The sequence below is a fragment of the Lytechinus pictus genome, chromosome 1 (genome assembly GCF_037042905.1).
Source record: "Lytechinus pictus isolate F3 Inbred chromosome 1, Lp3.0, whole genome shotgun sequence".
Classification (NCBI taxonomy): domain Eukaryota; kingdom Metazoa; phylum Echinodermata; class Echinoidea; order Temnopleuroida; family Toxopneustidae; genus Lytechinus; species Lytechinus pictus.
This window is the reverse complement of record NC_087245.1, coordinates 16,971,510-17,115,688: the sequence shown is the minus strand read 5'-3', so window position 1 is coordinate 17,115,688 and position 144,179 is coordinate 16,971,510. Positions and strand designations below refer to the sequence as shown.

The 144,179-nt window shown below is 36.3% G+C and overlaps 5 protein-coding genes and 11 non-coding genes across 18 annotated transcripts; 14 read left to right on the top strand and 2 right to left on the bottom strand.

Moving 5' to 3' along the window:
* Positions 1 to 5,852: 5,852 nt before the first annotated feature.
* On the bottom strand, positions 5,853 to 27,130 carry LOC129264020 (myosin light chain kinase, smooth muscle-like). Its single transcript, XM_064098714.1, has 7 exons — positions 27,082 to 27,130; positions 26,477 to 26,546; positions 16,707 to 16,910; positions 15,192 to 15,429; positions 14,053 to 14,156; positions 13,502 to 13,654; positions 5,853 to 7,286 (listed from the first exon to the last, which is right to left on the bottom strand). Exons 1-7 carry the CDS (start codon positions 27,128 to 27,130, stop codon positions 7,130 to 7,132), a joined length of 975 nt encoding a protein of 324 aa, XP_063954784.1. The 3' UTR covers positions 5,853 to 7,129.
* A 33,062-nt stretch (positions 27,131 to 60,192) lies between these two features.
* LOC129264684 (uncharacterized) lies at positions 60,193 to 68,365 on the bottom strand. Its single transcript, XM_054902637.2, has 9 exons — positions 68,002 to 68,365; positions 67,105 to 67,396; positions 66,547 to 66,690; positions 66,158 to 66,229; positions 63,906 to 64,032; positions 63,103 to 63,236; positions 61,937 to 62,169; positions 61,287 to 61,433; positions 60,193 to 60,726 (listed from the first exon to the last, which is right to left on the bottom strand). The coding sequence occupies exons 1-9, from the start codon at positions 68,194 to 68,196 to the stop codon at positions 60,556 to 60,558; spliced, it is 1,515 nt and encodes a 504-aa protein (XP_054758612.1). The 5' UTR covers positions 68,197 to 68,365; the 3' UTR covers positions 60,193 to 60,555.
* Positions 68,366 to 71,029: 2,664 nt separating this feature from the next.
* On the top strand, positions 71,030 to 100,740 carry LOC129258466 (transmembrane protein 237-like). Of its 2 annotated transcripts, XM_064097386.1 has the most exons (18): positions 71,030 to 71,100; positions 82,242 to 82,293; positions 82,463 to 82,510; positions 83,186 to 83,365; positions 84,888 to 84,968; positions 85,700 to 85,807; positions 86,369 to 86,459; positions 87,128 to 87,171; positions 87,818 to 87,946; positions 89,283 to 89,395; positions 90,378 to 90,601; positions 91,493 to 91,569; positions 92,518 to 92,605; positions 93,883 to 94,037; positions 94,454 to 94,536; positions 96,015 to 96,061; positions 96,501 to 96,612; positions 99,141 to 100,740. In XM_064097386.1, the coding sequence occupies exons 1-15, from the start codon at positions 71,083 to 71,085 to the stop codon at positions 94,531 to 94,533; spliced, it is 1,488 nt and encodes a 495-aa protein (XP_063953456.1). In that variant the 5' UTR covers positions 71,030 to 71,082; the 3' UTR covers positions 94,534 to 94,536; positions 96,015 to 96,061; positions 96,501 to 96,612; positions 99,141 to 100,740. The 2 variants fall into 2 exon arrangements, with proteins under 2 accessions (XP_063953456.1, XP_054752710.1); XM_054896735.2 differs by lacking the exon at positions 99,141 to 100,740 and having other exon boundaries at positions 96,501 to 98,922.
* On the top strand, positions 83,683 to 83,782 carry LOC129267958 (small nucleolar RNA SNORD14). Its single transcript, XR_008585213.1, has one exon. It is a non-coding gene; the product is annotated as a small nucleolar RNA SNORD14 (small nucleolar RNA).
* Positions 86,000 to 86,099, top strand: LOC129267934 (small nucleolar RNA SNORD14). Its single transcript, XR_008585209.2, has one exon. It is a non-coding gene; the product is annotated as a small nucleolar RNA SNORD14 (small nucleolar RNA).
* Positions 86,862 to 86,961, top strand: LOC129267948 (small nucleolar RNA SNORD14). Its single transcript, XR_008585211.2, has one exon. It is a non-coding gene; the product is annotated as a small nucleolar RNA SNORD14 (small nucleolar RNA).
* LOC129267887 (small nucleolar RNA SNORD14) lies at positions 87,337 to 87,436 on the top strand. Its single transcript, XR_008585202.1, has one exon. It is a non-coding gene; the product is annotated as a small nucleolar RNA SNORD14 (small nucleolar RNA).
* LOC129267951 (small nucleolar RNA SNORD14) lies at positions 88,996 to 89,095 on the top strand. Its single transcript, XR_008585212.1, has one exon. It is a non-coding gene; the product is annotated as a small nucleolar RNA SNORD14 (small nucleolar RNA).
* LOC129267930 (small nucleolar RNA SNORD14) lies at positions 89,647 to 89,746 on the top strand. Its single transcript, XR_008585208.2, has one exon. It is a non-coding gene; the product is annotated as a small nucleolar RNA SNORD14 (small nucleolar RNA).
* Positions 91,003 to 91,102, top strand: LOC129268073 (small nucleolar RNA SNORD14). The gene has a single exon (XR_008585232.1). It is a non-coding gene; the product is annotated as a small nucleolar RNA SNORD14 (small nucleolar RNA).
* On the top strand, positions 92,259 to 92,358 carry LOC129267965 (small nucleolar RNA SNORD14). Its single transcript, XR_008585214.2, has one exon. It is a non-coding gene; the product is annotated as a small nucleolar RNA SNORD14 (small nucleolar RNA).
* On the top strand, positions 93,002 to 93,101 carry LOC129268065 (small nucleolar RNA SNORD14). Its single transcript, XR_008585229.1, has one exon. It is a non-coding gene; the product is annotated as a small nucleolar RNA SNORD14 (small nucleolar RNA).
* Positions 94,615 to 94,714, top strand: LOC129267882 (small nucleolar RNA SNORD14). The gene has a single exon (XR_008585201.1). It is a non-coding gene; the product is annotated as a small nucleolar RNA SNORD14 (small nucleolar RNA).
* On the top strand, positions 96,157 to 96,256 carry LOC129267914 (small nucleolar RNA SNORD14). The gene has a single exon (XR_008585206.1). It is a non-coding gene; the product is annotated as a small nucleolar RNA SNORD14 (small nucleolar RNA).
* On the top strand, positions 100,302 to 129,089 carry LOC129258455 (extracellular serine proteinase-like). 2 transcript variants are annotated; one of them, XM_064097379.1, is made up of 13 exons: positions 100,302 to 100,327; positions 100,820 to 101,046; positions 101,756 to 101,868; positions 104,581 to 104,697; positions 107,249 to 107,488; positions 108,921 to 109,068; positions 110,506 to 110,702; positions 117,649 to 117,820; positions 119,000 to 119,185; positions 123,137 to 123,321; positions 125,800 to 125,968; positions 126,586 to 126,767; positions 127,539 to 129,089. In XM_064097379.1, the coding sequence occupies exons 3-13, from the start codon at positions 101,758 to 101,760 to the stop codon at positions 127,695 to 127,697; spliced, it is 1,866 nt and encodes a 621-aa protein (XP_063953449.1). In that variant the 5' UTR covers positions 100,302 to 100,327; positions 100,820 to 101,046; positions 101,756 to 101,757; the 3' UTR covers positions 127,698 to 129,089. The 2 variants fall into 2 exon arrangements, with proteins under 2 accessions (XP_063953449.1, XP_054752702.2); XM_054896727.2 differs by lacking the exon at positions 100,302 to 100,327 and having other exon boundaries at positions 100,602 to 101,046.
* A 3,773-nt stretch (positions 129,090 to 132,862) lies between these two features.
* Positions 132,863 to 143,881, top strand: LOC129264585 (extracellular serine proteinase-like). The gene is made up of 11 exons (XM_064098617.1): positions 132,863 to 133,016; positions 134,108 to 134,220; positions 135,851 to 135,967; positions 136,130 to 136,369; positions 136,716 to 136,863; positions 138,084 to 138,280; positions 138,894 to 139,065; positions 139,751 to 139,918; positions 140,563 to 140,747; positions 141,885 to 142,014; positions 143,775 to 143,881. Exons 2-11 carry the CDS (start codon positions 134,110 to 134,112, stop codon positions 143,879 to 143,881), a joined length of 1,575 nt encoding a protein of 524 aa, XP_063954687.1. The 5' UTR covers positions 132,863 to 133,016; positions 134,108 to 134,109.
* The last annotated feature ends 298 nt before the right edge of the window (positions 143,882 to 144,179 follow it).

The following is a 144,179-nucleotide window of genomic DNA, read 5'->3' as shown; positions in this document are numbered from 1 at the left end:
TATCTGCACGGGTGGGTGAAGGATAAGCGACCCCCCCCAAAAAAAAAAAAAAAAAAAAAAGTTTTTTCTTGCTTGTAATATATATCTTTCTAGCTTTATTTTATCTTTTCAGAGGGTTTTAGCAATATAAAAATATATTTCGGGTAACAGGATAAATGAAATGAAAATCGATCTTAGAGGTCTAGTAATACACTATGTACATGATATAGTTACCTGGAAAACTCCACGGGAGAGGGGGCAGAAAACCCCCTTCCACAGTATGAACACCTCTCCTCTCTCTCTTTTTATTACACTATACATTTGGCAGGGGCGGCAAAGGGCATTCTGCCGTCTTCACCCCCCCCCTCCTTCCGAAGATACGGAAATAATATTAGTGGAGGAGGGGGGTCGTCGAAATAGATGTCATGACTTTACTCATCCGAAATTGCACGGAATACAGACCTAACCAATTATACCCCTTCGTTTCAGATGTACATGTATAGGAAGTAAAGAAAGAAAAATAAAAAAGCCCCCTTTCTTAAAATGCCCCCATCAGTCTACAAATAACCCGACGTGTGCGGTCCTACAAAAGAATACTCGACAGCTAACTGGCCTCGTGGGATAATGTGCATTGTAATGCACAAAAAGCAACAGTTTAAGATTTTACAATTATTGTGTAGGCGAGTTTACGGGTTCTTCACAAAGTATTATATGCCTACACATGCGTCCGTTTATCTGTTTCTCATCGTAATTGTTGTGTTTATGATACAGAATTATAACAAAAATAACATTTAGAGCAAGACCTTGCAAGCTTCTTTAAATATTTCAAGGTATCTTTTTTAATGAAATCGTTTTTCACGTGAAAACTTATATTTTTAAAATGACTATTCGTGGGAGTTATCACTGTTTCATAAGAGGATGGATCGAATCACAGAATTATGGTTTTGTATATACATTAATTTACTTTCTATAATTCAACCAAGTTTATGCGCTCCCATCGGTAATTTTATTCAGACCCATGTCCAGACTCGTTAAGAGATCGGACTGTTCTCTGTATTCAGTAAAACTCCTATAACGAAATGTCAATGAAGTTACTGAGCAACAGACATGACAGATGAAAATAGCAACACTGGAGAATTTATCGTACATACGCAATATCTTTGAATGATCTAGGCCTACAGCTAAACTGTAATGTATTTTCAGCGACATCACACCTGCATGTTAAGATTGGTGTATTTAACCAGATAATTGTTTGACTTGGACGAAATCATGGCCCCGCCCACCCTAATCAGTTACACCTCCACATAGCAACTAATCGATAAATCACTTTATAAGGAGTTGATGCATACTGCTAATTTTAGTCTGTATAAAGAGAAAGAGAGAGAGAGGGGGGGGGGAGTCTAAAAACTTGGAGCTCAAAAAGCATGAAAAGTGACAACATTTCGGGGTGATGGATTTTTCAGCATGTGCTGTAGTTCACACAGACTAAAACGACTAAAAGGTGCTGTTTTTAGCATCCCAGTTGCTGAAAATGTATTTAGCACTCTACACGTGATATAGAGAGGAGGAGATAAAGAGATGGGAAGAAGCCCGGGGAAGAAGCCCGGGGAAGAAGGGAAGGAAAGGGTCAAAGGAGAAAGAGAGAGTATTGTAAAAAGTACTAGACAAGAGGCGGGTGCATGTATATAATAATTTCAAAAAGATTCGTAATGTCTTTTCGTCTAATCCATTTACTATAGCAACATAAACATATCATTTTGGTGACCGTGGCTTATCATGCATCTTGATATAGCGATCCATCATCACGTTGTCAAAATGTTACAAGCTTGTTTGTGAAAGAGGACCAAGCCGATATGAAGCAAAGGTATTTAAATAATTCAAAACTTTTAATAATCATTTGGATGTTATAGTTATCCATTTAATTTTGATTAAATTTCGTGGCAAATGTCAATACAAACTGGTTTCGACAACATAGCCTTTCCGCAGTTGAGATTTTTAAGTATAGTTTGGTTTAATTTCTCTCTCCCTCTCGCCTATAAATTTTTCGTTTGCTACTTCCTATATTGTGGCAACGAAGGACTTTGTGAGGGTATTGGATGTGCCGTTGACTAATCCTCCAAGTATATCAATCAGTCTTCATGGGTCGAATGTCAAGAGTTGACCTTATACGAGCTTCATTGACCTCTATCTGGTTTTAGGTCACGGTCATTGACCTTCAGTTATCCATCATCCATACCCGATAGACTGGAGGAAGATAGCTAGGTCCCATACGACACCCTTCTTATTACCAAACATGTTCATAAAGTTTGTAAAAATATTTTTAATACAAAAGCTTAACTTTGAGATAAGAGCAGCGGTGCATTATCATGATTATGATGAACAACCCTGACAACGATTGGGACCATTTACATCTTGTTTAACACTTCCCCTCCTGGTCGTCACATATAGACTGTACATTAAAAAATGACCACAAACCTTGTACGAGTCAAAGAAAACATATGGATAATATTCTGAACAATGGGAACGTGACTTATTTCGAAAATTGAATAATAAATCACTGATTTTGCTGATAAAATGTCAAGTTTAGATGTTGGCAAAATAAATTTCATAGGCCGCAAACCGGCAATATCGGACAAAACCATCTGTCGGCTGTAAATCCAAAAGCATTACCATTGGACGTGGATATCCACAGCAGAATTATATCAGCGAATATTAAATTAGTTCTGAAATATATTTCTTTGTTTCTGTTTGCAATCTTAATATATACTTGCCGTGTAAGAAATGTTGCACAACATGTGTGTTGGTTGATAATTTTATCATTTGCTAATCTGCAAAAAGGGAGCATACTAGAATAACCCCTCCAACTGATAATCGAATTTGTAATTTCTGTTTTTAACTGTAAAACCCTTGGTATCCTGTGGTTAGGAAATAATATATTATGTAGAGATATTCAGATCATAACCATGTCAAATGGAAGGATATCAAACCTTCTGTCCTCCGGTTTTCATCGTTGCTACCCGCATCAAATTTTAAAGTTTATTTCCACACAAATCAACACATTTACAAATTGTTAGATACACATAGTATAAAATCGAAAGTAATACAATTTCAAACACTGAGTAGAATGAACATAAACGAGTGAATAAATTATGTGATGTTTTGAGTGAAAAAAAAAACAAGACAAGCATAATATATTGTAAAATTGTGGTGGCATCAAATCATTAACTCCTTTAGCATAATGACCAAGAGAAGGCAGGAGTCGGTGAAATGCATTTTAAACCGAATTACTGTCTTGGTTTCGTTCAATTATATCACGTATATTGGTCTGCATAAGACTATTAAAAAGATCACATCAAGTTATCGAGATCTGTCATTCTACTCACAGGTATGGATGAATTTATAGGCAAGAGCGTATATTTCATGGTGCAATAGTATGTTTATATTTATGCAAGCGATGGCTGTTTTGTATTCTAAAATTGAAATAAAAGTATCTGGTGCACATGTATGGAGGATTATTTGAAGAATTCATATTTTAAAAAGGAAATATGTTTTGAGAATTTCCAGCCTCCCCCTCAAAGGCCCATAAGTAATTTCAAATTACTGATACTCCTAAAATGAAAATTTACAATAACAAAAAGTACATTTTGAGACCCTGAATGGCGAAAAGTAAACATATTATGTAACTGTTTCATCTTTGTCATTTTAGAACTTCTCTCAATGTTTATTGCTTTGTACAGTTGTAATAAAAGAATTGGTCTTTCAAAACCTCCCTCGAGAAGTGATGAAATTGATGTAGTTGTTATTTCCTTCTAGATATGGAAACAATAACCGGTTGAGACAATTAGAGTAAATGAGGGGCGGTAATTGCGCTAACCATGTTAACAAAAACTTTCACTCAGGTGAAGTGATACATGAATTGACAACCTCGTGAGATCTTAATTTACAAATAGAAAATATACCATGGTCTTAGTCTTTCTTCGAAACACAACAAGTCAAAAGAATTAACATTATTTGCAGTGACTGCAATGAATATCATAGGATGTTTGATATGGTGGTTCAGTGGTATAGAGCACCCGCATCGTGAAAGATATTTTGGGGGTTCAAACCCGACCAAGTCATACAAAATACTAATTAGCTAATGTCAAGGTTTTGCATTGCTTTTTACAACATGACTCCTGGGGAGCATTTAATGAAAGGACTTTATCCGACAAGTCCTGTTTTATCCAACAGTTACCATAGTAACAGCGCTTCTCAGTATGTAGCCAGCATTGAAGGATATTGCTATCAGAATAAAAGAATTATTACAATCGATCGCAAAGGTAAAATACAAAATTGCAATTGATCGATCGATTTTATCACATGAAAAACAACAATATATTGTGTTCAAAATTCGTACGACAGTCAATCGCATTGTCCGGTGATTATCACCGAATCAATTCCCAGTCTCCAGTCTGCACCCCCCATATCAACAAAGGTCTGACATGCCATTTGTACTTGACAGTCCTAGGACGTCTCAAGAGGGCGGAGATATGGAAATTTAATTTGATATTTTGTCTGTCTCGTGTTGAGTGCAAGCTGACATTCAGGGTGGAGTATCATTAGGAGCGCTAGGAGAACTGTCATTATCACTCACAACTATGGCTTTGTATTGTGGTTAGTGGGCAACAACATCCTTAAACAGTCTCTCATCGGCACAATCAACCTAATGGGGGTTGAACCAATCTGTTCAGATATATATTTAAAGGAAGATCTTGTGTCCCACGAAAGCAAACCTTTGGGCAATAGATCCTAAAATTTAACATTACATTTCTAACGGAGTATCAAAACAACACTATATCCAACTCCCTTCTGATGAAAATGCACAAAACACCACATGCACAATTTCCTACACTCATTTTGCCACATCTTTTGTGGCAAGTGCATCCAAATAAAACGTAAAACATGGATGTAAAGTAGCTTTCATTTATTCTTGCTGTCAAAAAGATAAGTTCATTTTATAGTTTTGTTCGAGTGAAGGCTAACCTGGGAGATTTCCTATTGACATCACACCATGTGAACAGTCGAATAATTTATCTATGGGACCGGTAGAGGGCGAAAATAAGTAAAAACCGAATGGGCATTCGCGGATTATTTCTTTAGTAGCTGTCAAATAATGATTGGTACCACCAAAAAAAAAACTTGTAAAGGGTAGAAGAAAATCACTTTGATGCCAGCAAGGGAACCGGGTCATGTAAAAAAAAACCTTCATTAATTTTTCGTTAAAGTTATTCTCTATTCGATATGATTTGCCAACGGCACAAAAGCAATATTCAAAACATGAGCTGGATTCTATATAATTTGGAAATTCGCAAATGAAAACCATCGATAATGATGAGTCTTTAGTTGTTTTCCTCACGATTCGATTCGTCATATTTCAGATCAGCATAAAGAAGAAGGGATGATACGAAGACGATGACAAAATATATTTCAAGAACAAAACAGTGCCCCTTTCTCCATACTGCCAGGTTTGGTGCGTGGCATGCCTGCTGTTTCAACCATGTTGCGTGTTACCATGGCCTAGTGGTATCTACTGACCTTGCTAATTAACAGTTGTCAGCCAGGAAGAAAAACAGGGCCAATTAATCAATGGCGCATTAAGAGATCAACGGAGGAGAGCTAAATTCATTAGGTCTATAGGTCACTCAAAATATGACTAGAGGGTCAAGTTTATACAGCTTTTGCAACAGAATGAACATGCTTTTTCATTTTTATCAGTTCCATTAAGGTATGGATCATGAACATACAGAGGCAGGTGGAACCTAGTTGTTCTAAAGTGAAAACCTTTTTTGAGAACCCCTTTTTTTGCAGGTCATGATTTTTTTTATATAATTTTTACGAAGTCGATTAAGGACTGTTCGAACAAGACTGACTTCCTCTTCCCCCTCCCGAAACCTTTATTTTGTGTAACATGTGTTTTGTCTATGATATAATGCAGAAGATTTGATTATGAAATTATCTTATCATCTATCATGCTTACTAAAACATTATTTTTATGTATAATTATTTTTATTCAAACAAAATCACGAGTGCTTTTGGTAATTGAGTGCAGGCGAATACAATAAGAAACATATCGTGCATGTGAAATCTAAACATCAATTCCTGCTCAATTGAAACATGAATGGCTACTCAGAACAGTGCTCCAATACATTATCATGACAGAAAGATATATTAAGAAGCAATCAACGTATTGACAATCCTTCACAAATGTCTATAAGCAATCAATTATCTACCACGATCTGTCCCTATCATATTAATGGGGACAAACTGCACCTGTATAGCGGCTAGACAAACTCGGTGTGAGTCATTATTATGCCTGAAATAGAAGTAAAATTGTGTTTGTTCGAACGGTTGTACAAGCTATTTATTGAAATAGAATTTCAAATACAATTGGAGAGTAATAGGCGATTTGACGTGATTCAATAAAAACCCGACTCTTTCAACAGTAACAAAAAACCACCCTAAAAGAGGAAACGAGTGAAAAGTTTAATGCATTTTTGGTAAAAACATTTTTTCCACACGATAAGTAGGTTTAAAATAAACGTCAGGTTCGCAAATATCATAGATGTTTATTTTCAGTCGGAATAAAAAGCAAAACATGTACGAAAACAACTTTGCTGAATTAATCGTTTCTTCTTGCCATGCATGTATGTTGGCTAAATAAACAACAGTAAAAATAGCGTTTACTTCTACTCTCGCATTACACATGTTACAAGGAGCCATGAAATGATAACTAAGGCAATCATCATTTCTAAAAGAAACTTTAGATTAATATTGGTGATTTTAAGATGTTAATTGTGACAGAGGAGGGGAAGCGTCATGATTTAGAGGTTCTAAATCCTGCCTTTCAATCAGAGGATAGCAGGTTCGAATCCTAATAATTTCCTATTTTAGCAATAATTTTTTCCACATCATGCTGCACTCAACCCAGGGGAGTTGAATGGTAAACCGGTAGGATATAATCCTTGAATTCTTTCGCGCCTGTATGACACTCAGTTACGGCCATGGTAATTATAGAATCCAAAAAGAAGAGGAGTGGACATATTATTGTTATTTTCATTATGAGGAGTAAGTGAACAAACTGATATGATGTGTATCATGTCACTAAGTTTAGTCACAAAATGAGATGGATGAGACCTACCTGCCAGCGTCTTCTTGCTAAAAATTTCTTGAGTCTTGCAGTGGATAGTTTGGTCTCGCAGGCTTTGGTCCGTGTACTGATTTCACTTAACCAGGCGTGTCTGAAGCATTCATCAACACTCATACGATCTCTGTAAGAACAAGGAACACATTAAATCATTTATCATAATTACTACGTCCCTCGGATAGAGCGTAAACCGTACGGTTGTTCATCAAACTTCCTTCTACAAGCATTCGTGTGACAGGTAAAGCAAACTAATCAAAACCAAACATAACCAATCCAATAAACATGCAGGGATCAATTATAATACAGAAGGGTAACAACTCCAAATTTTAACAACCTCTAAAAACTGTCTACAATGGTATAGATACTACATTATGACGTTGAGCTTGCACACGGAATGATGGATGCCGGGTGAGATGACGTCGTGATTTCGACACCACAATAGAAATTCAAACTATATTGATTTCTGAAACGCATCCAAAGAAATCGACACTAAAGAGACCTTACAACAACAGCTCAACCTTAGATGAAGAACAGCGTCTTCAAGCATTCGATGCGGAGTCACATTTGAGTAGGAACCAATATATAGAAAAACGGAATATACTTCACCCAATGGAGAAGCTTGAATATAAACTCACATACTAGGGCAGGTAAAATATTCCTTTCTTGTTCTAAATTCTCCAAGTTTGAACCTTTGAGTGACAATACGAGAGCTTAGCAAAACAATACTGGTAATCCAACGACTCGTCGATGATATCCAAGGCGTGGCAATGTGCTCCCAACAAGGCGATCAAGGAGCTCAAAGACATTCTATCTCAAATACCACATAGAACGGGATTGGGATCAGGAGGAAGGGGGGTAAATCATGGGGAAAGGTGAGTTTGTGAGGGGGGATCTGGGAATCATAAGGGAGGAGGGAAAAGGTCGCGAGGCGGATGAGTCAGACTCAACGTGTCTTCCTGGTGACTCCCTGTTTGCTTCTCCCATTTCCAAACGCTGCAGTCAGACCAACGAAATCGACCCCAACCCGACCGATGGTTAGCCATTCGAAGTAACGTAATAGCTTTGATCGATCAGGAGTTGGGTGTGACTGACTCATTACCCTTACCAAAGACTCCTCTAAAACTGTATCGACCAGGCTCTTCAACAGTGCAGAGGGGTGCAGATGTCTGGGTCCCTATTCCCAAACCCTCATCTCAAAACTACCCAAGCTTCATGTATTGGCTCGGACGGTTTGCTTCTGTAATGATTCTTCATCATAATGACTAATCTGTTAAAGTTCGAGTAGACAGTCTTAAGAGTAAGTCACTTCTGGATACAGGGGTGATGATGGAGGTATAAGGTTCAGATGGATGGGCATCCTCTTTCATAAATTGATGTCATTAGATTCAGAAAGCTGTTCTCAGATTTTTTTTCTTCAACTCTTCGATCATATCTGATATCTTTTATTCACTCTTTATTCTGGATTACTCGAAAAAGACTTGGCAAAATATTGTTGTCGGATTTCTTGTTGTTGTTTTTGGGGGAGAAAAATATACTTTTTCATACAAATCATAAAAACGCTTAATGTTACATCATCTTGATGATAGGCCTGTATGGGGGGAAGATATATGTCTAATCTTCAATAGTGTAACCATATCGCAGGGGTGTGACATCCCAACTATATTACCAACAAGCACTTTAAACACAAAGATGATTCCCAAAACGAAACCATATTATCTGTACAGACACTGAAGTATCGCTCGGTCTTAAATTATTGTGCAGTAGTACCCTGAAAATACAACAACAAAACAGAGTAATTTCCATTACCTCGATGTAATTGCTATTAAACTTATCGTTATCAAAGCAACAAATTATACTTAATTTCATTACTGCAAGAGATTGACATTGAAAAAGGAAGCAAAACTAAATTCACAATCAATACCTTTCTTCCGTCAAGAATCCCCTCTGTATTGCGGTGTTCTCTACGCGGAACAAAACAGTTTTGTGTTGAACGTGTAAGAACAAAGTGATCAAGAATACACTCCCTTACAAAAATGTTTGATGACTTTCAAATTCGTTTAGTTATCATATGTCAACATTAATAGGTAGATCATTTACAATGTATATTTATTCAATGAAGAGTCATGCACCTGTGTGGATCCCCATTATTGATATTCAATACGAACATTGTACTTTTCGTTGAGATTAAACATTTTCTTTGACCCGACATTATAGCATGACACATGGTTATATATCATGTTTGTTTGACTTCATACCAAAAGTATTTTTGGATGGATTTGCTGTCGTCTGGTTTAATACAACAATAACCATCTTAATATATGAGGCTGTGTTTGTTCATGAAGTACTCTGCAAAATAGTCCCAAACTGAACAGTCATGATGTTTGTTTGAAAATGATATTTCAACAAGTTCAAAGACATGTTGAACATGTGCAAAGAACATAATAGAAAAGTTGAGCAAAGAAAACTGAAGTAAAAAGCAGTGATAAGTGGAGTCGAAAAAGGATGGATAAATAAAGTAGTGCTTATCCGTCGATTTGTAAGGCATTCCTATTGACTCAATACATAATCAGATCAAAAAAGGATTTATATAGCAACCAAATGGAATAGCGTTGGTATGCACAATAACAGCGCAAATAAATTATTATTAGGCTATGAAAAAATGCAATACAACAAAACACCGTTGTCTTTATCGGTACATTTTTAGATCTGACCCGTAGAAAATAAAAGAAAATGGAGATTATCATTTTATAGATCTGAATGTTGAATTTGATTTATTATATTACTAGTATTACATGTCCAGCAAACACAACAAGTCAAATTCATAAGGGCAATAACCCCCTCACCCCCCCCCCCCCCCCCCCCCGCATAACACACACGCAGGAAGATGCACAATATAATGTAGGCACACATCTGTCTTCGTCAAGAGAGGATTTAGGATAATTAGGTGTCATATCTAGTTCGATTTTTGAATCCTCAACACGACATCGCTTACCCCGTGACACCTTTATCCCGGCACCCTATGTTCCTATTTACCTTGAGTTCTCATTACACCTTTTCCTATCTCATCAGTGATATGATTATCCGTCCTAACTATACCCTCTCCGCCGTCCACTGTAAACCACCATAAAGTGTTAATTCGATATAAAAATGGCAACACCTTTCTAGCAGACTACAATATCCGCCATCCCCCTGTATTGGCCCCCTTTGTCCCACTTTCCCCGGGTCCTTGCTCATCCATCAAGTGTATATTCGGAACAGACTTTCATAATTTCCTGAAGCTTCCACCAAAAAACATCATCAGATGATTTTTTTTTAGTTTAGTGAACGGTGGTATATATCATGAACAGAGAAAGATAACTATTATTTTGTACTCCAAATAATACAAGTTTTATTTCCATACAACGTTTAGGTCATCATGGTGGTTCGTGTGAATAAAGGAACCTTCGTTGGAATTGGATTTAGATTTAGGCAAGGGGTTTTACTCTAATTCAAGACATACTGTACATGTATAGGAATTTTTTTTTTTCCTTTTTTTTTTTTCCACTCGTGGGCTGGATGACCCTCTTCAGCCACAGGCTGTTCTTCTGAGGGGTAGATATCATTACATCAAACGTTAAAGGAGAATGAAACATTTGGAACAAGAAAGCTTGTGTGAATACAGAAAAATCAAAGAAACAGATCAACGATAGTTTGAGAAAAATCAGACAAATAATTAGAAAGTTATGAGCATTTGAATATTGCGATCACTAATGCTATATGGAGATCCTCACATTGGCAATGCGATTATGCGACAAAGATGTGTGATGTCACTTGTGAACAACTCTCCCCATTACTTTAGTATATATTTCACTTAAACTGCCTCTTTTATCACATCTATCAGTAGATCATGTGTTCTTTCAATAGGAGGGCATGTAATACAGATTTTTAAAGAATACATCATGGATAAAGAGTTTGTATCACCGTAAGAAAAAGCAAAAAGACTCATTTTTGGGGTATTTTATAGTCCATCAAAGGAAGGTTGTTCACATGTGACATCACACATCCTTGTCGCATTGCCAATCGGAGGATCTCCATAGCATTAGTGATTGCAATATTCAAATGCTCATAACTTTCTCATTATTTGTCCGATTTTGCTGAAACTTTCTTTGTTTTTATTCTTTGATTTTTCTGTTTCGACATATGCCTACTTGTTCCAAAGGTTTCATTCCCCTTTAAGTTGGTAGTGATTTTCGTGACTTTTCTAACTCCCAAACACGATTTGCAATATTGAATCTATGCTCACTGGAAGAAATTAGGCCACGCGAATTAGAGGAGTTTTCATAGACAAGATGGAAAACAATGATAACAAAACGCCTTTACGACTAGTTTCTCATCAGAGATGAAGAGGAAAACAAATCAAGGGGGAACTTCCTGTACCCTAGCTGAGAGGCTTGACTCATCACCACATCCTACAGTAGCATCACCATGGCAACAACGGAATCTTACATCCTTTTTTTCACTTGGACACCTTACAGCAACTACAAAAGAATGAATTAAAAATGGTGGATACAATATTACTGCAAGCATGGCAAGGGGGTCGTTAAGCGCGATCCTGTTTGTTTTGTTCCAAAATCTGAATTATTGAATAACCAACAACATCATGAATTGATTAAGAATTGAAATAAAATTCGAACACATATAAATAGAGAAGAAGAAAAATAGAAAGAGGAAAGGGGGAAAGAGGGAGGTAGAGAGAGAGAGAGAGAAGAGAGAGGGGGGAGAGAGAGGAAGAAAGATAGAAGAAATATGGAGAGAGATGGGAATAAATAAACAGAGCAAAAATGAAACAGATTAATGAAGAGAAAGATAAATAGAAAGAATTAAGATAGAGATAGAGGTATATGAAGAGAAATAAGAAAATTAAAGAGAAATGTGGAGAAAAAATAAAGAGAGACAAAGTCATAGAAAATGTGGGTGGCAAGCAAGAGTGAGAAATGGATTAATAAAAGTTTCCAAAAGTTTAGCTGTCAACATGGGCTATCCCAGGGTCGTCTTAGCATCCCAGTGGAAGACGAGAGGCTGTCTACATCTAATTGATACCGGTAACATTCTCTCTGTGAGTCAGCTTCCTCTAAAACTCTTTAACCATCTCCAAATGTTATAGACCCTCTCCACTTTCTGCATGTGGGTTAGACCGCAAAATATATTCCATGTGGTCGCTGACAAGAAGGGTATATTTAGCGACTGTCTTCATTCTCTAAAGTGGTTCGTTCTGATATTTTGGGGTATAGCTAATAATATCTAACCTACAAAATAATACCCCCAATGCCTAAATAACAGTGTAAGACAGGAAACCTGGCTTTGAGATGATTACAGGTGGATTTTTTTTAATGACTTAAAAAATTAACTTCCATTTTTTTTTCAACCTTTCGGTATCAATAACACCATGACTTTTATGATAATAACAATATGTAACATTTACATAGCACTTAATACAATGTTTCGAAGCGCTACATAATACTAATACCAGGCTTAAACATAGCTACCCAGATCAAGTGCTCGGGCACTCAAGGATTATTTTTCCTACCGGGTAACCCTTTACTACACCAGGGTGCAGAGTAGCAAATTTAGATAAACCTTTCTCTCTTTCTTCTGTTGTTGATATTAATGATAATAAATATTTGCACAATTCTTTTATTTTTTCCCTCATTCACGACATTTAATATTTGTTGCATCAACTATCTAATCAAATTTTATTCCACCCCCAAAAAATGTTTTATAATCATATATCCTATGTTAAACAATGTTTCTCTTTTTTTAATTTAATTCCACCTCTGATCTACTGGGTTACACTTGCTGGGTCTTAAGATCAGGGAGTGCTTCACGAAGCATCTGTTATAAGCCACTGAAATCCTTGTACCTGATTGGCCGATTGCAGATTTGTCGTTGAAATAATATCGCTGATAAGATTGACATCCCGGCCGGGAAGACAACAATGTAACGCTACCCAAATGTAGAATGAGATCCACACAAAAAAAGGCTATCCATGGTAACGAATCGCAGATAGGTGGCGCCCTTCTCCTGAGGTTTCTATACAGGGACACTAGAGGTGTCTAAGCGATATGAAGTATCTCCACAAGAATTAATTATTTGATAGCATGTAGGCCTATATTAACCATCTGTCCCCATAATTAATCTCAATGTTAACATCGAATTTGAATGTAGCCTCGTTTTCGACCAAAATTATCCAAAAGAGCCTGCTGCAGTCAAAATAGGGTTGACCTGTAAGATAATTATTATGAAGCATTTAAACGACGAGTAGACACAATTGTACATAAAATTAATCTTTGATATTGTTACCTTTGATCTTTGACCAGTAAGCTTGAGATAAACTCTTTTGCCCCGTTGGAGATACCATCAAATGCCTCGTCTTCAAAGTCCCACTCGCCCACTGTGACGTTGTTCAAAGTCTCTGTATCCGAGTCTCCAAGGAAAGGTGACAATCCGCTCAGTCTAATGAGGGGAGGGGTACAGAAAGATTGCATAAGGAATGAAGAAAAGGGAATAGTGGTAGAGAGAGAGAGGGGGGAGGATGAAGAAAAAGGAATAGGGGTAGAGAGAGAGAGGAGAGGAGGAGAAAGGGGAAGAGAGATGGAGGGAGACAGAAGAGAAAACGTCGAGTGAAGAGAAAAAATAATAAGGTGGAAGAATGACTGACCATTGTGAGAATTGATTTTCATCAAAAAGTACAAAAGTAGAAAAAAAGTAATCACTTTGAAAATGCAAGAAATATGAATACACACACACACATATCATACAAGCAAAACATCGAAACAAATCATGATAACTCTATAAAAAAAAAAGATCATTAAAAATAAATGTCGATTGTGTTCAGTGGTTTATATACTTACAGAACATAACAGATGACCCCAACACTCCACATGTCTGTAAGTGGGGTTATAGCGTCAAAGCTGATTACTTCAGGGGCAACAAACTCTGGCGTTCCACACAAAACCTGTAGATAAGGTAAAACAATTGAGAAGGAAAAAACACATTGAAAACACAGTTCCTGGATCTCTAGTTGTATCCAAACGCATACAAAGTTTTTGCTCTTGCGGGGCCTGCCTCCAGAAATTCGTAACAACAGTTCAACTGAAAAACGTATCTCGTGAATGCAGCTTTTCATGTTCTCTCTTTCCTTCGTTCTCTTAAAAAGATCACTTTATCATTCAAATATAAAATATGGATATGGCGAATTACAATTGTATATACTGTAATTATCATCATTTGTAAAACAGACTTTCTAAAAATACTGTTGATCAAAATAAACGTGATTTTATTATTTAGTTTAAGAGTTGTATAATATTCAGGAATTTCATAAAGTGTTGTCTATTTCAGCTTATGTTTTCGTTAAAGGGATGGTCCGACTGAAAATATTTATATCTAAATAAATAGAGTAAAATTCACAGAGCAAATGTTAAAATTTTGATCAAAATCGGATGACCAATAACAAAGTTATTGAATTTTAAAGTTTATCAATATTTTGTGAAAACAGTTATATGCACATCGTCATGAACATACATTAGGTGGGCTGATGATGTCACATCCCCACTTTCCTTTTTCTTATGTTATTACATGAAATTGGAAATGTTTCAATATTTCATACATGTGTAAATGATGTGTCTCAATTATGATGAAATAAGTTACGGCAATAAATAACTAATGCACTTAATGTCAATCCAATTGTTTTTGGTCATGGTAGAAGAATTTAGAATAAACCTGATTTCATATAATAAAATACAAAAGAACAAGTGAGGATGACATCATCAGCCCAGGTAATGAATATTCATAAAGACATGCCTATAGAACTGTTTCACCGGAATAATGCAAATATTTAAAATTCAATGACTTTGTTATTTGTTATCCGATTTTGATCAAATTTTCAGTATTTTGCATTGTGAATTTTACTTTATTTATTGATATGTAAATATCTCCAGCCTGGACCATCCCTTTAAGGTCTTTATGATCTTATTGTCGTTATGATAACTACCTTGAGCTCATTGTTAGGTTCGTACTTCCTAGCCAATCCGAAGTCGATAATCTTGAGTTGAAAGCCCGTTCGGTTCACACACATGATATTCTCCGGTTTTAGATCAAGATGCATGATGTTATTGTGATGCATGTGCTGTACGCCTGCGCAGATCTGTCTCATGTAGCTGATGACCTCGCTCTCTGTGAGGTCAAACTTATCGTCCACTATCCGCTCGAATAATTCTCCTCCAGTAATACTGCTCATTGAATAAAAAGAAATATCATAAATCAGAACTTTAATAGAAAAATAATCATTTCATTTCATATCCATACCCCATGTACGTAAACACTGGTACCTTTCGGGTTGAAGAGGGGAAGGGAGGGGAAGGGAGGGGTGGCGGGCTATGATATCTGACACTTGACCATCAGCTCCATGAACCAAAATACAACTTAACACAAGTAAAATAAACAGTGCATATTAATTATTACTTCAGTTATTTGTGCATCGTTATTAACTGATGTGATAACAATAACAAAAACAATCACAAACAAAGGAAACCCCCCAAATGAAAAAATGGAGAGAAAAGTTTAGAGTAGGTTCCCTTGTCTGCAATTCAATTACACGACCAATTAAATAGTTTATGGTGTATAAAAATTAGTCGGCATTCTTTTTCATTCGATCTAATGATTTCTTGGGTTCAAAGAGGTAGTGACCATTTTACACTTTTTTTTTAACAATAAGCTAAATGGGTTAGAGTCAGAGTGCACCTATTTCCGATCTTTATTCCTTGCATTCACATGTCGCCGTAGCTGGCGTGATTCCAGTTGGGTGAACTGCTCGGATCAATCAAAACGCCGGATGGCCTACAAGGGGGCCTACATCTCTAAAAATCACACCTTTTTTCCTTTTTAACATCTATACATTTTTAGTTGCATGTTATAAAAAGTTATCAAGTGGCATAAAAACAAGTCATCTTTCATGATTATCCAATCACCCGGAAGAAACCATGCACGTCAACTTATATTCGACCCCCTTCAATTAATCCTGAAATGCCCGACAATCCTAGACATAATTTTATGTATTCTTTGGTATCTGTTACCATTGATCAATTTTTGATAACATGCAACTAAAAATATCTAGTTGTTGAAAAGGGAAGGAAGAGGGTTCATATCCTTTTCTCCGGGAACAATTGCTCTGATAGAAAATAATTATGTACGTTTAGCCAAACATAAAATCTACACTCCAAAATTAAATAAACCCTAATCATTTCTTTTACATTATTCTGAACAAAAAACTCTATTACAATCCTAAATATTAAGACAGGAGCAAATGTCGTGTAACCGATGACTTAACGAGATAGATCCTGTAATTTCCACTTATTGGTAATCATGAACTTGAAGAAAACTTACGATCGTTTGATTTTCTGTACTTCGATAAGAATCTGATCGTGTTCCAAATAAGGATCAAATTGATTGCAAGAGAATTAGTTTGGATTTATTAACATCATCTGTCAATGGACAAAGCTTTTCTCACCATTCAAGAATCATGACAGTTTGTCTGGATGATTGGTAGGCATCGATGAGGGCCATCAGAGAAGGATGTTCGAGTTCGGCCATGAGGTCGATCTCCCGTTGGACGGCCTCTCTGTCTTTCGCCCTGATCGTCTTCACGTACTTGGCCGCCCATGTCTTACCGGTAGACTTCTCCTCACATCGGTAGACGATGCCAAATTTCCCCCTTCGAGAAAAGTAAAATGAAAGTGGTTTAGAATTTAACCACTGGTATACAGATTGAGGGGCGGGGGGTTGGGGGCACTAGACCCCATAAGTTCCACTACCAAGAAAACAAAATAATTAGAAGAAATTATAAACCAAAAAAGGAAAGGAAAAGGGTGAAATATGATATCGTGTTCTGATTATCGTTTCGAAATCCATCAAAGCATCATTATAAACATTTTAAAAAGGTCAACATTTTTGCTCGCTCGCGATTTTTAGAAATTTGTCCTCATACGTCATGTTCTGCCCCTCAACATTTTTGGCTCAACACGCTACTGACTTTACCAACCATGGTTGGCGAGAACGGATGAGGGACATGCCCACCCCCCCCCCCGAATTCTAAATTTTATATAGCAGCCAATGGTAGAAGGTCGTTTCGCCGCCCCCCCCCCCCTTGTCCAGCTGTGATGACGATGACAAGAAATTACCACGCCTTGCACCAACTGATTCTTAATCCTCTTTATCCTCTAATCATTACCACTATGTCAGATTAATCATTACACACATCAACGCCTTATTACAATTCCGATCATTGTCTGTTTTGTAGAAGAAAAAAATCTTCTATTTTGATCACCAATCGAAACCAGTAAATATATATATATATATAAGTATATAGAAATAGTCTGCTTCGGCATAAGGAATAAAATAATCACAAAAGGTTTAGTAAATGCCGTATAAATAAAATCGTAGATTTTAAAGGAGCATAGCTCTCAAAAATGAAAGGTAAGGTCACACTCTTCGTCAGTGCCCATGATGTGACAAAAAAGAGAATTCAAAATCCGTTTCTGAAACAGTCGTGAAAAACACGTCTAGATGGATTGATGGAGTAAAGTCACACTTTAATCATACGTCAATTTTTTTTATCAGGATATTAATTATATTAAATCTTCAAATCTACCTGACAAAATAATATAGATATACCAGCTTCCTGAGATCCAAAGACTTCCCTCTCCCGGGAAGATGTTAAGTCGATAGTATACCTGTCTGAGGTAATATTTATTCGTTGCGAACATGGAAGCATACAGTAGCTTGTCAGTTCACAGTCAGATAGTAATTAATCAACACTGTCTGGCAACCATGATGAAGAATAGAGGGAACTTCTAGCAGGCAGCGACTCTCAAAAGTAGACCATAAATTGAAGGAAAGAAAATAGCGATTGGCATATAGTACATGTACTAGCTGTGATTTATTTCTCATCATGTGCGCAATCTTCGTATGTTTACGTCACGTGCAGACGTTATTATGTGGTTTCAGAATAGGTCAGGTGGTATTTAAAGGCCCCCTACCATCCTCTTCTCCCCCGGGTTCTCCCTCCTACCCCATCCCCACCACCTCCCTCATAAACTCATACACCTGCACATAATTTACTTTTGATATTATCATTAAACAGTTCTAATCACGATATATATCTTTGCCATTCACTTTTTCAAGAATACCTTCACATAGAACTGGGCATATCGGTCCCCAAAATACATGATTTATATTTGAATATATTGTATTTCAAAAAGTTAGAAACCATTCACATGGAATAAAATCAACTGGAAATGACACGTACCCGCCCCCCCCCCCCCCTGTGGTGTATCTATGCATTTTTTTTTAATTTAATTTTTGTTATTTTTAAGGGGATGTTCACCCTGAAAAAAGTTTGTTGTAGAAATAGCATAAAAAATAATATAAAATATTGGTGAAGGTTAAAGAAAATCCGTTAAAGATTAAGAAAGTTTGTAAACAAATTTTCGGCATTACTCATATGTGTTTAAGATCGCATGCTCGATCTGTAATGATCGTTATGATCATTAAAGATCGAGCATGAAACACATAGGAGTAATACCGAACATTTGTTTACAAATTATAATTTCCTCCTATTAGAGCCTCTTTATTTACTATTAAGAAAGTTATTAATTATAATTTTCAGTTTTGGATTTGTGACGTCATAAACGAGCAGGTGCCCAATAAGTTATGTAATATAAAATCCAAGAATGTCATTTTTATTGTTCCTGATGACTTATATTTGTTACCTTTTCATGATCCGGTGTGATATGATTTGTCTATTGATATACAAAAGGTACAGTAAAAATCATTTCATTGATTTGTTTACCATTCGCTATGTCGGAATGCTGCTCGCATAAGACGTCACAAATCAAATAATTCTAATTCTAATAACTTTTGAATTCTTTGATGGATTTTTCTTAAGCCTTCGGCAATATTTTTAATTATTTTTTCGGCTATTTTTACAAAAAACTGTCTATCAGGGTGAACTTCCCCTTTTAATTGTATATTGCACCCGGAGAAAAAATTGAAGCAGTGCCACCCCTTCCATGCCAACTGCGTCATTATTGTGTATGGGAGCGAAGCGATCGATCTCCAGGAAATTGTGGTATTTTGAACCAGCATTTTTTTTACGTCATCCTGTTTTATCTTCATTTCACTCCTGTTGGTACAAATATCAGTCATCATTTTCTGTTTGTCTTCGTCATTTTCAACTGCTACAGGTCTGACGGAGAGAGTCATCCCTATAAACTATCATTAATTTTTCATTTGTTTTTATAGTCTCCCTCTATTGATAAATCACTGTCAACCCTTCTGAAGGGAATGTAATCACAACAATTATTGTATAATTCTCACCCCGCTTTCCCTATCAATAAACATGCTATGGATACACGTCAAGATAATTACTTTTTAATGAGAATGTAGTCATTGTTTAGGTTCTAGCTGAAAACGTTTGGGGCCGGTGATGAGTATATTTCAATTAGAGTCGTTAGGATTGTCTGTACAGATAGTGTCTTCGAGTGAAGCAATCAAAATTACAACTTGACGTTCATAGTGTAACAAGTGTCTTTCCTTTCCATCTCCACTCGATTTCTCAGCCCCCCCCCCTACCCTCGCCGTCTTTCCTTACTCTTTTATATTTGTAACTTTTAATCCACAATTTACACATCAATGACGCCATGTTGGTCCCTTTGATGATCGCTCCTAGTGGAATCATCGGATGATTATGTATCACATGATCACAATATTTGCATTTCCAGTCTCGTCTTCATTGTTCACTGAACCATGCATTGCTCCCCAACCTCGTCCCCCCCCCCCCCTGCTGCATCCCACCCCAAAGCTTCCTCGGTGGCGGTACAGGGTGTCATCGCCTCCTTACTTCTAAAAGTATGGTGTCGCAATACTGTTCATCATGCTTCAAAAGACACTCAGATTCATATGGCCCTATTGCCCATGTTGACCCATAGTCGGCACTGGTATTGGAAGTCAGGCAAAGGGGAACCTTTATTTGTTGATTAGAAAGTTTTCGCAATCACCACGCGGCCGTTTTCTACAAGGCACCAATTCCTTTGAAAGTGCAAGTCAAATCACAATGGAGAGCTGAGAGGCTTTTGTCGAAAGTTGGTGGACCGGGTGGGTGTTTCATAAAGCTGTTCATAAGATACGAATGACTTTACGCACGACTGGTGATCCTTTCTTATGCTGTGTCATATCTCTATGTAATTGAATTATGACCTAAGAACATGTTCCAGTCGTGCGTAAAGTCGTTCGTAACTTTACGAACAGCTTTATGAAACACACACCTGGACAGCAGTGTCGTCTCGTGACTCTGGACAACGACATATTTGCAATTGTTCGTCCGGTCCGAATCTCCAGATGATCTGGTGTCCCGGTCCACCAACCACTGCCTCTCAGATCTCCATTGTGATTTGACTTGCATTTTCAAGGAATTGGTGCGTTGTAGAGAGCAGTCGCGTCGTGAATGCGAAAACTCTCTGTTTGCTTGGATACCTTGTGTCGCTGATGACCCTGGGTGGAAGGCCTATAGACCTTACTGTATTTTCTTCCAGGATGTCTAGAGAACATCCATGTTCTAACTTTTAGCTCATTTTATAACATCTTTCCACCATCTTCGCCTTGACCCCCCCCCCCCCCCCCCCCCCGCACACAGACTTTCACTTGAGATCAGGGGAGCGTTTCATCAACATTTTCGTCCGACAAGTTTTTAGGATTGACAACTTTCCTTGATTACGATTGGCTGAGAGGCACTGTTACAATAGTACGGGTCGGATAAAACAGTACTTGTCGGATGAAATGTCTGACAGGCCCTTTCATGAAATGCTCCCCAGATATTTTGAAACATTCCACTCCTGCAAATGGCAAATTGTGCAGAGGAAGAAAACTGAGAAAAGACAAAATAAGGGACAAAACGTGGGAAAAGTAAAGACTAGAATACAAATATCATAAAGGGATAATAGTTTGATCATTTTTTTCAGAAGACCAATATGGTATCAGAAAAAAGTAAGGATGTTGAAAATACCAAACTATGTACAAACGAAATACGGGCATGTGGTATCATAATAAGGAAATGATACCAAAAAGTTTAGGGGAAATCACTAAACCCTCTTAAACATGCCAAATGATGTTATTGTGAGACAAGGAAGGATTGGTAAACCACAAACGTATACAAGCAAGAGGGACAAATTGTGTAAAATGCCGGGTAAAATGGCAAAGAATTTGACACCACCCCCCCCCAAAAAAAAAAAACCTCAATTAGATTATTTGAGTAGCCTATATACATTTCCAATGAATGTACAGATTCATTTTGCAGAAAAAGCTGTAATCAAACACAACTCCACAAATAAAATCGCAATGTGATTAACAAACCAATTAAGAGCGTTTATTTTGTTTAACTTGCGTTTGAACACCCCCACAAGCCCCAGTTCATACGAACTCGGAAATGTACTTATTAGGCTGTAGAAACATTGGAGTTTGGAGTACTTTCACAGTTTCACAACTTAATGAAGTAATTTCACTTCATCATCACACAATCATAGATCGGAAATTGGATTTGAAATAGTCTTTTATTATTATTCATAGAGTGGGGATCATTACAATAAAATATAAATTCAGGTGCTATTATCATTCCTTCGCATGTACAGATAAATCCTATTTCAAAGCACTGCGACTTATGACGGCCATAACCGGGGGGGGGTGTGGTTCAAAGAATAAAAACAATTGTGTTGCTATGGCAGTAAATAAAGTAATAGCATTTCAAGGCATACCTGAAAAAAAAGAAAAAGCGCCCAAACAAATTGGTCTTTATAGACTCATTTGAAAATACAACAATTTAATTTTCTGGTTAAAAATATGTTTTAAACAATGTAAAAGAAAGAAAAATGAGTGCTGCGTTCTCATACATAACTTTATTTCATTCACTAAAATGTATACAATCTTTCTTTTCGAAGATCCGAGAAGAAAATAATTCGTTTCACCAGTAGTAGTGAAACCATATAAGTATCGTCAGGTCATTGCACCATTTTCTACAGTATAATAAGTAAATGACCGGGGGGGGGGGGTACACAAAGAGATCATTTGAAGCCAAATAAACGTGGAAAAGGATTTTGATCCACACATTTTGGTTTTCCTATGCAGTGTTCCGGGATGTAGGTTTAGGACATAAAAGCCCTACGCAAAGCCAGCACTTGGTTTTATAAAATGTACATGTTTTCTAATTACCGTTACATCATTTAAAGGACAAGTCCACCCCCACAAAAAGTTGATTTGAATAAAAAGAAAAAATCCAACAAGCAAAACACTGAAAATGTCATCAAAATCAGTTGTAAAATAAGAAAGTTATGACATTTTAAAGTTTCGCTTGATTTCACAAAGCAGTTATATGCACATCCTGGCTGGTATGCAAATGATGAGACTATGACGTCATCCACTCACTATTTCTTTTGTATTTTATTATATGAAATATGAAATATTCTAATTTTCTCCTCATTTTTTGCAAAGTCATGAAAATTATTGTCAATACTAATTCAGCCTAAGTTCCAATGTAGTAGAAATAACTGATCAAGGTGGCGCATTTTTCTTGTAAGATTTGCTGCAGCTATTCGCGAACGAGAGGCAATGAAATGAATACACAATATTATTGTTTGATGATCTACAACTTAGTGGTATCTTATCGAAACTTACAAAGTTGTGGATATATTCCGCTTTTATGATTGCTTAATTTTTTGTTCAAAGGGGGGGGGGTGGATGGGGGCATGAAAATCCGGAAAGGAAAAGAACAGTCTCTCAACATCGCATTGGCGATGGATCGCTAATGCATTTTAAGCACCTTACAGCAAGAACTACAATAGATAATTAGGGATTGGATTTGCTACAAAACTGTTTTTATCCAATATTTGAAGATGGGTGTGTGTTTAGCGCTGACAGCCAGGAGCAGTTTTGTTCACGTGCAGCTCACCCAACAATCAGTACTGGTTTCTCATTTATGGTAGCAAATTTGGAGTTTAGATAGCTGAGAACTAATAGGGGCTCCAAGCTTAGTTAAGGTGATAATTGTTCGCACACAAAAAAAACGAAAAAAAAACATAAGATTACTTTCTCGATTCTCTATAGGAGGGTGGAAATGAATCGATTGCCCTTTCCCTTTCATCAAATTTTAGACCTTATTTTGAGCCTAATTTTAAAATCGTCATCTTATATAAGTATATGCTTCGATGATAAATCTTCAAAAATCACCGGGTAACTTTGCACATAAATACTAAATGTAAGATGGTAGATACATAACGATTAGATTGATATGTTTGGGCAATCAATCCATCCATAGGCCTCCCACACATTATAGGGAATGCCGTCTATCAGTAATAATTGGTGATCACTAATTAAAGTGGGTGAAGTGATTATCATCTACTCAAATATCACTGTAATATTCAAATACAATTGCAGCAGTTTCAAAAAGTGAAATCATCAATATGTAGCAATTGATTGGTGGCCGCATTTAACTCTTAGGGGTTTTCGCCCATTACCCCTTCGGCACCACGTCAGACCTCAAACACCCTTCCATTCACGATAGACCTTCTCGTAATTGACATATTGGAGATCGATATATTCTTTAATGCCAATCTTAAAAAGAGGTATTCCTAAGAGACGGGATTAAACCAGTCTTACAATGGAGAATGGTACTAATGAATGCAGGGTCGAACAACTTTTGTTGGAGTCGAAGTGGTCCGAGCGAAAACACACGCTTGATCAAGTGGAACTATGATAATCCTTCCTTATTACAAATCTTAAAGGAACTGGGAGGAAATGACAAAGGGAACCGTTTGGTTCTAAATTGCTTGTCATCATTCGAAATCATGAAATTACAAAATCGTTTGGGCAAGGAGGTTTCAAATGAGATGGAGTAACAGCAAATAAAATCCGTTTGAACAAGGTTACAAACCGCCTGCAGAAAGTATGTCAGGCCTGCACTTTGCTGAACATATCTTGCAATAGTGGAGACAAATGACTTCCGCATGGCTCCGCAGCTATAGGTCATATATAAAGGGAAATATGCTATCGTGATGATAATAACTTTTTCGCTGCATCTTGGTCTGGTTATATGTGTAGTAAATAATTCGGAGGCATGCAAAAATAAACTCTGCAATATGTCCTGAAATATGACTCAAATTTACTCGACTGGGCATGTACGGACACTCATCTGGCATATATACAATAATTAATAACAATATTCCACCGACCACATTTGAAATTTTCGTTCGCCGCAAACGATCGGAAAAGTGTTAAAAGATTTGGTTTCAGTAAAGGTCAAATTCTTACTTTTTTCACTAATTAAAGGTTAATTGATATAATCTGGGCAAATATCTCGGCGTAATAGTGCTTGGTTATTGATGTCTTGTAATCCGTTCAAATGTCAGTTTGTTTATTAATATGAAAGATGGAAAATTGATACAAATGGATATTCGTAAAGTTTCACTCCTCTGATTTTTTCACTGAAACTGACTGCCGTTCTTTCTTTTGTGCTTCTTAAGAAATGAACAGCTGCTTGAATACATTTGTTTCCTGTTGGAACTCCAGTCATAAAATCTTCTTGGTTTGGGTTTGGGGGCGTTCATTCAGCATAAATAATATTGACGCCATCTACGTTCACATATCGTTTGGTGATTTGATTTCATTCATGAAAACGTAAATTTTACAAGAGGACCCTACAAGTTGGGCACCGAGGAACACCCTTCCACTTTGAATTAAAGCATCATCGAGACAACCAGGCTAGATAACCTATCATAATAATTGCATTGAACAATACTTAAGTAGGCCTATATGGTTAAATCAGAATCTTTCTCTTTTTTTTTACGATAACATCAATGCAGTTTGTGTTATACAGCTCACAGAGTAAAACATACTACCAATTTAATGTTCCATTACGTTATTTAGGTATATAAAACCAGAAATAAGTTGGATAATTTAACGGTAGCGAAGAACATTACCAATGATTTATAAACGTGGCGCAATTAGTTAAATATGAAAGCAATACACAACATGAATACGAATTATGTGTAAAGTAACTCAAGATGATGGCAATCCACTAAAAACAATGAATCAACATACATTTATATATCGTTAACTTTAACTTTGATTTGACTTTTATTGGCTTAGGATCAATTCTAACATTTGGAAAATGCTCTATCAATCATTCAAAGGAAATTAATTTTTTAACGCTATATTATTTGGCATATTCGCTCAAATGATGCGTATGGTTTGTGATTGGGAAAAGAGAGCTATGAAATTGAAGGGGTGAAACAATAACAACAAAGCATTCATAACATATGGAGTATAAAATATCATAAAACTAAAACAACATTGTTTAGTTGCTTGCGTGATCAAATAGGCATGGTGAACAATCAATGTCACTTCGAAAACTGGCTCAAATTTCGTACATTATTGTCCGAGAAAGCCTTTTGTGCCATCGGGACATTAAATCAATGCGATATTGCTACCCTTAACCGATCTATTGTAATGTGTTTTTTCTTGTGCATTGTGTAGCTTGAATGGATGAATGGAAGCATATTATCTGAATAACTATAATAGATCACTCTTGGGAGACATGAACCAGATTTATCCTGCCGGGGGGGGGGGGTAGAAACAGGGACAAAGATTGGATATTTGGAAAGTGATCAAAAAGGTGATAAAGGCTGTTATGATTGTGATTGTGGCTCTTCTTTATACCATGTCCAAACGGTTCGAGTCCCATGTCAGTGCAATCGTACAATGGCATGCATTAATTTAAATTAGCCGCTCTCGATCTATGTGAATAAACCAGGCAATAGGAGGGAAACTATAAAAGTTTTTTTTTTTACAAATCACTTGATATTATTTGCGCAAGGGACCATTTTGGAAATAGATTCGTTCAAACGCAAGTCCCAAATAGAAATGCACGTTTCTGATGGGTTTGGTTGCAAATCGTTTTGCAACAAGGGCGGTTTGGTTGGTAGTGCAATGTAATAATTCATGGGAAGAGCACGGATGATTGAAAAGGGAGTGTGAATGTGGATAGAGCAAAGAAAGAGGGCAAGAGAACGAGAGAGAGAGAGAGAGAGAGAGAGGGGGGGGAGAAGGGAGAAAGTTGAAAAGTGAGGGGAAAGCCAGAAAGGACCACTGGGACATACATTATAAGAGAAGAGAGGAAGCAAAGTAAATAATGATTTTGATGATAAGAAAGCTAAAGATTGATAAAGGTGTACTTACTTGCCAAGTTCTTCCTTGACTATGTAGTTATCTTCTGCTTTCTCATTCTTCTTCACTTCAAAGGACATCCCTGTTACAAAATGAGAAACAATATGATTATATGTAGATTATATACAAAAGAACAAGTTGACAATATTGTTACAATAAGCGACAACCGAATTGCAGTGTATTTCATTTAAATAGTGTATAATGGTGCTACAATCATGAAACATTTTTTTTAAAATAGAAATCTTTTCAAAGTTTACATGAGAAACTTACAGTAAGATTGTAACTTAAATAATAGTTCCATGGTCCAATCAATCGTATGAGAAGTGAATGCGAGGGACCGGAGCGGACGAGAGTATACCAGTCTCTCTTCCACTTCGTTCTTTTCCATACGCACTGATGGTGTGCGAATGAGATGGGAGCTCAGAACTGCGTAACCCCTCCCTCAACCCCAAACCCCACCCCACAAAATTACATCGTGAAGAAAGTGGATGATTTTAAACAACATCTTTGAATATTCATTATTCACATACCAGATCTATGATATGACTTACAATTTATCACTTAATTAGATTTCCCCGCAAAAAAAACAGAAAAATGCGCGGTATCCCACAGCTTACCCCCTTCCCCCTCATCACTGTCCATCTGATTATTGGCAGTATACCTCATAGTATTACCAATGTAATTATTGTCTGGATCAAGTGCGGATCCAGTGGAGGGAGGGGGGTGCTCCCCATATCGTGTTTTTTTTTCTAGGCTTGTCAGTCATGAAAAAAAATGTACGGAAAAATGACGCCCGTATTTAAAAAAAAAAATTTTTTTTTTTTTGCCTGTCAATATTTGGAAAGTGACCCCATCCACAAATCTGGCCAATCCTGGTTCCACATTAATGTTGGTCTAAATCCTCTAAAATGTGTCATAAAATACCAAATAATAGGGAACCGAATATCAGAGTATATACATTAAACTGACAAAATACTATGTGGAGAGTTAAAGTTGAATTAAGAAGGGGGTGAGTTTCCATAAATATAGGTTCTACACACAATATATAGTATATATAAGTTGTTCAAACAGATAGCAAGTCACAAAAATCCTCTGCCTTCTCGATATTTTGCTTTGAAAGTCTATGAAATTAGCCACCTGTCAGAGCCCGAGAGACGAGTGTACAGAAAAGCCACTCGGAGTGTGACGTCACCGGGGGGAATTTAGTATAAGAGGTGCCTGAATGTCATACAGAAATGCTATGCAGAGAGAGAAAGATATTTTACAATTTTTTTTCAAAGCAACTCAAATCAAACAAATAGGACTGATATGTACAAATCTTTACTTTCCCTGTATAAAAAACAGTATGAATAACCATCATGAACTCTTCAATCATGATGTAAGATAGCAAACAGTGAGTTATTGAATGATATTTTCACTATTTCTCATTTATTTTATCACGATGTTCAATCAAGTGAATAGCTGGAAAGTAATTCCGGCGGCTAGCTCAGCTCTCGCTCAGCGCGCGCTGAACGCATAATACTAGTACACACAACACCTAGGCATTGAGTGTACTGTTATGGTCTGGTATGTCGACTTAGTTCATGGCCGTGCAGCGATCCCCTGGCGTTTTTTCTTCTTTTCTTGTGTCTTTGACTCCACTTTTATATCCTCTGGATCATTTCCACTCATAGCTCATTCCACAGAACAATCTTGAACCAAACGTATTATTCTTTCTCGGCCTTCTGAGTTGTTTTCTATATTTAATTACGCTAGGGGTCACCGTCACACATACAAACGCAATTCGCAAGTGAGTTGAAGACAGAGAGATATTATAGTAATTAGTATACATATCTATGGTTGAAGACAACAAGAAAGGTATGCGGTACGGTAGCTCGACAGCTAGCTGCGCCGGAGCGGGCGGCCGGTCGGCACAAAGCAATTCCGCAACCAACTGTGTTTTTTTGCAAGGGCCGCGTCACACGCGGATAAATATGTCATAATAACACGTCTGCTACGTTATCGACTGGTGAGAAGATCTCGATCAAATTTCATATTATTCACCTTGAAATTATTCCTTTAGGGTCTATGGTATCATTCTGAGGGAATTTACATATTTGGAATAATAGTACGGCCACAAATATTTTAATCATTTCCTCTTTGCAAGTTCTATGGCTCGCAGATACAACTTCAACTGCAGTTATTCCATATGAAGGCGTACGTACATAGTGACTACACCGGGACCGAATACCCCCCGGTGACGTCACACTCAAAGAACACCCGTCTCGGTAGGTATTGCAAGAGCGAACTCGGGGAAAATGGGTAGGGATAAATCGTTCAAATTCACTATTTTGAAAAAAGAAAATGGGGGGTCGAATCACCTCTTAGTGTTTAGGGGGTTGTAAGGTTGCTATTAATGTAAATATCTCAATATTTGGAATCGTCTTCTTAATTCAACTTTAAGTATTCGTTCGCTGGCGACACTAAACATATCGAACAATCGATAGAATGAAAGAAGTGTACTCAAGTGTCACTCTAAATGGTCCCTTTCTCAACTCGTCAATGGAAAGTATGTAAAGAAGAACTGGAACCTTTATTCTTAGGTAACACATGTCATTGAGAATGCTGTCTCTTATATTTGCTATAGACTCCATGGATCGTTTCAACACATCCCCTGCATTTTTGTCTGTTTATTGACACACGAATATACCACTCAACGTGAAATTATATACAGTTCATCCTTCAATTTTATCTTTGAAATTCCCCCTTGAAGGACTGTACATTGTTGAAAATAATGATCAACAATAGAAAAAACAACTCAACAGATTCACGTCAAGTTGAAATAACTATGGAGTTTAAAGAAGATGCACCAGCCAAATCCGTCAGATATCAAGAAAGAAATAAAAATCTCATGATTTCATTTGGGGTGAATTTTCTCGTTACAAAATCCCATCACATTGGCAATATTGGCACAGGTGAAAGTCTGCAACTTGGGTATGAAAAATAAAATCGGATCGTCAGAGTACGACCCGGTAACAGACTTATGTAGGGGAGGGGATGTGATGGGGGCAAGCAAGGGAGCATCTCCCATATCTCCTGAAAATTAAAAACCCCGCTTGCTTTATAGCATTCTATTAAATTCATGTCAAATTCATTACAATTATATATAAAAAAATCCTTGCAACAAGCTCGATCGATTCGGTCCCTGCACATTCTCTTGAGTATTTCTTCCTGTGGAGAACAGCCGCAAAGCTGAATTCAATATCTGAATCAGTGTCATAAAATGTTAGTGATTCCACTGTGTATTTCGAATTCCCTACACAAGATCAACATTCTCGAACCAATTTGGGATGGTTTCCTCAACAACTTATTCTCCTAATGAATATTTATCAAAAACACAACTGAACAATAACTCTCGGCTTAGTTGTAAACCTTTCAACTTTGACATTGATTTAAGGTCTACATATCAATCTGGATGTCCCTTGACATCGTCAATGTAATGTGCCAAAAAAAACTTCCTTGTAATCATAATGATTGTCATAATATAAACATACAAGATTCAAGTGAAAATAAACATATTTCGGCCTAAGTATCTATATCCCTTCCAGATAAGGGAAACGTGTGGACTATGTAACGGCCTGAGTCTGAAATCTATTATTAGATATTATATTTGAGACTGACTGAAATTAATGATGAAATAAAATCTTATATCAACACAGCAAGATGAATTCTGAGCGCTGTGAGAAAATATTCCTTGTCTGTAATCCCAATACTTCTCTTGAGTTTGTCAAACCATCAAAGCAAAGTAAGTTAACCCTAGCCACACCAGTGAAACCGACCCTACAGACCGATCAAATATATTACGGTATTTCCTATGGCATACCATCGGTTTATGTAACATTGCATTGCGTCTCAAATATATATGACAATTTTCAGGGACATATCCGTAAAGAACATTTTCTGCAAGCCCTGTATATATTGATATCATTTCGATATTTTTACTGATTTTACTCCATTTTGACCGAATTCACAATTTTTTTACAAGAAGCAGGGGATTCTCTACCGTCATTTTAGCGGAACCTTTGATGATTGTATGACTTGTTTTCTACAAATATTTTGACAGCGTGGAATCCGCAAATATTTTCAGGATTGCACCCTTTTGTCAATTTGAATTAAAAAAAAGATAAATGATGTGTGCTTGCATTTTGAGTTATGGTATTTTCTATCTATTATACAAAGAAATGACAATAAAAGACCAAACGTAAATGTAAGGAGTGCATGCATTCAGAGATGAAATAAATTATCATATGACCCGAATGAGTGAATAAACTACATTTGCAAGTCATGTTTCACATCAAATTCTTTTCAAAATTGATGACCAGGTGCGAAACGGGATCTCCTTATCACTGTTTATGGTTATCCAAGAGGGCTAATTGGATGGAGAAGGCTAAACTCTCCTTAGACCTTGCATATCCAGACGAAAGAAATTGAATTGAGGAATAAGATACTTATGGCTATTCAAAAATAAGATCATTGGGACTGACTATGCAAATCTTAAATTGACAACTTAATAAGTAGTACATGAAAAAATGGTAAGGACACCTCTGAAATTTGTCATGCCGTTGATTATTTCTCCTCGGCATCCATTCCTTCGGGACGGCATTCAAAATATAACAACACCGGATAGCAAAATGCGATTGTCTTTATCAGTGGTAATTGCCTAATTGGTGATTATTTGTTCCCTGCTTGATCAAAAAAACATGGATACATGCATGGCATGTAAGGATGCAACCAAGGAACTGAAGGCTCAAGGTCCTCTCATGGTTATGAGGATAAATGCATTACCAAATGACATCTTTTTCAGCTCACCACTTGGGAAGGCAACATGGGTCGCCGGAATCCGAAACCCACTCCTATACCGACCGAGCTGTCAGAGATATATCATTCTGATTTCTGAGAAAGGTTTTGATAAGTTTGAGGTCAGATGATTGTAAAAATTTTCATGCAATAAAAATTGTAACATCAGAGTAAAATTCTGATGAAGAGTCTCCCCCTCCTACCCGCATACACATTAAAACACTCACGATGATATCGAATAATGGTGATGTATGGACGACGGGTGAAATACTGTTTCAGATCCCGTGAACTGATTCCAATAACGGTTCATCGCTTCTTATTGGCTACAAGTTCACGTTCCAGTCGGGGTCAAAAGGTGAGAATTGCCTCGAATGAATCGAAGGGAGAAATGGTTCTATTTCACCCCCCAAACCACCATCAGCATCGTGCTATAAACTACATGGACAGTTCTAGAAAGGACGGGGGGGGGGGGGGAACTGCCCCTATGAAATTTTCAAGTGATGAAAAAAAGTATAATAGAGCAAAGGAGGGAGGGGTACGAAAAACAGAAGAAAACATTATGGACATGACGGAGGAGAAATTGATTGAAGACAGCCCTGATTGATGGTATAACTTCACAAAACACAAATTTCTTTTATTTCAAATAAATCTATCCACAGGTGATTGTGCCCTCTATCAAAGTACCAGGACACTGGCCCATACTGTGTATCGAGTTCAAAAAAATCAGTCAATAGTACAAAATATTTGATTTTCAAGAGAATGGCAAAACGGAGAAAAAATTATTTATTCTTTATGTATTTATCAATGTATTTATTTATTCATTTATTTATTTTTTTTTTTTTTTTATTCATTCATTCATTTATCTATTTATCTATTTATTTATTCATTCATTCATTCATTTACTTTTTATATTTTTGGGGGTCTTTTAGAATAAAACATCTCGCAGATAGGTGTGTTCATACTAACACATGATATTAGAAACATACGCTCTCAAAGAAGTGACAGGTGTGAACTCGTCCCCATTATACGGTATGTTAATGGTGCATTATTGTAAACAGTGGAGGTGATTAGCTGGCATACCTTACTGACCCGATCCAATTGATCATCTATCTTCATCAAATGACCCAGAAAGATATAACGAGTGCAGCAAGTTCAAAATGGTCTTTGTATTTACCATGGAATACAAAATGACAAAGCCCATGTGTTTATGGTACAAAGGGTCATTTTGTTGAATATTATACCCAGGAGGGAGATCCTATGTTCAGGAAAGGGATATGATGACGGGGGGGGGTAGGACTGAGGTAAATGAATGAAATAGAATAAAACAGATAATTGGAGAAAGAAATGCAGAAGAAGAGGAAAATATTGCACATAACTTAGATAAAAATGAAATAAAAGAATAACATGACAGAGAGAGAAAGAAAGAGATGGGAGAAAGAGAGACAGAGGGGTGAGAAATGAGAAAGATAGTGAGTGGGGGAGGGGAGAGAGAGAGAGGGGGGTAGAATGAGAAATATGAAGAGGGATACACACTTTGCTTCTTCAATGAGGAGATCTAATCAGGACAAAATTAAATGAAATATATATAATTAACATGCCATATCACGTTTTTACGGTCATAATTTTGTGGGAGATGTCATTCAGAAACAGATGTAGAAAAGTAGAAAGGGCATATAGCTCATCCAAGCAATTTATCTCTTTCTCGATTTATGTTGTCTAATGTAGAACAACTCCCAAAAGACAGGCCAAGGTAAACGACCCATGTATTTAAGCATCGAACGTTATTATAAACCTCTAACCTCGACGAATTCTTTCAAATATCATCATGAATCCAGCCAAAATGAATAAAAAAAACCGAATGAAGTTGATATATTGTAAAAGAAAAACATCTCATTGTTTGGCCAGGAGACGTTTAAAATACACATATTGCCTTCATAAAAGTAAATCGCAATGGCCAAGCAAACTTTGATTCAATAATTCAGGGTTAGTTCGAATCCCGAATTATTTCATAACTTTTAGATGTACGATTTTAAAGGGTTCTTTCCCATGAAAACGAACAAACAGATCTGCCATCAACATGTTTTGTCACAAAGGTGGGAAAATGCTCCCGTCAAAATACACCTTCTTTTAGTGAATAATGATCGATCAAGATATATTTGGCAATTAAGCTAATGATGCAATCAATACGCAATTTACCGGTTGGAATATCTGTTTGGATATAGCGCCAGGGCATTCATCGATTTTAATTTACAATACCTTAATTTACCACTTCATTGCCTATAAAAGAATTCAGATTCAAATTGACTCTATTGAGTTACCCTCCCCCCGTTCTTTTTTTTTACTCCAGATCCACATAACAACACAATATTTTTTTTATTGTTTTCAGTTTTTTCTTCGTTGTCGTTGTTATTAATCTTGTTGTGGTGGCGGTGGAAGTGGTGTTGATGGTTGCAGTCGCTGTAATGATTCTGTCTTGCTTTTTTCCGAATTGAATTCCCTTTTCCAAAAACATAACCCTAAAACCATTACGTTACTGGTTCTAACAAGTACCTTAAAACATCGGAGAGAAAAAAAGAGAGGAGGAAAAAAAAAGAAGAAAAGGGGAAAGGGAGGGGATCGAAATGCTGTCTTTTCTTATAATTTCATAAAGTGTAAATTCAAACTCACGCTTCGCGCGGAAGAGAATTATTGAACTTTCCCGGTGTTCCTCGTATCTTTTCTTTACACAGGGACTTTGTTGACGCAGATATTTCTCCTTAGCAAGTATAAAGTTTCAGCATGGACCCATGGACCTTATTAGGTCCATGGTTTCAGGTATAAACTGGAGTTAGGCAAGTGCTTCAAGTCGCCCTTCTCTTTTAATAAATTAATATAAATTTACTTCAATGTTTCCACACTATATTGGGAGCAGGTGAATTTCCATTCCCTTTATCACTATGATAATGACAAGGTTTATTTTCAAGTTTTTTACTGGTACAGATGCAGGCTTACATTCAAGCCACTGTCTTTCTCTTATATTATAAAATGTCAAAGCTTACACGCTTTGTGCGGGAGGACTAATAACATTCACTCCGGTTTCTTGATCACAAAGTCAACCGAATTTAATTCAATTGAGGCACGACAAAGCTTTCGCGCTTCGCGCAGGAGACTACCCCCAACTCACTCCATCTACCGCTTACACAGTCGATTCGCGTACTCAATACCAGCCACCCCCCCCCCCCAAAAAAAAAAAAAAAAAAAAATCCCGGATACATGAGTGGATATGTTACATGCACCATTATTTGTGATAGAAAGGGATTATGAGCTGGGGCATTGATGAAGATTGGAGAGAAGTCGTGCGAGGTTGAATTTGCCAAGTATCAGTACACCCTAGACAGTACGTACCCCCTCTCTCCCTGTCTAAACCCTTTAAATAAAATTTACTCTTATTTGTCACGGTCTTTTGTCTTTGTCCATTTTCTTCGTGTAAAAAAATATATATATCGTATTCTCTTTACACATTTTGGTCATGTATATTTTCTCCCTTCTTTATTCCCCGAACTCCTTTGAGTATTATTTTTATTCCCAATTCCTTTTTTAAACGTCTATATTTTACTGCTTACGTGAATGTCACATATATATGAACATGAATATCATTTTCATGCAGATATTCTAAAATACACCAATTTCGGTATATCTCCATGAACCAGTTTCAATTCCCACACATTCTAATTCTGGTGAGCATAGTGAGATGACCTTCAATATTAATTCAAGTATTCCCAAAGTCAGCTTTCATTACACAATGACGTCATGAATATCCAATCAAGTCACACGCTGTGAATACATATTATGTGCATGCGAATATGATAAAAAGAAGCAACATTGTATACTCGAATACGCATCTTTGATTTGTACGCCATGCATGCTGCTCTCTCTCTCAGAATGTCTCGCATTTTAAGGTCTATTAATTTTGAACGTCAGAAGCCTGGTGTTTAAAGTGTGACGATAAATATTGATAAGCGTACCTGAACCAACAAACCAAGGGTTTCTGCTATTTTTCGCACATTGAAGCAAATAAAAATGTAACAATGTTACACTTTGACGTTGCACACGCTTCTCTGGCCACATTGTATCGATTTGGACAAACATTTAAGAAGACAGATCGATTCTTAGACAGGAAGATGTTTTCTGAGAGCAAGATACCGTGAAATCGAGGAAAACTATACAGAACAAGGCTGAAAATAATGGCGTGTTTAGTAAACCGGCATTATGACACTCGAATTAATAACGTGCAAAGAAAAAAGAAAAGAACGCCTTTGATTCATGGTTTAACTAAACAACTTTCATTTTAGATTGGAAAAGAACTCATCACCCAATATAAGAAAACCATCTCCAAACTTGTTGCAAGTAATGGGTTTTGCCTCGCCTGCATAGCAGAGCGAAACTATGTAGGCGAAGCTTTTCCGGCGGCGTCAACATTTAAAATCTTAACCCAAGTTTTTAATTTTGATCAAAATCAAACTCACCTGCATATGACTAGATTGTAACACTATTATCGAACTGTATGAATATGATTGCACAATATTATGTGGAAAAAATTTGCATGACGGAAAATGACAGGAAAGCACCACTTTACTACCAGATGATACCAATCTTTTTTAAGTGGAAAAAATCTAATAGATTTAAATAACATACTACAAATTGAATTGGTTCATATTAGTTATTGGTTTTTTGCAAATAGATTGTTGGTAAACTATGATAAGACTTGTTACATGATCTTCAAAGCTAAAAAACAGAACAATGATGACGACTTTGTCAACATTTCTCTTAACGGTATCACTATTAAGAGAGTAACCAATACAAAATTTTTAGGAGTGACCATTGACTCCAACCTTTGCACATTGATAACTTATGTACCAAAATATCTCAAGCCATTGGCATTTTGAATAGACTAAAAAAAATCCTTCCATTAAATGTATGTGTTACTTTGTACCACACAATGATTTCACCGTATATAACTTATTGTATTACTGTATGGGGTAATTGTGCGAAATACCTTATCAATAGAATTTCCATTTTACAAAAAAGAGCAATTAGAGTAATCACAGATATAGTCATTATCTTGCTCATACTGATCCCTTTTTAATAAACTTAAAATTTTAAAAGTTCATGACTTGTACAATTTGCAAACGGCTTGTTTTGTGTTTTCAGCAATGAAGAAGCTCCTACCTCAAGTATTTAATGATTATTTTGTGTATAGATATTTTTAATAGGTATAATTGTCGTTACTCTTATGATCTGAATATCCCCTCATGGGGTTATCAATTTTCTAGAAGTACTATATGTTATAGTGGACCTGTTTTATGGAATTCTTTGCCCCAAGATATGAAGCAATGCCCAACCTTAAGTAATTTTAAGGGTCTTTCCTTTCTATTGCTATTAAATCCAATAACTGGTTTCTTTTTTGCAGTATACAAGGGATCAGCCTAGACAGGCCAATGGCTTATTGCTGATCCCCCACATCCACTGCTACTTATTCACTCCTATCTGTCCACTTTTTTACAATTGATTTATCGTGTTTTTTTTTCTTTGTTTCTATTGTGTATATTTTTATGAATATGTTTTTATATTGTATTTGTCATTTGAATGTTTTTATGAGAGATGTGAAATAAATGAAATCGAAATTGAAATTGAAAAAATTGAAATGTTTACAAGAAATTTAGTACATATTAAGGAATACTAAAAAACATGGCTCGATCACCACATGGTTAAATGTTCTGGGGCCCGTTTCTAAAAGAGTTGCAACTTTTAACTACCACGGTAACCTTAAGTTTGATTGGCTGCTGAGCTCTGCTGCCACATTAGTTGCCATAATGGCAAAGTTACAACAGTTGCAACCCTTTATGAAATGGGCCCCTGGTCCTGGCCTTGATGTTGTATTCCCGAATGGGTAGTAAGATACCTGAAGTGAACATTCAAGGCAAAAAAGGTAATATGGTGCAAAAAGTCACCAGCGCACCAGCTTGACTTCAGAGATATGACCCCCTTGAGATACCTAATCGCTAACGTCAGCTATTCAATTGTAAATCATAATTTAACCATTTTAATGCACAGCGATACAGTAAGGTTTACCAGGGTTATTCCCGATCAAGCGTTGAAAACGCAAGTCGATTTTTATTTCCAATCAAATAATTTCAATTGTTATTTTAGTGGATAAAACAATATCATGTTCACAGAAAGAGGTACATTTATCATTATAATTATCAATGATTTCATTAGTTATACGCTTTGACTTGAATTAATTCTGAAAAATGGAGGACAATTTAATTTACATGAGAAATAAACTACTGACTCGATACTAATCAATTCCAAATGGCGAGAAATGACTTTGATAATCATGACAATGCAACTTTCAATAATGTCGAGATTTTATGTTTGCATGAACACAGAAGAGACTGATGCTTTTAAAAGAAACCCGATTCGTGTGATTACAGCTCTTCAACATGTCCAACCAGATAGACTCGATGTCATCTCAACAATTGGAGGAGGAAAGGATATCGAAAAAAAAAAAGTTTTGGAAAGATCCTTGTCATGAGATTAGCATCGAGTACCTAGACACTTGTTAGGATTCGGTCTATCATTGCATTGTGAAGAGGATTTCATGATTAGTGATCATAGTGATAAGAATACATGAAGGAACTTTTATGATGAGATCTTGTAATTCACTGGCCCTTTCATATTTCCACGGTCCTGCAGCGTCCCATGAACCGAAACTACTAGGTCCATGATGATCTTTATGACGATCTATCCTACACACATCTTATTGGGTTTCTATAAGTAGGATAATACCATTTGTAATTTTAAGAGTCTTCTGGAGCATGATAAGTGCTGGCTTTTGGTCGGTTTGTCCATGGACCTATAAGAAATGGACGATTAACGCGAGCATTCTTTTGATGCAATCATAGGCCCCTGTTACATCTGAAAGTTTCCTACCCGAGACCCGACCGAGTCCACTTGCAACCTTGACTGGATTATTGGTGGATTAGCTTCGCGAACGGACCGAGTCCGAAATGTGGTCTGTTTACATCACAGCGTTCATTCCCTCCCCTATCGGTACGGTTTCGAGCGGTATCCGATTGCTGACACCAAAGGGCGCTCTCGATCTAGGCTCTGAATAATTTGCGCGCGCTAATTGAAGTTGTTTACATTTCGTTATTCTGGAAGCATGCTGATGATCCCAGCAGTCGTTGAAGATATGATCGACTTGAAAAGAATACGTTTAAAATGTTTCCTTCTTTTCACTCAATCAAAGACTTTATCTATCACAATTCACATGTCGTATGCCGCAAAACACTGGAAGAACGACGGGGCTGGGGAGGGGATAGCGCGCGCTATGACGTAATTTGACAGCTGGCGAACGGACCGAGATAGGTTCGAAAGCTTGTGTTGCGTTTACATCTACGAATCGGTGGACCGGGGCCAGCGGCGTAACAGGGGTCGGTGGCCAGGGGGGGCAAGAGCCAAAAATTTCCCGGTCATATCATTGAACAGGCAATGGCGTCATAAGGCAAAAATTTTGAGGGGGCGATATGGCGTATCGGGAAAATGTATATATATATAAGCGAGCGAGCGAAGCGAGCGAGCAAAACTTTTTTGACATCTTTATTGCAAAAAATCCAATTTTGTGATAGATTTTGACATAATGTTAAAAAGATGATATCATATATTCACCCTCCTCTCTTTCCTTTTTTCTCTCTTTTTTGTACGCCACGGTGAACAGGATTTTTGTTATGAACTTATGATTGTGAGCATCAGGGCGAAGCTCTATATGCTTGAGGGGGCCGAGTATGCCGCTTTTGGCAAGAAGTAGCTTGATATAGGTCCCGAGAGAGCGAAGCGAGCGAGATAAAAAATCACCTTTTCATGAGAATCTAACATGAAGATAGATTTTAACGTGATATTCAGAAAAATATAATACACTTTCCTTTCTTTCCTCATTTTGTTTGTTTGGTTGTAGAACTTTTGGGGGCCATGGTCCAAACTCATCCATATAACAGTGCTTTATGGGTAGGGTCCAGGGCAGAGCCCCGGAACCTCTTGATATCAAAGCCATTTTAAACCTTACAGATGGCCACTTATTTTAATCAAATTGCGTGTATATTTATATAGCTTTAACACAACACATAAATTCAATGCAGTTGTGTATCGTAATCATCCAAATATTGTGAGGGGCACACCATAGCAAATGTGGGAAAATTTGTAAAAAGTCGCCAGCGAGCGAAGCGAGCCAGAAAAAAATGGCCTGTTAAAATGAAATTCTAATTATGTGATAGATTTTTACATCATTATAGCAAATATCATGTCATATATTTTTTTTCATTCATCTCATTTCGCTGCCTCCTTTATTTTCTTTTATTTCCCCTTGGCTGTGGAACCACCCCCCGGTACGCCAGTGCTTCAACGTAAAGCTTAATGCAGGAAAGGTCCATATAGGGGCCCGTTATAGAACCCATTGGAGGTTACAGATGAAGAGCCCCCACTGCACGGGGTCTTGACTCTTGGACAGAGCCTTTGGAGATTTAGCAAGTTTATGATAGACTTTCATACGACATTATGCTATATACCATCCATTTTTCTTCCCGCTCGTTATCTCAATCCTCGGCAGCCCGGTAGTGTACGTTATCTTGTCCCTATTCTTTATTTTCCAATTTAGATTTTGGCTAATTCCATTCTGCCTTTATTTCCCGCTTTTGTTTGCCTTTTTTGTCATCTTTAATTTATTTCCCTGTCTTACTAATCATGCAAATGTATTTGTATATCGGGGCGAATTGTTCTTTGTCACTTGTTCTTTTTCCTTCCTTTTCCCGTTATCTTTCCGTTTTCCCTTTTTTATGTTTTTTCTTAGTTTTCTTTTCCCTTTTCCTTTCCCTTTCCCCTTTTTTCTTTCCTTTCCCTTTCCCTTTCTTCCCCCCTTTTTTTTCTTTTTCCCGTTTTTTTTTATTTTCCCGGTGAGCTCCGCCAGGGGGGGCAGCTTGCCCCCCCTGCCCCCCCGCCTGTTACGCCACTGACCGGGGCCGGCCCGATACCTACCCGAGACTACCTCTGGATGTGGTCTCGGGTAGGTTCGCTAAAAGGTGGCCCGAGGTAGGTTTGGGATGTTTACATCTGATTTCTTTCCGACCCGAGGTAGGCCCCGGGCCGGCCCGAGGTAGGGAATCTCTCAGATGTAACAGGGGTCATAGTCGCCGTCTCCTGATTATGTGCATATTAATGATAACATACAGGTGCTTTGACAATAGCGACTACCAAGGCGAATCTGATCTTCACAAAGGAATGTTTTGCTCTTTTTGCCGTTTGTTGGCTGATGTCTTGTAGCAGATTATACCTTTCAATTAAGATGTTTCAGATTTGGAACAGCAAATTGAGAAGCAGACGATTTTTGTGATATCAAATTTATTATTATCGATTTGCACGCTTCTGCACACTCATAATGACTTTTCTAACAACGAGAGGGGGACGACCCCTACAAGAAACCCACCATGTTTCTCTGGAATATTATGAGGAAATCTTTAAAATGTGATTACAAATTACAATCAATCAATTTCATTTCAGCCTCTATCTTGAAATATTCATACATTTTTCCAAATAAAAACCATGGAACTAAGATAACCATTTGTAAACCAGAACTGCACATTAATTTCCAAGAATTCAGGTGATTTATTACCTTCTGCGCATACAATTTGTCTAATGTTAAATGTCTAATCACTGAAAGCTTCTGTAATTCATGGTTTAATTGACGGCGACCATGATGGTATCACAGGATATAAATATGAAGAGAATGTTATTCACATGACAATGACAGTCAGATGTTAGTGAATTCATTAACTAACCGATGAATGTCCAGCTTTCATAGGTCCATGGTTTGTCCATGGAGGTAGGAATGGTTTGTCTCTTCATCGTTCGAACCATGGCGGATTCAGGTGGTTTGAAACCTCGGGAACGTTATATCAGTAATCATAACAATGGGTGACGATCGAAGGGGGGGGTGCGTTTTATCCCCCATCGCTGTTTTCAACAGCAGCGTATTCGACAGGCCCCCCACCCTCCCCGCGGGGGGAAAAAAACCCTCAGGAAATCACCGTGCATGGCATCCATGCTAAAAACATCTTGACTTAGGCTTATAGTAATACATATAGCCTATACGTCCTGCTTTCTAAATAAACCTCAATCATGACCTCATCGGAAGAGATTAACACTTATAACGATGTCATTGGTATGGAGATCAATAAGAACCCCTCCCCTTCTTATTCATTTGATATTTTGCAAGTCATTAATCAATAACAGGTGGATTATACATCGCTCTAAACATTTTTTTTTCACACCAAGTGAATGAGATGACACGAAGGAAAGTCATGACACTATTGTTGTGTACCTGTTGTGAGAAAATCTTAGTATGGTACTTGAAAATGGTAAAGAATAAAATGTGTTGTAATTTAAAAATAATGTTCCCAAACTTTCAAAGCAAAATATGGTCGCAAACAGTTGAAATAAAAATATGTAAACCAATTCAACCCAGCCTATGTACACGTGAATATTAAAATCAACAATCACGCCCTATAGCCCGTGAATCAGTCATATATATATCAGTTATCATATTGGAGTTGACATACACACATATAAATAAATACATAAATAAATGAATAAATAAATAAATAAATATAAATCAATAAATATGTATGAATATATACATATATACATAGGCCTATATATATGCTCACGAAATAAAAAAATTAGTCTTTAATCTCTATAGGGTCGACTGGGAAATTAGATGTTTTACTTCACCTTATATTTTTAAAAGTAGCATGCGAAAACACGTGAATACACTTTTTATACCTCTTTATAATTAACCAAAAGCTATTATGACGAAACTGAAACCCGATTGATGTTTTAATGTCATATAAGTAATCATTAAAGATACGCGACTCTACGTGAGAATAATAATCTAAACAAAACTTTAAAGGTACCTTATTTTGCTTATTTTGTATTTTCCCCAAGGTAAGATCCTTTGTAGGTCGCAGCTGGTCTATTACTACACCGTGTTACGGGTCATTACCCATTACAACATGCCATTATCCTGTACGATAACATTTAGTTTTGCTCGAGGTGTAAAGCGTATACTATTATGCTGTGTCTCAGTCACATTTGCTCTACGGCGGCCGTACGGCGAGTCGAAAACAGCCGTTTTATTCATTTTTATTCAAACCACCTATTATCATAGGTACAGGAATGTTAAAACGGCTGTTTTCGACTCGCCGTTCTAAAGTAGTATAATAGTTATGCTATAGTAGCAGCAGTAAAGGTAATAACAATAATATATTATAACGTCATATTTCAATTTACCCAGTTTTTCAGTTTTGAAAAATAAAGTGGGCGCTCAAGCACTCGAGGAATTTCTACCTAACCCATTCACCTCACCTGGATTGATTGCAGCACAATGGGTAAATTTCTTGTTGAAGGAAAACATGCCGTGGCTTGGAATTTAACCCATGTCCCTCTGATTGAAAGACGAGAGTCGTAACCACTAGACCACGATGCACACAGTAGTAGTAGTAGTAGCAAAAAACGAAAATTCCTGCAGCAGAGTCTCGGAGAACACCTGTAATATTACTGCACTGTGTAATCTTATATGCATTTGTGTACAATTACAGAAAATTGGTATTTGGTGTATGCAACCTTACAAATTTATTGTAATAAAACAGTTTTCTCTTTTTTTTAATAGACCTGTTTTGTAAAATTGTAGAAAAAAATGTAGAAAATCTTTCCTGTTAAAACAATTTACAGAATGATTTTTTTATTTCTTTCTGTAAAATCTGTTTATTTTTTCCTGTAAAATCTTTTGTTTTTCTAACACTGTAGTAGAAGTAGTAGTAGTAGTAGAAAACCTACGAAAAAATAATAACACTTCCTCTTCAGAATGAATGATTCGTTGAGGGATACTACGTCAGAACCTCTAATCCCTATTTCTAAAGATTGTGTTCAGCACTATACACAACAATCCCCATTCAATACATTTTTTTATCAAAGGATATTGCACATGAACATTCCTGAAGATTATTAGCTATAATAATATCATAATTGAAAGCGCCTATCCAAAATAATGATGAAAGACACCCAGCGGCAGTGGCGTACAGATGGGGGTGTTCGGAGCGCTTGACTACCCCTCAAAAAAAATCACGACCAAGGGGGGGGGGGAGAAAGAGAGAGGGAGGAAAAATATATTATTTTCATAATATTATGTCAAAATCTATCACAAAATTTGAAATTTCTACTAAAAATCTCGAAATTTTGCTGCATATTTTGACTTGATTTTGCCCAATACGCCATATCCAGCCCCCCCCCCCCCTCAAAAGCAGGAGCAGTAACAGCAGAGCAGAAGCAAATGCAAAAACCGAAGCAGAAGCGGGTTCAGAGGCAGAACCAGAAGCAACAACAGAAGTAGCAGAAGAAGAAGCAGAAGGCAGAAGAAGCAAAAGCAGGATAAAAAAACACAGCACCGAGTAAGATTGGAAGCAGAAGCAGAATAAGAAGTACGAGCAAAAGCAGAATGAGAGAAGCATAAGCACAAACGAAAACAGAAGCATAAGCAAAATGCCTAAGTAGTGGTTATACGCTTGTGATGGTGGTAGTGGTGGTGGTGGTAGTGAAGTTATGATAATGGCAGCTGGGTAGTAGGGGTAGTAGTAGTAGTAGTAGTAGTAGTAGTAGTAGTAGTAGTAGTAGTAGTAGTAGTAGTAGTAGTAGTAGTAGTAGTAGGAGAAGGAGTAGTAGTAGTAGCAGCAGCAGCAGCAGCAGCAGTAGTAGTAGTAGTAGTAGTAGTAGCAGCAGTAGCAACAGCAGCAGCAGCAGTAGCAACAATATTAGTAGTAATATACTACTTATGAAATATTTATAATATTAATAATAGTATTCATGATAATGAAACTTATATAACATAACCATAAATAAAACATTAAAATATACGCCATCTATATCTTTCACAATCCTACACAGAATTTCCGAGACACTTGTTTGGTGTTTAAAAATAGACAAGCACAACTGATAAGTAACAGTTTGGACAGTATCTTTAACTCGTTATGTTACCCAAAAACTCTTTGGATTGGCATGTTTTCTATTAATATCGGACCAACGGTGTCTTGGCTTAGCTTAGGGCAATGGTCTCCCGCCAGTAAGGAGTTCATTGGTAGTTCTCTCATAGGGACAATGGATTCATCTTACTTGCACTCCTCACCTCATCCATTCCTCATCTCGTCCATCTCCTCTGGGTAATAATAAGGGCTATATCCAGAAATGTTTATGCTTCGAATAAGAGGAATCATATCTAATACTATACTTAACTATTATACTTGAGTGATCATAATATTTAGTAATATGAACATTAACACGATAAATGCAATCAGAAAGAGAGAGAGAAAGAAAAAAAAACGCATTCCGATACGCAGAGCTTCTTTTCCAAATGACGAAGATAAATTATTGTTCTAAGAATAAAAAAAAAAACTTTCCAAAAACATGTCAAATTTCATCAGTGTTTACAGTTATCTAAATACCATTTTTTCCCCGAAGAGGTGTAACTAGACGCGTTTGATGATCTTGATGATTCCAAGTAATTTTTTATTTTTTGAAAGAAAATCTGTTTTAAAGCAAAAACAAACTACAGTGACAATTAATTACATGATACAAAAGCGTGCGAATAACTTTTTTTCGGTCTCTTGAGAAAATAGCTTTGCAAAGAATGGATGAATCAAAAGGTTTGGAAGAAAGTAAAAACACCTTGTACACAATCAACCATTGATTAGGGTTTACAGGATAGGGGGTATATTCTGTTCGAACATTCTGGAACCAGAAGGGCAACATGCCATCACGCACCTTAATACGACTGCCCCAAGAGCAATTGCCCCCCCCCCCAAAGAAAAAACAAAAAAAGCAACAAAATGTAAACCCAACAGCGCAAAGTATTACCCGTCAATAATACCTCCCATCTCAAATGTCCTCAACTAATATTAAGTCTTCGACTATAAACATCACTTCATAAAATGTGTCAGCACTGTGGAAGTCACAAAAAACAATAAATAACAGAAACACGAACACTTTCCTATGACCTGAAGTTAAATTGGCAATCTCCATGGTTACGCAATATTCCCTGCATTCCACGGTTCCACCATGTCCAGAAAATTTATTTTTGTGTTTTCTAAGGGGTGATTATTGTAAACATTTTCCAGTAAACAAAAACGTGAAGAACAGAGAAAGAATGCCTTTTCGTTTCATGATGAACGAGACTGGGAACGATCATATACTGCAGTGAAAAGCAGAAAAGTTCAAATGCATTACTGGCCTTAACCAGTGCTAATTAGAAAATGGTAGCCCGGAAAATCGGTGAAAATGCAAAAAGGTGGTGAGATAAGTGGGTTAAGTGCCTCACATGTTATCCCAAATGAATGGTGTAAATAACATGGAAAAGTCTGGAGTAGATAATACTAAGATCCCTTCGCATGCATGTAAATACTTAACAGAGGAAGAAATACAGAAAGAAAGGGGAAGAGATTTTTTTTTTAAAGAAAGAAAGGGAGGTAGGAAGGAAAGAAGGAAGGAAGGGAGGAAGGAAGGAAGGAAGAAAGAAAGTAAGAAAGAAAGAGAGAGAAAGAAAGAAAGAGAGAGAAAGAAAGAAAGAAAGAAAGAGAGAGAAAGAAAGAAAGAAAGAAAAAAAAAAGAAAGGAAGAAAAAAGGAAGGAAGAAAGAAAGAAAGAAAGTAAGAAAATAGAAACAAAAAGGGATTAAAAGTGAGCATGTATGTAATAACAAAAAAATATGTATCATATATTCGCTTCTTTGTGATATTTTTTTTTTAAGAATAGTTTTTAGGATGAATAAAACTAATCATTCTTACATCATATAATATTTTAATTCTAAAAACGAAGCGATATAATTCAAAGTATTCACTATTTTATTTTACATCCTTCTAATGTTATCTTATTTATCTAATTTTATTATTCAAATTTATTTATTTATTTATTTATTTATTTATGTATGTATGTATGTGTCTAGCTTTTTATTCATTTATTTCCATTTAATCATTCTTTATTTACTTATTCTCTACATTTATATATTGTTTTCTTTCTTCATATCTTATTTTATCTATATTTCATTCTATTTCATTTATTTCATTTTATTTATTTATTTTCATTTTATTTTATTACTATTTTTATTCTGGGGGGGGGGGGGCTCATCTTAAAGACAGATAGTTCTACTGCACATGATATAGAGGTTCAGAAGCAAACAGTTAACGTTCCAGATGATCACAACTACCAACTCACAACCCTCCTCACTAATGCACCCTTGCAAATTGATTACTTTTCACACTTTTTTTTCTAAAGAAGGTCATGTCTTAAGCTCCAGGTGATTAAAAAATCAAGATCTCTCAAGTTACTACCGGTTCTTGATTGATTCCTTTCGAATCCATTTAAGTGTAATAATTATCTCTTTAGAAGATTTATAGGTATACTGATCTTTATCGATTCCAGGCACGTAACTTTGCAATCGAGCAGATCATTGTCCGATCATATACCTTTTTTAAAATAACTTTCGATTAAGGAATGAGACAGGGTGTTCATTTATATATATGTATATATTTAGCGTGTAAAGGAAATGCCCATCCTATATAACAAATTACATGTTAATTCAATTAGCGGACTGTCCTGGTAATTTTAAAACCTAATCTCCAAAGAAACTTGTTCAGCTAGCTCCGACACGCAATTGAGGGTAAGCTATTTATGTGGCCTGTTGTATATGAAGGAAATCCACATCAGTACAGTCATTATTACCAGGTGATTTGTTTAATTGAACTGAAAATGTGTAAGAGATCGGTACAATAAACCTTCAAAACCTTTTTTATGTATTCTACTTCATCAAAGTCAGTGATCTTGGGATATTTGACTCTTGGCAATATTCTCTACGTTTAGAACATGCTTTAAATTATGAAGAAATAAAACGGTTTCGCCTTTTCCAGGGCACCCACTGCAGTAAAGTAAAAAACTAAAAATGATTGTAAAGTCGTCATAAAAACCCTGTCTCAGATTCACGAGCCATAATCATGATTAAAACCTCACAGATATGAGATTATCCGATGATATCCGTGTTTTCACCTGTACAAATGTTCGTGTCGGAAGATGCAAAGCAATTTAGAATTGTCAGGCTTGTAAAAACAAGAGAGTCCCTGGACAAACCAAGGGAGATGTGAGATCATTTCCCATTTTTCATTTCTTGAGCTGAGCGAGGTGTTTTGTCGATACCATCATGATGATGATGATATTACTCTGCCCGGTCAACAACATAAAGCTGAGTGGTGAGAACATCATCTTTCATCCATGTATCTCCCGAGGTCTAACACCACTTCATCCTCTCCATCACACCTCTTCCCGAAGATCAACATTCAACTTGTAAAGGGGAGGGGGTGGTCGAATATAAGCCTACGGGCGGGGAGCCTGCCCTGCTTGTCTACATGCATAAGTCAATACGGGGGGCAGTCACAAAAAATACTTTAAAAAAATCAATTACCATCTCATCCTCTCTCTCCTTTTAAAGACACCCTTGCGACTGAAACTGGGATAATCACCACTTCGTTCGATAATTAAGAAACATCGAATTTGAATGACTTGTTCATGCATAAAATACTAGACTGGAGTTCGAACCCAGAATCTTATTGTTTTGATTTCTGTAATTATGTTTCATTTGATCAATAAAAATTGATAGAAAAAAAAAATATGTCACTTAGTGTATGAATGATACCAAAGCACCACAATAGACATTCTCCTGACCTACCCAGTCTATTAACATATCGAACGGAATATGTACCCCAACCATGCCAACGAGAGAGGGGCTGATCAGGGAATACCATCGTGGTAATTCAGATGGGAGTGCTTTGCCACTCGATTAAGAGTGAAAGTGCATTCACTAGTACGATCATGGATAGGTCCATGGTACGATCGAGTGGTTGATTCTCTCCCTGGCATAGCTACATAGCTAAAATAGATTTCAGATGCCAACATTGACAGGTGTATGTGAAAGTATATTCAAGGATGGGACGGGTGTGTTAACCGCTTCTATGATAGATTTCGACATAAATGACCCCTGAAATAGGATAATGAAGATTCATGAGAGATTCTCAAGGATTTTGCGGACATTCCCTTAAAAGTCAGTGACATTTACGAAACTGTTATAGCTCATAGGCCTATACTGCAACTTTTGTAAATAATTTGCACGTGAAAATTAGCACTTGCAAAGTTAGGAGGTAATTTCTTGTGACACCTCATCTATTTATCTAGTAATTTGAATTAAGAATAAACTGGCGTATATGACTGGGTAGCACTAGCGTACCTACGGGGGGGGGGGCAGGGGGGCACTCTGCCCCCCCTGACGAGCCACAACCCATACAAAATACATATCCCTGCCCCCCCTGACGAGCTTGAAAGACCTTTTATGCCCCCCTGACGAGCTTGAAGACCTTTATTGCCCCCCCCCCTGAGGAGCTTGAAGACTTTTTTTTTTTTTTTTTTTTTTTTTCTCTGATACAATAACCTTTATTTTTTATTGAAGACCCTTTTTTTTTTTTTTTTTTTTTTTTTTTTTTTTTGCTTGTCAAATTTTTTGGCGGCCGATTCCCCCCCCCCCCCTCTGTGGAAAATCCTAGGTACGCCACTGCTGGGTAGTGATTGGCTAAAAAGTTGAGGCCATGTGATCGGCGATTGTTACACTATCGATGTGAATCGTGTATTGGCGATACATACCTATCGATAAGAAATGACGTAAAATGTTATTCATTATTCCTTGATTGGACCATACCCCCACCTCCACCCCCCCCCCCCCCCCCGGTGGCCTCATTCTCATCACCCACCCCATAAATCTCGCAGCACCAACTTACACCACTGGGAGGAGTCACCACCAGAGCACCACATGTGAACGCAAAATGTTAATGACATAATCACATTAACCTGGAGTTTAGCTCCCATGACGAGGGGGTATCAACGCGACTAGGATCCCGTGACGAGGACATCGATGTATGCCTGTCATATCCAATGGGTGAACTTGTCACACGATAATGTACCTCTCCAGAACATCCAAACACTAAACATTCTCTCCCTCCGACATGCTTACCAAATCAAGCCACCCTTTTGATACAAAAACTATAGTGAATAAAAACGAGTGTCAGATAAATATGTCATCATGCATTTTTCATGTTTAATGAGAGAAGTATCAAAATCACTTTTGAGGCAGGTTTGTGAAATAAGAATTTTGTGAAAAAGAATGCTTTTGAGGAAGGGGACGAGGTCAACTTTAGAGTTCTCCCTCCTTAAACAGACTGACTATTGACGCAACTCAGCTTGGCATAATTGCAAAAAAGAATAATTTTCATACATGATAAAGACACCAAGTATAAATTTCTCAGACTCATTGTTTGTCTTTTTGGGACAAACTTATTCATTGTGAATATTTTGTTTTCATTCCTTTGTTTCAATTTCAACTTCTTTTGTACATTGAATTTCCCAGTGACCATCGTAAATCGCATTCTAATGAGAAAAAAAAATTGATATAAACTCAAACAAAACTTTTTGTCAAGCCAATCACAGCAACTGATTGTATTGCAGAATATTTCTCTACACGAAACCCTGTTTGAATTTGGAAAAAAATGAAATGTAAATCCAGACTTCTAGCTTTCGCTAACCAGTTGAACATAATTTACTAAATCCATGAAATTTGGATAGTGCTTTAACATGTTTAAGTAAAACTGATCTCAATTCGTCTGATGAGACATGATTCTGTTATTATATGTTAATATGTTACTATATATTCTGCACAAATGAATGGTATTCTACTATTCTTTGATGATTAATGATATCAAATTCGAACACTGAACAGAAATATACCACATCCATGTGAAATTTTAGCTCACTTCCTCACCCTCATGACCCTTGTTACACAAGACGTAGCTTGGGAAGACTCTTCGGGAAGTTGTTGAGACGACCAAGCTGGGTTTGAATTAAAATGGTGCTATTATTATATAGCAGAAAACTCTTAATGATTAATACCCTTTTTATTTGGGCAGCAATTACTTCAAAATTCACAATAGTTTGTTCGTCTCTTCGTTTTTAACAAAGGTCTTTTGTCACAGAAGAAAATGGAAAACTGCTGGCGTGAGGCGCCTGAGAGGAGGAAAGCTTATCCGTCGATCTCTTCACATGATCTGATTATAATTCGTTTCTCTTATTGTAAATAAAAGATCGTAAAAGATCGTAAGGCTATTTAAGTAATTTTTAATCACAGAAAACCCGTGACAACACAGATGTTTGTGAGCTATACGGTGACGTCAAAAGTTTCGTAAACAATTGCCACACTTAAAATTAATCTTAGCATTCTAGTTGAAAGTGAATCAGAGTTGTTTAGAGAAGTCGTCATCATCACCATCTCCACGTGGACACTTAACTCCACTATGAGAGAGTTTTAGGTTTGTCTTATCTAAAAGAACATCGAATCTAATTTTGACAATTTTCGTTAATCTTGTTTCAACTTTGTACAATTTGTTGCATAGAGACGGTTTAATCACGGTTACACAACCCCTTTGTGTGTAAGTAAATTTTTCAAATTTCTGGGTATGTGGACCATTCGAAGGTTGTGCGATCACTTCATATTCTCATCAAAATTGATCACTATCGCAGTATACAACATTGATTGAACATGAAGAGCTAGTCCAACCAAAGGTCCAAAATTTCTTTATGTCAAATATTACGTAACGTAAGAACAGGTGTATCCTGTACGTCAAAATGGGGTAGCATCGGGAACCCTTAAAGGGCGGTGGCGCAAACTCCTGTTGCCCAGCAGAAGTGGGTTTGCGGCGCCTCTGTACTAAACCTCACCTAATTGCTGCACACTTTTACACTGATCACCCGAATATTCTCACTCTACAACCCTTCCGTTCGAGTCAGACATAACTGACGCAGACAAAACCAACAAAGGGGAACAATGGGCAGGAGTAAATAAAAACTTATTACGAATGGCCATTGTCCCGATAAACATGACCAATGCTTCATTTGGTTCATCGTGTCTGTTTGCGATTGGAGGTGCATGTGTCTTGGTAAACCACAAAGTCTATGTTAAGAACGTTGTGAACTGGTGTTTGAAGTTCATATCCTATCCTATTTTTATATTTCCTGTATTGTTATTTACTTGGACAGAAGTGTCAACCGTATGCAATAAATCATCGATTTCTCTACAGATTACAGGAGCATCGTATCGATACTCTTGAGCACAATATAGGTGTGGCATTGAGAATGAAGGTTTTGGCCTTAGAATGCAGCTTCAGAGAGTCCATTCAAGTACCTTTTGTCATTTCTTTTGTGCAGACGAAGAATAATACCTCAAAGCCTCTATGCATCACCTTCACAATGGAGTACAAATACAAGACTATTGTTGGTTGGTATTCGATTCCCCTTTTGGTAAAATGGCAATCGGTTCTGTTAAATCATGAATAAGGAAATGAGTTTGGGGCCTCCGATTAATAATATATTGTATTGGGGAGCGTTACAACACCATTTACTTTGAAATGCTTAACGGCAGAGTATTTTCTTCCCCGATTTCATACTCCAAATCAAATGACAAGGTGCATGCGCTTTTTAAGCACAAGAACTGTAATTCTCGTTTTTTTTTCAATGAATTAAATAAGTTTAGTGATAGCTGCCTTCAACTCATAGTTTATTACACATACATTCCTAAGTAAGATTTTTATTTTCAACAATGGAAACATCTCCGCTCAACCCTAAAGCTGCTGGAATAACTCTATCCCAACACGATATCCCACACCATGTCATCTCTACCCCATCTCAATCTCCACAAACATGAATGGTGGACTATCTTGCTGGTTATTGAAACAGTTTATATTCCCATATTCGTAAGTGACAACTAATTATAACATCCACCACTACATAAAAACCTGAGATAAAGCTTGGTACGAGTATTTTTTTTTTAAGAGTTTAGTCAACATCGTTCATTGGACATTATTCAGAATTAACAACAGTTCCCACGAGTTCTACATGGTCAGGGCCCTTGTAAAACAAAATATAGTTCAATTTTAACACCAATACGATACATGAGAATGAAGCTAGAATGGAATGCTGCAGCTACATGTAAAGCAACACTAATCATCAAGCTCTATATAGATTTTGGATACCATGCAAATATTCAAACATTTTAACACAGAGGAGCACACATGGTAATATCAATATTCCCAAGAAGTATTTAAAAATTCATATTTATTTAGATATGATTTTTCTAAAGTTCTTTATCCGGAGGTGTGTTAATATTTTGTTGATATTGACATTGCTGGAATGCCATCATTTCAACAAAAAGATGAGCAAAGTCCAGTAACACGGGTATAAAATAAAGGTCAGTCTTCAACAATCGTAGCTTTACTTTGACAAATCTTGGAGGTCTATCCATTGATCTATTGTCAGATATATCAATGGTCTATCATTGCTCTTCGAATTGACGTCCTTTGAAATCGAATTTGAGGGCGTAGCCAGTCCTTACCTGTAGTTACGAAAGGAACTCTATTCATACCTCTAGATTTATTTTGTAAGTAGGTCGGTCAGTGTTGTTGTTGTTGTTGCCCTTGCTTATCATGTATTCATTGATGAGTGGTGACCTAAACTCATTTCCCCGAGCAGGAAGAATAGTTCGTGATTTTTAATCTTCCTTGTGGTAGGTGTTCCTATTGAACTTCAATATTCTTTAAGCTATATAACAAAAGAGGTTTAATCCGACCATAGGAAAGTTATCAAAGACGTCGAGGACTAAACACTCTAGACTCTGGTCAAAATGGCTCAGCTGGCTTCACATGGCAAGGGCAAAAAAAAACAAGTTCAATTTTTGCATTTTTACTTGAATGAATATATATTTCCTACATACATGAAGCTGTAAATCTGGTCGGGTAGATTGTATCGCAAATCCTTTTGTTTCAAGGAAAAATCTCTGACTTTGCAAGGCTCTAAAACGGGACTTGCGAGACTTGTCACATGAACCACTCGTTCATGTCGTTAATAATATAACAAGTACTGGTGCCCAGGGTCTTTGCTCACAGACTACTGGCCGAGTATTTGATATTTTGATTGATATAAACGTAGATCAATACATTTAGACAAAACATCTCCTTTGTCGCATATGTGAAGACACATGTTTCATTCTGTAATATCTTGTCTTTCGATGATTAATCAAAGATCCCATATCCGTGATGCAGGGTATCCGTGTCAAAAGCAAGAAGAATGTATAGTTTTCACTTAAAAATAATATCGTAGGACAGCTACCTCGCTGTGCGTATCATTTACATCATTGCTTGAATTGGGAAAAACAGGCTTAACCATTGCAGCCACTTTGGTTTACCTACAAACCCCTGAGACATAAATGTGGTAACGTTTCATGTTTAGGTCCATGGTTTGACTTAAAATAACTTTTATTTGTCATTCAAGTGTCTTATGCTACATGTCCTAGGGGGGTTTAGGTACTGTATGTCAGCTCTCCTGTCGAATACGACCAATCCATGCTGCCACTGTCATCACTAACCGTATATATTTGGGCTTGGGGCACTTGCGCCCCCCCCCCCCCAAAAAAAAAAAATAGTAAACATAATAATTATAATAATTAATGAATAAAAAAAATTATCAATAATAATAATGACAATAATGATAACAATAATGACAATAATATAACAATAATTATAATAATAATACGAAAATACGAATATCAATCTCTATCATAAATTTTGGTTTTAATAAGGTATATTTAAAAGAAATATTGCCCCTTCGCCATGTTCTGCTCTTTTTTTGAGGGGGGATGCTCAAAATACCTTTGTCTATCAAATCTCCATGTTATGACGTTATGATAAAGTCGTCTCTGCATCTATCCCTATAGGACTGCAATTTGGATCCGGGATATGGATATGTAACATAAACCTGAAATATATTTCTATGATTTAAAAATGAAAACAAACATCTCCTCCTACAAGTATTAACGGGAAAAGTCAATTTAAACGCAATTTACTTCGTACCCATTTATCACAGTATTAAAGTCAGACATAATCATTTGGTAATGCATAGGCCTATATCTAGCAAAAATAGAGAGTCAATTTCTGTTAATTTTTGCAATGCATATGGTCATTCATCATGGCCATAGTCCATTGGTATTGACTGAAGTGGAAAGATGGCCTTGTATGGACGGTCATCAACGTGATCTACATTCCAGAATTTATCCATCGGTAGAATTACCTTTACCTCTTCTTTTCATGTCTTTGTCTTGTCATGTCTGTTACTATGGTTTGAAACGAATATGCCCTATCCCGTTAAACCATGGGCCTCGTGGTTCTAACCTGTTTATAATTTTTATTTGTTTGTTAATAAATTTACTAATAATATTCTATCAGTCTCTATCATTGTACCACTTGTAGGATACCGGACTATAATTTGTAATGTCTTTACTACAATGCTCCATTATCTTGTTTATTAGGCCATTTTAGCAATTACTTCGCAGACGCTTTCTATAGCACATATAGCCTTTTATCAAAAGCCCTTCATAACAAAACAGCCTTTCTCGAAAATCTCAGAATAAAAACAGCAGTGTTGTCCTGGACTCCGAACAGACGACGTAATATGTTGTCTGGTCCAAATCTTAAGACGATGTGCTGGCATGGTCCACCAACTTTTGACGATGACCTCTGATCTGTCCATTGTGATTTGACGGGCATTTTAAATAGATTCTGAAGGTTGAAGAAAGCGTCTGCGAAGTTGATGCTAAAATACGCTATTGTCTCGAAGGTGTTTGGCTTGGGTAAAGCAAGTATTTTAAATAACCAGGATAAACACACAAAAAAGCAAAAAAATATATTCAAAATCATTATTAAACATTCCACTATCAACTTTTGTATAACGCTTGTGTCTTATATAGAAGGTGAACTATTGACTCATGATACACATTTTAATAGTCGGACGTACATCCGGTTCAGCGCTATTATCACAATATAAATTATTTTCACTGTCAACATATTTCCTGCATGTACTAACTGTCCTAGTAAACACACCATAAATTTAATACAGTTTTATTGAACACCAGGTAAAAATCTATATTTTCAAAGGCAATATCTAACTACACGTTTGTGATACCTTTCACTATAATCATTATAATCCTTATAAACTGCAAAGACGCCGGTGTTAATTTAACACCACTCTGGTGTCCACATCGGAGAGGTGTTGAAACAACCGGTCTACCGTTAGGCTAACAGCAATTTGGCATTCAAGCAAGTATTACAGGGGCCGCGGAACAGGGGGGGGGGGGGCTTCAGGACCCCACCTTTTTTCCAAAACCGTGTACATAAACGTAAAAATGACAATATGATTGTGATTTTAGCATGGTCAGCCCCCCCCCCCCCCCCCACTTTGTAAACCGTTCCGCGGCCCCTGAGTAAGCAACACCGATTAGTGTTAAACCAATATCGGTGTTGGTTCAATACTTCTCTGGTGTGGGCCGATATAGATACCGGCTGGTGTTAATATAGTGCTGACGGTTACTCGTCTATCAAACCGTTTCATAATGCACTCTGAACAAGATGTGAATGAAGCAAGTTCGATGAGCAAACAAAATTGATTTAATTCATCGATTGGCTCCTCCAAAATCTGACGTAAAATAAATAAAAAGTATGATGTGATCTATTCAGACGTGAGTTCTGAAGTATTATCCCAAATCAAAGCTTTGTTACCTTGTCACTCTATTTGATTGTGACCTATAATGACATGGTTGAAGTGATTACACAAACAATAATTCGCTTCTCACGAGATTATCATTGAAAGAAAAAGATTAATAGGTAGATATCAGCTCACGAGAAGCAATTCAGTATTACACACCTAATTTATGATGATATCCATCAGAGGTATGGGGAGGAGGAAGGGGGGGGGGTGCCGATTGTAAAGAAAACCCAAATAAATTTGTTTCGAGTATAGTATACTTATGTGCTTCAGTAGTCAGTTTATTACTTTATTCAGTAAATTATAATGAAAAAGGAGAGAGAAAACTTGAATTTATTTCGTTATTCAAATATGGTTGAAGGTGACATAATTTATGAAGGATATACATGTATAAGACCGAGACTGGGCTCAAGAAATTATGGAACGCCGCTATAAGCATGGTAAGTGGATTCAGTTTGCACCAGGGGGATACCATATTTTAAATTCAATTAGACTTTTCACTTCCATTGTCATACGGGAGGAGTGATATATGATAAAAATCTAATATTTATGATATTAATCAATATTATTCCTCCTGCTGCTGTTGCTCAAACTGTCACCCCTCCTCCTCCTCCTACTATTACTACTACTACTACTACTACTACTAGGCCTTCTACTACTATACTACTACTACTACTACTACTACTACTACTACTACTACTACTACTACTACTAATGCTGCTACTACTACTACTACTACTACTACTACTACTACTACTACTACTACTACTACTACTGGAATGTCTCGGATGAACTCAGCAAAGACAATATCAATATCATACTATTCTCGTTATATATATTATTTAATGAATTGTGGTCTTCTGAAGCAATATTTATCAGGTGGTATTTGAGACGAGGCTCGAAGGGGGAATTCTGTTTATAAATAGTACATCAAACATGTAGAGATGTCAAGCAGTGCGACAGAGCGTGGTTGATGCTGATGAATCGACAACGAGCGAGAGATCGATGGGGATCTCCCCTGACCGGGGGATAGATAAACATACATTGGCGGGTAACCCAGTCCCATTTAACAAATAATCTGCGTCCATCGCCCATGCTTGATATAAATGTTATAGCAGATAGGTCTAAATGTTATGACACTGTAGAAATGTTACTGCATGCTAAATTGTAACATGGCTAGTATCCGTTTCCAGAGTTTGATAAAACTCCGCAGAGTTTATCATGGTGTGTGTGTGGGGGTGAGGGTGTGTGTGTTGGGTGTACCTGCCCCATTCCTCCTAAACTACATGTATATAATAAAGATTCATGGCAATCAAATTTCAACATCTTATTTGGGGGTTTAAATGTCGAATTATTATAGGCCTATACGCAATAAAAAAGTTAAACGGTTTCATAGCAAATCACCGGCAGATGATAAATACAACCATCATGACCATTTGGTTTTAAGTACTGGTGAGGTATTTGCTGGAAGTAATTAGAATAATTTCCTGACCAGGGGCCCGTAACACAAAGCTTAGTAATGATCGTAGAACTTTTGTTACGATTGATTCCATTGACTACAATGTACAATCAATCTTGGAAATCAAGCGTACGATCAATTGCTAACCTTTGTGTTACGGGACCCAGGTAGGCATACAGGGCCTTGTTCCATAACGTAAGTTAGTAATATTAAATCTCTGATTAATTCATTTCGCAATGTTGTGTAACAGGATGAAAGTATGTTAGGCCACATCGTGAGTGACATTGTAGGGAGGAACCTCGGGAAATTAAACAGAGTCATTAGAGCCAATAGGCTTAAGTCTCGATCGACTTTTGAGCGGTCTGAATAGAGGCGGGATGGGCAAACCGCCCTTTAAAATAATTTACTGACCAAAACGTTGTGGCGCCTATGCACTGATCAACTTGCCCTGGTTTGGCCATTTATCGCTTCCTTTTTTTCTTTTTTTTTACTACCGACCGCATGAAAATCAGTAAAGTAGATCGTCCCGTTCGAGTGAATGCACAGTTTAAGTGATGTAAAGATTTGTTTACCGATGCACAAATAAGACAAACTTTTAGGGGCATAACATAGCGCATGGGGCGACATTTAAACAAAATGAATAAACGATTTACCAACGAGCAACAAAAAAAGAGCGAAAATTTGTTACTTTTTTCAGAAGAAATCTAATTTTAAGACTGAGTTTTTGCTTTAAGGGTCTGAATGTACAGCCTATTAATGCCTTGTGTACTGAAGGCCCTGTGAAACAGCAAGTTTTGGATGTGCTAGTCTTTGTATGGAGACCCACTTGTTGATCAAAGTTTCAATCAGGGTCTGTGCATGCGGACTACGATCTGTACGCCAGTGGATGGAGCTACAGTACATGTAAACAAACATTGATAAAGTTAGTCTTAGTCTGGGTAAAATGATTGCGAATCCTGTCAAATTTGCAGATTTTAAAGATTAATTGATAGCAGCCTTGCATTATACAGTCATTATACAGACAGTAACATTCCTACTTGTCACACAGCAGGTATACAAGGTGAATTCTACAGGTAGGTCTATTCACTGAAGAAGATTTAATGAAAAAAAATGTATGTAGCTAAACATTGATAACTTGGTCTGCTATTGTAAAATAGTTGGTATAAACCTGGCTCACTGGCTGTACCTCTTCAATCCGATTTATGTGGGTAAAAGCCAGAAAGCTCTTGTCGAGGCCCTGGTATCCCGAGCAATGCGCCAGGCTCGCTGCTCGCCATGCATAATACGCTTTGCGAATTAGCTATCCCTCGCTTCGCTCGGGAAGCAGCCACCAGGGCCTCGACAAGAGCCTCAAGAGGCTACAAAGAAGTAGGCCTAGGTGCTAGCTTTTTAAGGGAAAGTGGTAGACTGGCAAGAATCAAATAAAGTCTTGTAAAATACTGGCAACATTAGACATGTTAGATCATGGATATGTAACGGGCTCAAATAACTCTCTCCCAGTTTCCATGGCAAGTAGAAAGAGAGAGAGAATGTTATTTTGGTTATGGGGAGTGGGGTGGGGGTTATAGGGATTCGAGTCCAGCTAGGGCTCGAATGTAAATTGAAGACCAAAACTCAATGGATCAAGAACGCATGCATAGGAAATGACCAAAATACATAGCATTCCTTAAGACCAACTTTCAAAGACTCAACTTGGTATAGCTTTACTCACCCCGTTGTCTCCCAGTCATGACTGCTGCAGAGTCCTCAGGTGTCCTCTCTCAAAAAACTCTACCAACTCAATCAGACTTTAATAGTCGTAGCACCATCAACAGTAGCAGACGATATCACAGATACCATATCTCGACAAGAGTTTGCACCTTTTTATATAGCAAACTATATATCTCCTGTTTCCATCAAGATCTATTATTTATAGCCCGTCTTGGTGTGTACAGTAATCCAAGGTAAAATCCATTATCTGATACACGTGTGAAGCAGTCCGCCCCTTCCGAACACAGGTGTGTACTATGTATTCATTCATGGGAGAAGTGCCATCGAGTACGAGGAGTCCCACTTCTTATTTTGGCATTCTTTCACAATTGAGTGGTTCCACTGATCTGTATACTACAGATTAGTATACTGTACTCAGTGGATAAAAGGGATGGTCAATAGAAATTTGGAAGCTAATTCTGTAGAGGGCGCTGTGCAAGTAACTGATTTTGGAAAGCTGACTATTATATTGCCAATGCATTTTATTCCGTTCGTGATTCACGTCTGATATTCGAAAAGTTTGTTAATGGTATTTCGCCTAAAACAGTGAGTTGGAAGTAGAAAATTTGCCAGGGGAAGACGGATTGTGTGTTTTTTTTTAACAAAGTTTTCCGATCTCAATCCTTGGTACAATGTAGCAACTGATAATAGGTTTACCCCGAGGTTTATACTTATGTACCTGGTACCTGATTTCGTAAACAAATTGTGGCCTACAGTCAAAACAATTCCTGCATAGAAATTACGAAAGGACACGAAGTGACCGTCTATTTAAAGATGTTTTGTATGCTTATACTGTATATTGATGGTTACATTAAGCAGTAATGTATTTGGAGTCTCTAGACAAAGCAAAAACCAAAACAAACGAAATAACTCTCGAAACCTGACAGAATTCATTATGTTTATTGTCTTTTATCAGTCGTCTCCATCTAAATTCAGATTGAAAACGTATATCAATCAGTGAATAAGGAAACACCCTTATCAAAATAGATGCATTAACATCGAGAGAAAACAAAGAAAAGCATGGAATATCAGTATGGTTAACCTGCTTTAAATCTGCACCTATTGCGCTTCATTTCCATGTTGCAACCATGTATAGAATACTATGATAATTAAAAACTCTGTCACCTCGGTGACTTCAATTTAATTTCCGCTCATTTCCCTTTGTTATTATGCAATTATTCCTTCTATCAATTAGGCCATTGCATATATCCTAATAGATGTACTGATGCAATTTTGGTTTAAACAGCTACGAGTTTGCCTATGTCACTGTAAGCGTGAAACACTCGTTTGAAATTAATCAATTGAGTCTCATTCATTTTATCACATCTGAGAGTCTTCCAATAAAGGTTGTTGGCGCGTCGTCTGCTGATGGCCAGATCGTGATCGTATTCCTTGGTTGCTGCTTGGATCTAGGAGCAAGGAAAGAAATGGAATGTGTTCATAATCGTCTATATTGTATTCATGTTGAATCCAACATCAAACATAAGCCTCAGTACATATTTGCTCAAAGACGAAACTGGAACATAAATGTTTTGTTAAGTGCGACCTGCTGACAAGGAATTTATGTCATGTATGTCCACAATTCTACAGCCCCCCCCCCCCCGAAGAATTGATAATCCTTACCATGTTTGCAAGAATTTAATAAATTTTAAACACCCTCTGATGAGTCATCATCATCTTCGTCAGCAGCAGCACCATCACCATCCCCGACATTGCAACTGTGCCGGGAGATTTATACAAAGCGGCTCGACACGCTGAGGAAACTCATATTCAGCATGTTCAGTATTTTCGTATATGCATGCTTACTTTATACGATTTTTTTTCTGTTTTACTAAAAAATTATAATGCTATTGTATTATTGACAACGATACTATTCATGCTATGAGTATTTTTTTTGTTATATGCTTATTTTTACATGAAAATTGCATAAAAATCTCGAATCTCGAAGTAGAATCTTTGATTTTCATACCTTTTGCCTGATACCTGAGAGATCATCCATGGTCTGAATGATCTTCATCTTGGGAAGACGATCAGCAATCCTCTTCACATTGGGCTGGATCCAGCCTAGACGAGGAACCCATTCCCTCCTCTTCTTCTTGGTATCCTGTCCAACAACCTGTACATGAAGTTATGGGAGCGGTGATGTGAGATGACGGACGTGAAAAGTTAACAGGGACGAGTCGGGGGAGAGAACTGACAAGATATAAGACTCTTGTTTCGATGGAGAAACAAAGTTGGATCAAGATTGAAATTTCCACAAAATTCAAGTTCAAAGAGAACTAAATACATTCAGTTTGATGATAAACTAATTTCTAGATGAAATAAGCATACTTTTTCTTCCATTTGACATCCATTGTTTACAAATTGGTTCAGAATGGGAAGAAAATTGCAATATTACAATATCAAAATCTGTAAGTTTCGATGAAGTGTTCTAATCGTTACTTTACACTTTTTTTTTAAATATCTGGGGAAGGGGTCCACACAAAAAAAACCGGGGGGAACTTGTCCTTCAACCCCACAACTGCCACCCTTTTAGATAAACCTGCTCTACAAATATGACATAGATCGAGGGGGACACTAACAAATCTTAAAACTTTTTTTTATTATTATTCTTCTTACTTGACTAACAAGTTCCTCCTCTTTTTTGTTCTCCTCCACCTTGGTTGTGTTGTCATCTTCCGACTTAAAGTGAACCCGAATTCGAATCTTTCCAGTGAGTCGAGGACGTTCATCAGGGACATCCACTGTTTCATCCTTTATACGTTTCTTCTTCTTCTTCTTCTTCCTTACGTTTCGCTGTGGAGCGAGCATGATTCTGAGAGGTTCTGCGTAGGGGGACTTATAGTCGTACTCTGGGTGATTCAGCATCGTAGAAAGGGGTAAAAAGATTGATTTTATAGGGGGTATAGATAATAGGGATTAATTATATAATGCTTCAAGTATTGATATCGTTTAATTAATAAAATGTGCCATGCCTTTTTGTATCTTCCAGCTTTGATGACATTAATAAAAAGCAGTAACTTTCATTTGTGTTCATTTTTCTTAAGTTGTTGGTTAATCTTTAATTGAATTTGAAACCGAAGTTAACCAAATAAATTTAGGACTTTTCAAATATTTGTGCCCATCTTATTAGACGAACACTTATCTTTACTATTGAAAAAATACCAGATTGTAAACAAACCCGGTAGATTTATTTTGTATTCTACTCAGATAATTACCCTTTTTTCAAGAATATCGTCACTTTCCCCCGATATTAAAGTATCTATTTCTATCAACCTGAGTTGATTTTTTAGCATCAATTTTCTAGACAATGCAAAACTTGTAAAGTTAAACCAGACCTTCGATGTACAAAGAGGAATCTCAAATACACCGATGTTATAGGTTTATGGTGTTATTGCCTTCAACACCCCCGGCCCTAAAAGTCAATGATGGGGTGTTTAAGTTTCAACACGGCTGTTTTCATTGTAAACGTCCTGTTTTTTTTTTTTTTTTTTATGTAGTGCACAATATGAATATATACGCGGTGATGAAGTGTTCAGCATCGATTTAAAAAAGGGAAAGTGTCGACTCTGAATGAAATGTTAAGTCTGTAGTCATGGATGAATAAAACAGCTGCATAGTATTTTTTGGAAAAGTGTATTGATATATTGGCGGAACCACGCCAGTCGGCAGAAACAATTGTTAGGAATAGGCCCTCAAAGTTCTTAATTCAGTTGATGTTTTTTTTTAATGATCCTACCTTTTATCATGACAATGGGAAAACAAAATTTAACAGTGGCACTTGCCTTCATTGCTTTCCTGCAGGCGATCAAGATGTTGAGCTAGTTGTTTTTCAGTCAGGCCAATGAGTCTTGCTCCAGCAGCGTAATGCATGACAACATGAGGGGCTTGGGCGCGTTTGTATTTGGTATTGAAATATCTGATAAAAAAAAGAGGGAAACAAAACTTCCAAGTAGACTTGTAACCGCTGAACAAGTTAATTTCTTTAACTGTTGTTAGTTGTTGTCAAGATGTTGAAAATGAGGGGATCCGCCTCGACATACAGTGGTGCTCAAAATGTTAGTGAACCCCACCAAAAATGAACATATTTGAAGTGCTTAAGTTCTGTCATGTTTTAGATATAATTGTGAAGTAGGGTGATAACATAATTACATTCAATAACGTTTGTTTCTCAGGACTCGCCGAACGTAGTTTTGGCGTCTACATTCAAAACTCGGCATGAACTTCAGCAGTGGCGGACCGTGATCCGAGGAGACAAAGCATTGGAGGGGCACAACATTGTTCACAAAGAATACAGTGCCCCTCCAATCATTTGTCTCCTTCGGGTCACGGTCCGCTACTGAACTTAAGGAATGCATTTGAGTTGGGATGCTAACTTTTCAGCACAATTTTATATTTTAGCCTTTGCTGATATCCTATTCACCATATTCACTGCATTGCGCAATCCCCCACCCCTCCCCCACCCATTTCCGGCATTGTTTTCTCGTGTATCGATTGGAATGTTTATATAAATGTTCTATATTATCTTTTTTGTGGATGTGAAAAAGTGCATTTTACATTTGAATTACAGGACGTAAAGTGTTTATACCTTTCGAGTACATCCATTTGTTTGAGAGCGGAGGTCTTCATGAACTTGGTAAGGGCGTCAAATAAAACAGTCTCGCGACCCCCTGCTACGTCATCTTCCCCAAGAGCGTGCTCGTCATGGCTATCCGCTGGATAAAGGAAGAAAATTCGTCAGAATTTTTTCAAAAATACATTTGAAGATATTGTATCTAGTGACGGATCCAGGGGGTGAGGCAGAAGAGACTGTTATGACATGTATGAGGAAATATGTCACTTCATGCTTCATGAAGTCGGAGATTTTTCTCATGAAAGGCATAATTATTCCTTATTTTAAATTCATTTATATATTTTTTGTATGTTCTTCGTTGTTTTTAAATAGTGGAATTAGCGCACTTTGTATGGCCCGTCAATACCCTGGATCCACCCTTCTTGTAGTATACACGATAAACCATAGTATTGGTATACACAATAACCAGTAAAACAATGCATGTAAATAGACCAATATTTTCAAAACATTACTACATGTATAGAGAATTCGGAAATTGCATCAGCTTGGGCGAACGCTATCCGAGTGAAATTTCTTCATAATCTCTATTGTGACTTGATTCCTGCACTGTAAAAAAAATAGTTGAAATTACTCAATAAAATTGTTTCAACAGATTGCCTTAATTTTTTTAAGTATTATGAGTTTGGCAGTTTTAAGTAAACTTTACTTATTTTCTTTGCATCCATTTCACTCTAGAAAATTAAGTAACAATAACTTAATTCAATTTAGTAAAACAATCACTAAAATGTTTGAAAAATCAAATGGGGGAGTGGACTTTCGTTATTCGAATTCAGACTTTCGTTATTCGAAAGTCCGCTCCCCCATCGTCCCACTTTTACTTAAGTGGCATCATTTTCATCTTATCCAAATATAAGACTTTGTCCATTTTCACTTACCTGTTACATATATAGATACTTACATTGATATTTATACGCGATCGTTTCATTCTTACAGATAAAACAGTGAGAACAATATAATCATTTTCCGAAAACCTAAAAGACATCTAAAATTTTCTGCTAAATGACTATTTAATGTTGCTCTTTCTTTGATTCAAGAAAAGAATTAAAAAGTTAGCACACCCTTATCCGAAAAAATTCAAACACAAACAGATATGACAGTTATTAAAAAAAAAAACCCAAACAATTACTTGCTCTAACATGTCTAATGAATATTCATGCATTATTTGAATAGGGCGTTAATTGAAAAATATAAGTACATTCAACAAGAATTTATAAGTAATAATCATCTCAGCCTAATTGAGTTAGATTTACTCAATCAAAGCAAGCCAGCAATACGTGAATTTTCTTAAATGTATATTGAACCCAAATAAATCAAGTAAATTAAAAGACAAGTTAAAACTACTTAAACAATGAAAAATAATTACAAATTATAAATTCTACTTATATTCATTAAATATTAACTACTGATTCATAATTATTTTTTTACAGTGTGTCAATTTTGATTTGATAACGCAACATTGTTTTGAAAATTGACTAGGAAATCAAATAGACATGACCTTCAACTGACATTATTTTGAATCAAATTTGACGCAGATAGAATTATGAGAAATTGTGATTCTTTTACCTAAGCTGAAATCCAAGACAAATGTTTTTTTTGATAAATATGGTAAATATGATGAATATGGAAAAGCATATTTTGATAAAAATTACATGTTAAAGGCATCATTAAAAGATGCAACATCCTTGCGAATAATAAATAACCTTTATCTCATTACCCCGCGTGTGAGAAGCAGGGGCCGCAGAAACGGGGGGGGGGGGGCTGCGGGGGCTCAGCCCCCGCACTTTCTTTTTCCAAAACCGTGTACAAAAAACGTAAAAATAACCATCTAGTTATGATTTTTTGCATAGTCAGCCCCCCTCCCACTTTCAAACCGTTCCGCAGCCAATGAGAAGTAGGAATAGTACAGGCGCGCATGTATGCCCCCTCCCCTCGCCCCGGCCACTACCCTGTGATCAGAAGTCCCCCCTCTCATCTTTTGTGCTCTCCCTCGTATATGAAGCGATAATAAATTTGGTCTCTTTTTTTGAGCAATGAATTTTTCCTGTGAAAATTTTCGCGGCAACTACATGACAGTAAGAACTCAATTTTCGGGCTAACTATGCGAAACCAAATCGATCAACTTTCTTTGCCACCCTCCCCCATTTTAAAATCATGGGTCTATCATAATAAACAATGCTATCACTGTGGTATTATTTCGTTATACTTACCAACAGTTTCAAGGAATTTTTCAGTATTTGTCATCAGCGTCAGAAACTCTTCAAAGTCAATTTCCCCACTTCCTGCAAATAAACAATCAACATAATTTATAAGCATTAATTGGCAATTAACCTTGATAATTGACTAAAACTGTTGGTTTTAGATGGTAATTTGTTTCCAGCTCATAGGCCTAATATTGTGATTTTTTATTTTTTATTTCAAGCATAATTAAATGAATGTTTATCGTGACAATAATCTTCATTTTTCATTATGTTCATGTTTTTGCAAAAAGATAAATAAATAGATAAATGCAATTGGATTGGCTATGAATATTCACAGAATGGCATAAGTCTTTATTGTCTGGCACTGACGTTCTTTCTAAAATGTAAATAAATCTTACCGTCTTTGTCGATCCCTTCCAGAACATCTCGGATATCTTGTGCGGGTAGATGGATATCCACAGAGCTCAAAGCTAGCTGAAGCTCATCTGCATCAATGGTTCCTCCACCATTGCTGTCGAAGAGATCGAACACCTCTTGGAAAGCTGAAGAAAAAAATGAATTAAATCCCATCAAGACGATTGTGAAAAATCATCATTGGTTAATTTTCACTAAAAACCTCCAAACATCTCAATTTAAACATTACCTATAATCTAATCAAATATAATCCCATCTAATCCAATCCAATTATAATATTCTCAACAGACACAGCAGCTCAATGACCATCCCCTCCTGGCTGTGACGATTTCATAGTTGAAATTAGGCAAAAATTGTTAAAATAATTATATTTTATGAAAGAATAAATCCATGAAAGCGATAGAACTTTCATTATAAGTTTTGATTATATTATTACACATTTTTAAAGATTCCAATGTGAGAATGTCATTCCAATTAATATGATTACATTATAAAAGATTTGCCAAATCTCTTTGAAGATATGCTCCCTTTTCAAACAATACCTTCAACCTGCTCTTTGGTGAGTGCAGGTTCGGGTTCAGCTGATTTCTTCTTGCGTCGCTGATGAGGAGAGTATGACATGTCATCCATTCGACTACCGCGCCGGTTATATGCACCATCTCCAGGGTGGCTGCTCCCTCGCCTGCCGGAAGCTGGACCCCTTCCGTAGTCAACAGTACTCTGGCGTCGACCTCCCGAGCCAGTCTCCGGTAGCACGCTACCTCTTCGGAGGTACCCGTCGCCCATGGTGCTGCCTCGCCTTCCACCAGTTGCTACGCTTCCACGACGACTTTGCTGAGGAAAAAGAATATCATGATATAAATCTATTTTCCTATTAATTCATGATATCTATCTGGTTAAAATTAAGATCCAGGATTGACCAGAGAGGCGGGGGGGGGGGGGGGGGGCAGGTCCATAACTTTTTCTTCATTTTCACAAAATAATAATAATAAAAAACATCACTAGGCAATAATTGCCTCCTCTTGGCGCCAGGGTCAGGGAAAGAGCCCCCTCCTCCAAACTTCGAAGGCCTACACACTAGCTTGTATTATCTATTAAAAAAAAAACACCAAATATTCCATTAGTCCTTGAGCGGGGGGGGGGGGGGCATCTGGATCAGCCTCTGTCTCCAGATAGTATATTATGTAATACTCTCAGGGAAGTAAAAACACAATTTTTTTGATATAAGGAAAAACCCATCTATTATTCATTCATCTATTTATTATTCTATCATCATCGTCATCATGATCATCATCTTCTTCTTCTTCACAATCACATTGCCATCAATATTCATTTGGAGAAGCTGTAGACCAAAAGTAATATTAACAGGGTGATATCTGGTGCCTGGCTGGCTTAAAAAAAATGGACACCATGAAATTATTTTTGTTCATTTTACATACCCCACTTGACGGTATGGTACTCTTGCTTCTTCTTTCCTGATCTTCAGATTTAGTTCGAAATCTATCGGAGCTACTCGCTTTTGGTATAGCCCCAATACTCTCCCTGCTGTTCTTGGTACTGTAATTGTTATTCTTCAACGACTCCATGTCACTGCGGTGGACATATATCGCCCCTCTTCTACTTACATCCGACATGATTTTTGTTTATTTTACCTAATTATGAACAAAACAAATATTTACAAAAATTTGGTCTACTGTTACTGAATAGTGCTTTTTTTGCTATTTCCAGAAAGCCGAAACCAGCCGTACGTTTTAGTTGCTCGTCATTTTACATCGAGTCGACTTTTCTGTTCGCTGTCTACGTACCGGTACTCGTGTGCATGTGTCATGTGGATTTGTTTATGTCTGACGTCACCGTGGGAAAGTTTACTCGAGACATCCCGTGACCCGACCTATATTACGTTTTGGTGATGTCATAATGGATAAACCAAAGGATCAACAATAATGACAACCGCGCAAGACGATGGGTTCAGGCTGGGTTCTGGGCGTATTCTGAAAACCGTGTTATCTGCGTGTTATCTCATTTCGTGTTATCTTCGGCTCCTCCCACTCTACATCTATTTAATCCAATCAAATGCGCTGTTAAAGAAACAAATCGCGCAAAATTTTCAGGGAAAAGGGAACGTGCGCACGGTGATACGAAGCCTGCATTGTGACATCATTCTGTAAGCGCATACAGCTACTAGTAAATAAAAGTTAGAGCTAGAAAGAGACGTGGGGAGGGGTACGTGATTGTGACAATTAAGAACTGAATTGAATTTATTTTCATACTTCACAAGATAACAAAATAATAACATAATACAAGAAATTGATTATTTCAGACAGCATGGATACGAAATTATAACAGGAGACAGAGGCCTCGATCGATTGTGGAGCGGGCAGGGGACGATCGCCCTAAGATATGGGGGCAAGCATAATTTATACATGCCCCCAATAATTTTGAGAACTTGAAAAAATAAAAATGCAAATTTTGAAAAGCATGAAAAGCACTTTAAGAAAAATTAAATCTGACATAGAAATATCAAACACAAAATTGTATTTTTTTCTATATTATAATTTGATGCGTAGAGCGATCAGCCATGCAAAAAAAAAACACTTTTGACCGCCCCCTCCCCCCATCCGAAGCATATAGATTGACTGGCGTGATAGATAGATTGAGAATAACCTAGAAGCATTGAGAGTTAAAAAAAATTATTGGAGCTATATAATCATTGAAAAAGGGTTTTTAAAAATGTGAATATTATAGAAGTTTCCCCAATTGCTAATTCCATTCTTTTTAATTTTTGTTTGTGCTTTTCTTTTAGACGTTTGTAATTTTCTTCCTCTTTTTGTCTTTTTTATATCATGGCAAAAAGTAACCAAATAAATAACTCATGATCATATATGATAATGATTTTAATTAGTCCAAATCAAAGATGCATTTAAATTGTATTTTCATAGGAAATTCCAAAGAAATTGTTGTTTAATCATTGTTAGTAGAGACTAAAGGTAAATGGAAAAAAGAAAGAAAATTACAGTAAATCCTGCCAAACGATAGTTATTTGCCCGTTTATGTTCTTCTTGACGTTTGCGTCTGCTAGAAAAAGTGCAGCCATCGTCATCCCCAACTTAACCTCTCCTTAACGCAGTGTTAAATTTTCGTGTTATCTTTGAACAAAATTTTAGCTAACACCATTTTCAGAATACCAAATTTCGTGTTATCTTCCTCCCTAACACCGCGTATGGGGGTTGCGCGTTGCGCACTGCGTATTTCATGACCTGCGCGGTGTTACCACTTGGGCCACGTGTTTTTCATGCTAACACGATTTTCAGAATACCAATCGTGTTAGCTAACACCACACCGTTTTTGTGCTAACACGGTTTTCAGAATACCGCCCCAGTTCACCCCCGCCCGCACCCCACCCCACCCTTCACCTGCGCTGCGCGCTCATAAAACTCACGTGTCGGATGGACACGTGATATAATACAGGCCCCGCCCTTTTCATGATCGTATTACACATTTTGCACGAGACATGGCAGCATGCAGCATGAACAGTCGCATATTGGATGTGTGGGCCTAAAATAAAACAAATTACTAGTATATGACAATTTTTAGTTTATATTTTTTTTTCTTCACAAAACTCTTGGTCAATGCATACGATCCTGTTGGGATCATGTATGCTATGAGAATAACGGAATCGATCGTTCTGTTTTTGTTGTTGTTGTATTTTGTTATAAGCATTGATCAAAATGTTAAAATTTTACAGATTTGATGATTAAAAAAACCCACTCCGAATTATGACTAAACAAGGTCCGTGAGTATTAAAACAAACCATTATTTACATTTTAGAAGGATAATGTAAAAATTCTTTTTCAGGTATTCATGCAAATAATACAAATAATAATAAATATAAAATGAAAATATAGTGAATGTGTGACGAAAGGTTGTGCATTCCCACTTGCATATCGCCATTGATGTGCATTTCATTCTGTTTTCTGCTAATAAGCGAAAACCATGTCGTACTTTCAATTTTACATAAAATTTCAATTAATTTTTGTTTGCATTATTTTTATTTTTCCTTCATTAATTCTTATTGACATTGTTTTATTTCTACCAATGATGGTAACCTGTTGTGTAGGGCAACCGATATTAGATAACTAGGTGAGAGTGAGACTCCCATAGGCGAATTATATAATTTTAGGGTAAAATCTAGTGAGATACTGAGATTGATAGAAATGCATGCAAAATTTAGAGTGAGACTGAAAAGGGACCAAAATGAGTGAGAGTCACTCTCTGAGTGAGAGTTTGCAGCCCTGTGTTTTCATATCATTTATATCATTGAATGTTATTCATTGTAAATGCATGAAATGATTATTTGGGTGTATTTTGTGTTGGAAGTTAAATTGAAACTGAATTTGAATAATAGATAAATTATACCGGTAGGCCTATTCGTAGGTTTGGGTGGCAGTGCAGTAGAAAAAAAAATCCGCACTATTCTCGTGTCGTCCACAAGAGGGCAGCACTGAAAAATTCCTTTCGAAATGGCTGCCGCTGTCTTGGTAAGTTTCCAATAAATTAAAAATGCTTGTATCGAAAATTACTGAATAACTTAGCAAGAATTTGACAAATAACCAATTCGGTATACTTTCAGCTGTAAGCGGGTAAATATTTATTTGCATTTGGTGTTATATTTGTAGATAAAAAGGGCTTCTACAACTTGAGTGACTGAGTGAGTGTGACGGTTGAATTGACGGTTTGTTGAAATTGGGCACCGTCCTTGGAGCTGGTCGCGTCGGGAGTGGCTGGCGCGACCTGGCCGCTGTGGAGACGGCTACTCCGGCTAACTCCAGTGACAGTCCACGCTCCGCGACTCCAGCTCCGAGACCACGATCGGCATTGACCACGTGGTTCATTGATGTAGGCCTACAGTGCAACCGTTACCTGCCACCTCGTCTCATTTTACTTTTGATACATTATTTGGAGTAGATCTACCACCTACATGATGTATTGACCTAATGTAAATGCCTTTTTTGTTTGGACTTTGCCTTGGCTGCCTTTAAAAGGCTTTATTCCTGGAAATTGAGGGTCTAGCTTAAAAAAGTATAGACCGTCGATACGATACTCGATAGTGTCTTTTTTACTAGTGAGTCTATACTTAGTAAAATTTACTCATGTAGGCCTAGGTCTGAACTAGTTGTAACACTAGTACTATCCTACTACTACTACTAGTAACAGGTAACTAACAGTAACATACCTAGTCTATTCTAGATTTTTAGAGTAACGTTAGATCTAAGTCTATTGAAAATGTTTGAGAAATCAAATATTTTGTCTGTTTTTACTTTAATTTTATATTTTTAATTTAGAGTGAAGTTCAGATTTCATGTTTATTTTTAGAGCAGCGGCCAATTCACATCATGAACATTGCCAGGGAGATGTGCCAGCGGGGGCTTAAATTGATGTTAATACCACCTTCTTTCTACGTATAATAAATTTAAAGGCACGGCCATAGCGCTCTCTCGAGAATGTGCACAAAATTTGTATAGGCTCGTTGGTTCGCTTGTCAATGCGTTGATGCCAATATCGTGGCATACGGCTAATGTTAACCCTTTGCGTGCGACGGGCTTCCACAGAAGCCCAGCGAGTCATTCACTTAGCTACGACGGGCTTCTACAGAAGCCGAGAAATGTTTGGTTTAATTCAATTAAGTTTTTCAGCTTTTTCGTAATTGTTATGTACTAAAACCTCTGCCACTATTTCCTTCATAAACCTATTTCGATAACAGATTGAAAAAAATATACAGCTACGTGGGGAAAAATCCCGAAAATAGGAAATCATTTCAACTTTACCCGATTTTTTCGTTGGAGTCGGACGGGGAGGATAAATTTTGTGACGAGCACGTACGCGCGCGCATAAGGCCTGATCACGTGATTTGTTCTGATCACATGATTTGATCCATATCGTTGTTCTGGTAGAGCATCTTGGTTTTCCACGTATTGGCAATAATAATAATAAGACATCAGAAATGCGAAACAAATTCACGAGTAATGCAGTTTTTACAGTGCCAACATTAAGTTCTTTTATTCTGATAGATATACGCTAACATCTTTTCTGCAAGATCGTCACGTAATAAGCTACGCGTTTCTTCACCATTTTCGTCTTATTTGTTTCATCAAGAAGATATCACTCTAGATAGAATGATATCTCCTTGGTTTCATCGATCGATTGCATTTTCAGAAAAGCAAAAAGCTTGTAATGTCTTAGTACTTTGAGCTGATCTCGGTGCACTTTTGAACTTTTTCCCTCCCAATCATCCCTCTTCTTCTCATTATTTTTGTCTACTATTCTGAAAAAAGGAGAAAAGAAGGCAGCTTAGCACACCATTCATCTTCTGCTCTTTTCAAAAGGGGAACGTCCATGTAGTTCATGATATCGGCACTACCCGAACAAAAGAATGTCTGGGCGGCCACTCAAACAAATTCCTTTCGAAAAGAGCAGGATACAAATGGTCAACGCCCCGAACAAAAGGAAGATTAGTGTTTATCGGCAGGATGACCCATTGAACGCTTTTCGTACTTAGCAATACAAAAAGCTTTTATGAATCATTTTTTTCGACCAACATACCGTATCTAAAAAAAAAATGTCTCATTACCGACAACACAGGTGCTTATGACATCCGTCAGTAATTCTTATTGCAAAAAGGCGCTTCCCCTGGGTGATGATGCATATAAGGATGAACGAATAATTATTTAGGGAAATTATCGAAAAAATATGTTCAAATGTCAGGGAGGACGAGAGAGAATGAGAGACAGAGATAAAAGGGGGAACAGACAAGTGCGCTTTTGCTAAAATTCTATGAATATCTACTTAAACGAATTACAACATGACTTTATTTTTTGGTTAGATTACTTTTAAAAAATCCCACAATGTTTGTTTCTTGCAACTCGGTCATCAGACCCTTCCCAAACTTATGACTTTTTATTATTGTTCTTGTTTGACCCCCCTCCCCTGATGGAAATGTTCTGACCTACACTCTAATATTGCTTGTTTGTCTCCTGTCTCCGATTTTCTGTTTTTAATTGCGAGTAACGCGGTAGAAAAGATAAGAATAAAGACCGTCCTGGACCCCTTTCCCCCCCCGTTACGACCAAAAAAAAAAAATCGCATTTGGGGCGCTTACCATGGTTAGCATCTAAACCATTTTGGTTTAGATGGTTTGGAAAAAGAAGGGACAGCAATGTTTTTTATGGTGCAGGTGTTGAGCTGTGGGACGGGGATGAAGCGGCTAAAAAATACAATTTGTTAATTCATGTCATTTTACAGAATGAATTTATAATAGGTTAGGTTTTAGAAGCTCTTCATCTTATTTCCTTTTCTCACCCAGATTAAAACTTTTGCATTAAAAAGTTGACGGAAACATAATTACTTCAAATGATAAAACCAATAATGAACTAAAAGTTTCCTCGCGCGAAATGGAGGAAATAGAATGATACAGGATGATAAATAACGCTGAGGCACCCCCTATAAAGAAAACACGTTTGTATGGCATGTCACCCGATAGAATGCTATCAATCCTACAAACTTTTATTCATGTGTAACCTACATCCTCCCCCCCCCCCAAGAAATAAAAGGTTGATACCGACCCAAATTTTATTGATTTTCCTACTTTTTTGCCAATTTCTTTCTCATTTTTTAACTGGCGAATAGCGTGCTAGAAAAGATTCATAGAGGACAAAAAATGTTTCCGTGACTGAATGTGGGAGGGAGTGGACCAGCCGAAAAAAAATCAGAAATTTATATAGACTTCGGATTTTTTGTACATGTTTGCTGAAAGGGGTGAGGACGGTGAGGACTGAAACTTCCTACCAACTCCGCCGCGTCTGTACTATTAGATTGAACGATTAAAACGATAGAGACAAAAATGAATTCTAACTATTGTGAATATTTTTCTAATGATTTATTATCGGTTGTGAAATCAAGGAGACAATAGAACAAAACGAAAGAACAAATAAAAAACCACATATGATTGCGGATGCTATAATTTATTCAAGAAAAAATACTTTCTTTTACTTTCAGTAATTGCTTTGCTCTTTTTGAGGGAATAGTAAGATAAAGAAAGAAACGTAGAAAGTGACAAGAAGAGAGTTGGGAGGTATCAGTTTAGACTTACAATTTTAGTCACTTTTATTCGTTTAACTCTTTGAAATAATTTCAGGATATTACAAATCGAATACCGATGCGCAAACTTCAGGAAAAAAATGTATTTTATTACTATAATATCTGCGTGGGAAATCAAATTAAATGAAACATATAATTTATGAAAAAATCTAAAAAAGAAAATAACTTTTAGTGAAAGATTGAGGCCTCTGTCTTGCCATAACCCTAAGCCCCAGGTTCACAAAAAAATAGTTTAGTCGTGCATTTTTATACGATGATGATGATGATCATCATCATATTGTCTTTTGCGAAAGACTCACGTTATCAATATAGAAAATGGAAGATAATATAGAATTTATTGTGAAATGACAGTTACAATAGTAATTTTAGAAGGTTTTTCGGGACATTATATGAGAAACAGGGGAAAAACGCCAAAATTTTCGACATGATGAACACGATGCAAAAGGACGAGAGGCCCACAAATGCAACCATCTCCGATCAATACAAGTTGGCAAAAACGAGGCATTCTCTCGGAACCGTTACCGATGAAGAGAGAGGGGGGGGGATGTTAGATGTAATGTAAAATGACAGGTACTAGAAGAAAAAATCAGAAAGAAAGGATTGAGGGGGGTGGGGGCGGGTATATACCTCGTAATCCAAATCGGGAAGAAAGAAGACGATACAGATATAATTCAAATGAAAAGAACTCCGAGAAAAAAGGTGTAGAAGGGAGGGGAAATAGAAAGACGATAGATATAATGGAATGAAAGCGGTAGATAATACATTCCGTTACAGGTTAGGAACCAGAGAAAGGGAAAACGAGGAAATCCCTAATTGGTACCGTTTTATAAATACATTATGCATGCACATGTTACATTGAAAAATGCGCAATAATTTAAACAAATTTACCATCCGCCAGTCAAATAGAATGATATAGCTTTCAAGTGTTATTGAAAATTTGTAAACAAATTTTATATAAAACGGGCCCCTGGACACTTTTGACTTTCTCTCGTTCTCTCATCCGATATTGTTCTTATTTTTGTCTTCTATTTCAAAGGAAACAAACAGAAAACAAAGGAATTAAAAACACCGTTTATCCTCTGCTTTTTTAAAAATGAACAAAAGAAAGTCATGGCGGACGCTCAAACAAATTCCTTATAAAAAAGAGCAGGGGACTAATAGCCAACGCCCTGAATAATAGGAAGATTAGTGTATTTCGTCAGGATGACCTAGTAAATGCTTCTCGTATTTAGCGATACAAAAAGCTCTTAGGAATACAGCTTTTCATATTACGACAGTAACAATAAAAAAGTAAATGTTTACTTATTTAAAACATGCAGGCGCTTAACCCTAAATCTCCCGGGGTATTTTGATTCTTGTCATTCCCGGGGGGGGGGGGGCATTATGGCCCCCCTTAAGATCTTGGCCGCCGATCGCGCGAGCGACGCAAAATTTTGAACGCTGGTAGTGTGCGATGTAATCTACAATAATTTGGTCTCAAAATTTGCACGAGACTTAAAAGTAAAAAGTTAGTGAGCGGCGAAGTCAAAAAATTTCGCGCAGCAGATATATCGCGAAAATTGTCGATAATGGAGGGGTTGAGCTGAATGTGGGAGGGAGTGATCCGGCCCCTAAAAATCACAAATTTATGGACTTCGCGTTTTTGTATACGTTTGCTGAATTTAGGGGGGGGGGTGGAATGACGCTTCATACCGACTCCAACGCATCTGTAATTAATTGAACTAGTACAAAGATAGAGACAAAACGGGATACAAATCTTTCATGGCTAATTTATTACTTTTGTTTTCGGTTGTGAAAAAAATCCAGAACGGTTAAAAAATGAATAAAATGAAAGAACAAAATAAAACACTTAGATGCTAAAATTTCAATAGATAAAAATGATTTACTTTCTCTCATTGTGACGAACAGTAATCGGTAGCATGGTTATTTTGGAGGGAAAACTGAGATAGAAAAATGAAACGTAGAACGAGACGAGGAGAGCGTTGGGAGGTATGATTTCAGATTTGAGTCACATTTACACCCTTCGCTCTTTGAAATTGCAACAGGAAAACAAATCGAACACTGGTATGCAATCTTCAGGAACAAAATTATTTTTTTATTACAAACTGTAATTTATGAAAAGAAGAAACCAAAGGCGATTTTTAGTGAAACATTGAGGCCACCGTCTTGAAGCCCAGAAGCCAAAAATCACAAAATAGTTTCGGACTTTCGTTGCGCAGCATCATCATCGTACTTGCAAGGGAATATATTCACCCTTTTTTATTCATTCTGGAAAATAAAGGTATTTGGTATGCTGTGATTTCACCAAAAACGGATTATCGTCGTAATTATACACTTTGCAAATGATCTGAATACAAGGGGGTAAAGAGACCATTCATGAGTAGCGTTACAATAGGCAAAGAAAAAAGCACTAGAGCAGACAACAAAGCGGTATCGATCGAACCCGACTTGTCCGCGCGTGCTGATTGCCCTTACGCATTTTTGTACACAGTGCCTATTGACTTGGGAAAAAGCGAAGATTTGACAAAATAACACGACTTTTTGCTCGTAAATTTCTTAACTATTCTGTCGATTTGAGAAGCGAGACCTTTAATTCTAGAAAGAAAAATGTCTGATCTTTCATCTTTACATTTACTAAAAATCCTGAAAATACTTCAGTTTGGCGCAATTAGCAATAGATTAGGAAAACACCGCCACAGATCCAAATACTAGCAATGTACAAAAACGGCTCCGCCGCAGGGAGAGGTATCCGGTTTCGCGGGCCCGCACGCAAAGGGTTAAAATCTATGCAAGGGTGGAAGAATACTCCATTTCCCCCTCTCTGATCAGTAGAGGCGCACGGCCAATATTGGAGACTGTCTCCAATGTGGGAGATTATCTCCAATATCAGAGACTTTTGTAAAGAATTTGGGTATCCAATTTCAGAGACAGTCTCCAGTTTTGGAGTCCAATTTCCTTTGTTTACATTTGCTGCAAAAGGATTACCTTGGCGGCGAATAAAAATGTGATAAGCAGATTCCTCATGAAAAATTACCCCTTTTCACCGTCTACTTTAAAAATTCACCGTCTACTTTTATTTTGATAAGGAATTTTGTTGTCAATCACACACAAAACAAATGGGCTTCTGACCTCAGTGAGACAAAATTTTGGGTGGAAAAAATCATACTTTTGTTGGTGTTGTTTCTTTTGTCCTTTTGCAAAGCAAGTTTCCAATGTGGGAGATTGTCTCCCCTATTGGAGAGAGTCTCCCATATTGGCCGTGCGCCTCTACTGCTGATTGTACCCCTGGACCTGTACAGTGCATACGGCGGCATATGGCAGCATCGTAACCGGCTGGATTTTCGCTAGATTTTGATACCAAATTTAGCTTCGTAATCCAATGTAATTCGCTCAAAATAAGCTCAAATCTATTGATGATTCGAAGAATCCGATAGCTCATTTAACGTTTCAACACATTTTTTTGCATTAAAATGAATTTTGATTTCGAATGGGTCCTAATTAATGGATTATTTTCAAAACTTGTATTGATGAAGTTTCTGTGTGGCCATACAGGTATTTTAGACCTGCGCAGGGCGTCGCCCTATGCATACTGAAATCATAGATATAGTAGGCTTGTATGATGGAGTGCATGGATTTTCATGGATTTTTTCTGACGCGCAGCGCAATGTTTACACACGAAATATGTACACACTGTATATGTCATTTACGTGCGTGCGTGCATCCGTGCAGCGTACAGCTAAGCGAGGTACCATTTTTTGGCACATAAACTTGATCTATTTTGCTACTTTTTCAGAAGTGGTATGGATTTCTTTAGACAGCTGGCAGCCGTCTGTTTCGAGAATTTTTATAATTTTTTTTAATTTCTCCTCGTACACAGACGGCTCGCTATCGTGCAGCCACCATTAGGGGACTATTAGTATTACAATGCAAAATCCCCCCGTCGGGGCTCTTCAATTTTTGTCTTTAATGAATCAAACTTTTGAAAATTAACGCGACCGAAATGCAAATTTATATTCCCTCTTGGCATTAATTGCCAAAAAACGGGGAAAAATTCAAGTTAAAAGGAACAAAAACAGTGACTTACCTTGGCTTTCGCGCAACTTCACCTCCCTGTTTTATCCGAACTTAGTACATAAACATATGGCCATTGAGTCCCCTGTACAGATCGCGCTAGAACTTCGGTCTCTGTATTTGGTGAGAGAGTGAAGCCAACGGAGTTCAGCTGAACAACCAACATAACAGAGACCGAAGCTTTTGGTCTAGGATTTCTTTAACTTTTAAGTAATTTGTATTGTGTTTTAGGACTTGAAGATTATTTTTATGTGTTTTTTAATGACAAATTAACAACTTTCTAAATTTTGTTGTCCTACCTAAATAATCCTATGTTTTGGTGTAACTTCTAGCCAGTATAAATAAGAGTGCGCGCTGAGCCTGAAAATTTTCTTGAACCAAGGAAGTGAGAGGTTTCCTGCTTGAACTTAAGTCTATGATCCACTCCAAAATATGGCTGGCATAAAATGTATGTTGGCAATTGTGTTTTTACCATATATTGTGATTAGGGCTGAGTCAAAACGTTTAAACGCTGTTCAAGCAACTGTTTTAAAAACATAAACTTACATATACCTGTTTTGACAACCTTTTCAACAGAAGTAAACAAAAAACAACTCCCCCCTCCCTGTTTCCGTAGCCCCTGAAGGCCAAGTAAAAATCTTTTACAGAAATGATTGACTTGAGGAAACTGTTTATTTTTGTGCCGTTCCCCCAAATAAAGAATAATAAGTCTTTCTGGATTACCACTGTCCTCCCCCATTTATGTTGTAGCTTTTGTGTAATTTTATGTTGTGTTCTGAATATATCATTTTCATACTAAATAGGTTCATTATTGCGGACTGAAATAATCGCTAGAGGCAGGGTTGTAATAAAAAACGTTTTTTATTAAAAAAAACAAATAAAACGTTTTTTATTGTTTTAAAACGTTTTAAATCGTTTTAAAACGTTTTTTTTCCAACGAACGATGAAATTTTCTGTAAATAAATTAAACTATACACTTAATACAGTACAATTTAAGCTGTTGATGTTTTAAATTCATTTTTAGAGTAAGTAAGAGATAACTACATTTTTTGTTACTGAATTTCCAATAGAAAAGTTCATATTTTCCCCCAAATTACTAAATCATTGAAATTGAATGCAAACAAGTAAGTTGACATTTTATAAGTTTATTCCTTATACATTTACATATATGTACATACTTTTGGGTCTCGTCAATCTAGGGGGTGAGAAGAATTCGCACAATGTAAGAAAATGACATAATCTATAGACTATGAGCTTTCAAAGCTGAAATGGATGGTCCGGGCTGAAAATATTTATAGCTTAATAAATAGAGTAGAATTCACTGAGCAAAATGCCGAAAAATTTCATCAAAATCTGATAGCAAAAACAAAGTTATCGAATTTCAAAGTTTAGCAATATTTTGTGAACACAGTCATCATGAATATTCATTAGGTGGGCTGATGATGTCACATCCCCACTTGTTCTTTTGTATTTTATCATATCAAATTAGGTTTATTCAATTTTTTTCCTCCAAGAACTAGAAAAATTGGATTGACAACTGATATAGTGCATTAGATATTCATTGCTGCAACTTATTTCATTATAAGGGAGACATATTATTCACACAAGTATGAAATAATGAAAAAAATATGACTTTATGTAATAACATAAGAAAAAGGAAAGTGGGGATGTGACATCATTAGCCCACCTAATGAATATTCATGACGACTGTTTTAAAAAAAATGTTGCTAAACTTTAAACTCCAATAACTTTCTTATTTGTTATCTGAATTTGATGAAATTTTTCAACATTTTGCTCAGTGAATTCTACTCTATGTATTAAGATATATTTTCAGCCCGGACCATCCTTTTAATTTGATTTTAATCAATTTTACACATTTTAGTGCATGAAATACAAGTTTGGGTTTAAATTGATAAATAAACCCCCTGAACTGCTAATTTTTTTTAATTGAGGAATTGAATAATTTAATTTTGAGGAATTAAAAAATTTAAATATTTGTACAGTTTTTTGGTTAGTTTTGGTTTTTTTCAATCGTTTTGTAATGGAAATTATTGGAAATATTTTTCCAATTGTATAAATATTGATACAGATACGAATGTTGGCGAAAAATTCGCATTGGCTTTATACATGAAATCACGTTATTGAGCAATTTGGGGTCTGACATGCACTTGTGTAATATCATAATCCCATACCCATGCATGCATCCCAAAAATAGTCTTGAACAATATGGCATGGCCCTGTCGTGCTTATGGATTTATCAGAGAAATTTTAGGGGGCCATTACGGTCCCCTTGGATTGTTAGGGTTAAAGGTCAAGTCCACCCCAGAAAAATGTTGATTTCAATCTGTAGAGAAAATTCAAACAAGCATACATGTATGTAATGCTGAAAGTTTCGTCAAATCAGATATAAAATAAGTTACATGTATGACATTGTAAAGTTTTGCTTTTATTCACAAAACAGTAATAACATCTCAGTGATATGCAAATGAGAGAGTTGATGATGTCCCTCACTCACTATTTCTTTTATTTTATTGTTTGAACAATACAATTTCAATTTTTTCAGATGACCTACTTGACTGAACCAAAAAATGTTAAAACAATGGTAGTTCCATATGTTCAGGGAAGAATTAAACTTTATTTCACATGACAATAAGAAAATAACGAAATACAAAATAAATAGTGAGTGATGTCATCAGTCCCCTTCATTTGCATACCGACCAAGATGGGCATATAACTGTTTTGAAAACTTAAGCAAAACTTTATTATTTTGCATCTGATTTTGACGAAATTTTCAGCATACATTTTTCTTGGGGTGGACTTGTCTTTTAAGGTTTGCTTGCTGACTATCTTATACTGAATTTAAGTACTTTTCTTCATATTTACGAAGCGCAAAGTTACACCTGCTTTTGTGTGTACCTCAAGAATACAATGTCAGTTTTACAGTCTATTTGTAAAATATTATGCTTGTGCAACACTTCCATTTCATTCAAGGTCCGTATTTGAGCTTATTTTAAAGCACAACACTCATGTTTGTTATAATGAAAATATTCTTAATATAGATTGATGTGCACAATTGAACAAGAGGATTTCAAGGAACATGACAAAGGGATGGAGAGAGGGGGATAAGGGGGAAAGAGAAAGAGTGGTGTTGAGAAAGAGATCTAGTTAGAAGAAAATAATATACCACTTAAGAAATAAAAGTCTAAAAAAATATTCATCTAAAATCACATCCATGACCATGCATATTTATAACACACAAGTCTATGAGGTGTTTTAAAACACGTTTTTTTTGTAAAAAAAACGGGTGTTTTAAAACGCGTTTTAAAACATGTTTTAAAACACACCGTTTAAAACGTGCCAACCCTGGCTAGAGGGTATTCATTTGTCTCGCAATCTACTATTCCATTTTCATACTATACTATTTCATTTTCATACTATACATTTTCATGTTTAGGATACTCCAACAAAACGAAGGAGCCTGCCACCATTGAATACAAGCGAAGCAGGTAGGTGACTTTTCTTATTTAAAGAAAATTAATGTTTGGGCAGTATATAAACTGTATCAGTTACCAGAAAATGTATATAAAAACGAATTCAAATCAAACTGGATTTTTTTTTTAATAGACTTTGATTATCAAAGTTTGATCATTCAGTTCTGTCTTTCTTTTCCAACAGAAACAGCATCACCTAAGAAGACTAAAAAGAAAAAGAAAAATGGAGAAGGTGAGTGGAATTATTTTTTTAATAAAAGGTTGGCTAAATTGTACGTTCAAAACTCTGAAGTCAGTGACAAGAAGTGGTAGCTAAGTCTAAAGAATAATGGGTTTATAACATCAAAATGAAAAGTTATGATTTTTGCTTCTATGACATTTTCTCTGCTATAAATTCTGCACACTAATAGATTAACCCAACGTGAAGCCCTATCCCCTGAAGGCCTGATCCCACTGACAGAAGGACACAAAACGTATTCATAATGGATACAGCGGACAAGCAAAATTTCGGGTTGGCTCCATTTTCATCCGCTCCAGACAATAGACAAAATGTGTGAACAATGAAATCACAGTAGACGGATTTTCGATGGATATAAAGCGTATGAAACACGTATGCAAAGAGTACACAACAGATACATAACGTTTTCCAACGGATGGCAAGATTCTTTTGTGTTTTACATCCTCTCTGCATCCGTAAGTGCAGTGGGACCAAGCCGTAACCGTATATCTTTGACAAAATAAAGGTCAGAGCAACTGTCGCAGGAGCAAATTTTGTGCCTGCTTTTTGCAGTGTAGAGTGTTACATGTTGTTGGAATGAAAATTATTTTGCTGTCAATAATACTCCTGCCATATTATTCACCCAAAGAAAGGAACATATTCAAGAACATTACCACTTTTTATCTGTAGGAGTAGATGCTAGTGACTCCCAGCTTTCCAATGTGAGTAAGCTGAGAGGTACTGTGTCAGAGAGCACAGAAGTCAGAGGTCATACTACAACAGCCAGTACTGAAGACATAGCAAATGTAGGGAATGGAAGCAAGAGGAAGAAAAAGAAGCGTAAACCACCGGATGCACCAGATGGCAATGGTAAAGTGCAATGTGTTTCCATATCAACCATATGTACATGTAATTGGTTAATAGGGACTTTGTTGAAATCCCCATCTGTGGGAGGCTTTATTGAGAATAAGAGAAGAGGGTGTACATGTAGGCCTTCTATAACCTGTTTAGTGAAATAAAATAAGAGTGATTTGAGGAGACTTGAGCAACTAAAATTTGTTGGATTATCTAAATAAATTTTGTTTATTTCTAAAATTTCTTCTTCGATATGCTACGCAACAAATCAAATGGATGGGTTAGTTATCTGTGATCTGCTCAGGTAGTAGTGCAGGGTTTTGGGGAAAAGTTGGCTATGATGAATTTTATTCCAATCATTCGCAGTTTCCACCATAAGGACTTCTCAGTCTTAATGATGGCTTGAATGTCCTTCCTTGGATGTCTGAGCTGACTTCAATCAGTAGTGGGCTTTTCGTAGAAGCTAAATTCATATAAGTGGGTTTGAGGGGGCAGGGAACTGGTTTAAATTCATGCTTATCTCTTCTTTGTCACTGCTTAACCCTAAAATGGCCGGGGGGGGTTGAATCAACCCCCCCCCTCAACATTTTCTGCGATCATTCCGCCGCGCAAAATGTTTTGACCGCGCCACTCGCAGAGTTTATACTTTTAAGTCTCGCGCATCTTTTGAGACCAAATTTACGACGCCCGGTACGCGGTTCCGAAACTACGCAACATTTCGTAAGTGCATGTCAGACCGATTATTGTTCCAAAACGTGATTTTGTGTACAAAGTCAATGCAAATTGAGTTTTCTCATCTTATTCATAAAGATATGATTATTTTTACTTTTAAAAGCTGAAATCAATTGATTTTAGCATAATTATGCTTCAAAAAGGTTGTGCAATAAATCTGGTGAACAAAACAAAAGGTTGAAAAACAAAGAAATACATAAGAAATTCATAAAACAATAAAATACATCAGAAATTGATTTCCAAACCGAAGTTTTTTCCAATTGCGATTGTTAAGAATGCTACAAAGAATATTTTTACCAAAAATTAGCATTCTAGGAGCTTTATTTAGTGAATTAGAGCAAAAAGTATGATTTATGCATAAATTAGCATAATTAATTCATATAAAAAAAAATCTCAATATTTTGGAAAATTTTACCATACAGCCTTGTAGATTACATCGCAAACTACCAGCGTGCAAATTTTTGCGGCGCTCGCGTGATCGGCGGCCGAGATCTCAGGGGGGGTTGAATCACCCCCCCCCCCCCCCCGGCCACAGAACAGCCAAAAAAGCCCGGCCTAGTTAGGGTTAATTTTTGAGAACTTTTTTTAATGTTTAGGGTGTACTGTGTCATGAAGCATTTTTTGGGTGAAATAACTTTTTGTATGCTACTGAAATCTTTGCATCTGATTTGCAGTTAAATGATGGTTAGTTGCTTGATGAAAGGCTTCCCTGTTGGTTGGATGTTTTTATTTCTAACATTTGAACTATCATTTAACCAAATTTTTTCTCAATTTTTGTTTTTTGTTTCTGCTCTTATTCTTGCAGCTGATGAAGGCGATATATCGGGCCAAGCTCCAGCAATTGAGAACCTGAAAGCTTCCCCAGGTGCTGCGAGGAGGAAAAGAGGTAGGGGTCACTCCATGTCAAATCATCAAAGAATCTGCCGTCATCTCTTAAATCAAAACCAGCTCTCTAGGTTTTATACTTTTAGAGATATGGCCATTTGAATTCACGAAGTCATGCTAATTAGTTCAAAGTTCGTTAGCCTGTATCTCACTAATTTAGAGGCTGTTAGCGAAAATATATGAGTTCTAGCCATTTTTCAGGAGTCCCAATTGGTTCCCAAAGTTTTACAAAAATCTGAGAGATGACGGCAGATTCTTTGATGATTTGACATGGAATGACCCATAGGGGTCATGGCATGTGTCCACATTTTTTTCTGGAATTGATGAAATTAGCATCGTTATGCAGCAATTTATGAAAAAAAAAATTTCTATCTTTTGTACACCAAGTATCATAAAAACCTCAAGTTATTTTTTAGCCGAGTTGTGACTACAGAAAGGAGTGTTGACTCATTGTTTAATTACATAGCAAGCGGTGGGTCAGGCGGCAATCACAAATTTCATTTAGGATGGTGGGAGGAGTTGAATTGAAGCATTACAGTTTGTATTCACGTAGCTTGCAGGCAATTCTTAGGCCTCGTGCCATTATATGGCTAATATTTATTAGAGAGTAGATAAAACCCACTCTTTGGCATGCTTTCATCCTTACCCAGGAAAAGAAATGTGAGAAAAAAATTATTTTGACATGGCATATTTCATGAATGCGTTTGTTTCCTTTTTTATTATGTTTGTTAGAAGGTAGAAAATCCCACATCCCTCGATCTGTGAGTGATGAAATAGCAACAGAATCCAACGGCAATGCAAAACAGAAAGCAAAGAGACCAAGATCAAAGTTTATACCAGGTAACCATATTATTCAATGCTTGTGCATCACTCATTGATTAAAAATCTTCAATTTTATGAAGAGTATCCATTGCTGAGCTAAGTTCAAGACATGTATGAAAGTTCTATTCTTTGTCAACATTTGCTATTGCAGAGTTGCCAATCGTATTTTTTTCCCCCTCATCACGATTATCCAATACAAATCATGTTTGTCAGCTATGATGAATTTTATTCCAATCATTCGCAGTTTCCACCATAAGGACTTTTCAGTCTTAATGATGGCTTGAATGTCCTTCCTTGGATGTCTGAGTTGACAGCAGTTTTAAAGCCTGTGTAGAGGTTTTTTTTCTAAGTCAATAATTACATTTCTTAATCAGAAAAGTGCAATGACTTACATTAATGTTCAGTGATTGATTAATTGTTTAAGTCATACTTTTATTTTTAATCATGCACTGATTTGTGCCCCATCTGGTGTTATGCATGTCCCACAAATTCCATACAAACAATATTTATAGTTACAAACTTAGACAAGTTACATGAAGACCAAGATTATCAGAGAATTTCATGTATTTCTTATTTCAGATGACAGTGCTGATGGTGAAGAAGAGAGCGCCAAAACACCTCAGAACCGACCTCCAACAGGCAAAGCTAAAACCAAGAAGAAGAAAGCCAAGTTAGTTTCTTTATCAAAATGAAATGATTTGAGGTTTATAAGAAATATCCATTTATTGGACATTCAGTACATACTTTTATCTTGTAGTGGACCATGATTAATATTTCAAAGGGGTATTGATAACTTTTTATAAAATAAAAAATGAATTAATTACCTTAGATGTATCATTAATAATAGGGACTTTATGTTTAAGGATGTGGAAGTTCCTGAAAGCGCAGAATAGTACAATGGAATTTGGTTGAGCATGCACATACAAGTAATGTTTAAAATGTGGCTCGTTGCCTGTTTCTTGATTTCTCTTCTTTTACCTCTGGTCTCGCCTTTTTAGACTTGATATCAATAAGAAAAATGATGCATTGTTAGGATTCCTTTCTGTTAAAAATGGTAGTTGGTCTGATCTTTCAGCTATGATGAATTTTATTCCAATCATTCGCAGTTTCCACCATAAGGACTTCTCAGTCTTAATGATGGCTTGAATGTCCTTCCTTGGATGTCTGAGCTGACCATAGATATCTAGACCATTTTTACAAATGAGTTAATTGATTATTGAATAAGATTAATTTCCATGGTACATAGATCTTGCATTCACTTTCATTCATCAAGATATTTGTAAAATAGTAATTATTGTCCATTTTTATTTTCGCCTTGTTTTCTATCAATTCTGACAGACCGATTACGTCTGGTGATGAGAACTATCATGCTGATGGTGAAGGTGTGTATGATGTGATTTATTGCATCACATATATGAATTCATATTTTTTGTTAGTATCGCTAACATCTGCTTTCAACATATAACGTATAGTAGCTATGCGTGTGTGAATTACATCATATTAATGAATGTACGTGATGCATTTAGTCTCATATACAGGATAGGTGTCAGCTATGATGAATTTTATTCCAATCATTCGCAGTTTCCACCATAAGGACTTCTCAGTCTTAATGATGGCTTGAATGTCCTTCCTTGGATGTCTGAGCTGACCTTTGACACACTTGAGAGAGGATGTGGACAATTTTACAATTCATGAATTAACATTATTAGAAATAATTATATAGCTTAGAAACATGCATTTCTGTTCATATTTTAGGGGTCTTGCACTATTGCCTAACATTGAACCATTGTTTGCAGGTATTAGTGTTAATGTTATTAAAATGAAAATGAAATCAAGCTTGACCTAATGACCTCTATGGTAGGGTATTTCACAAACAGGCAGTTTGTTATTCTTTTCACTTGATATTTTATTATCGAATAAATCTTTTCAAGATTCAGAATACCAGCATTTTGGTTTTGATAGAAAAACTGACTGTTTTTAATCATTTTTTTTTTTAATCTTAATTTTTTTTTTCCTTTCTGTTGTCAGACTTGTTATTTTCAGCTGATGATGTAGTAACCGGAGAGGTTCAAGTAGAGACAGCCCGTCAACCACCGGCCTCTCAAGTCGCTGTGCTTCCAAGTCAACCAGTCAATAAACTCTTTATGGAAAGGAAAGGTTTGTTCAGCTCAAAACAGCCTGGAGCCATGCATCCCACTTATAATGTAGACCTCTTTCCCATACAGCTGTCCCATGACAAAAGGAAGCAACTCTGAAAGTCACATAGCCTATAATTTCTGAAATATAGGCCCGTATTCTGAAGACAGGTTTAACTTTGACCATGGTCTAACCCTGTATTAAAATTATGGGAAGCCAAAAATTTAAAAATATTGTTGGCATTGTATGATCTTATGTTTACTGTGCTCTTTCCTGATTCTTTAATGGTGAAGGCAAGTACATGTATGCTATTTACCCTCCGTAGACAGTTAAGAATGATTTGAGAGTAAAATGGGCTAATAAATTAAATCTCTACTGTTTGAGATTTATGTCACAATTGTCTATCCATACCACAACTTTAGACCAGAGTTTAAATTAAACCTGATTGCAGAATACGGCCATAGGCACTTCAATAGAAGGTAACTCCATATATTTACTCATATAACAATGACAATTTTCTAATATTGAGAGATGCATTCCAGAATTGCTTCCTTGTTTTGTTAGACTACATTGGTTATTACTTTTAACAACCTTAAAAATTTGCTAAGTCCTTGACTTCAGGAATAGTAGAATACAAAAACATTATGATTTAAAAGTTGGTTGCCCTAATGAACAGGATGTGTTTGATATGTGTGCCATGTCTGTGGACATTCTACTAATCCTGTGATTTACCTGAACTGTAATCTAACTTTTGCTCCCATTGCGCAATACGTCATTACACAGAATGTTTGTATAGACTTGTCTTTACCTATGCTTTGCACACTCTTTACTAAATGGAATTATTCTGTATGTAGGACTGGGCATTGTATCTTTAGACAATGGGCCATAGGATCATCCAGTTTCATTAGTAATACATGTAAATATTGCTTATCTCTTTTAGAAAATCTCTTTAAAAGAATAATCGCCAACTAACGATTATTATCCGGCAAATTTTTGAGGTGCCTAGGCACATTTTGCCCCATAGCATATGTCTTGTGTTTTATTCTATGTCTTGTATTTAAAATTCATGTCAGCTATGATGAATTTTATTCCAATCATTCGCAGTTTCCACCATAAGGACTACTTAGTCTTAATGATGGCTTGAATGTCCTTCCTTGGATGTCTGAGCTGACTATATGGTTTCATATGTGATAGTATCTAGTGAGGCTATTGAATGAATGGGTATAACAGATATAACACCAAGTGGAAAGAAAAAAAGAAAATATTGAGAAGCTAACACCAGTGTGACATCTTTATTCTATTTCTATTTAGTTAATTGTTTCATATTATAATAAATTTATGCATTTTATTATTTAAGGTGGTTTTGCAAGCGAAGACAAGAAGCGTTTGATCAAAAGGAGAGATCGCGAGAGAAGATTGCAGCAAGAGGCACCGGAAGAAATCAAATTTACTACAACTCAGTGTGCATTGGTAAGATTCTTGTGGTTGGAAAATAAAGAATAGTGTAAAATGGTCTTTCGTTTAGAAAGATGACCAACTTATCAGCGCATGGGCTCAAGATATGCTTACCAATAGATTTTTTATGGTCATTTTAGAGACTTGTAGCTGTATATTATTCCTGTCTATGAAATCAGTCATATTCATGCAATTGATATAGTTTGTGTTCTATGTTATGAAAGGATGGATGGTTTGGGTTGAACCTGTACATGGACATGTGAGATGAGCCATGATGAATTTTATTCCAATCATTCGCAGTTTCCACCATAAGGACTTCTCAGTCTTAATGATGGCTTGAATGTCCTTCCTTGGATGTCTGAGCTCATATTCACTTACAAAGTTTTGAAATATACATACAGTTAAAGAATAGGCCTTTTTTTAATGTTATATTGTTCAGTATGTGGTCACAATATGTAACTTTATTTTAAAGTAGAACATATTGACAAAATACCAAAGGGGTTTATAGAAATTAAACTTATCAGCTGGAATTATGAAGTATTAGTGTAGATGATCTAGGAATATTTTCATAGTGGAAAAATTGAAAAATGTAAATTTGTGGTGTCACCCCTACCTTAGTCATGGGTCATATTTCATAAATGCACTATTTCTATAGCAAGTTTACCATCAGCCAATCAAATTGAATGATTTGAGTAGCTTTAAACTGTTATTGCACATCTGCTATGGAAACAGTTAAACAGGTCCCTGAAGAGGACTGCTGGTAATCTTTCTTGACTGATTGTTAACTCTGAAAATAATTCTTTGATCGTTTCAACGGGTTTGTCATCTCGTTGTCACCAGGATTTTTTTTTTCCAGAGCTAGCAATCAAAGAAAGAAAAATAATGAACATTGCTTTTCAGAACTACTACTTGGTGTTAACACAAACCTATACCGATAAGACATTCATTTGTTGCTAATTTGTCTGTTATTAACAAATTTTTTTGGTTTCCTTTGCAGTCTACCCATCGTAAGTTCCTCACATTCACACTCCTATGCCACGGAGTGTTAGCTGGGTATTCATTGTGGCAGTGCGTAGTGGTCTTCGTATTAGCTTCAGAATTACAAGGTTCTGGGAAGGATGGTCAGACACAGTTCTTAGAACAATACAGCAGATTAGCTCAACCCGCTTCCTCAGTTTACTACTTCTTGCTTGCCCTCTGTACAGTGTCTGTGTTTGATAGGTGAGACAGATCTAGAGGTTACATTTTTTTACAACGTCCATTTTAGGGATATGTTGCGAAACACATGTTTGTAATCAGATGTAAATTTCTATCATGATTATTTATATAGATGGAAAGATCCTTAGATTGATTGTCAATAATATTGTACAAATTATCAATGACTGAAAATTAACAAGTGTACATATTAAAACAGAATAATGATAATTACAATTGTTTTTATGTAAGATAGCTGTTGTAATTTATGCAAACATGAATGTCTACATTAATTGGTATTAGGTTGTTCTAAACAATCAAACCAACATTACTTTCAAAGATGGGCTAAGTGTAAATTCGCATTTACTTTACAGGATACCTTAACCCATGTACATGTTACTATGTCATCGTTATTGGAGTCCATCTGTCAGCTATGATGAATTTTATTCCAATCATTCGCAGTTTCCACCATAAGGACTTCTCAGTCTTAATGATGGCTTGAATGTCCTTCCTTGGATGTCTGAGCTGACTGTTCCATATGAAACATTTCTCTCTTAATTCACAGAGATAAAACCTTGTATTAATACCACATAGGAGTAAAGGACAAAAACTACCAATGTGAAAGCAATGTATTTCAACAATCAGAGGGGCATGGTTTGGAATGGTAGCCATTATACATATCCACATTGTGGTACATATGACCCTGAGGAAGTAAAAAATGAAAAGGTGCTCATGATTCATTCCTTTTATAATCTGTAGCGCTCATAAAGACAGTTGGAGCTAAAACCAAGGAAATTATTGTGATTACTTTCTGTCTTAAAGTACAATATTTTGACTGCCAACTGTATTATTGTCAATATCTGTACGCTGTTGTCGCATCTTTGGTGATATAATCTTTGAAATGATTTATTATTGTAGATTTGATATAGCAAGACCAGACAGACAGTTTTTTAGAGGTCTCCTCACATTCCAGTCTGGAGCCATTTCTATTCTAGGTAAGCATTAAAAATCTTGATTGTTTTTCCTAGCAAAGGAGGGTTCCCCACAAAAAGCCATGAAAACATTGCTCTTTGCAGGGCCCGCTGGGAGAACAGTCTTCAGAACTGAAGTGGCTACCCTGGGTAAAATAAGACATTGTTGTTACCAAAGTAGGTGGCTTCATCCATGTTACCTTAGAAACAAGTGGAAAATAACTGAAAGATATATTCATTTTTTTGACAAAAATGATTAATTTCATTCATTTTTTGGCAGAAAATCGTCTCATTTAAATAATTCTGAAGATCTGCCTCTTTCTTGCTTCAGCCGATGCAAAGTATAATGGCTGAGAAATCTGTATGACTTGTCATATATACCTGTCAGACATATACCCATACATAACACTCCTTAGTATTAAGCTCCTTGGGGAGCATTTCCTGAAAAAAAATAGTGATATCACTGAATACTGTTTTTAGTTACTGCAAATCCTTGCATCTGGTTGGCTGAGAGCAAATTAGTCAGTGAAAATCACAGGCAAAATTTTTCTTGGAATGCTCTCTCTTAAACCATTTTGTGGAACAATGAAATGCTAAGAGCATACCTCTTTCAACATGTGATGTTTAATGGCTGTGTAAAAATGTTTTTCATCTACACTGTATTTGATTGTATTGCCTAATGTATTTGTTTTGCACATAATATCGCAAGGAATGAGCCATGATGAATTTTATTCCATTCATTCGCAGTTTCCACCATAAGGACTTCTCAGTCTTAATGATGGCTTGAATGTCCTTCCTTGGATGTCTGAGCTCATGTTGTGTGTCTATTAAAACAAATTTCCTATTCCAAATGATACAATCCGAAATGATTAACTCAATGTTGAGTTAATTATTCGCATTGATTATGTATAGATATCACCAAGTTCCAGTATGAAATGGGTGAACAAATCTTCTCGTCACTTTCTTTCACAGTTTATTTAATTTCGTTGATATTCTCAACAAGCATAGCTGCAATAGACGACAGGATAAGCCTATTTTTGAAGTCTGATCCTCCATATTGGTAAGTTATTCCCAGAGACATTCTTCCCAAGAAGTAGAATGAATTTGCCAATTCTCTCTTTAAAATATTTTAGTTATTTTTCATGCACTAGAGTTAGGGTTGTGCTCAAAAGTTATTGAACCCCACCACAAAATGCACTCCTTCACGCTGAGTGTTGAATGTAGACAACAACACTACAATGTTTGGCGAGCCCAGAGAAATGAACTTTATTGTAGGTAATATTTTATTACCTGATTTCACAATGAAATATTTAAAACATGGCAGAACTTGAACACTTCAAATGTGTTTGTTTGTCTGGTGGGGTTCACTAACTTTTGAGCACCACTGTATATGGTTTTATTGTGTATTCTGATTAAAGCAATTAAAGAAGAAACAATGGCAGCTCTTTTTGGACTTGGGCAATGATGAATTTTATTCCAATCATTCGCAGTTTCCACCATAAGGACTTCTCAGTCTTAATGATGGCTTGAATGTCCTTCCTTGGATGTCTGAGCCCAAATTAATATGATTTCATAATTATTATTTTTTATACGGCAAGATATTAATACATTTTGGTGGTAGCAATATGTGCAACAATTCCCTGTTACTCTAATGGACAAAATGTCTTCATTTGTTTCATTGTGGCTGTGTTTGATCGTTAGCACAGAACTTAATGGCTTCTTGCAATAGATTGGACATAGCTCAAGCATGGATGTAACTAGACTCTCTAATTAACTTGTGTGCATAGGTCATTCAGTAAATAATTGTAAGAAGGTTTAAGATATGTTTAAATTTACCTCAGAATTTATAGTCAGATACAATATCCATTTCATTTCAGGTATGGAAATCATCCTAAATGTATTAAAAATAATGTCCAAATACTTCTTGTAGCAAATGAGACATTGCTCATTGATTAATAAAGTAAGCCTAGGTGGCATAATAATAATATTGGATGCTTATATAGTGCATAATATTCAACAGGATGTCTATGCGCTTTACATAAAAGTAATTTAATCTAATACCAGTATACTAAGAATTAAAAGAACAAACAAATTCTAGATGGAAAATTAATAAACTAACATTGTAACATACCTTTCCTATACAAACGATTTGAAAAAGGTGGAAGTACAAGTGATGGCCCTCAGATGATTAGGCAATTTATTCCACAGTACAGGTGCTGCTGACTAAAAGGCACAATCCCCAAATGAACATGTTTTAGACGTTGGTACAGATAATAAGTTCCTGTTTTATTTGGTGGATATCGAAAGACATTCATTTGCATTTTCATTGTGTTTTAGTGAACCTAATTGCCCAGAGGATGGTAGTCTTTGGGATGATGATGAAGCTACCTCGAGACTGAACATCTGGCGTATTATCAACCTGATACGGGCTATTGGTGCCATCCTGGGTTGGACTATCATAGCTATTACACCAACAACAGATTATACTTCAGGTATGCTTGAGATTGGCTTTTGCGCATCTGAACAGCCCTCCAGAAAAAATTAAAATATGATAATAATAACAATGATGATGATGATGAAAACTTAAATATTGAAAAATTTATATATAAGTGCATGTGGTCAAAGATTAACAGATAATAAGGTAAATTGATAAAGATGAATTATTGAATACATGATAAATGTATAAATGAACAGATTGATTAAAGCTTTTACATGATTAAATAAATTGTCTATGAAAACATGAATTGTGAAATGATTAGGTGAGATGAAATACAAGATATGAAGTATTAGATTGATGAAAAAATTAATGACAAAATCTGTATTCTTGTGTTAGACAAACAAGAGGAAATGTGAGTAGCCGTGTTCTGAATATGAAGAGGTATACATAAATAATTTTATCTACCCCCAGATCATTTACACGATGCAGATGTACCTTTATGGGAAGAACAACAAGACACAGAACTAGGGAATGTGACATCACAAGCATGACAGGTAAACCCTCTTTTAGTGGCCTTTTAAAAATACACCTAGAATGAATTACAGGATATGTTTACGATAGTGGTAATTTGTCAGCTATGATGAATTTTATTCCAATCATTCGCAGTTTCCACCATAAGGACTTGTCAGTCTTAATGATGGCTTGAATGTCCTTCCTTGGATGTCTGAGCTGACAAATTGAATAAGGCACCTTATCAAAAGTCAGACCCATGTCTTTTTGCCGTAATAGGTCTTTCATAGCTCCTTCTTACATTCTTATTATTTGTTTGGCGTCACCTGTGCCTGGGAGACAAAAAGCTAACTGAATCGCCCGTGTGTCTCTTATCCCAAGGGAACTGATTGGGGGAGTGCAGTTGGACCACTACACAGGGGTTTTCCCCTACTCTTCTACGAATAGTGCAGTGGGTTCTTAACTTACAAAGGTGGTGACACTCCTCTACTCTGGGGCCTCAATTAAACATCCTATCTGAGGGACAGATTACATCCCATTGTTTTTTAACAAGTTCTTTTTCATTATGAAAAGACACATGTAGGATACCTTCATGAAAAACATGATCCTGGCATGTTTTTTTAAAGGTGCCTTAGGGTTTGTCAATCTTCTTGGAGACATGAAAAGACAGCTCCTCATTTGTGCTGAAAAATTGGCATTATACACTTTCAGTAGACCAAACTGGTCTCAAGTTGTGTTGTTTGAGTTACAGCTCATGGCAATGGAATGTTTTAAATTAATGTCATTCATGAATCATATTACACGATGTTGCTTGGTTTACACTAAATTGGAAAAAGCTTTCTTCATGCACCTCTGCAATAGGCTTGAGTCAAACCAGGAGGTCAACCGATACCAGCACAACGAGGGCGGTCACTGATGCAAATTTGTCAGGACTGTCGTGCCGCTAAAATAAAGAAATGATTATTACGAAATTCAGTGTCGCCAAAGACTATGAATTATCATCCAAGTTATTTCCTTATCTAGATCAATATATAACATTTTTCACATAAAATTATTTCTAGAAATTTTTTACATAAAATTATTTCTAAACCCTGGTCAACGAAGTATTGTTATGAGAATATTATTATGAAGCAGGATTTCTCAATTTTCTTACTTGAATGTATCTTTCCAAAACGTTACAATCCTGATGCGTGCGCGTAGCCATATTGTATCTTTGCGACCAACGAACATAGAGGGCATTGAATTTCCAGTGTAAATGCGACCCAAAAAACAGAACAAAGTGGCTGCGTGCACACCAGGTAACACACCAGGAATACAACATTTCAGGTCTATAAATTTAAGCAAGAAAATTAAGAAATCCTGCTTTGTACCATCATTTTTGTAACTGCTTGGTTGATCAAGGTTTGGAAATTATAATATGTGAAAATTTAATATATAGATAGTTGAAGATAAATATCTCCAACTATTAACCATTTTTTTCCTTCATTAATTGTAAATTCATCTTCTTTCTGTTTACATGTAGATATATTTATGGCAGTTTAGATCCTTGAAAGATACATATAAATGAAGGTGAGATCACAATTTCTTAAATCTTCTATTACAAACTTTTTGTGTCATATAATGATACAATGTATATCACTTTTCTTTACAAACGAGATCTCTGTTGGCTATGATGAATTTTATTCCAATCATTCGCAGTTTCCACCATAAGGACTTCTCAGTCTTAATGATGGCTTGAATGTCCTTCCTTGGATGTCTGAGCTAAGAGAGCAACAGATTTGTTTCCATCCATGTGTGAAGGATTTTTTTTTTTTTTGCTGTTGCAATTATGTTGCAAGAAATGTATGCATTGCTTTAATTAATTGATTATCAATATCTTGTTAATGTGAGGGCTGTTAATATGTTTTTGTACTGAGGTTAACCTGGTTCCAGTAGAAAATGTGTTAACTTGGTCAATTGCGTGGAAATACTCTTTTTATCTTCAAATTTATTTTGATTAATTTTTCAGGTCAATGAGCATTTCTTTGAATACCTAGATGTTTGGCTTCTTGCGTTCCAGGGCAGCTTCTCTTCCTATATATTGGATTTCATTGTTAGCGTGCCTATTGGCTATCAATACGGTGTGTATTAAACAGGGTTTGAAAAAATTAGTAATCTTCTAAAACCGGACACTTGTACACTAGGACTGGGAGTAAACATCGATTGATCGAATGGTTCGAATGGCTTGCCGCCGATCGCTAATCAATTAGCAAAATTTGCACTGCACGAATGTTCGGCAGATCCCGATTATGACGTTGGGATAACTCGAATACCCAAATAATAGTAACAAAATGACAAAATAACAATGATAACGGTTTTTTAATACTTGATACAGGTTTAAAAATGATGTTACCAAGGTAATTTGTCAAAAATGAACAATGAATGTATCACATTCACAGTTAAACGACCTGAAAGAGCTCCGAAAATGTTAATTCCACCCGGCCTTGCCCTCGATACAATATATAAGTCATCTGCGTGCTCAAAACAGAAAGTAAACCCACAACTACTTGTAGCTCACTTGAGCTTATTGGACCTTGATAGCCAATGAAACCTTTTGGGAAACAAAGAAGATTATGAAGAAGAAGCCACATGCGTTCCCTTTTCAGGAAATAGATTGACCCCTCCCCATCTGTGTGTGTGTGTGTGAAGGAGAGAGAGAGAGAAAGATAGGGGGTGGGAGCCGGAGAAATCCTTCTATGTTTCAAAACAATGCAACCTTTTTTATACCCCCCCTCACACAATCAAAACAACATTCCAACACGCGCCCGCCACCATCACCAGTACTTTCTCGACTAGTCTCCTAAAAATAGACCCAGTTCTACATGTAGGTTAAAATGATAAATATTTGTAATTTTGAAAGGTATTTCAAATGAAAAATGTTTTTGAAATGCATGTCAAGTGGGGGTGGGGACATGGTGTGGGCAAAGGATGAAATTTTTCAAGAAGTGAAATGCACCACCTGCGTGTCAGTCTAAAAAAATACTTCATGAATGAGTTGTTTACTAAGACGTCTTTGGACTTGGGACTCAGCTGCGGGAGGTCACCATAAAGTAGGTCAACTATTATGACTTAAAAGACGTGATTCCCGACGAACAATCGAATCATTCAATTGTTTTTTCAGGAAATATTGAATGGTAAAAATGACATTCGTCCCAGGCCTTGACTATTGTACACAATGATCATTTAAAGCATTGGCCATTAGAGTATGAAATACTTGGCAATTTTATGTACAGTACGATTATAGTATTCCTTGTGATCAAACAATTTTAGTTCAAATCTCAGTCATGTTTTTTTTTTCTTATACTGCGAAAAGAAGAAAAAATGCTGACAAGTGTTCGGTTTCATTAGATGTGGTTATATAATCTTAATCAGGAGATATCTCAGGAGTATATATGTGTATATGGAATTCGCCTTATCTTCCCATTGGCTGTTGTATCAAATCTTTCAATGTCCTTGGCCAATAGTGTGTCAGTTCAGATACAAATTTGCCTATGTTATTATTATTATTACCTGTTAACATTGTACTTTCTTCAAAAACAAAATGCAGTACAAATCCAGTTCGTTATTTCCCCCTGTTCCTAAGATGTCTCGTTTTCAGTACTAATTGAGAAGTAAGGTTTTTCTGATGTCTCCCAGACAGAAATGGCCTACTTATTTATTATTTTTTTAAAGTGCTTGGGGAAAAATTGAATACTTAAATTTGAATATTTTGAAATTTGTATACATTGATTAAATTTTCTATGAGAGGCATATGATTTCTCAAATGTTGAACCTTCCACAGTACTTATGTTTCTGTATTCAGAGCTTATTCAAATCACCTTGATACAGATCAGTTCTCTGATCTCCCAACGTTATGTGCTAATACTGCCGTCCTTAAAAACAATGAGTTATTGAATTTGAATTTGAGATGATGCACACAAAACAGTTACCAGTTGCAGTATCCTGTTACAGTCATTTGTTTGTTTACCTCACAATTATTGTAGAATTTTTTTTTATTAATGATCCTACTTTCCATACATATCATTTATGGCATCGTACATGTATTTTACATATACCATATAATATAGTGAACCTTATACGGTACTTAATAAATTATGAAGTGCTCCACAGCTGTGAAGCTTAACGGTAACACTAATAGAGGACTTGACTGCACGATCACAAGACCCATACATATTTTACCTTATTTGGTTGCACTCTGATATGAGTTTTATGTACACCGATATATTTAACATTTATTAAGCCTTTTAACAGGCTTTAACAGTAACTGATCAAATTGATTTGTTGAAGTACATACATTTTATTATTAGAAGTTCTGTACATAGTGTCAATTATTTATCTGAAATATCATGTATATATCTTATTTATATTAAATAACAATTGATTTATTTCAAGTTTGTATTATGAATGATTTTGTAAAAATGTTCATGTGCTATGTATTTTATTGTGTGTTATGATGATTTTATTGGTCTGGTCTGCGTGCTGGGTTCGAAAATTGAGGTTTTGATATCAGGACCAAGTTTGGTAGAGACCTGTCTTTGAACATTAAGTTTTAACCACAATTTTGGAGGCAACCACAAGAAATTCCTTTTCTAATATGATTCTCCCGCAGACACCCGTGCAGAATATCATTTGTTACAAAGTTTTCCGGATAAAGAAACAAAGAAGGTTATAGATCCTTTACAGACAAGGTATTTGTAGTGAGAGAGAAAGAGAGAGAATGAAGAAAGAAAGAAAGAAAGAGGGGGGGGGGGAGAGACAGAGAAATTGAGAATGGGAAGATTCAGAATTAAGGAGGGAGAGAGGGAGGATGACAGAATATATAAAGTAGAGAAGAGGGAAGATTAAAAGAAAGGGAAAGGAGATAAAATAAGAGGATGGAAATGGGGAAAACTGGGCCTCCCGTTTATGGATAGAGATATTCTCAATTTCCTGCTTCTATACGGATCAGGAATTGGTCGAGCTATGAATTATGCAAGATGGTTGAAACCATACCAAAATTCAACTTCTCAGTCAATGTAAAATAAGTGCATCCTGTAAGATGGGTTAAATGACCATGCTTGGTACAAACATAGTTTCCTATATTTTGTCCAACTTGGATTGGTACAAAGCCATTTTAATTTGATTTACCTGTAAGATATTCAGCCAAACAATGCATCTTATGAAAAAGTTCACTCCCCTCAACATCAAAATGGCCCTACTTTCAGATTTTGCACATTGTTTGAAATGAAAGCATGTGTTAATTGTCTACTTGAAACATACTCTTAATAATGAACTGTTTTAGTCAGGTCAGCTCACCAAACACACATAAATTTAAAATAATCGTCTTCAGAACAAATTCTTTACACTTTAAGAGACCATAAGCCTCATATTTCATAATAGAAATGTAGTTGTATAGGGAAAAAGTTGATATGCCTTATTTCTTTTTTTTTTTTAATTACTTTTTGGGTACTTTTCATCACCCCCCCCCATCTCACCTGTGCCAGTACTCATAATCAACTTTTGGTGACTACCCCATTTATTATAAAAAATAAGAGGTATAATTATTTGTATTACATATTCGAGTTTGTTTAAAATCAACACATGTGTCACTTTTCTCATAATTATGGAGATACTCTTAGTGCGTAATAGCGGTCATAGAAATAATAACTATGGCCACAGGCCAATTTCCGGTGTACGATAAGAATGATTTTCCTTATCTCGTTTGCTAATTTTGATAACTACTAAAGCACAAACCTCTACAGATTATTTCCCAACGTTCTTTTTTGTTTTCATTTAAAAATATTTCATTTTGTTCTGGTAAATTACTTTATTGTAGCAATTAAGGTGATGATTACATTAGGGCCTGCACTTGCATACATGTATGAGCACGGCCTGCTTTGCAGAATAAGTAACATTTTTAATACAAAAATTTTAAGTAATGAGATAACTAGCGTAAAAGAATGAAGAAGAAGAAAAAAGGAGAAGAAGAGGAGGAGGAAGGGGAAGAGAAAGAAGGAGAAAAGGAAATACAATACACTGTCCTCTGTAATTAATAAGCACATTTGTGTTCATCTGTTTATTATTATTTTTTGGGGGGTGGGGGGCAAATACTAAGTTATCTATTTTAAAATTCATTATCAATGACTGCTTAAAACTGAATTCATAATTAATTAAATAATTATCTTCAATTCAACCATTTTCACAATTTATGTGAACAATCTCATTTACTGAAAACTACAAAAAAAAAACCAACTTCATCATAAGGAGTATACCATAAATTTCTTTATTATTTATGTCATCTACGAACAGCTCATTTCCATTCCTTAATGGGCCAAATTAACAGTCTTATCTAACTATTGAACTTGACACAACACTGATTGCCACTTATTAATTATGAGAACCAAGACACCTGTATGGGATATACACATCTATTAATACGTCTGCTGGAGCAACAACTTCACAGTTTCTCCAGTTTCTTTTATCAAGAAGTCAGCACCGAACTCTTTCTACAAACGATATCTCATCTTTACTAACCAGTAAGTTGTATATTTTTTTTCTTCAAAGAATGGATAATTGATATTTCAATCTGTGAATGCACCATCGTACTCTGTCTCTGTGGGCAAATGAAATTTTCAAAACTCATTCAATATTTTCATTAAATTTTACCCGATATACGTACGCATTGCATCTGCATGCAAGATATCCTTCAGTTCTAATTTTGAAAAAAAAAAAGGTTTTTGTGATCACCTCGACCGCTTAGATCGTTTGCTTGTAAGATTATGTTCTTGATAATCTTGATTTTCTGCTGGCTCCCCAAGGAGCCATGCATACGGAAAAGGCTATGTTTGAATTGTGACTTTCGGTGTCTTGTCTGCAGATCCATATGTAAACAGTGAGTTATCTATTAGTGCCGAGTGATTATGTTGTTTACATGGAGGATTTGCAATGATTTAGATAATAACAAATATGAAAAAATTGAAGATGGGTAAGTAATTCATCGGCTCTGTCAATATAATGTAGATCAGAGTTATAGGAGTTGATACAGCCGAAGGCTAGAGGATGTTTCAAATTGTTAAATACTTATGTATCATTTCCATTTTTAAAAACCGACCCTTCAGTTATGACCATGCATGGTAACAATTCAAGTGATTTTCACACCTTGCAATGAAAATAAGGCATGTCGGGGTTGCTCCGTCCGGTTTGTCAATTATTTCATCCTAACAATTTTTTCTTTTTTTCTGATAGAGATGAAAGTTGTACTAGTCGTTCTTCTAGCGACAATCGTAGCTTCGCAGGAGATTGCCCCTCTGCTAACAGTTGATGAACCTATCCCTGGGAAGTATATCGTCAAATTCAAGGTAAGAATCAAAGGGAAGCTCTCATGGGAAAAGCTCCCCAAATCACTAAGAAATTTGTTTTTGAATGCTCTGTAAACGTGACTTTTATACTACATTTACACAAATTCCCTAATATGCACATCAACTTTTAATTGCCTGCCAAAAATCCCTTGTCTCAATACGAGCGAGGGATTGAAATGATATAAAGGTGTCGTTACCAAAACACATATATGATAAGCATAAGAAGTCTAAAACAAACACATGCCGTCATTTTCGATAAATATTTCTGAGAAATATGACTTCACATTTGTACTCTGTTTGCCGTCCAAAACATCTGTCTTTTCTCTCACATATTCAGAACGAAAAGTCTGCAAACCAATAGATTTCTTGTCATATATTACCCGTTCACATTTTAAAAACCTGTTATTAAAATTGTATCAACCATTATGCCTTTAAAATTAAAAAGATAATTTTTTGGTTCTTCAAATATTAATGCAATAATAGCTAATTTAACCCACCCCCCTCCCAAAAAAATTGTGCCATAGTACGGTAAGATTGACGGGCAAATTGCGTATCTTTACGTTTTTTGCATAAAATTGTTTTCGGACTCTTTATGACGACTATAATTCCTGAATATATATTTTTTATATTATCTCAATGAAAAATGTCATTCGAAGTATAGTCGTCAATATGTTAAAAAAGCGTTCTTTTATAGTTGATTAACATTTAATTGAGGTCAGATAATTCATCGCAATACCTTTAAAAGTATATTTTTGTTGCTCTTGTTTAATTATGCATTAGACTTTAAATCGAAGGGAATGCTCGCAACATATTTGTGCTTGAATTTCATTAAGAGTTATATCAGAACCTTTCCTTAACGTTTGATGCCTTGTACGTAGCGATTGAAGGGATTTTTTAAATTATCATTTTTATTTATTTCAAAAAAATATTTATTCAGGATAAAAACCTGTATCAGCACAATGGCTGTTTCACATCATGGTTCTGAAGGACAAAATATATATAATATAATAAATTTGATATTCATGAAGATTAATATAGTAGCAACAATGCAAATATAAGATACGAACAAGAAATGTAGCAAATGAAGAGTGCGACAAAAAAGGTTCAAATCAAGATATATGTAGCAAATGGAGTTTTGAAGTACAAACAAACATTTTATTGTCTGAGAAATAGAAACAGTATATGAGAAATCGGAATGATGGAGGATTGAATAGTCGACTCCAGGGATGGAGCGAAAAAAGAGGGGATGGGAGTCAGAAAGAAATGAAGCAATCAAAATATGCAAGAATAATGAGAAAAGGAATATTAAGAAGCTAGGAGAACATGAAAACAAACTCAAAACTTTTCAGATTGTAACTAACATATAAATAATAACATAGGGTAAACATAACTATTTGATTATTCATACTTGTGGGATCCGGATATCTTGCTTTGCCCACATAGCCTATATCTTAGATTATTATCAGTTGAAACTAATAATGTGTTTTCAAAGGCCACCGCTCACCTTACAACTGGTCCACGATCTGACTTTAGAACAAATCGAATTTCAAATCAATATTGCGAGCGCGAAGCACGAGCTAAGAAAAGATATACCGGTCTTAAGAAGGTTCAATTAATCCTGGCAATTAATGCACTATTTCAAGCACTGTGTGTGGAAATGGTGATATGGATTGCAGTGAATAAATGGTGCATGCGCAAACTGATGTATTTTGAGCTAGGACCTGGATATTTTAAGGACATAATGCCATCATATGAAAATTATAACTTTGTTCCTATTCTTCTTCCTTAGCTTGTCGATATTCCGATCTGAAAAAGGGACAATTTGATTATTAGGAATTCATTGATATGTTATTATCTTATTTATCTAATAAGCCTGATGATAGCGCAAAATTTGTTGAGATTAAGGTCTGAAAACTGGACATTTTAAGCACTTTCGTAATTATGAATAGGATGCATGGGTTAATATATTGTTAACAATTGATGCGAGCGCAAATCTCAAGCTGAAATTTTTGATCAACTGTCGTGGAAAGTTGGGTTTTAAGTAGATTATTAGAATAAATATAGAGGTATATGTATACATACCTCACGTGAATCCGCCTATGAAAAAAAGGGGTTTGCCATTTTCTTGATTATTCATTGGAAGAAAAGAATGCCTATATGATGAGATTTCTGCGTAAGTGTAGGGCCTACCTGGACAAAAAATGCAATGATGGATGGAATCAATCCACACACTCAGCGTGCGGAGAAATCAAAATTTTGTGATGGAAAAAATAAATATTATTTTGGTAATTTGCTGATTTATGTGAAGCATTACAATTTTTTTTTTTGCTTTTACGGAATTATGGGGGGGGGGAAACGATATGCTAGCCACCCCAATTCATTGGTTTCATGGTGGGGCGATCGCCCCCCCCCCAGGATTGACGCCTCTGGTTATGACGTCATTCCGACTAGATGTTTAATTTGTTTTTATTCTAACAAGGATGGTAGCATACATATTTATACGATTAATTAGACCTTTCCACAGTAATGATAATAAGCTCCATGTTTCAACGTTTAATTTATTCCAAAATCGAGTCGCAGACCAGTCGTAGGTTCGTTTTCTAAAATCTCCCTCATGAAAATATCAATATCAAGGCAAAGAGACATAGAATGAACTTAGATCTTATTGAAACATTTTCCTGTATATAACGGTACAATATTTTGCTCTTACAGGAAGGACGGAAGATTGATGATTTCGCCATAAATCTAGCTGGTGGCAAGGTAACCCGCAAGTTCAGCAAAGTGTTCAGTGGATTCGCCGCCGACCTCAGCGATGAATTGGTTGAAGGGGTAAGTATGCCTTAGGATTAAAATTAGGTACCAGGGAGTGTTCATATTATTGGAAGGAGGCTTTTTATGAAACAATGCGCTAGCGATCGTCATTCTCATGACTTGGTTATCAATAGAGCAACCATCTCGTCTTGCTCCAGGCCTAGAAGGGCGCTATTATAATTTTTGAATAATAACTGACAATTTAAAGTGGTCATTAATGTTCGCTCATTGTGCAGAAGACCATGGATTGACTGACACTCGCTGATCGCTACCGTACGCGTCCTCTATATAATTATAAGTTACCGTCCTTTAACAAAAACTCCTTATTTTGAGAAGAAAAGAGGATAGGTACTCTTCTATCAACAACTTTGAGGTGGTGAGATTAATTACCAACACAGTTGAAGTTCTAGGCATCTGGGAACGGGAAAACGCAACTGCAATTGATTTTTTTTTTTTAAATCGGTTCTCTGGACAGAACGTGACAATGCAACCCAAGTGTAAAGCATTTAGGGAATATTTACATTATTATGTATTGTGCGAGTATTGGCTCAGGCATGTATATTTCATCTGGTTTTTGTTGTTCTGGGAATCATTTTTAGAAACATTCCTGCGCTCTTTTGTGAATTCTCTGTTATACCCATACGGCCAATGTATAGTAATACTTGGTAAAGGTAGCATTTTCCATGATTATTTATACGACATATTTTGTCTCGCCTGCATAGTAGAGGGAGATTATAGACGCCGCTTTTCTGACGGCGGCGGTGTCATCAACATCAAAATCTTAACCAAGGTTAAGTATCATCATAACTTATAAAGTATATGGATCTAGTTCATGAAACTGGGACATAAGGGTAACCATTACTCTACATCCTGCCTGAGTTTCAGGTCATGTGATCAAGTCAAAGGTCATTTAAAGGGATAGTCCGGGCTGAAAATATTTATATCTTAATACATAGAGTAGAATTCACTGAGCAAAATGTTGAAAATTTCATCAAAATCGAATAACAAATAATAAAGTTATTGAATTTTAAAGTTTAGCAATATTTTGTGAAAACAGTCGTCATGAATATTCATTAGATGGGCTGATGATGTCACATCCCCACTTTTCGTTTTCTTATGTTATTACATAAAATCATAATTTTTCATTATTTCATACTTGTGTAAATAATATGTCTATGAAATAAGTAGCAGCAATAAATATCTAATGCACTAAATCAGTTGTCAATCCAATTTTTCTAGTTCTTGGAGGAAAAAAATTGAATAAACCTAATTTCATATAATAAAATACAAAAGAACAAGTGGGGATGTGACATCATCAGCCCACCTAATGAATATTCATGACAACTGTTATCACAAAATATTGCTAAATTTTAAAATTCAATAACTTTGTTATTTGTTATCCGATTTTGATGATATTTTCAGCATTTTGCTCAGTGAATTCTACTCTATTTATTAAGCTATAAATACTTTCAGCCCAGACCATCCCTTTAAGGCCAATGAACTTAGACCATGTTGAGGAATCAACATCAAAATCTTAACCAATGTGTCATCATAACTTTGAAAATATATAGATCTAGTTCACGAAACTTTGACATATATGAGTAATCAAGTAGGTCCTGCCTGAGTTTCAGGTCACATGAAAAAGGTCAAATGTCATTTAGGGTCAATGAACGTAGACCATGTTGGGAAATCAACAGCGAATGTCATCATACATGTAACTGTAAGTTTATGGACATATATAGGTCAATAAAGATGGACATAGGGTAGGCTTGTAGCACTGATCGTCTTGCTTGCACAAATCTTTTGTCACATGATCAAGGTCAAAGCCGGTCATATAGGGTCAATGAACCTTATATTTTATTATCATATGAATGGTGTAATTTTTAAATGTCATGATAATTATTCATCTTGGTTGTTTTCAAAGTAAGCCATGCTGCTATTGAATCGCGTAATGCAGGCGAGACTGCCAGAGGCATTCCATTTGTTATTGTGACAAAAATGGGAAATCAATAATGAAATGTACTTATAAAATATATTTAATTTCAGAGGCCGCTGTTCGGTTTATTCATTTTTTTTTTGCATATTTTTGGGGAAAAGTTGGGTCTGAAGCCCCAGCTCTTAGCTGGCCGTGGCCCCTGCATTTTTTATAGCATTATTTTGAAAGCCTATTCTACACGTTAAAAAAACTTGTTTTAATTATTAGGAATAGTGTTCTGAATATATTGCTCCATGCCTTCATGACAGGACTAAAATGTCTGTTGATAGATAACAAGATATGAACAGCACCACCATCACTGGCAGATCCAGGTTCAACTAAAATTTGTAATGTAAAAATGCTGTTAAAACAGAAGTGGGCCCCGCCCCTTTTGAAAGTGAAGACCTTTTTTTTTTTGCTTGTCAAATTATTTTGTGGATGAAATACCCTTAATTTTTGGACAAAACCCTTTTTTTTGCTTGTCAAATTTTTCCTCGGGAAAATGTGCCCCCCCCCTTTTGAAAAATCCTAGATCCACCCCTGACCGCCATTATAAAATGCTAATTATATAGTCTCCTTTTTGTTCATCACTAGCTCCGTAAATCTGAGGCTGTTGAGTACATCGAACAGGACGGTGTGGTTCGGGCTAGCGCAGTAGCATCATGGGGTCTCGATCGCATTGACCAGCTCAATCTCCCACTCGATGACATCTACCAGTCCGACTTTGGTGACGGCAGTGGGGTAGATGTCTATGTCCTCGATACAGGAATCAACTTAAATCACAATGACTGGCAGGATCGATCTTCATATGGAAAAGATACAGTCGACAATGATGTGAGTCCGGACTCTATAATAATCTGATTCATTATTGGCCACCCGGCGTCCCCCATCCCTTTCTGGTTATCTGTAGGCCTATCGCATACGTGTGCCCATTTTAATTTTTTAATTTTTTTTTTTGTGGGAAAGGGTTTATTTTAGGGATCACTTCTGGGAAAAAGTCCTTGGAAATCCATGAAACGGGAGATGTCTTGAGCATTTTCCCAGGAATACAGTATCTCCGCCGACAATCTGAGATTGAGGAAAGAACTTTGCTAGCATCCATACCAAATTGGCCTAAATCAATGTGATAACATAAATTAGTATTAATTTTTCAATAAACAGTCATTTTATAATGACAAAAACAGTATTATCAATCTATGAAACACTACAGATTCCTGTGATATCCCAATGAATTTCGGTCACGACATTGCAATTAATGTTTGTATGTAGGCCTATACAGTGCGTATAAAAAAAAAAATTTCACTTTGAAAAAGCCCTGGGAATTAAAAAATATACAACATGTGGGTAATTTTTTCACATATATTCTTGGGTTTGGGTCTCATCTATCCAATGAAAGTAAACATTTTGACAGAATGTTACACTTGAATGAGCACTGTCAATTTTTGTAAAGCTCGCAGAAATCTGTTTGCTAAAAAATGCTAATTTTCACGCTGTGTCAAGGGGAAAAGGCGAAATCAAACTTACCCTGCGAAACATTTCTCATACATTTTCCTTGCACTTTGAGTCAATTGAAGTAAAACGGATACATGCAAGCATTTTGTAACAATTTTGCCACCAAAAATTAAAATTTTAACACTTAGTAAGCACAACCTTTACCCTTTTTGTGCCAGCTGGATCTGAGGACATAACTAAATCTAAACAAAAGCTTATATCAGACATCTCCAACATTTTTTCGCTAAGTTTTTATTATATGTAATATAACATAACATAATTATGAATATAATATAATATAATATAACATTATAATGAACAATAATTTCTTCTTTCCAACTACGTTTCTCTTCCTTTCTCCCTCTTTTTCTCCTTTTCCCCGTTTTTTTTTTGGGGGTCAGCCGATGGGGGGGGGGGGGGGGGGGCACGTGCCCCCCAGCCCCCCCCCCCCCCCCCCCCCCCCGTAGTTACGCCACTGTATATAGTGGATCCCAAAGCAAGCCTAAACAAAATATATATATATATGTGTTGTTCCTAAAACTGTATATACAGTGCTCACCTTTTTATATTCGCTATTTGTTATGGTGACACCCCCTCTCTCTCTCTCTCTATCGTCTCCTCTTTTTCTCTTTCTCTGGCACATCATGTATAGGTGGTATCGGGGTCCAAATCATAAAATATATTTTTGCTTTATTTTAACTTATTTATTTTTAGATTACCCTTTGAAATGTCTTGATTAAATCATGATATTACTCTCTATCATTTATCGTCTTAGTTTAACTCTGAGGATTGCGATGGGCACGGATCTCACTGCGCAGGTACAATCGGAGGAACTCAGTATGGTGTCGCCAAAGCAGCACATCTTATTGGAGTTCGTGTTCTTGATTGCTCAGGAAGTGGATCTTATGCTGGGATAATTGAAGGTATTCATGTAACTAATAATTATTCAGAAAAACAAAGAGATATAAAAGTAACAATTAACAGTTTATTAAATCATTGATCTCACCTGAGGCTATAGTGAGACTATACATGTAGGCGCCGCTTCGCCGACGGCGGTGGTGGCGGCGTCGTCAATATTGAAATCGTAACCAAGGTTAAGTTTTTGATATGTCATCATAACGTAGAAAGTGTATGGACTGAGTTCATTAAACTTAATTGGCAATGAGGGTAATGGAGTATCACTAGTATTCTTGTATAAGTTTCAGCCATAGAGATATTAGGTCAATGAACTTTGACCATGTTTTGGGTATCGACATCGAAATCTTAAACAAGGATAACTTTTTTAATGTCATCTAACTTTTGAAAAGTTATGGATCTAGTTCATGAAACCTGGACATATAAAGGGCAATCGGGTATCACTGACCATTTCATGTGACTTAGGTCACATGAACAAGGTCAAAGGTCATTTAGGGTCAATGAATAGGAATTCTCTTTGCGTTCAAAACTATCGGTCAAATATTGTGGTGTCATGTCATGTAATGCCTTACTAAGACTAATCGCGGAGGATGTATGGTACGTTGAGAGACCAAAGAATTCCAATTGAGAATTTCATGCACTTCATTGGTAGTCGTGTGAGAATATAGATTTTCAATATTATTTGTCCAGGTTTTTGAGAATCTGATTGAAAACTAGACATTCTAAGCACTTTTTTTTGTCAATATGCATATACATAAATCAGCTCGTGCTCCCTGCTCTAAAACTGTGCTCTTTATATAATGTATAATTAGACCTAAAACAGCGGGTTGAATTTTATGGCGCTTTAGAGCTAAAACCGGGACATTCTAATTACTGTCGGTACATGAAGCAGTTGGAACAGCCCTGGGTGACCCGACAGTTAATTCTAATCACCGGATCACTGTCGTTACATGAAGCAGATGGAACATTCCTGCGCGACCCGACAGTTTATCATTTTTCCGACAGGTCATAACGTTAGTCCAACAGCCCCTGCGCTTGTATAACAGACAATAATCATTTTCGCAAATGGGACATTCATCTCAAAATCCGCATTTCTATTTGCACCGATACATCCACAGGTTTACCTCAAAACCTCGCCTACGTACCACATCCCCTCTCTTTTTCCCTCCTCCTCCCCCCCCCCTTTTTTTTGCTTTGCCCCTTGTCTTTTTGTTTTCTTTTTCTGTTTCCTTCTTATTTTGCCTTTCATCTTTTCCCCTTCTATTTTCCCCTCTTTCCCCCTTTTCTTCTTTTCTTCTCCCCCCCCCGACGACCGCGCAGATTTACGGACGCTATCCAGAGTAGGGATGGGGGTTGTCGCACCCCACCTTCCACCCCCTTTAGCGACGACCCTGATGTTTACTAAATTGTTTTATTTATCCCAAAATTTTGTCTTTATTGCATAGGTTGTGACTGGGTAATAAGTGATAAGCAGAGTAAGCAGAGTGAGAATGTTGTGGCTTCAATGTCATTAGGAGGTGGTGGTAATGAAGCACTTGATGCAGCCATCGCGCAAATGGTTGACGCTGGTATCACGGTGGTAGTGGCAGCAGGTAACAGTGACAGGGATGCCTGCTTATATTCCCCAGCTCGAGCTGAGCCGGTGAGTATAATGGTTTTATTTAGAGTATAATGGTTTTACCCCCTGATTAGTTTTTGTCCCACCTGCATAGCAGAGTGAGACTATAGGCGCCGCTTTTCCGACGGCGGCGTTGTCAAGATCAAATCTTAACCGAAGGTTAAGTTTTTGAAATGACAGCATAACTTAAAAAGTATATAGACCTAGTTCACATGGACATAAGGTTAATCAAGTATTACTGAACATCCTACCTGAGTTTCAGGTTACATGGCCAAGGTCAAAGGTCATTTAGGGTCAATGAACTTCGACCATGTTGGGGGAATCAACATCAAAATCTTGACCTAAGGTTAAGTTTTTGAAACGTCATCATACCTTCAAAAGTTTATGGAGCTGATTCATATAGCTTGGACATAAAAGTAATATCTCTGTAAGTGTATTGGTCTAGATCATAAAACGTGGACATAAGAGTAACCAAGTATCACTGAACATCCTGTACGAGTTTCAGGTCATATGACCAAGGTCAAAGGTAATTTACAGTCAATGAACTTTGGCCATGTTGGGGGTATTTGTTGAATAACCATCATAACTCTGAAAGTGTATGAATCTAGTTCATAAAACTTGGACATAAGAGTAATCAAGTATCACTGAACATCTCGTTCGAGTTTCAGGTCACATGACCAAAGTCAAAGGTCATTTAATTAAGGTCAATGAACTTTGGCCAATTGTTAGAGGTACATGTAATTGTATCCTCCGAACTCTGTTCGGGGGATATATGTCCGCCACAGAGATTTCCTTGTGTGCTCTATCTGCTGCATTTCTTCTCTGATCATCTTCAAATTTGGCATGAAGGTTGAGTATGGTATAGCGAAGAAGCCTATTGAATTTGGTGTGGGCGGAGACATCGTTGCCATGGTAACAATAGTTTTTGTGGAAATAGCAGAGATGTCCTTGTGAGCCCTCTACCAGCTGCATTTCTTCTCCGATCATCTTCGAATGTAGCATGAAGGTCCATTATGGTAAAGCAAAGAAGCCTATCGATTTTGGTGTGGGCGGAGACATCGTTGCCATGGTAACAATAGTTTTTGTGGAAATAGCAGAGATGTCCTTGTGAGCGCTCTACCAGCTGCATTTCTTCTCCGATCATCTTCGAATGTGGCATGAAGGTCCATTATGGTAAAGCAAAGAAGCCTATCGATTTTGGTGTGGGCGGAGACATTGTTGCCATGGTAACAAGAGTTTTTGTGGAAATAGCAGAGATGTCCTTGTGAGTGCTCTACCAGCAGCATTTCTTCTCCGATCATCTTAAAATGTGGCATGAAGGTCCATTATGGTAAAGCAAAGCCGCCTATTGATTTTGGTGTGGGCAGAGACATCGTTGCCATGGTAATGAGTTTTTGTGGAAATAGCAGAGATTTCCTTGTGAGTGCTCTACTGGCTGCATTTCTTCTCCAATTATCTTCTGATATGTCATAAAGGTCCATTATGGTAAAGCAAAGCAGCCTAATGATTTTGGAGTGGGTGGAGACATGGTTGCCATGGCAACCATATTTTTGTGGAAAATTTGGTAAAACCTGTAACTTCTGCTTTTTTTCCAGTTTGTCATAACAGTTGGCACACAGAAGCAATATTAGAAGGTGAAGCGAAGATGCCTATCATTTTTGTCGGGGGGTCTTGACTCTTAGGGTTAGGTTTATAAAATATATCCAGATTACTCTATAATTGTATTCCCCAACAGGTGATACTGGACAATATTTTAGGTTCTGCAGAGTCATGCTGCTACGTGCCTACGTCATATTATTGTCATCATATTTGGTACCCACAGGCAAAATGTGGGCAGGGTCATTGTCGCCATGACAATTGTATTTATTTGTCAAATATCTGTGTGAGCTCTATATATCGCAATGACGGATGACGCGGTGGGTTCGGGGGATACATGTGCTCGGCCGCGCGACCCACCGAGCATCTCTAGTTATTAAATTGCTGTCGTAACTTTCACGTGCACGTGCACCCTCCCGCTGGGGCAGAGGAGTTCCGACACTGACAAGCAAAATGAAATTTGTACCCCTTCTTCTGCTTTCAACAGCTGATTTTCCAAACTTGGTTCCACCTCTCCAAGATGTGCACCCCCATACCACTTTAGTTCCACCTCCCCAGGATGTGCACTTCCCCATGCTCAAACCAGCCTACGCCCTTGATGTTTATGGTAGAATATCTTTGAAGTTTGATAATTTGACTGAAAAGTTTTTAAAATTTCAAAGTGACAATGCATTACCAATTCAAGGCACCTTTGTGATTATTTTCCTATGAAGATTTTAGCATTGATGAAATATATCAAATTTTTATCCTGATAAGACTGCTTGGGGAAGTGTCCTGGGAACGATATTTTAATAGGAGGTGCTTGTTTGAAGAAAAAAAAACATATTGACAAGCCCCCCCCTCCCCCCCAAATGAGGTTTTCACAACCAAATGAACGTGCTTTTGGGTTAAATTCATACTTTTTTTTACACACCTGCCTAATTTCCAGGGGGTGCTGCCTATGGTGAATAACACAAGCAGCACCCCCGCTTTCCAAGCTCATGTGGTGGGGCTGATACAGCCCGAGGTTCCTTGACATTTTGCTCAATAAATCTGTATCATGAAAAGCTCGCGTCATTTCATAACTTTTTCTTTCAAGTCTCGTGCAACATTTGAGACGGGTGTTTCCAGAGCTTGACCCCACTTTTTGACACCCATGACCGTTAATTCTTTTCTGACACCCCATTTTTTCATTCAGTTTTTTACATGTACCATTTTCATTCGGTGATCGGGTTAAAAAAATGAATATTCATTACTGCCTAAATGTATCTAGTTATTGAGTTATTTAGGAGAGTTATGTTCCAATTCCATTCTATGATTGGCGTTTATGCTATGGAATATTCATTTGATATCTAAAGCTTCTTCGTTGGTGGCAGTCTTTTGTCGCGTGAAAAAAAAAGATAAATTTCTTGTAAAAAATAACATTTACAAGTTTTAGTGGGAGATTTCTAAAAATGAGCAATATTTGTGATCTTTGTGGTGTGTATTTTGAGGGACACAACATTTGCTCTGGCGACAATTGCTCCAGGCTTTATTTTGTCTAAGATATAGGGTTAGGGTTGCAATAGCATTTTGTTAGGTTTAGGATAGGGTATAGTGTTAAATCCAGGGTTGATATTAGACATTCCATTGCTGTGTGGAATTTGCAGCGGAGCAATTGTCTTCGGAGAAAATGTCATGGAACCTTATTTTGATTCAGGGCACTGGCTTACAAATATGGGTATAGTGGACCCCCCCTCAACATAAAAAAATCACGACCTACAAAAAATAAAGAACAAAGGTTATATATGACATTATTTTTGATCAATTGATTAAAATCAATTGAACTCATTTTGTTTATGATCAGTAAATTGTCTGCGAATACTTTCATGGGAAAAAAAGTTCGAAAACAACGAAATAAAAAACAAATTAAAAAATTGAATATCCGTACTAAGTTAATTGGAGCAAACCTTGGATTTAATGCATAAATAAGCATAATTAATAAGTTATAGATTTTTTTGGGGGGGGGGTTAAATTTATAGTTAGTAGTTTATGCCATGGGCAACCATCCAATTTCCATCGTAATAAAACGGTCAGCTGCCGAGATCGATCAATCACCCGTCTATTAGACATCAATTTTTAAAAGTTGTGAAAATTGGTAAGCACTATCCCCATTGCGACTTCAAATTGGCCGCATAAAGTGAAGTGAGACAACGGTTTCTCTTCCTTATACTCCAATACATAAAATGGCTAAAATATAATTTTTTCAAGAGTTTTACGTCAAATTTTCTTTCATGAGGACATAAAACAGTATACTACCTGGGTTATATTTATATTACTGCCCCAGGAAAATGGGTACTGAAGAGAAAACCACAAAATGCTGATAACTAAGTACATGGCCTATGGGAAAATTGTCCTTGCATTTGTCATAATTTACTTAGTTGCCAATTAGAAATCCATATAGTCTTAGGAATCTCAATTTCAAAGCAGCCTTAACCTCTGCATCGCTTGTCCTATTTCTTTTAAACTTTCACCATTCTGTTTTATTTATTTTCTCCTTTCCAACACATGACAAAGGCTTGATTCCCCTTTAAGTATATTCTCTCTTTATCGTATTTTTGCTTTCTTCTGATATATTTTGTATGGTTTATGGGGCTCTGCTTCATGAATTGTTTGGCCAAAATATTTTTTTTTGCGTTGTTGGTAGTGGGGTTGGATGCTCATCGAGCTGCCTAGCATAGCGGTATACAGAATATAGGTTTACAGATTAGCTCCGATCTTAATTTTAACACAAGGGGAGCATTTATCATCCGACAAGTTGTCAGGGGCCCATTTCATAAAACTTGTTATAATATATTTGCATTAACACTACAAAGCTACTGAAATCCATCAATTTCATTGGCTGATAGTAAACTTGTGATAGAAATGGTGCATTTGTTATTTTAACAAGTTTTTATAAAACGGAACCCTGATCTCAACTTTCATTGATTTTGATTGACTGAGAAGCGGTGTTTGTAAACAAACTTTGTCTGACAGAACCCCCATAAACTCCTTTCATGAAACGGTCGTTCCCATGAAAGCATTTCAAAACTTGTCAGACGTTTTATGCGACAAAACTTTGTTTCCCGACAGCTACCATACTAACATTGCTTCTCAGCCAATCGAAATCAAGGAAAGTTGTCAGTTCTGAGAATTAGTCAGGCACAAAATGTTGATAAAACGCTCCCCTGCAGTGATCTTGCCTGGGCTTTGGAAAGGGTTCTAAAATTGGGATCTGATGTGAGAGGGTGGGGGCTGACCAGCAAACAAAAATCAGGTTGTCATGTTTTTGGACATGTTTTTTGTTGGAGAAAGTGGGGTCTGAAGATTCCTCCCCACCTTTTCTTGGACCCATCTTAGTCGTTTCAGTGTGGTAATTGGTGTTACTCGTCACCGCACTCTGACTTGAAATAACCACGGCCCAACACCACCAGTTCTAACACCGAACTTGAAATCCCCCTGTGCTAGTATCGTTTGTGAGACATGTTAGATTTTACTCTTTCAATAGCTTACAATCAAAATTGCTCTCGTCATAACACCAATCATTATTCCTTGGTTTGTAAATTGTCCTATCTAAATATGAAGAGTTTGGTTGCAAAAGGGGTTAGGTCCACTTTGGACCATTTCAAGAAAAATTGTGTTTTTTATTCTCACTTATTGCAATATTCTTATGAGAAACTAAATTGTCATGATGTACTACCCTATCATGTCAACATAAAATTGGGTATAAAAGAAATCTACCTGTCTTCAATGTATTTCTATATATTAAAAAAAAAATATCATTGTGGACCTAACCCCTTTTGCAATTAAGCAAAATGAAATGAATCCAATCTCTTTTGAATAAAAAAGTGATTTTTCTTTGCCACTTTTATTCACGTTTTAATGTAAATTTTAAATTGTGTTTGGTATCTTTAGAGCGACTAAAAATCTATAGGTTTTGAGACAGAAAACAATAGAATTCATGAAAAATGGACCTAACCCCTTTTGACAAATGAGCTCTTCAGAAGAGTTTGGTTGCAAAAGGGGTTAGGTCCACTCCAAGAAAATCTTCCTTTTTTTATTCTCCCATATTGCAATATTCTTATGCGAAACAAAATTTTCATGATACCCTACCACGTGACCACAAAAAGACATCTATCTGTCTTCATATTTTTAAAATATTTTTTTCCAAAAAAATCTTTGTGGACCTCACCCCTTTTGCAACAAAACTGAAATGGACCTAACCCTTTTGAAAAAAAGGGATTTTTCTTTGCCATTTTTGCTTAATTTTTAATGGGAATTTCAACTTTTCTTTGGTATCATCTTATAGAGCTACTAAAAATCTATACATTGAGACCAAAAAAAAAAATCAAATTTGATTAAAAAATTGACCCCTTTTGCAACTGAGCTCTTCATATAATAGTAGGGCTTCTATTGCCATTATTATCAGTTTCATTTGCCTATATAGGACTTGAAAAATGCATGTTATATCCGTTGTTTTTTTTCTTTTATCACGAGCATTAAATTAATCAAAATCCTACGTGAGTTATTTATTCCAATGTGCGCATAATGTATGTTTTGGTCATTTTCCTTTTATCATAGCATTTAAATCAAATAGATACAAATACATGCGCGACCCCAAAAACACGTAAAAAGGAGTTCTTTTTCAAGATAGCTCACGTTTCGTACGTTACGTAATAAGGGTGTCAAAAACACTAAAATACTGAAAAAAGGGTATCTATTTCGCTAGGAAAGCTATGTGTTTAGGGTTAAATTTGTGAGGGTAAAAAGACTAAAAAATAAAGAATGTACTTTTTGCCCCAATAGTCAACACTATACGTGCTTAGAGTCCAACTTGTGCAAGGTGTGGGAGATGGGGCAATGACGTAGGTAAAGGTAAAACCGACGGCCGTGATATATAACAATTAAAATACTTGTTTAGGGGTTCATTTCAGGAAATACTTGCCATTGTTTTGTTTCCAATACTTGTTAAGGGTAGGGTTTCACATGCCAATACTTGTTAAGGGGTGCATTTTCAGAATATGGAAAGTACTCGTTAAGGGTGCTTTTCGAGACCCCATGGTCGCGCATGGTATCCACTCGTCAATGGAAGTGCCCCCCCCCCCCCCCCCCCGGATACAAATGAAATAATACCAACGTGTGCACATGGATATAAAACATCAACCAATGCAATGAATCTATATGATCCTACTGGATCTATCAAAATTCTCATGCTTTTGGTTTGATCATTTCGTTGGTCCGATATAAACATTAATTTTTTTTTCAAATGACATATGAGATCATAAGTTTTCTCTATTTTTGGAGGGATGCTGAGGTATGATTGGTATATTGTTGGTAAGCGCTTTCGTCATTTTTCATACTGTTCTCACCATCTTAGGCAATCACAGTCGGAGCTACAGATATCAGTGACGTTAGAGCTTCTTTCTCTAACTATGGCTACTGTCTGGATATCTTTGCACCTGGTGTGGCTATAACGTCAGCATGGTATGGTGAACCTGATGCCAGTAATACCATCAGTGGTACCTCCATGGCTTGCCCACATGTAGCAGGTATGCTCCCTAATGTTAATGATATTATTTTAATGAATTACTATCATGTTGTTAAAAAGATCTGTGTCGCAAACATTTTCCTTTGTGTCTATTTAACCAGCATAACATGTGGTTGTCATACCCTGTCGAATGACTGGCTCACTTGTTATAGGTAATGCTCCATTCTATCACCAGTGATACATCTATTACGTTGCCCGATAATTAACCTGATTGTCCATAATGCGGCCTCTCTTCAGGGCCCTGGGAACGATTTTTTCAGTGCGGGTGCTGAAATCTCTCCTCAAAGATGGGGGACACGATTGAGTTTTTTATTGTTCATATAATAATAATATATGTGATTTTTAATGCGCCAAATCCACTCGGCGGAGTGCCCAAGGCGCAGTGAAAGAAAGACAGAACGAAAGAGAAAAGTACAAATATAATAGTAACAGATTCAGGAACAATTAAGAGTAAGAAACATTGAATAGACGAGTCTTAAGGTAACGTTTAAATATGTCAATAGAAGTGCATTCATATATATATACACGCACCAATGCAAGGGCACCCTCACACACACACACACACCCACGCACACACATATATATATAAAACTTGACACCTCACAAATCCCCAACTTAAGGGAGAAATGTGTCATGAACATACATGTATAACTATTATGCCTGAAAAAATAAGTTCTCCCTAATTAATTTGACACTATTTATGTGGTATGTTTTAACGTTTGGATGACCAGGAACTATTTTTGCAGTGATGTAAATTTGATTTGCGCCAAAGTAAGGCATGGCTACAATGAATGAATCCAAATGTCAATGATGTCATAATCCTCCAAGGGTTGCATTAAAATCCATTTCAATTATTCCATTCTGATTATCCAAACGTGAAGATATACCACATAAATATCGTATCAAATTATTTGGGAGAAGATACAGTTTCCAGCCATAGATATTGATTATGCGTTCAGGACACATTTTTTGTTTTATTAAATAAGGGATTTTTAAGGTCAATTTTTTTTACTCACACAATGAAAAAAATATCCAAACAGAATGATGAAGTAATTCATGAATGTCATAGACCAAGCAGACTGGAGTTGTGTTTACATTTTGGAAATGACGCTATCAAAAAAAAAAACAAGAGTCAGTTACATTTACTAATATTCACTTATATTATTCATTTACCATATAGGTGCTGCAGCAACAGTACTTGGTGCTCATCCAGGTCTCCTACCCGTTGAAGTGAAAGAAATGCTTCAACTCAAAGCTATACCAGATATAGTGTCAGATCCAGAATCAGGATCTCCAAATCTTCTCCTTTATGTAGGAGAAGGATCGGGTGGAGGATTCATTCCAACCCAACCTCCACCACCTCCAGGTAACTCTTTATACGATTTGAAATCCCAATATTCCTCAAATTGGTAACAGCCATATGATAGAGTTTACTATTTACAGTTGAACAAATATTTCGGCTGCCAATTTGCGTTTTGAAATGAGATTTTACTATTTTCATCGAGTCCCCTATTTAAATACTTTAATGATTACTTTCAATTAAATACTAGTTATTATTCGAGACCAGAATAACGTGTTGTACTGGAAATCAAATATTTGTTGTTGTTTTTGTCACTTCATTTTTTGTCTCGCCTGCATTGCAGAACGAGACTATACATGTAGGTGCCGCTTTTCCGACGGCGGCATCGTCAACATTGAAATTTTAACCAAGGTTAAGTTTTTGAAATGTCATCATAACTTAGAAAGTATATGGACCTAGTTCATGAAACGTAGACATAAGGGTAATAGTATATCACTAAAGATCCTGCCTGAGTTTCAGGTCCCATGATTAAGATCAAAGGTCACTTATGGTCAATGAACTTTGGCCATTTTAGGGTTATTTGAGGAATTGTCATCATACATGTAACTTTAAAATTTTATGGATCTACTTCATGAACCTTGGACATAAGAGCAATCAAGTATCCTTGAACATCCTGTGCGAGTTTCAGGTCACATGATCAAGGTCAAAGGTCATTTAGAGTCAACAAACTTTGGTAATGTTGGGGGTATTTTTGGAATTGTCATCAGACATGTAACTTTAAAGTTTATGGATCTAGTTCATGAAACTTGGACATAAGAGCAGCAATGTATCCATGAATGGGAACATGGCCAAGATCAAAGGTCATTTAAAGGTCAATTAACTCTGGCCGTGTTGGGAGTATATGTTGAATTGGCACATGAAATATCGACATAAGGTAATCAAGTATGAATGATTGTTTCGCACATGTGTTAAGTCACATGATCACGGTCAAAGGTCATTTTGGGTGAAGGGACATAATATTTAATTATCATATTAGTGTTTTCTTCTGTGAATGATTTATCAATAGCTGTTTTCAAAGGCAGCACTGCTGCTATATCGAATTGCGTAATGCAGGCGAGACTGCCAGAGACGTTCCACTTGTTTCTAATATACTCCTCAATTAATTTCTAGGATCTAGGATAATGAGCCGGAAGTGACTACTTCATAAATTTTGCTATTCCCATTGCCAAATCAAGTCCCATAGGGTTCCAAACTGGTAGTTTTGAAGGAGCCATGTACTTGGAAAAAATATTCCTTTATATTTTTACCTGGAAATGGTAAGTGGGCCTTTCATATGGACAACCTGAGTAATAGTTTTTTAGCTCATCCGGCCCGAAGGGCAAGATGAGCTTATGCCGTGGCGTGGCGTCCGTCGTCTGTCGTCCGTCCACAATTTCAAAATGCTACTTCTTCGCCATTTCAAGTCCGATTTCAATTCTGTTTGCTTTATATGATAGCACTAGGTGGGAGATTCAAAACTTCACAGAATTTTGACATTCATTAAATATGCTAATTTATGCGCATTTTTCAAAATTAAAAAAAAATACTTCTTTATTTGTTGACCGATTTTGAATTTTTTGCTTCCATCTGGTAGAGCTTCATGAGGTTCACCAAATTTCTACACAGAATTTTGAAATTTTGACTAGAACAATTTTTATGCTTATTTATGCGAAATTAATTTATTCATATTTTTAAAAATTCACATAAAATACCTCTTCTTCTTTATTTGTTGACAGATTTTGATTTTTTTTTCTTCCATCTGGTAGAACTTCATGAGGTTCACCAAACTTCTACACAGAATTTTGAAATTTTCAGTAGAAAATTATCAATGCTAATTTATGCAAAATTTATTCATAAATCACAGAAAATGCCTCTTCTTCTTTTTGTTGACAGATTTTGATTTTTTTTTTCTTCCATCTGGTAGAACTTCATGAGGTTCACCAAACTTCTACACAGAATTGTGAAATTTTCAGTAGAAAATTATCTATGCTAATTTATGAAAAATTTATTCATAAATCACAGAAAATGCCTCTTCTTTATTTGTTGACAGATTTTTATTTTTTTTCTTCCATCTGGTAGAGCTGCATGAGGTTCACCAAACTTGTACATAAAATTTTGAAATTTTGTCTGGAAAATTATTTATGCTAATTTATGCAAATTTTATTCATAAATCACAAAAAATGTTTTTTCTTCTTCATTTGTTGATCAATTTCAATTTTGTTTGCTTTATATGGTAGCTCCTAGAATTTTGAAATTCATTAAATTTTGAAATTCATTAAATATGCTAATTTTTATATTTTCAAAACTCACAAAAATTACTTCTTTATTTGTTGATTGATTTTGATTATTTTTGTTCCATCTGAGAGCTACATGAGAGCTACATGAGAGCTACATGAGGTCCACCAAGGTTCTACACAGAGTTAAGAAATTTTGACTAGAAAGTTATTTATGCTTAATTTATATGAAATTTATTCATAGATCACAAAAAATGCTTCTATGTCATTTCTTCATCAATTTCAATTCTATATCCTCAATTTATGTTACCAATATAATTCACTACAGTGTCAACTGGGCTGAAATTAAAATTGTGTTAAATTTCGTTGCGAGATGCTGGATGAGCTCCACATCATTGATGTGCTAGTTTCAAAGTGAAAATCTGTGTAAGAATTGAGTGTTTTTGGTCAAGAAGATCCCTATGCATCGGTATATGACTGTTCCCTTGCGAATTGCTTCAATAAATGCATATTGGTAGTAATTAGTAATATGGTTTTGACCTTTTCCCTGACCTGAACCACGTTTCTTCTTTATCGTCACATAATCCTAAAATTTTTACCCCCATGCCTGGTTGAGCAGACTTGCCTTGTGAATCTCTGTGGTGGCATGTTTTTTTTAATGTTTTAAACTGAATTATAATATACCTGTAATTGTGCAGGATTTTCTCATTTTAGTGAGGGGCCCGCAGGCCTCTGGGCAGCAGTATTGGATTTAACTTTTGCGAGCCCTGGCCCATGGAAAACTATTTTTCAGTACCCTCCTGTTCATTTGTTATTTAAGTTAATATATTATTGAAGTAATTGTAGCTTTTGATTTCCATTGTACGATTTGTGTGTTTTTTATATCCGAATGAATAATCTAAAATAATATTAACCTATGAAAATAGATCAAGGTACATCATTGATCTTAAACTTGTGAGATGGTTGCAGGCAAAGGCTAGTCTTAGTCTTATTCAAGCAATGGTGGCCAATCAATATACATTTTGGTAGGGAGACACTTGATTATTAAGAATGCTCATATGAGAGGGAACATAATACAATTCAAACATCCTTATGGTCAAAAGAAGATATTGTTCCTCTATGTTAGACCCTTCCTGCACCTGCTATGGTAGTAACTATTAAAAAAAAACAAGACGGCAGTGTGGCCCAATTAGAGAGCAGTAATACACAGAAGATAAAATGATCAAATATAATACATCTTAGCAGATACATGTAACTTAGGCTTTTAGTGTGTTTGATCATGAAATAACATGTCTTCAAGGGAATTGTCTTTCTCCATGCTTGCTATATACATGCTCGTAGGCCTACACGTTGATAGATAATCAACTGGATTACAGATGTAAGATGATTTCAATAAGCAAGAACATTCTGCAATGGAAACAATCAAATAGGATGTGTGATTGGAATTCACATTGGGTATTTTTTATGATGAGAACATTTAAATTTTACCACAAGAACGTGGGCCAAGGTAATACTTACACTCTCCGTCAGTTAGTTTGATAATATACTGGCAGGGATATAGAGGTGATGTTACAACAATTAGCATTATTATTATGACACTTCGGATGGTTGTTTTTACACTGCGCAACTTAGGTCCTATAACTTGGTCTACTATTTTCAGGTTACCCAGGTATCAAAATGATATTTTCTTTCCACTCATTTTAACATCCCATTATCGCCATCATGTATTTGAATTTCCAAACAGAATGCGGCACGAATTTTACCTCTCCTACTGGAATCATTTCGAGTCCAAATTATCCGAGTTCATACCCCAACGACGAGAAATGTTCATACCTTGTAATGGCCGCTGATGAGGAGAAAATCATCAACCTGTCATTCACTTATTTCTCTTTGGAATTCCACTCTTCTTGCGACTATGATTCACTCACGGTAATTATATATTGATATCAGGAGCCACCAGACGCAACAAACACATTTTATTTATTTATTCATTTATTCATTTTATTTATTTATCTTTTTTAAAAATTAATTAATTTATTTATTTGTTTATTTATTTATTCATTTATTTAAACATTTTATTGATTTATTTATTCTTGTATTTGTAATTTTTTTTTTTTTTGAGGGGGGAACACCTTGAAGGGTCACAATTTTGTGAGAGTGTGAGATCCTGAACCATGGTCCTGGAAAGTGAGGATGCTGGGAGCGCTGCGTGTATTATTCACTGTTGGTACCACCCCCCCTGGAAATCTGGTACATAGGCTGAATTTCAGAAATTTCACTAAAGTCATATCAAATGTTTTTTTTAGCATATTCAAAACTTTGCTGCCTGTGGTAGTAAAGATTTTCCCTTTTCATGCAAAGCCTCAGCCATGCCTAGGACATTTGACACAAGATAATGTTCTTTTTTGTTTAAAAGAAATCCACAACGCCATAGCCTTAAATGCCTTTTCAATGAAGAGATTCGTCAAATTGTCCATTATGTTATTATCAGCAGGAATCAATTACGCATTTGTTTTGTGACTTTTTTTTTCATATTTCTTTAACATGAATAAGGATATCAAGAAGATTAATGTCACCAATTTCGGAAAACGTTTTGGTTTCCCATCAGATAAATTAATTACCCAAATAAATATAATAACAAAATACTTGTAAAGTTAAAAGTGATATGTGTATACCGAATGTTGATCTGTCAAGAGTTTATAAGGAAACAAAAAGAAACTGAGTATTACTTTAATACCGAAAAAATAATGAAACTAAATTAGTACTTTGGAAAATGGCGATTTGCCCTATGATACATTTTCTTATTTTAGATGTCAAGTTTATTCACCCAGTCCCCATTTTCCATGCTATAGTTTACTTTATGCTTTAGATTACAATTTATATTTGTGAAGGTATTGAAAGTATTTCATATACATGGTATAGATTATATTGTCATGTTTCCTTATTTCGTTGTATTTTGTTAATTTATCTATTCAGTATTTCTTTCTATTTTGAGTAATCATGACAATCAGGGCCCTGTCCACGGAGGATTATTCTATTGCTACTGGGGGTGCTGAGCATTGTCACAGCACCCCCAGTAACAATAGCTAATCCTCCGTGGCCAGGTCCATGATGACAATGGTTTTTTGTCTCACCTACATACATGTAGCAGAGTGAGACTATAGGCGCCGCTTTTCCGACGGCGGCGGCGGCGTCAACACCAAATCTTAACCGAAGGATAAGTTTTTGAAATGACAGCATAACTTAGAAAGTGTATGGACCTAGTTCATGAAACTTGGCCATAAGGTTAATCAAGTATTACTGAACATCCTGCCTGAGTTTCATGTCACATGACCAAGGTCAAAGGTCATTTAGGGTCAATGAACTTAGACCATGTTGGGGGAATCAACATCAAAATCTTAACCTAAGGTTAAGTTTTTGAAATGTCATCATAACTTAGAAAATATATGGACCTAGTTCATGAAACTTGGACATAAGGTTAATCAAGTATTACTGAACATCCTGCAAGAGTTTCACGTCACATGACCAAGGTCAAAGGTCATTTAGGGTCAATGAACTTTGGCCATGTTGGTTTTTTGTTGTTGAATTACCATCATATCTCTGTAAGTGTATTGGTCTAGATCATAAAACGTGGACATAAGAGTAACCAAGTATCACTGAACATCTTGTGCGAGTTTCAGGTCACATGACCAAGGTCAAAGGTCAATGGATATTGGCCATGTTGGGGGTATTTGTTGAATTACCATCATAACTCTGAAAGTATATTGGTCTAGTTCATAAAACTTGGACATAAGAGTCGTCAAGTATCACTGAACATCTCATGTGAGTTTCAGGTCACATGACCAAAGTCAAAGGTCATTTAAGGTCATTGAACTTTGGCCATTTTAGAGGTAATTATTAGATTGCTGTCATAACTTTCAAAGTTTATAGATATAGTGTATAAAATGTGGATATAGGGGTAATCAAGTATCACTGACAAGTTTTAGGTCACATTATCAAGGTCAAATGTCAATGAACGTAGTATTGTATCATTTGAATGGTGTTTTTTGTGAATAATTATTAAAAGGTTGTTTTTCAAAGTCAGCACTGCTGCTATATTGAATCGCGTGATGCAGGTGAGGCATTCCACTTGTTTAATTATTGTCGATGTCTTGTACATATTACAATTCTTGCATGATTGTAAATCAATGAAACATATAAATGAAAAAAAATGGATATACCAAATGACCGTACTCAAAAGAAAAGGGATGTGGGTTTTTTTAATGGGCGGTTGTTCCAGATAAATTTTCAAACCTTCAATTATCTTCTGAACAAAAATCAACCTCATATTATTTTAATAATAATAAAAAATATTGACTCTGCGACATCATATCTAAACGAGGTTCAAATATTTCGTTGCTATTGCAGGTATATGATGGAGCCAGCCCGAGCGACCATGTGCTGGGTAAACTGTGTGGCACCACTCTTCCTGGTGATTTGACAAGCACTGGTCCAAACATGTTACTGGTTTTTGAAAGTGATTTTATCATTACAGGTGGAGGCTTTTCTGCAAATTACGACATTATAGAGTTGGGAGGTATGTGAGCAAAATGAAGATCTTATAAATATAGCTGTATATAGATAATTAAATGGATATCTCCGAGAACCTGAAAATTGAAAGATTACTGTTGAATTTAAATCCATATTTTTTTTTATTGTTCGAAATAGACATGAAATGAAATACTTGCTTTGCCCAATTGATCATGGGCCGTGCAGCGCCAGATCGACACGGCTCTATCCCTTTAATAGTTGAACGCCAAACAGGGTAGCAGCAACTCCCATCTTTTAATGTCTTTTGGTCTGACGCAGCTGGGGTTTGAACCATGTATTGTAATGTACATCAATCATGCTCAGTATTTTATTTTCTCACCGTTCTCATGGTTGTAGATAAATGGATAAATTGACCATTGGTACTTGATCTATTGTGGTAACGAGTCACATAGATTCAGATGCAGTTCTTCACACAGATCGATGCAGTCCCTGGTGCGGGGGCGGGGGTAGAAAAGGGAATATCAAATGCTGTATCAATTTGTATCTTCAGATTCTTTTTTTACGTAATTCATGTTCATTTCAGTTTGTGGCTGTGCGACATGATTTGAATGAAATCAATTCATCAATTTTCCTATCAATTCATCTCTTTCCGATATAACCCAGTTTGTGGTGGTATAATCAGCTCTTCCGTAGCTCTGTTGACGTCACCCAACTACCCTGATAATTATGGAAATAATGCTGATTGTTCTTTCACTATCCACGCCCCTGTCGGTCAGACTATCACCTTAACGTTCGACGATATCGATATAGAAGATCATGTTTCGTGCAGTTCAGATGCAGTAGAGGTATTTTATCTTGTTGCATTTCTTATGGTTATCTGTCTCTTACCTTGTCCCACCATGGTCTTGGCAAAGCCTCATAGATAGTTTCAATCAGTTGAATTAAATCAATATTAATCAAAGCCAACATTGTAAAAAAAAAAAGTTTCTTTGGAATACAAATCCAAGGTCATGGCCCAACCATTATTACCCCCCCCCCCCAAAAAAAAAAAAAAAAACCACAGGGATATTGCTATTGCTATTCCTTGTTTATTTTATATGGTAGAGGTATATGCATGTATTTTTAACCATCCGCCGTTTTGGGGGTATCTCTTCTTCAACCAGCTGTTACTTTCTCATGCGTAAAAGTATGTATCTATGTCTTTATGAGCTTTACCAAAAAAAAAAAACACACATATTATGTGTTCCAATAATATGTCATTTTTAAAAAGTTATAATAAAACACAGATGATTTTCAGAGTTTTCTTTTTCTGCATCCTTTTTACATTATAAAGATTCACATTTGCCCATCCACCACACATTTCCAGTGCCCCCATTCCATTCTTGCAATATTTTAGATTGAATCTGTCTGACAATTTGTGTTTATGGTAATACTCTTTCATTTAATCTAGTATGAATTCAAACTTTGAAAATGATGAATCGTTAGATTTGCTGAGACTTTGCGATACTGTCTTGAAACAAATAGGCAGCAATTACTTTGACTATACATGTGGTGATGAAGTGATGTAGTTATATACTGAAGTATTCTCTAACCCATCTATGACGTCATTCCAACAGGTTCATGATGGTGATATGCATGGTCCTTACCTTGAAAAGGTGTGTGGAAGCACGATCCCTTCACCAATTACTTCCACCAAGAACTCCATGTATGTGAGGTTTATCAGCGACAATTCAGTTACTAGGTCAGGATTCAAGGCAATCTCCAAAATGGAATAATGGCAAAGACACCCTCGACTGGCTCTTATAATAACATCGTATAATAACGATTATTAAACTTGTTCTGGTACTTATAATTAATTTGATTTGAATCTTACAAAAATAAATCTCGGTGACATACATTCATCTGTTATTGTATTTTGGCAATTGAAACTTAGAAAATAGAGAGACATGATCATTGAGATTAGCCCCAGTAAATCATAGGCCTATAGATAGAGTGTATTCATAATTAATGAACATTGATAATTGGTATCAGTTCTACTCTGGAAACAATACTTCATCAATGGTAGTTAAAATCTAAAGAGCATTAAATCAAATGTTAACGTAAATAAACAGAAGCTGCAATGCAAGATTGGAGTAATAACACTGACATATCACAGTGAACTTATCAAAATTCCTGAAAATTTGAATTTAAAAACTTAAAAGGGTGGTTAATTTAACATGCCAGTAGATGCGTTTCATTGTATCATGGGCCTTTGCATCCAAGAATGCATTCAAAATCTCATCGCAGTATGAAAGTTAGCTTGTCAGTCGCCTTATTTATGTTATTACGAGTATGTATGACGCTGACATATTGATTCGCAGTTAACCATTAAATTACTCCCTTGGCGATATATTGATTGCATTTTTTTTCAATGCTATTGTGAATAGTAATCTTAATAGCTTGTATTTCAATTAATTTATTGTTAATGCATGATACATTAAATTGAATATAAAATAAATGTATCATTAGTTAATAGTACGCCTGGATTTGTGTTGCGAAATCAATAGCATATATTTGATGGTATACAATTACCCGGATCTTGGGCACAATAATATCAGATGATCTTTTGCCTGTATGTATCGTTAATGATTGTCGATGCTTTGTAGAATAGTTTTCTTCAGTTTCTTGTCTCATCTGAGAATTTCAAAAATTTAAATAAAATTTAAGACGCATTCAAAATGAGTGAACACCTTGTATTATTTTGTTATCAAGTTATTGTTAACTCTGAAATCATGTTGATTTGAACAGATATATTAGACTAAGAAAACAACATAAGAAGGAAAACAAAAGTATATGATGAAAAAATGACAATACAGCCTTGGAGATTTTACGTATCTTTAAAAAAAGAGAACTCAAGAAAATAGTGAATAAGGATGAAACTAGATAATTTCATGTTATAAACTTTATTTTTCATACCATTATTACAAAGTTTCTACAACAGCAAAATCTGCTTCGCAATCCAAAATGAATATATATTCTTTCGACTTCATGCACAAAAACAATTTCTATAGCTTATCATTCTTTTGCGTAATGCACATCACTGTTTTGCAAAAGAGCGACAGTTAACAAAGTAAATAGTATCATTTCAATTTCCGATTTCCTTTTTAAATCACCTTATACTGACCTTTATCATCTGAATTGTTATGATTTCTTGGTGAACCCCCTTTGGTGGTAAGGGGATATTATTTGGAGAGACATTATGTACTGTAAGCATGGCTGTAAAGAGAAGCATGATATTAGAATGAGTGGAATGAGAGAATGAGATATTGCTACAGAGAATTAAAGGAAATGTGGAGAGAGGGAGAAATAATGAGGTAAGAAAATGATATCGAGATGTATATGAAAAAAAGTTAGTTTTGGGAGAAGCTGTCAAAATTATGTTTCTAAATATGAAGTAGACACATAGATGTATCTAAGTACAGAGCAATTCATTTAATTGTGACTTTAGACGGGGCTGTCAATGGGGTCGACTCTTTCATGTTGGCGCAAGCTATTTTTGACATTTTCACATCTACCCAAGATATCTTATTATTTGATGACATTTTACGTCAACGTTCGTCTCATTGCGTTTGAAAACCTAAAGACTAGTCATGATGATTCAAAGATATGACCATGGGTGTATGCGAGGGAGAGTGTGTGTGTGATATTGAGTTTTTGAAGAATTAGATATGAATATTTACGTCTGGCAACGACCTTCAATGGCATCCCAGTGACGTCACCAGGTTCTGATCCTCGAACCTCTGTATATTGGAGCTGTTACTTTTAAATGTTTTAAAAATAGTCGGTAGAATTGCACAAACTTTTAATGATTTATTCAAACTATATGGGTTAGATACAACACTTAGAGCAATAATATTTTATGCAAGACTTCTTTGGACCGAAATATCTCTTTAACTATTTAAATACGGTAAAGAGAAAAAATGTATTTAGTGGAGTGACTTAACGACAGATATTCCGTTATTAGAATATGAGATTGATTATTTATTTTTTCATGAGGTCATTTTTTATTGGGCATATTTCTTACGTTTTAGACAAATAATTATTATGAGATCTAAACACAGTTTTTCATTTTTTCCTAATAATCAGTTCGTCTAGTGTTTACTTTGTCTAATAATTCATATTGACCCTGGGTTGGCATTAATGTCATCACATAATACTGCTACATGTCGATCGGTATATTTACAATTACGTAATATTCATAGCACTAGGAAATCTCTGTCATCTGAAGTTGCAGCATCTGTGATTCGCTCATAATCTCGTATTGATTATGGCAATACTTTATTGTTTAATACTACATCGTACCAACTCGCCAAGCTGCAACGTGCTCAAAATTCTGCTGCTCGGGTCCTCAGTGGAACATCTCACTCCAATTCTTAAAAGTCTTCACTGGTTACCGGTATCTACAAGAATAAAATTCAAAATTTTACTCCACCCATGGAAAGCATTTCATGGTTAGTCACCTATATTCCTTCAGGACCTCATCTCAGAATACACTCCCGCAAGAAATCCCCACTTCTCCACTAACAAACAGCTAAATATACAGAGAACGAACCTAACCCTATAGAGAAAAAAACTTTGCCTCTTCAGCTCCATCTCTCTGGATGCTCTTACACTGAGGATCCGATCAACTGAATCGCTTGAAGCATGTATTTAAAATCCTATCTGTTTTCTTCTTACGTTTGTTGAATATGTAAGAGTAATTTGATCTGACCATACACCCACACAAGCAAACATTTTTTCTGTAATCCCCCAGCCCTCTGCGCCTCGGAATAGTTTACTTGATACTGGCGCTTTATAAATGCTGTACGTGTTTATTATTAATATTATTAGTAATATCTATTTCGGCTAAAGCCAGTTGGTCTATTAACCAGGTGGATTATCATAATTTCGTCTAATTGCCACAAAATGTTAATTTGCTCTAATTTCAAAAGTATAGGCAGAACATGGATCACGTGGATAATCGGGCTGATCTAAAGTCCAGCTGCTGGGGGTACTGGCGCAATGGGGAGGGGAGAGGTACCCTAACTTTACCCTTATCCCTTTTCATGTTTATGAACATCAGTTTTCTAATAATTTGAGAGTGGTCCGTAGTCGTAGAAAATGGCAAAAAATAAAAATAATAAAAAATAGCTCAGTTGGTCAGTATAGACGAGGTGATGATTAGATCAGATGGTAAGAAATACAAGATGACATAAAAAATACAATCAATCTTACTGTCGATATCAATTGTAAATCTATGGCAAATCACATCCTAAAAAGTTACAATTGATCGTTCAGATTGATCGTATCTCTTCATGGAGGTGCCGTTGCCGAGTACGTTTTATTTTAGACCATTTTAGATGAAGTAGTTATGAGACCATTCTGATAATATACCAATCGCCAATTAATGGCTAGACGAAATGACAATTAGACAAAATCGGCATTAGACCAAATAATCAAAGACCAAATGGCTGTTAGACGAACTCACCTTAGATCAAATAGTAATTATATCAAATAACAATTGGACCAAATAGTGATTTGACGACGAGACCAACTGATATTGTACCGAATGGTGTTATACAAATCTTCTATTAGATCAAGTGGTAGTGAGGATAGCCGCTTTGAAATGGCTGCTTACATTTTAATCTCGGTAAAACTAAGCAGAATGGTGTATTTTTTCCCAACACGGTTACACCATTTTGGTGAAAGCGGGGGAGGGGGGTATGCGACGCGCCATCACCCACCCATTTGGTACAAGCCTACAATTACCACTTCAAACATTGGGGGAAATCCTGTCCCCGTCTGCCCGTCCCAGTGCAAGACCATTCCCCTCCCCCCCCCCCCCCGATTTAATAGGGGAATACAGCACCCCTCATTCTTTCAGAACTCTCTTCACTAAAAAAAACTATATGTTGCTAAAACACCAAAGTAAAAATATCGGTACAAAACAATGAAACGCCTTTATGAATGGAGAAGGCAGTATTGAATGGCTTAAAGCTTTTCACCTTCAGTTTGTTTGAATACAGCAAGTGTCAAAGTTCGCATCATTCTCAAGATTGTGGAAAATATATTTTGTCCAGGATCTATATTAAAGGCAATTAAGAAGTTCTAACTTGTGGTACCCGATTAAGTGTCATTAGCTGTTGACTTCTGTACGTTTGTTCACATGCCATTTTAATTCGTGTTTTTCATCATGATCCATGTAAGTTTGTCGGATTTGCCTTGTCTTAGTTTATGTTTCAATAATGTAAGCACCTTATGAAATGTACGTGCCTCATTCATGCCACATATAATCAAGAAATCAATGGTAGTTATTCCTTGCACGTTAACTTCTCCATACTTTGCTATTGGTCAAGAGAACAGCATACACTCGTTTTTCAACCACACCCTTCAATCGATGGTGTAATACGGTCTTATCTTACTGATTGCTTGTGAATAGCCATTAAAACGATACTTACGATCACTAAGTGAGTACCATTACTACTACACAGGATGGGGAAAGGGCATCGACATGACTTGTCTGTGTTCGCGGAGCAGGGGTGGAGTGGGGCTGGCCACACCCTTTCGAGACAACTTGGGGAGCTTTTGACGAGTAGTCTGTACACTAGTTATTTATGTGTGTGTCAGTGCAAGTTTTTGGTGGTGGTGGTGGGGGAGGGGATATGTCTAGAATTATGAACATCATTTATGCAAATTGTTCAAAATTGATACAAAAATGTCACCTTTTCTCTTTTTCCCCATTAATATTAATATATTGTTTTTGTTATCATTGTTTGAAATGTGATTTCATAGAAACGACCTGTTCAGAGAACTACTCATAGCCTTTCGTAAAAAGCCCCCATGATTGTCTCGGAAGGGTGCGTTGAATTGAGTTCTCTCCCTCAACATACCCTTTTGAGAAAGCGAGCCCCCCCCCCCGGTTGTCTCGAAATGGTGCGACTGCCCCCGCTCTTCGTTACAAGCCATTTGCATGAGAAGTAGACATCATTATCATGGTAATGGAGCAGCACTGAACGTCAAGAAAGCAACACTGATCCCAACCCAAAAGCTACCAAAACAGCAGTAAAACCGAAACAGTAAGTTATTTTCTTGTAAAATATTTTAGCATTCGTATATCGTGATCAGTTCTAATCGGAATTTCTTCCCCCCCCCCCACACACACATATGATCTGGCATTTTAAGTCGTTTCAATTGAAATCCTTTCTTTATCTTTTTGTCTTCTTCCATTCCTTCTCTTAGGTTTTATTATGGTTATGTAATAATTCAATACTATTTTAATGTTTACGTGATTGATTATTGGTATTTGTAGGCCTATACATTTACATGGTCGTACAAAAAAGTGACCGCGCTTTGTCATAGGGGCACTTTGTTAAAATTGAAGTGAAATTGAAGAATACGTGCACAATTTGTTTGAAATTCGAGAACACTGATATTTATTTACTTATCAATTTATTAATTAACTTATTCATGTGTGTATTTATTACTACCCCAGTATATATATATATATTTTTTTTTTTTTGGGGGGGGGGGGGTAACTGCCCCCTGCATCCCCCCCCCCCCCCCCCCGCTGCGTACGGTCATGTCATTTGTATGTACATGTATACATTGCCATTTTCACTGAATATATTTCATGTATTTTCTTTATATGTGCACTTTATGTTAGTCAGTGGCGGATCTAGCGTTTTCTGAGAGGGGGCTTTGACAAGTTGGTTTGAGCTGCAACGTAATGCGCCCTACCCCCCCCCCCCCTCCGTAGATCAGCCACTGTTGTGCTTGCGCGACTCTCGTAAACATGCAGGGAAGGGGGTGTTTGGGTTTGACCCCACACTCCTTGTTTATTATTTATAGGGAGCTCAAGGTGGAAATTTAAATACCTAACCCCCTCCCCTTGATCCGCCACTGTTATAATACACCTGGATGACAATTTACTTATTTTTGTCTTTCGTTTGTAGAACTTTCTTTAATACATACATTACATTAAATAGTTAGTTTCATATGGATTGCAATGCTCACGTGGCATCCTTTTACGATCATGTAGGTTTGGATGTTCCTAACAAAATGCTTTCCGAACGTAGAATTGTACAGTTAGATCGTGTGTATGCTAAAAGTTTATATCAAGCGTATTTAATTTCATCATTATTTTTGTGATTAACATTGTGTTTGCTAGAGATGAAAGTTCTACTAGTCGTTCTTCTAGCGGCCATCGTCGCCTCGCAGAAAATAGCCCCGTTGCTAAAAGTTGCTGATGCTATTCCCGGACGTTACATCGTCAAACTCAAGGTGGGATATATATACATTCTTTAGAAACCTTTTAAATATGTTAAAATTAATGCTACTGGAAGATTATAATTAATTAGGTATGGTAAAATACTGCCTGAAAACAAATAATTCTATATAAAGATTTTGTGAATAATTAAGATATTTTTTTCTTGTAAATAGTGTAAATATGTTCATTGAAAATGATCGAAATTTTCTGCAACAGTATAAGTAGAATTAGTATTGATTTTGATGTACAATATTGAGATTTAGTTAGATTTATTGTTTAAACTATGATAATGACATTATTTGGGGCTAACCTCGATTAGTATCTTGCTATTATGTTAGCTCCAATTACCAAATGTTTTGTTTATATGTGATGTACTATTCCTGGTAATTGTACCTGACAGTGATATTTGGTAATAAATTCAAAATTCAAATTCAAATTCAAATATTTTAAATAGCGATTATAGCATTTTTTCTTATTAGGAGGTTGCACCCTACAAGGTCCGTTTTTTTAGCAGCCTCCTCTATATCCAACCTGTTTATAGGTTAATTTTCATTATAATTATTGTAGATAGAAATTCGCTTTTATGTTTTCATGTATTGATTTGTATATCAAAATGTACGAAACAATTGTAAATGTTGGAATGGAAATAAACGAAATGAATGAAATGAAATGAAATTTTGTTCAATGTATATAAAATACCATGCTATTTTTATATTCCATTTCCGCTTTCAGTGTTTTAGGAAATATGATAGGCCTTAGTGTAAAAACATGTCAAATGGACTTTTAATACTTGTATTCTTGTATTTTGTGATGCATTTTTACAGTTAAGTTTTTACAGTTACTATCTACATGTACCTGACAACATTCATAGACACCGCCATTATTGTTTTGAACACCACACTAAATTTGAATTTTTTGTCAACAAAATATTTCCTCTTCCTAAATATAATCTTATAAGAATTAGTAGCTATATTGTCACTTGAATGATTACTTTTAAGTTTTACCGCAGATGCTAACCATCAGTGAGTGGCCGCGGAACCAGTAAAGGGGTGTTTTTTTTGTGTGTGTGGGGGGGGGGGGGCAGGGTATATTATGTGGGTAGCGTAGGACGGATGTGTGAGTGCACAATGGAGAGCTGGTAGGCTTTTGTCGAAAGTTGATATGATCTGCTGTCCCAGTTCACCAACTTTCGACAAGAACCTCTTGGCTCTCCATTGTGATTTTAATTGCATTTTCAAAGGAATCGATGCGTTGTAGAGTTTCAACGTATTAAATGCGATAACTACCTAGTACTAATTGTAGGATAATTGTGCAACCGGTTTATTTATACGTAATTCATTTATCGAAATTGCTTATTATATTTCTTATTATAAAAATGGAAATTATGTTTTTACAAAAACGGTCAATATCAGTTTCTTCATACTTTTCTTTCCTCTTCTGTTGAGTTTAGATAAAATGATTATTCTCAATGATTGCAAAGAAGAGTTGAATAGATACCTTCCAATTTGTTTGGTACCCTTTATCATTTTCCTTTTATTCAGTGGTCAATCTTTTGGCAAAATGAATGAATAAATAAATGACTCAGAGATAAAATAAATATCTTTTCATTATAATATTTGTGGCTCGATGTTTTAAACTTGACAGGAAGGACGAAAGATTGATGATGTGACGATGAAATTGACTGGTGCAAATATAACCCGCAAGTACAGCAAAGTATTCAGTGGGTTTGCAGCCGATCTCAGCGATTCTTTAGTTGAATGGGTGAGTATATATTCATACTATGTTAAAGACACGTGATCATTAAAACAATTTTTAACATTTGTTCAGTCATTGTCACAATGACTGATATGAGAGAATATCAATTCATAAATCGGAAAAGGCCTTTTTGACGGTAACTGATTTATCCAAAATCTTTATGTCCAGCTCCGTGAATCAGAAGCTGTTGAGTTCATCGAACAGGACGGTGTGGTTCGGGCTAGTTCAGTAGCATCATGGGGTCTCGATCGCATTGACCAGCTCGATCTCCCACTCGATGACATCTACCAGTCCGATATTGGTGACGGCAGTGGGGTAGATGTCTACATCCTCGATACAGGAATCAACTTAAACCATACAGACTGGGAGGGCCGAGCGTCGTATGGCAAGGATACAGTCAACGGAGACGTGAGTCAGGTCCAGTTTTATGATAAACCAGGGACGTCCCTGGATAAACACACAGTCGCCAAATTCACAAAGATGGGTCAATTTTATCTGAGGGTAAAATCAACCAATGGGTCAACTAGCCTTATACGGGGTGTTGAGTTCCATGGAATATTTCACAGAAATTTGCTGGATTAAATTATCTTAATAGGTTAAAGACAACATCCGAGGGTTAACTTTGACCCATAGTGGTTCTGTCTCAATCTTATCATTGCTTTGAGGGGAACAGGGAAAATCTCTCGAAGGAGGAGTAAGAAAGGACATTTTGAAATATCCTGATCTAACTCCGTTGTCCTCTTTACTTTGTTAGTTTGACTCTGAGGATTGCAATGGACATGGATCTCACTGCGCAGGTACTCTTGGAGGAACTCAGTATGGTGTCGCCAAAGCGGTGAATCTTATCGGAGTTCGTGTTCTTAACTGCAATGGAATAGCTCCAATTTCCGTAATTATTGAAGGTATTTCGACAGGCTAAATTTAAAAAAAAAACAACACGGAACATTTCAAAAGCCTTTAACCATAAATAATTCATGCAGCCATTTTAGCAGTTCATGATTTTATAAGGCGGGGGAAGGGGGGCTTCCGAAGAACAACAAATGATTTTCGATGAATTATGCAGTAAGATCAATGCGCTGCTTTGTAAGTGAATAAAATAAAGATATATAAATATATACTTGAAACCTCTACCCTACTCCATTAGAGATTATCATTAAAACACATCTCGTCAAAAGAAGTGGTAATAGGCCCCTTATATGGCATTACTACATGCCTTCAATCTGGAAACAAAACTCCTGACATGAGAAGGGCCACACTGACTCTTATTAAATCCAACTCGCCGATAAATTAACATTTTGTCTTTTGATGAATTGATTAGTTTGATTGATTGCCTCATATTTCATATCTAATACTATGTACAAGGATCAATTTTGGTATAAACGTTATGGTTTCCTTTTTAAAAATGCACTCCAGTCGATGCCTGTCCTTTTGCTTTCGTGTATGTAAACTACACCAAGCATCAAGAATCTATACTTGATTAAGTAAGGTATTTGTGACGTCATAAATGAATATTTACCGTCACTGCATGGAGAATAGTTGTACAAATATAGATCTGTTCACAATGTCCTATTCTGCCGTGCGTATCAAAACATATTAACTTCATGATGGGTCGCTTAAGTGATCAGCAACACGCAAAAGTTTCGTCACCCTAGTGATGATTGATGATTGCGAATCTAACATTCATCACGTGATTTAGTTTTGACCAATCCTAATGCAAGATTCTTAGAACGTGGAATCGAAGAAAAAAAACAAGGCAGATTAAATTGCAAACACGACGCGATGTAAGGAGAACACCAGTCATCGTGCATAGTTCGCGTCGGAATTCTGACACTTTTTATTCTGTTATTGAAGTAATCTGCGCGATTGATTCATTGTTCTAAAGCACATCACGTGATTCTATGCAATGTCCAATAGCCTCACGTCAGTGAGCAAATTTGTCATGAAGGGTCATACCAGACAGCTCATTGTGCTCGTATACGTACTTTCATTGGTATCTATCATTCATATAAGATAAATACCACCAAGAACGGAATAGAAATTATTGTTTCTTGATTATGACGATGGGTCAAACATTAAAGAGTTTGTGCTTCTGATATGCATTTTTTTAAATAATATAATATAGGTTGTGAGTGGGTAATAGGTGATGTCACAGAGCACACTCAGAGGCCTGTTGTAGCTTCCATGTCGATCGGAGCTGATTTTAGCAGATCATTCAATGATGCTGTCATTGCGATGATTGATGCTAATATCACAGTCGTTGTAGCGGCGGGAAATGACAACGACTACGCCTGTTCATATTCCCCTGGAGGAATTCTGCAGGTCAGTATCGCAACGTTTTAAACACCTCACTCCTAGATCTTAATAAAATGTATTAAAATATTGAGTCGAGAATTGGTCTTCAGCACTTCAGTTCTATTCAATTGTTCAACTTGCGCAATTTGTGCGTTTCTTTGAGGAAAGGGTATCGATGCACATTGGTCAAAAGAGCATATTGCATGACTATTTACTAATTAAGTGAAATGGGCAGAGGTTGTCAATGTAACATTTTTGTTTCCCTTTGAAATGTTTGGTTCATATTTTTTTTTTATTCCTGGGTTTATCGAATCTATAGAATGATCTCAGTACAATCAATAAAGAATGGCGTTTGAAATCATTTCATATTGTTTACCTTCAAAACTGGTACTCGTCAACGGAATATTCCCATTTCGGGTGTTGCTAGACTGGAATAGCGTGTTACGAGCAATTCCTGGGTTGGAAAACTGGTTGAAGCTAAGACACTGTCTGATATTTCAGGATGTTATCGTGAAACTTATTCACTCTATAGGCCTACTCATCGAAGTATAATTATGAGGCCTAGTGGTCCATCCATGTCAATGAATGGAGAAGAGCCTTGGTTGTAGGCACTTATAGTTCATTTTTCATTCTCTTTTAGGCAATCACAGTCGGAGCTACAAATGTCAATGACGCTAGAGCTTCTTTCTCAAACTATGGCTACTGTGTGGATATATTTGCACCTGGTGATGATATAACGTCAGCATGGTATGGTGCACCCGGTGCCAGTAATACGATCAGTGGTACATCGATGGCTTGCCCGCATGTAGCAGGTAGGTTTCTCTTACTATTAGAGGTGACACTTTGACGGCATTTTTCTAAGAATGGCACCAGTATGACTTACCATCGTACAGAACATGCTGAATGTCGACTACTTTTGTCATAGGTGGTGCCACTTTAACTTCTAAACAAGGATCAAATAGGCTTTTTATACCGTAATTGGTACTTTGTTGCTTACTGTCATGTAGCAGGTATGGTTCTTCTATCATCAGCGGTTGCCTACCTCTATGCCTGGCACCCTTGGTACCCTTCTTTGATTATTCCGGTACCTCAATATGGCAGGGTTATGTATTGTGCCAGCTGGGTCAGATACAGTTAAAGATACAGTTAAAGTGTAGACCTACATTTCTCTTTCATTAGTATGAAATTTAAAGGATGCATTTTATTTTTTAAGATTGGCTTGTTTTAGTTTGCTTTGACCATGATTTATGTATTTAAGAGCCTGTCCATGTTTACGCCGAACTTCAGAAGACACACCTTAGGCCCTTGTACTACTTAAGCCGATGGTATTGCAACATGAACCAATCACTGATAAACTGCATGCAGATATCACACAGTAAAGTATGCTATATTCTGCATGGCTAAGCATAAATGGTGTCTTTCCCTTATTATTCTTTATTGGAATGTACGTTTATACACCGCTATTAATTTTCATTTCATTGTCTCTTCATCATTTAGGTGCTGCAGCAGCTTTACTTGGTGCCAACCCGAACCTCTTGCCCTCTGAAGTGAAGGATACGCTTCAACTCAAAGCTGTGGTAGATAAAGTATCGGACGCAAAAGAAGGATCTCCAAACTTACTCCTCTATGTAGGGAAGGGATCGGGAGGGGGCTACATCCACGCAGGTATCTATAGCTTAGTACGATTTGATTAACATGCCTCTCATTTACCGAACACCCCCAAAAAATTACTAGCAATAAAACAAAAGGATTGAAGAAAAAAAAAGAAAAGAAAAAAGAAAAACGGTGAAATGTGATATGATTTTGTGAATATTTTGTCGAAATCTATCTCATTCTTTTCGTTTTCTCGCAGTTTTTTTTTACGTTTGCCCCATACGCCCGGTATGACCCCTTCACAAATGTTGGCGCATTACGTCACTGAGACAAAATGACGTACACACTGTGTCCATTTCAAAGAAAGAGAAAACAACAACCGTAATTTCATATCTTAAGCCAACCAGCGCCTCAGACCACAAGGCCATGGTACCTCCATTTCGAAAGCTATATGAAGAGATATGAAACGATCGACTTCTCTATAACTCCTGTTTTAAACTTCTCTCTTGGTTACAATGAATACGACTGTGCTAAATCTGTCTATTATCTCAAACGTTTCATTACAATTTATCGTTGAAAGATTAGATTTTGTACCGTAGCATTACGTATAACACTATCCATATAAGGCGTGTTTCATCCTAATATAAAGTTTTATTCTTTGTGCTTTTTGTTCTGCTTTTTTTAATAACGAAATTGATAATAACAACTCAACGCAGGTTGCAATCAGGTACTTAATTCACTATCTGGGACGGTCATTAGCCCGTATTATCCCGATTTTTATACTGACAACATGAACTGCGAATACCTTTTGACGACGACCAATGAGAAAGAAGTCATCTCTCTTTCCTTTGATACATTTGACATCGAGAGCCATGCCGAATGTTCGTACGATTCACTCACGGTAATGATATATTGCAGTTTTATATATCGTTCAGATTTTGCATAAAATGTTTTTCTGTTTCTTTTTTATAACGTGATTGCGATTGGGGGATGGGGGTTATTTTCCTGAGCTGGAAATGTGATTTTTGTTTTCTTTTCCTAGTCTCTTAATTATGTTCTTCCACCCGGTTCCGACTTCCTATTTATATGCCTATAGGAGGAATATTTTGCCTCACAATAAACCAAACCTGCCAAAGTTACTCTGTCCGATGATTCATGACATGGACTCATTGTACTTGTGGGATGTGCAAAATCATCTGTTTTTGTAAGACACGTCATGATAAACTTCTGAAGGTTTCCATGGCGGAGAAGAATGAGTGTAGTAGTTTCACTTTCACGGTACACCATGTGGGTGTAGAATTTCATACGGGCAGTGGCGTACCTAGGATTTTCGACAGGGGGGGCAAAACCGTCCGCCAAAAAATTAGACAAGCAAAAAAAAAAAAAAAAAAAAAAAAAAAAAAAAAAAAGGTCTTCGATCAGAAATAAAGGATTTCGTACCAGAAAAAAATTGACAAGCAAAAAAAAAAAAAAAAAAAAGGTCTTCGATCACACATAATAACTTTCGTACCAGAAAAAGTTGACAAGCAAAAAAAAAAAAAAAAAAAAAAAAAAAAAAAAAAGGTCTTCAAGCTCGTCAGGGGGGCATTGAAGGTCTTAAAGCTCATCAGGGGGGGCAAAAAAAAATTTTCAAGCCCGTCAGGGGGGGCAAAGATACGTTTTGGCATGGGTTTTGACTCGTCAGGGGGGGCAGAGTGCCCCCCCTGCCCCCCCCCCCCGTAGGTACGCTAGTGCATACGGGCAAATCCGAATCTCGTAAATGAAAAGGAGATCAATTTTATTTTTAAAACAAAAAAAGTTCTCACATCCACCGGATTTGTTTTAACTCTTAGAAATTAAAATGGGAAGCAAAAAGGAAAGGAAAATAGATTGAGCGATCAAAATCTCCTACCAGTACGACAATACACCAGGCGTTGGCCTGTACTGTTCCCGGAAGATGAAGAAGAATGTCTGACAAACAATGGCCCTTATTTTATGTCTTGCCGCCCTCGTTAGATCAGATAAAAAAAAAAAAAACTCTATCACTTGTTTCTTGCAGACTTACGATGGAGCGAGCATAGAGGATCCAGTGCTTTATGTTTTATGCGGCAATACTCTTCCTGATGCATTCATGAGTACTGGTACTAGTTTGCTCCTTGTTTTCAGAAGTGATAACTCTGTCCAGAAGAGTATGAGGCGCCGAATGTACCAATATTATATAGAACAATTATTTGTTATATAATCATTATTTGTTAAATAATAACTATTATTGATATATAATTTACATTTTATTTGTAAATAACTACTATTATATAAAATATCATTTCTAATTATTTATATATAATTCCAAGTAATACTTCATTATTTGTAAATGATAATAGTTCGACATTCCATTATTTATAAATAATGATTATTTGTTTTTCATTATTTATAAATAATGATTATTTGTTTTTCATTATTTATAAATAATGATTATTTGTTTTTCATTATTTATAAATAATGATTATTTGTTTTTCATTATTTATATATAATGATTATTTGTTTTTCATTATTTACAAATAATGATTATTTGTTTTTCATTATTTATAAATAATGATTATTTGTTTTTCATTATTTATAAATAATGATTATTTGTTTTTCATTATTTACAAATAATGATTATTTGTTTTTCATTATTTATAAATAATGATTATTTGTTTTTCATTATTTATAAATAATTTGTTGAGTTTTCCATTATTTATAAATAATGATTATTTGTTAAATAATGAAAACGTCTACTTCATTATTTATAAATAATTTTTTCGAGTGCACCATAATTCTCATTATTTATAAATAATCATTATTTAATGTTCGAGTTTTCCATTATTTATAAATAAAGATTATTTGTTAAATAATGCCATTATTTATTAAATAATGCCATTATTTATTAAATAATGCCATTATTTATTAAATAATGGAAAACTCGCTATAACATGCAAATGTGGGACCGCCCATGATATGAATATTCATGATGCGATTTCCTTTTTCGTGATTTTTCTTCACAAATTTTTGTCCATTTCCTCTTCATAATGACATTTCTTGAAGCAATTTTCTAGGGATATGGTCTGATTGTAATATTCTTCATTTTCTATATAACTTCGTCTTCGTAGAAATATCAAAAAGTGTAATTTTATACGATTTTTCCTACAGTTCACAATCCCCATAGGCGCGCGTGTACGGTAGGGACAACCGGTGAATCGACGGAGTGCTCTTCATCGAAATACTACGTTGGTTGGTCCCCGGAAGTGGCGGGCGGAATTTAGCCCGAATCCTCGATGGAAGTCGATCAAGTGCATATGAGCTGAGAGAGTGAAATATCAGTGTACTTGTACAGGCCCTTCTACTTTTTATAAATATTTCTTGTTGCTTTTTTGGTTAAGTTAATTTTTCCTGGTGTAGAGATAAGTTTCAGTTCTAATAATGCACTTCAAATACATTTTGGAGTGTCTGTTTGAGGCGTTTGGGGCGATTTCACCCTGGCCCCAAAATGCTCGCAACGACAATACGGGGGCATGATGACCCCTAATTTTTTAAAAACTTATTTTTCTATTGAAAATTATCACAAAATTCACCAAAAGTGTGCACGAAAGCCTTCGTATTTCACTTTTAAAACTCCAAAAAGTGCCCAAATGACAAGCTTGGTCGCTTCGCTGTGTCGCTTTCAACTTGAGAACGTTTACGCGTCTCCCTGATAGCAGAAACTGGTAAAAATGACGTCATAATTACGTCAGTTTAACGACGAGTGTCACGTCATTTTGACGTCGTAACATGACGTCTTATTGACGGGATCTTGCACCCGCGAATAACGTCATTATGACGTCGTATATTGACGTCATTATGACGTCTCCAAGAGTGACTACGACGTCTTAATGACGTCTTAGCAACGTTTTTACAACGTTTTCCTGACCAGTATCAAGGGTCAGATTGACGTCGTGTATTGACGTGATTATGACGTCTTCGAGAGTCAACAACGACGTCTTAATGACATCCGTGCAACGTGTTCCTGACCGGTTTTAGACGTCATATTGATGTAATTATGACGTCTTTAAAAGTCATCTACGACGTCTTAATGACAACTTTGCGACGTATTCCTGACCAGTTTCAGACGTCATATTGATGTAATTATGACGTCTTTATAAGTCAACTACGACGTCTGAATGACGACTTTGCAACATATTGCTGACTAGTAATAGACGTCATATTGACGTCGCATATTGAAATGAATATGACGTCTTTTGGAGTCAACTATGATATCTTAACGTATTCTGACGTGATAATGACCTAAACATTAAATTCTACATGCAATGTACATACA

Excerpts from the sequence above, each read along its gene's own strand:
- LOC129264020 (XM_064098714.1), bottom strand. The coding sequence starts at position 27,130 with ATGAGGTATACTGCCAATAATCAGATGGACAGTGATGAGGGGGAAGGG. Across the intron at positions 14,157-15,191 it reads AACCTAACAATGAGCTCAAG|GTTTTGTGTGGAACGCCAGA; the intron begins GTAGTTATCATA and ends CCTTATCTACAG. Across the intron at positions 13,655-14,052 it reads GGGGTCATCTGTTATGTTCT|ACTGAGCGGATTGTCACCTT; the intron begins GTAAGTATATAA and ends TCCCCTCATTAG.
- LOC129264684 (XM_054902637.2), bottom strand. The coding sequence starts at position 68,196 with ATGTCGGATGTAAGTAGAAGAGGGGCGATATATGTCCACCGCAGTGAC. Across the intron at positions 64,033-66,157 it reads AAAATTCCTTGAAACTGTTG|CGGATAGCCATGACGAGCAC; the intron begins GTAAGTATAACG and ends TCCTTTATCCAG. Across the intron at positions 61,434-61,936 it reads AGGAGGAACTTGTTAGTCAA|GTTGTTGGACAGGATACCAA; the intron begins GTAAGAAGAATA and ends CTTCATGTACAG.
- LOC129258466 (XM_064097386.1), top strand. Across the intron at positions 84,969-85,699 it reads TGCTGCGAGGAGGAAAAGAG|AAGGTAGAAAATCCCACATC; the intron begins GTAGGGGTCACT and ends TATGTTTGTTAG. Across the intron at positions 91,570-92,517 it reads TGGAGCCATTTCTATTCTAG|TTTATTTAATTTCGTTGATA; the intron begins GTAAGCATTAAA and ends TTTCTTTCACAG.
- LOC129258455 (XM_064097379.1), top strand. The coding sequence starts at position 101,758 with ATGAAAGTTGTACTAGTCGTTCTTCTAGCGACAATCGTAGCTTCGCAG. Across the intron at positions 107,489-108,920 it reads AAGATACAGTCGACAATGAT|TTTAACTCTGAGGATTGCGA; the intron begins GTGAGTCCGGAC and ends TTATCGTCTTAG. Across the intron at positions 125,969-126,585 it reads CGACATTATAGAGTTGGGAG|TTTGTGGTGGTATAATCAGC; the intron begins GTATGTGAGCAA and ends GATATAACCCAG.
- LOC129264585 (XM_064098617.1), top strand. The coding sequence starts at position 134,110 with ATGAAAGTTCTACTAGTCGTTCTTCTAGCGGCCATCGTCGCCTCGCAG. Across the intron at positions 136,864-138,083 it reads AATTTCCGTAATTATTGAAG|GTTGTGAGTGGGTAATAGGT; the intron begins GTATTTCGACAG and ends AATATAATATAG. Across the intron at positions 139,919-140,562 it reads AGGGGGCTACATCCACGCAG|GTTGCAATCAGGTACTTAAT; the intron begins GTATCTATAGCT and ends AACTCAACGCAG.